This window comes from Protobothrops mucrosquamatus, unplaced genomic scaffold (genome assembly GCF_001527695.2).
Source record: "Protobothrops mucrosquamatus isolate PMUCROS unplaced genomic scaffold, P.Mucros_1.0 scaffold1127, whole genome shotgun sequence".
NCBI classification, from domain to species: domain Eukaryota; kingdom Metazoa; phylum Chordata; class Lepidosauria; order Squamata; family Viperidae; genus Protobothrops; species Protobothrops mucrosquamatus.
Window position 1 is genome coordinate 303,288 of NW_015387345.1, and position 135,825 is coordinate 439,112.

General features: G+C 41.4%; 2 protein-coding genes across 2 annotated transcripts in view; one reads left to right on the top strand and one right to left on the bottom strand.

Annotated features, from left to right (window-relative positions):
* The first annotated feature begins 14,337 nt into the window (after positions 1–14,337).
* SLC15A5 (solute carrier family 15 member 5) lies at positions 14,338–60,744 on the top strand. Its single transcript, XM_029284937.1, has 9 exons — positions 14,338–14,572; positions 16,091–16,313; positions 31,865–32,034; positions 35,715–35,935; positions 36,150–36,336; positions 41,979–42,161; positions 47,714–47,845; positions 59,221–59,329; positions 60,597–60,744. The coding sequence occupies exons 1-9, from the start codon at positions 14,338–14,340 to the stop codon at positions 60,742–60,744; spliced, it is 1,608 nt and encodes a 535-aa protein (XP_029140770.1).
* Positions 60,745–132,436: 71,692 nt separating this feature from the next.
* The window catches only part of DERA (deoxyribose-phosphate aldolase), a 51,370-nt gene continuing 47,981 nt past the window's right edge, over positions 132,437–135,825 (bottom strand). The window contains exons 8-9 of the mRNA XM_015820422.1: positions 134,356–134,505; positions 132,437–132,524 (exon numbers count right to left, since the gene is read on the bottom strand). Of these exons, the coding sequence (XP_015675908.1) occupies positions 132,468–132,524; positions 134,356–134,505 (207 nt within the window). The 3' untranslated portion in view covers positions 132,437–132,467. The remainder of the gene's footprint in view (positions 132,525–134,355; positions 134,506–135,825) is intronic.

Here is a 135,825-nt window from a genome sequence, read left to right on the forward strand (position 1 = left end):
CACCTTTGATAAATAAATAAAATAATGGTGTCTTCAATGATCTGCTACACATTAGAAGGGAGGAGATTATATGAACCTCTGGAAGAAGGGGGTTGGGGGAGTTTCAAAGAAAAGGCATCCCATTTCATCCATGTCCCCCTAACTTAGATGGAGGAAGAAATCTTAATAGATCTTCTTGAGGTGTTCTCACCAGTGCTTTTAAAAAAAAAAAAAAAAAAAGGTGCCGGAACTCACACATGTCATACAACCTGCCTTGACTACCCTACAAGGTTCCATCCCAAAAAGGTGCCGGAACTCCGTTCTGGGCGTTCTATGAGAAAAAAAGCCCTGGTTCTCACCAATACAGTTTAGGGTTACAGTATAGTATATAGCAGTGATGGCAAACCTTTTAGAGACCGAGTGCCCAAACTGCAACCCAAAACCCACTTATGTATTGTCGTGTGCCGGGTGGGCATGGCCAATTGAGTCTGTGTGGCCCATTGGGTGTGTGTGGCCCATTGGGTGGGCGTGGCTGCAGTTGTAACGGCAGACTGGGTGGGACTAAAAAGTTCAATCAATCAATTCCAACTTTGCAAGATCTTTTTTTTGCCCGTGAGTTGAAATTGATTGATTGATTGAACCTTTTTTTTATTTTGCACACGGCGGCGGAGGCCTAAAGTGAAAAGATTTTATAAAACCCAGCTGAAGGCCTAGGACTGGGGCGACGGCACACATGCCCACAGAGAGGGGTCCGCGTGCCACCTGTGGCATGCGTGCCATAGGTTCGCCACCACGGGTATATAGTATATATATACTAATTTACTATGACGAATGCATTTTCATGTTGTTTATCATTATGATTATCAGTATTACTTGTATGTACACTGAGAGCTTGTGCACTGGAGACAAATTCCTTGTGTGTCCAACCACACTTGGCCAATAAAGAATTCTATTCTATTCTATTCTATTCTATTCTATTCAATAGATAATGTACTATATCCAGTATATAGTACAATATCTAGTGTATTAGTACTAAGTATAATATTCCCAAATGTGGCTAAGCAAATTCTTTGAGGGATCTCACAAGCAAACCCTTCACAGGGACACTCTTACTTTGCTGTATTGTTATTTGCTATCTTTTTATCTTTGCAAAGCTATCCTGGGAATCAGTTGGCAGGTGAAATATTCTCAGACAATTACCCAGTGGAGCAGAGCGATAATATTACATATGAACTTTAAAACAATATCTCTTGACCCATAGAATTATCCAGATTATCCCAGAACCTCTCATCACACAGGGAAAATTTAGCATTTGACACTTCCTCCTCCGTGTCATTGACTTCCAGGTCAATGTGGACTTCAGAGAAAGCAGCATGAACGAAGCCAAAGTGGGCCTGTGTCAGCCCTGAAAATGAAGTAGATTTAGTCTTTCCACGGAGATGGGATTTTTTTTTTTTTTTTTTTTGAGAAATGGGAAGGGAACAAAATTGCCATCTCTCTGCCAAGATCCCTTACAGTTCCCTGAAGGAAAAAACAAACAAAAAAGTAGAATTGCCTGAAAAATATAGAGAAAACAAATTGCAAGTCCAAATAGATTGATGAACAGTATGATAGTCTTGTCAGCAAGTTCGCCATTTGCGAAATAAGGTCGTCCTCAACTTATGACCACAATTGAGACAAGAATTTCCGTTGCTAAGTAAGGTGGTGGTGAGTTGCACCCGATTTTTATGACCTTTTTTGCCATGGTCGTTAAGCAAATCGCTATAGTTGTTGAGTGAATCGTGTGGTTGTTAAGCAAATCTGGCTTTCCCCATTGACTTGCCTTGTCAGAAGTTGGCTGAGAACATGGCAGGTGGTGATCACGTGAGGCCTGGATGCTGCAACGATCCTAAATATATGTATATCGGTTGTCAAGCAACCAGATTTTGATCGTGTGACCATGGGAATGCTGCGCAAGTGGTAAGTATGAGGATCAATTACAACAGCACTGAAAAAAGTGTCTTATACCTTCAAAAGATCGATAAATGAATGGTTGTAATTCAGGGACTACCTGTGATACTGTATTCAGCTCTTTCACTCACTCGGTGCATGTATATTTGTCTCATATCTANAGACCCTGTTGCTAGTTAGCCAACCAGCAACGGGCATGAAACTGTATGCAGATGGAGAAGGGCAATCACCCTTAATGGGCGATCAATGGTGAAGGGCAATCACCCTTAATGGGCGATCAATGGTGAAGGGCAATCACCCTTAATGGGCGATCAGGATATGCATAGGGGATTAAGGGGGGGGAATACAAAGAACACAACAGTAACGGCAGACTGGGTGGGACTAAAAAGTTCAATCAATCAATTCCAACTTTGCAAGATCTTTTTTTTGCCCGTGAGTTGAAATTGATTGATTGATTGAACCTTTTTTTTATTTTGCACACGGCGGCGGAGGCCTAAAGTGAAAAGATTTTATAAAACCCAGCTGAAGGCCTAGGACTGGGGCGACGGCACACATGCCCACAGAGAGGGGTCCGCGTGCCACCTGTGGCATGCGTGCCATAGGTTCGCCACCACGGGTATATAGTATATATATACTAATTTACTATGACGAATGCATTTTCATGTTGTTTATAATTATGATTATCAGTATTACTTGTATGTACACTGAGAGCTTGTGCACTGGAGACAAATTCCTTGTGTGTCCAACCACACTTGGCCAATAAAGAATTCTATTCTATTCTATTCTATTCTATTCTATTCTATTCTATTCTATTCTATTCTATTCAATAGATAATGTACTATATCCAGTATATAGTACAATATCTAGTGTATTAGTACTAAGTATAATATTCCCAAATGTGGCTAAGCAAATTCTTTGAGGGATCTCACAAGCAAACCCTTCACAGGGACACTCTTACTTTGCTTTATTGTTATTTGCTATCTTTTTATCTTTGCAAAGCTATCCTGGGAACCAGTTGGCAGGTGAAATATTCTCAGACAATTACCCAGTGGAGCAGAGCGATAATATTACATATGAACTAAAAACAATATCTCTTGACCCATAGAATTATCCAGATTATCCCAGAACCTCTCATCACACAGGGAAAATTTAGCATTTGACACTTCCTCCTCCGTGTCATTGACTTCCAGGTCAATGTGGACTTCAGAGAAAGCAGCATGAACGAAGCCAAAGTGGGCCTGTGTCAGCCCTGAAAATGAAGTAGATTTAGTCCTTCCACGGAGATGGGATATTTTTTATTTTTTTTTTTAGAAATGGGAAGGGAACAAAATTGCCATCTCTCTGCCAAGATCCCTTACAATTCCTTGAAGGAAAAACAAACAAACAAAAAAGTAGAATTGCCTGAACAATATAGAGAAAACAAATTGCAAGGCCAAATAGATTGATGAACAGTATGATAGAGTCTTGTCAGCAAGTTCACCATTTGTGAAATAAGGTCGTCCTCAACTTATGACCACAATTGAGACAAGAATTTCCGTTGCTAAGTAAGGTGGTGGTAAGTGAGTTGCACCCGATTTTATGACCTTTTTTGCCACGGTCGTTAAGCGAATCGCTATAGTTGTTAAGTGAATCGTGTGGTTGTTAAGCAAATCTGGCTTCCCCCATTGACTTGCCTTGTCAGAAGTTGGCTGAGAACATGGCAGATGGTGATCACGTGAGGCCTGGATGCTGCAACGATCCTAAATATATGTATATCGGTTGCCAAGCAACCAGATTTTGATCGTGTGACCATGGGAATGCTGCGCAAGTGGTAAGTATGAGGATCAATTACAACAGCACTGAAAAAAGTGTCTTATACCTTCAAAAGATCGATAAATGAATGGTTGTAATTCAGGGACTACCTGTGATACTGTATTCAGCTCTTTCACTCACTCGGTGCATGTATATTTGTCTCATATCTAGCTATCAACACTCCCTCCCCACCGAACAATTATTTTATTGGAAAATCAAATTTTATTTATTTGCCTGTGCCTCCTTGGAAAGTATTCTGTCCAGAATAGATAATCCAAAAAATCCACTTTAAAAATTGTTTCATTAATTGAAGGCACAAACTTGTCCAAACCCTTCCAGACAGGGAATTCTAATCCTTTCTAGTTTTCTTAAACATGAAGCTGTCCTTGTGAAGCATTTGCAGCAGTTTGAGAAGAAGAGGCATTAAAATGGCTATCACAAAAATGATTATCATCATGATTACTATCATTACATACCACTTCATTGACAGAGCGATGCCTGAAACATTCTCCTTCATTTGTTGTGCTCAGGGCTGACAGAACAGGGCGAGCGTGAAAGGAAGTGACAGGCAGCACAATCTACTTTGTGTGCACTTGAACACGGAACTTACCCAATTGTACATTTGTGAATGAGTACATGACGGGGGATATATTTATTCTCCAAGTTTTGTTGAGCAGTGTAACATTTACAAAGTAGATATATATTTTTTAAAAAAGTAAAGTAAGTAGATTAGACAAATATCAATACAAAATGCCTATATTCACAAAAAAATAATTCATATAATGAAGAATTATGTTATATTACAAAAAATGTTGGAAAAACCAAGTTAGATTGGACAAATTGCAAATTAACGTGTGTGTGTGTGTGTGTGTGTGTGTGTGCGTGTGTGTAAAAATCAAAGGACCTAGGACAGGTGTAGGCAACTTCGGCTCTTTTATGACTCATGGACTTCAACTCCCAGAATTCCTCATGGACTTCAACTCCCAGAATTCCTGAGTCAGCTATGCTATTCTGGGAGTTGAAGTCCATGAGGAATTCTGGAAATTGAAGTCCATGAGTCATAAAAGAGCCGAAATTGCCTACCCCTGACCTAGGAATATTAGTTCAAATTTGTTTAGTAAACTAAGATTTGTGGAATGTGGAGAATTCTCTGTGCTAACACACTCTCATGTTTTCCTTGCATCTTTTGTTGCTTAGAATCATGTTGTGCAATGAAGTCTAATAAAGCATTGTTAAGTAAAGCAATCTTAGGAGGATTGATCTGGATTCATGACTTCTGCACAATCAGCACCTGGAAACTTTGGCCAAGGAGAGTCTTTTCTTAATTTTGGCTCACGCACCACTCCTGTCTTGTGGCAACTAACCCAAAACAGAAAGCTAGGTGAATTTATGCCTGAATGGCTTTACTGCCACGAACTTTCTGAGAATAGTCAGGATTCATGTGAGCAATTAGCTGGAGAACATTTAAGTCTTAGAAAATTCAAAAAGTCCATAACTTGCCTTGTAACTAGAGTGGTAGCCATTTGCTAGCAAGAGAAAAACAGAGCCACAAGATTTATCTGTAAGATCAGCAGAAGTAGCAGAAGAAAATATGAAGCCTAGGTTCCTGCCTGGGTAGGGGGTTGGACTCGATGACCTCCAAGGTCCCTTCCAACTACTACTACTACTACTACTACTACTACTACTACTACTACTTCTTCTTCTTCTTCTTCTTCTTCTTCTTATTATTATTATTATTATTATTATTATTATTATTATTATTATTATTATTATTATTATTATTATTATTATTATTATCTGGATGCAGGACAAGGAACAAGAATGAAAAAAAAATCCAGAATTGTTTTTCAGAGAAATCAAAAACCTTGAAGGTGCTCTTATGTAGCCTCAGGTGCTAGTGTGGTTTGATTAAAGATACGGCTGCCCTCTCTTGTCAAAGAGATATGCTCACTGCCTCGGGTCAAGTTTCATTATTGCATTCTTAGATTACACACCGTGCCAATATCTGGCACCTCGTTATCTTAACTGGGACTCACCCGTTCAGACTCATTATGACCTGAAGCTGCTGCAGATAGCAATAGCACTTAGACTTGTATATTGCTTCATAGTGCTTGACAGCCTTCTCTAAGCGGTTTACAGTCTCAGCATATTGCTCCCAACAATCTGGGTCCTCATTTTACCAACTTCGGAAGGATGGAAAGCTGAGCCAACCTTGAGCCAGTTCAGGATTGAACTCCAGGCCGTGGGCAGAGTTTGCCTGCAATACTGCATTTATCCTTACAATTATGCAAGGATAAGGTAGCTGCCTCTTGAAATGAATGTTCTGTTTTAAGCTGGAGAACTTACCTGCTATCTACATTAACTGGTAAAGTTGGGTCCATATTAAAATGGGTTGCTTCTGTGTGTTCAGAGGTGTCATTAGTAAAACCATCTATATTAGCGGCCTCAGACGGAGCCCAATTATACTGTCAGGTTTCCCCTGAGAAAAACCAGTCAAAGACAATCATCATGTCTCAGAAGTGTTAAACACTGTGCAGAACTGCACATAATCAGCCTGGTCTTCTTAGAGGAAAAAAAAATAGGGGAGAGGAGAAAGTAACCCTCGTAGAGGTACAGTTTCTTCAGCAAAGAGGACACATTGGAGGCTGCTGTATCCCCAAATCCCAAACTACAGGAAGCCTTTTTATTTCTATAACTAGCTGTACCCGGCTACGCGTTGCTGTGGCTCAGTCTGGTAAAAGCGTGTGTTGCTTTTACGTCCAACAGATGGCGCTGTTTTTTTAAAAAAGCATGTTTTTACCTGTCACAGGTGTGACATCTATATAATATAGGTATATAAAAACACGTGCGTATTTGAATGCAACGTTGTGTCAAAATTTCAAAGCAATCGGTGAAGAACTTTCGGAGATTTAAGATTTTGAACAAACGAACATTTACATTTTTATTTATATAATAATATAATAATATAGAGAACAGATAGATGTAGATCCCCTATACACATGCTGCCTGCACATGTTGTTATGCAGCTGGGAGTTAAGGATTGCAAGTCTGCATCTGGAGACAAGCAACTAGCTACACCTACCTTCCAGCTGATATCAGTTCAATTATAGATGCATCACGATCCCCCTATGAAGCATATTTCTTAATAATAAACCATATCAGAGAGCCCGAATGACTTGAAACCAACTCAGTTTCACCCCATTTCTCCTTGGGAAAGATAATGGCTAGATGGAGAACAGTTAATTTCATTTGAGAATGTAGAAGCATACATTACTCTTAAAATTGACTTAAAGTTGAGTCGTAATTTCTATTTAAACTACATCTTTTATAAAATGTGTATCTGAAATCCACTGTGGGGAGAACACAGTTTATAACGTGAAGTAACTTAAAATAGCAGAATTAGAGTCAGGAGAATTCAAGAAGAAACTGTGACTGCTATTTTATTTTTTTTTCAGAAAGAAGTGATAGTATTGCTTTATACTGCACTAGTGAGGCTACACTTGGAGTATTGCGAACAGTTCTGGTCACCACAATACAAAAAAGATGCTGAGATCTTAGAAAGTGTGCAGAGAAGAGTAACAAAGATGATTAAGGGTCTGGAGGTTAAATTATATAATGAACAGTTGAGAGAGCTAGGTATGTCTAGCCCAGGGGTAGGCAATCTTGGCTCTTTTATGACTTGTGCACTTCAACTCCCAGAATTCCTGAGCCAGCTACCTGGTTGCCTACCCCTGGTCTAGCCTATCGAAGAGACGGATTAAAGGGGACATGATAATTATCTTTCAGTACTTGATAGGCTGTTATAGAGAAGAGGGGGTTGATCAAGGCACCCGAGGACAGGACAAGAAGTAATGGGTGGAAGCTTGTTAAAGAGAATTCCAACCTAGAAGTAAGGGGAAATTTTCTGACTGTGAGAACAATTCATCGATGGATTAGTTTGCCTCTGGAAGTTGTGGATGCTCCATTACTGGAAGTTTTCAAAAAACTGGACAACCATTTGACCGGGATAATATAAGGTCTTCTGCCTTGAGTAGGGTTTTGGACTAGAAGACCTCCAAGATCCTTTCCAGCCCTATGATTCTATGTTATAAACACTGGAAATATTCCTAGATTGGCTATTTATCCACCATCTAACTCGTTTCAAGCATTTTAGAAACATTTCTCCCAGACAGAACCTCTTTGTGTTTTGTTCATTCAAACACTTTTCGCACATACTAACAAACATATATCTACATACACACATAAGACGATTGTTAAATAAGTGAGGCTGACACCCATCCACATACCAGTAGCTACTTCTAAAAAGGGACTCAATCCAATAACATTAATTGTAACTGAATTCAGATTAATTTTGAATTTGCAATCCTAGCACACCTCAGTGACAGCTGGAGAACCTCTTCTGAAATCAAGTGTCTTTAAATAGACATATATCACTTTTTACAAAACACCAAAGAACATACACCCAGATGCAATTTGGCATCATTGTACAGAGGTCATTGTTTAATCACCTAGTCAAGATAGTAGAGATAATTCTGCAAACAACTTTTAGCACATAGCCCTTAGCCCAGGAAGAACGGATATTTTTCAGACAAAACTCTAATTAGCATATCTAGGAGGTGAAGTAGGGAGAAACACTGGCGTTATCACAGTTCTGTAGCATACAAACTCTTCAGTCTATCATGTTCTTAACTCTAAGAATATAAAGTGTGCGAGGATATTCAGATGGCCCATGAGAGTTCACTATATTTAATATTCACTAAACTCTACCTTTGCTTTTCTACCAAGATGCTCGCGACTTTCCTGACCTTACGTTAGCTTCACAACCATCCTGTAAAATAAATTAAGTTGAAAGATACTTTAAGTCTGGCTGAAAATCAATCAGTGAGTTCTGCAGATGAATGGGGACTCGAAGCTGGCTCCCTAGATATTCTTTTGCAGAAATTGATGTTCTTTCTACTACATCATAAAGGCCTCTTGCAAGGAGTTGGATTTTTAAAAAAAGGAAACTTGGATAGACAACTACAAAACTGTTTTTAAAATTCTAGCTTGCTTGATTATTTTTTCCTGGAGAGAATCGCATTTGAGAGCTTTCTCTGTGCAGCCAGTTCACACACAGACTGCTTCAACTTCCCCACCCTATCCTCCCAAAAGCATCTGGGTAAAAGTCAATTTTCAGTGGAGAAGAGAGTTCCACTTTTATCAGAAATTAATTGCTTTTCCTGCACTGTGCAATGGTGTTTTGCCTAAGGTGGGACTAGACGTCTTCTGGTTTCTAGCCTGGCGCCTTAAACCTCCACACCAAAGTGGGTCTCAAAGGGGTAATAATTCCTTGGTTCCTACTCAGTGGTACAAGAGCTGTGTTCAGGCATGTAGATTCAAGGAATGGAACAAGATTACAACTCATCCCCATCTCTACCTATGAACTGACTCCATATCAGAAATGTTACATTTATAGAACTGTATTGGATAGTACCTCTATCGAGAAATAGATACCCTAACTCTCATGAGGTTGCTAAGTTATAGCTCTTTGCATCTCTCCCTGACCACACTAAATGAAACTTCAGCAACATGTGGAAGGCTCAGATTCCTCATCCTGATGTTATCTATACAATTGCACTATAGGAGATTATCCATGTAATCAGCTCACTGAGCTAACAATTCCTAGGTGCCACAGGTACTTATTGTGCTTTCATGCTAGAGATTACTAAGGGTGGAACACAGCAATTAAGTTAGTAAATACTTGAAAAACACCTAATTAAAGCTTAGAACTATCTTCATTGTCTGGAAGCATCTCCCAAATTTTTAGATTGTGTCTTTCTCAGCTTCAGCTGACATGCCATGGACCAAATCTGGAACTTTTTAGCAGAGCATATTTACCATGGAAGTATAGTTAAAAGGGATTTTTCCTCCTACCTAATCATGGTTACTGTCCATTACTAGCAATGAATGGCTAGAAACAAATCCAAGTAAATTAATGTTTCAGTTGTAAGGAATTTGTGATTCTCTCTCTCTGTCTGATATGCAATGAGAGAGATACAGAGAGAGAGAAAGAGAGAGAGAGAGAGAGAGAGAGAGAGAGAGAGAGAGAGAGAGAGAACTTTCTTTAGTAGATAAGAGGATGGAGAAGAACCTTGAGTACTTTCTCCCATTTACAATTTGTCATTTGATTTTTTAAAAAGTAATCTTTCCAGATGATAAAGCTGGGTCTAATTTACCCATTAGTGAAAACAATCTTGTAAAGAATATCTGCCGACTGCCCGATATAAAACTTCACCATGCATCATGAAAAATAATCGCAATGCAATTACCTCTGAATTATAAAAACGTCAAATAGGTGCAAGTAAGACAAGAACTTATGAATATATGAAAAACTGCCTGGCACAGATATAATGTGTATGTTTGCTTTGAAGCTAACGAAGAAGGAGATATAGAAGGAGAAAGAAAAGTGGGATAATAAGCATCTATCATCCATTGATGCTAATAGAGACCATATTGGTGCCTTTCATTGAATCCTGCAGGGTAATAAAATCATTGCTGAACATGGCTAAGTGCCAACACATTAGTAGTTTACCATACATGCATGCATATAGTGCACACAGTGCACACAGTGCACACAGCCCATCATGCTTGCCATCTTTTATCCTTTCTATGTTTTGTTGATTTTATTGTAATTTCTTTAATTATTGTGAGCTTTCCAGAGTCATGGAGAACTGTGTGAGACATTTAATATATTACAGGTGGTCATCATTTAATTCAGTGACACCATTCAGAAGTGCAACAGCATTGAAAGAAGAGTTGAGGCCATCGCTGCATTCCTGTGGTCACGTGACCATCATTTGCAACCTTCACTGCCAGCTTCCAACAAGCAAAATCATTGAAGAAGCTGGCAGTAGGCCATAAAATGGTGATCAAGTGGAGCAACCAGGACTGCTGCCACTGCTGTTGTAAGGTATCATGGCCATGTGACATCATGCTTTATGACTGCATCGCCTAATGACCATTGCCAGTCCAAATCACAACCATCAAACAAGAACTATCTGTGTTGGTCACAGAGTCGGCCACATTTTTAGACTGGTTTTGGCATTTTTGTCCACCTATCGAGTTTTTCCCAAGGTCCTCAGATAGGCAGATGGTGTTAAAAGTATTGTCGCAGGATATAAGCTGTTTCAAGTAAAGCTTCATTTTGCAATTGACTGATGGAAATTTTGTAAATGTCGGTGGTGTTCAAATGGTGCTCCAATTGTTTTGGGATTGCACCCAAGGTGCCTTTCACTACTAGTATTATCTTTGCTTTCTTTGGCCATTGTCATTCTATTTCTATTTGCGAGTCTATGTATTTTGTCAGCCAGACGTTTAGGCTGGCTTAGGCATTTTTATCTACCTATCACGTTTTTCCCAAAAACCTGGGATAGGAAGATGTTTTTGTTTGAGGGTGTTAAAGGTATTGTAATTATACGTTATATGGCTGCAGTCATACAATATACTAAGTCATAAGCCAGGCCGTAATGGCTAGACCAGGTGTCTTCAAACTTGGCCCTTTTATGACTTGTGGACTTCAACTCCCAGAATTCCTCAGCCAGGCACGCTGGCTGAGGAATTCTGGAAGTCCACAAGTCCTAAAAGGGCCAAGTTTGAAGATCCTGGGCTAGACTCACAAGACAACAAGACAACCCGAAGCAACCCTATTGTGCCCTCCAGTAATCAGAAAGGAAGTTTATAGTGCGTATGTCTTTATTGCCTTATTTCCACACCTTTTCCCCTTTTAGTTTACACTGATCTTCCAAGAATATTACACAATATCTGAAACTCTTGTTCCTGGAAACACAATAAATCATGCAAATATATCCTGAGTTACAGAGTGGCTTGACCACTATTCCAAATTATTTAAAAGTATACATGCTGTAATACTAAATCTGAAAAGTCCCTCTTTGGTCGAATGGTTTTGCTTTCTAATATTTCAACTCTACCACAATCTCTCACAATACTTTGTAATACTGTAATCTGTAGAACATTTCCTTCTGTTAACCCAAACAGGCTGAATGTGTGAAATGTAAATTCCTGGGGAACTAAGAGACTCTCCATCTTTGATGACTGTGCTCTGACCTTTGCATATTTATCTAGAAGAATGTCCTGTTGTGAACAACGGGATCTACTTGCAAGTAAGTGTGCATAAGATTTCTCCCATGGAGCTAAGTGGTTTCAGGGTTGGGCCTCAGAACATACTACAGAACTGAAGGCTCAGCTACTGGCCAAGGACAAGAGCAGAAGGTAAGTCAACACTAACTGTCCTAAATTGAATTGGATTGTCATTTCTGCCATCCCAGAGTAGATTTGCTGGCTGGCGGTAATGGAAACTATTATCTACCCAATGAAAAGGAGACTAGATTGGAGCAGACTGCTTGCAATATTAAGAGTAGACGTATCCAGGCACATTTGTGTGATTGATAAACTGGGTTATCAATCAAACACAGCAATCAATCAAATTGGTGGTATTCACAGAGTGCTCTAAACAAAAACCAGACAAGCTACCTTATGTTTTAGCCATAATTGGATAAATAAGTGAGCAGGTTGTGTTAATTATTCAAAAAGTGTTAACTTTATGAAAAACGGTCACCAGGAGTTTACAAATATTCATTGATCACATAAAATACAAGAATTTAAATGTCTAGCATTCAGTTTAATGTTACAGTTCAAATTAATTCCAGCTGAAGACACAAATCAAAGATGAAAAATGATGAGATGCATGTTTTTCTCACAGGAAGAAGTCTCATTCATAAGAGGGAATGCAGATTAAGAGGTGAGTTTGCAGATTATTTGATCTATTTTAGCATAAAATAAATTTACCAGGTTTGTGAAAAGAAGTTGAAGAAGAGATGGGCTAAAATATGACACTTTTTTATTTAGAATAACTTGTTTGGTTTAGCCAGCCATTTTGATTTGTAAATCATGGTTTGTCTTTTTACCTGCATGTATATGCTGCTTACGCTTTGCAATACTGGCTGGTTTATGTTTTAGCCTGTTGCACAAACCTCCTGGCCTATGCAGTGGACTAATTTATGGCTTAATATGTTGCATGAACTCAGCCAATTATGGTTTATTTTTTAAAAAAAACATGGGTCCCTAAGCAACAGCTTAAAAATGTGAATCCAGCCAGTGTTTCCAATATGATGGCTATAGTATGAACTGTGAACCTGTTCTCTGATTTCACCTTAACTGAAATTTGCTTGCTTTCTTGTATAAATAGACAAAATAAATGATGTGAAAACAGGAAGGTTACAAACAAGTGATGTCTCTGCAGTTTTTCTTAATCTTGGCTACTTTAAGATGTGTGGACTTCAACTCTCAAAATGCCCTAGCTACCACAATGGCTAAGGAATTCTGGGAGTTGAAGTCCACACATCATAAAGAGACCAAGGCTGAGAGATACTGCTTTAAATATTAATGCATAGGGAAAAAGCCCCCAGCCTTTTGGGTGTCAGGAACAGTTCCATGAAGGCTGGTTTTTCCACAAACTGGGAAGTGGGGTAGGCATAGTTTCATGCATTGTCTGGATCCTGGGCATGTGCAGATGGGGCTTTGCTCGCTTGTGCGGCCTAGTTCCTGATAGGCCACAGATCAGTGCCAGTCCACAGCCCTGTGATAAGGTACAGTCTCTCTGTTTGAACTGCAAACTGACACCATAGATTCCAGCTATAAGAATTTTTCTGGAAACCTTGCAAAGAAGGTTGAGATTAGAACAACGTTGCAAGAAAGAAATATGTAATATATTTTGGTTTGGAGATATCCCAGGTGATTTTCTTCGTGGCTCCCAAACTTTTCATTAGCACTTTGCAATTATTTGGAAGAAGGTTTGTTGATGGAGATCCTACTCACTACACTTAAATCTAGTGGAATATAGTTTTTTTTTTCTAATTAACTTTCTTATCTGAATTTAACTAAGAAAATAGCAAAATGTATTAACGATAAGCTGTTGTTCATCCTGTAATGTGTATCCATCACATCTTTATCTGTTTACTTCCAGTTTCATTCGTGGCTGCTTAATTAAAGCATCGGAATATTAGCCTCAATGTTATTTTCTCAATCCTAATACTTGAATTTTGCCGAGGCATTTTATCTGTAACAGACAGATAAAGTTTGCTGCACATTGTATTGGATTCACATAATTTTAATCGGCAATTGTGGTCTGGAGGTAGGTGTAAAAGAGGGCACAGATCATGTTTGCCACCTAACAAGCTAATTAAACGGAGGTAGTTTTATTTTTTGGTAGGGTGGTGTTTTGGTTTTTTTTGCAAAAGTTGCGCCATCCTATAAAATTGATACCAATGTTTTGAATCTGTTTTTTAAACAGAATGAAAATAGGACTCGCTCTGAAAATTGTGGCCAAGGATGGAATCTAACACAAATCTCTCACTTAGGTGTTAATTATAGAAGAGGGTAAACTGAAGCACATACATACACAAACGTTCCATTGCTCACAGCAGCCTTCAAGCCATGCCTCTCTTAGACTTAAGACTGAGGCAGGAAGAACAGCTTCTGAGTCACATTTCCAAGGTAGAAAGAAGACAAGCCAATCCACTTGGCCTGGCTAGTTCAAAGTTTGAGAAAGAATTCCAGGCGATGGTTTGCTTACTGCTGGTGGAACTGTGTGAAAAATTTACTTTCTACGGCATCGTCTGCAACATGCTTCTTTTCTGCACCATCAAGCTTGGTTATCACAATTACGAAGCCGCCATGCTCAATGTTTGCTTTGCTGGGGCGTGCACGGTGGCCCCAGTGCTGATGGGCTGGCTTGCTGAGCACCCAGTGGGACGGATCAGGCTGGTGTGCCTGTGCGCCTTGCTGCATTTTATCGGTAGGTATCACTTTTTGGGGGGCACCTTATGGTAGCTGGCAATTATTTCCAAATTTTGATGGTGTGCACATGATGGCTTTATAAAACCTGAAATGTTTCTGTACCAAAGTGGACATTTGAGAAATGAATGTGCAGCATATTTTGAAATAGTATATTTGGCCTCTTTTAAAAAATATTTTACATTTTTTGGGAACATGTGTTGCATTTCCTGCCATTCATGCTATGAAAATCATGTAGCCCATAATGGATGAAACTAACTGGCCTTGAGACAACAAGCAGAGTTTTATCAAGTTTGAGGAAATTCAAACTGATATCAAGTTAAGGAAAGAATAAGTGATATTGTCCCTAGTCTTTCTGACTTTACAGTACTTCACGTTTTGTTTTAATTTCAGAATATTAAAGGTGGAGCTTTATTATTTTTGATGAATGGTTAATGAAAAGAAGGACTAGAGGTAACATGATAGCAGTCTTCCAATATCTCAGGGGCTGCCACAAAGAAGAGGGGGGGGGGGTCAACCTATTTTCCAAAGCACCAGAAGGCAGGACAAGAAGCAATGGCTGGAAACTAATCAAGGAGAGAAGCAACCTGACAGTAAGAACAATTAACCAGTGGAACGGTTTGTCTCCAGAAATTGTAGGTGCTCCATCACTGGAGGTTTTTAAGAAGAGATTGGACAGCCATTTGTCTGAAATCGTATACTGTAGGGTCTCTTACTTAAACAGGGGGTTGGACTAGAAGACTTCCCAAGGCCCCTTCCAACTATTATTCTGTTATTTATTTATTATGCCTTTTATTATTAAAAATCAGAACGGCAGACTGCTTCAGGAGTGTGGCTTTGATTGGAGGTGTTGACTTTAAAAAGGACAAAGCTTCAACTGAGATAATCGAGAGGGAGTGACAGGACAGTAAACTGTATCTTCTAACTGGCAAAGTCCACTATGGCAGCCATTTTGTTAGTCCCCAACCTCACATGTAACATAGGTAATCCTCGACTTAACAGCCACAACTGGGACCAGAATTTCCATTGCTAAGCAAGGTGATTGTTAAGTGGGTTGTGCCTGATTTTATGACCCTTCTTGCCATGGTTGTTAAACAAATCATTGCATTTGCTAACTCACACTGTTTGTTAAGCAAAGCTGGCTTCCCCCATTGACTTTCCTTGTCAGAAGTTGACTGGGAAGATTACAAATAACAATCACTTGGCCCTGGGGATGCTGCAACCATTGTAAATGCTGGTTACCAAATGCCCAAGTTTTAATCACATGACTGTGGAGATGGTGTAACAGTCTTAAGTGCAAGGACCAGTTGTAAATAACTTTTTTCAGTGTTGTAACATTTGTTCGCTAAACAAATGGTTGTAAGTCAAGGGCTACCTTTGGCCCTTTTATAAGAGCCACCATGATCTGCTCCCAACTTTTATAACGCACCTACAAATTCAAAAAGTCTTTGTTCCCTCAGAACTTCCCAAAATGACATGTCTATTTTATGCTTTCAGATGTTCCTCTTTCTTTCTGCAGGTACGGCCCTACTACCTGTGGTGGCCTTCCCTTTTGAGGATTTTTTCATAGATAAGCACTACGTCCTTCACACTTTGGCTAAAAAGAAGCAGGAAGCCCTCTTCTACATTGCGTTGTTGGCCACCTGCCTTGGCTCTGGAGGAATAAGAGCCATTGTGTGCCCTTTAAGTGTTTATAACCCCGATGAACATAGACCAAAGGAGCTTCTGTCCTTCTTCAACTGGTCAGTGCCAGGTGCAGGTGATACAAATGGTCAACTGTGGGAGGGTATCATTTTGGAAAACCTAAAAATGGTTTGTTTGTTGCAAGCTATGGAAATTAATGCCAAGGTTTCACTTGTGTAGTTAATTATCAAAGACGGCAAATAGTAAGGTCCAATGGTTGCTGATGAGTCAATTTATCACAGAAGCACCTCAAAAGTCATCTAGTTCAACCTCCTCTTGATCCAGGATCCTTTCAAGCATTTTAGACAGGTCTGTTAGAAAATCTCCAATGAAGCAAGACATATCACTTCATAAGGCAAGCTGTTCCATTGTTGACAGTCTTATTGTCAGAAAATTCCTCCTGATATCTGGAATTTCTCAGGCAAAAGAGATGAAATCCACTCTCCCTCTATTTAATGGCCTTTAGATTTCTGAAAACTCCTATATATTTCCTCTTAATCTTCTCTGCTGCAAGATAAATAGGTCCTCTCTCTCTCATCATTTTCAACATCTAGATGAAACCACGGGGTCAATTGCCAGCTTGGGGTTCAGTATCATGAGTACATTGAGGATACCCAGTGATATCTTTTGACTCAGGTCAATTGAAGCTGTCAAGCTTCAATCCCAGTATCTGATGGCTGTATGGATTTTGGATGGAGAGTAACCTGAATCAAACCTATCAAGACTGAGTGGCTGTGGATGTTTGGGCCACCTGAATCTGGGGATATTCACCTCTGATCTTGGACAGGGTGGCACTTTCCCATTTAAGGATGACGTGCAATGTGGGGGTCTTCCTGGACTTAATCATCCTGCTTGATGAGCAGGTAGCAATCATGGCCTTTGCGTAGCTTCATGGGTGCTCTGCAGAACTTTGTGCCAATTTTAACATTGCTTAGGTTGGGGGTCCCTTCAGATAGTCAGTCACTCCCTGTTCATCACACAGCTTGACTATTGCAATGTGCTCTGCATGGAGCTGCCTTTCTAGACCTCCTGGAAGTTTCAAATGGTCCAGAGGGCACCCATGCAAGCAGTAATGGGCATGCCTCAAACTGCCCGTGTAACAGCCCTGCTTCATGAGCTGCATTGGTTGCCAGTTTGCTTCTGGGTGCCGGGTTGGTCATTACCTATAAAGCTGCTAATGACATAGGGCCTGGTTACTTGAAGACCTGCTAGTCTCCTATAGTCTCTGCCCAGTTGATTGGATCTGTCAGGGTTGGTTGCACTCCAGGTTCCTCGAATTAAACAAAGCCATCTATCAGAATTCCAGAAGCTCAGCTTCTCTGCCCTCTGGAATAAGATTGCCCCCGAGATTTGAACAGTCCCTGCTACTTGTGTTTCGAAGGGACTTGAAGACCTTGTTCTTCTCCCAGGCTTTTGGCAAGGGTGACTGAAGACCCCTTTTGATTGTATGAGTGTTCCGATCTGGCTTGATCTTCCTTGGCATTTTTATTCTTCATTTTGACACATGTTAGTTTTGTGGTTTTTATCCTTTTAAACCATTTGTAAATGACCCATTTGTTGCTGGGAGCTGGCCAACGTGTGAAAGAAATTGATTATTGTTATCAGTTCTTTTCATCAATCCTCACAAGACTTCATTTCCAGTCCCTCACCATTATGCAGGCTTCCTCTGAAGAAACTCATTTCTTGAGCTGGATTTTAGACTGTGATGTCCAGAACTGTACACTGAATTCCATGTGGGGTCTGACTGGAGAAATCCTGCGATCTGGATCCTATGCTCCTCTTAATAGATCCCAAAACAGCATCTGTCTTTTGGCAATTGCATCACCCTCTTGACTCATGTTGAACTTTTGATCTACTAGAACACGCAGATTCTTTTCACAGGTACTACTGCTTGGCTAAGTCTCCCCTCTGATTTTAGCACAATTTTAATTGCAAAATTAAGGCTCAGACACTGTGGATGACTGTTGCCTTCATTTTACACTGAAACAAAAATTTAAAAACCCCACAAGTGCAATAAACAGAAAAGGTGTAGAAAGCACAATGGTTAGCAAAGCTCAGTCATATATTTAATACGGAATGGGTGGTTGGTTGGATATGCTTAGCTGTGATTAAAACTTTAACAGAGCAGTTCAGGTTAATTGAAGGACATTTCATTTTAAAGTTGTAAAATGTCTTACTGCAATTTAAAGCATTTGAAGGAAGTTCATCTGGGGAGTGTTTGTGGTCCTTCTCTGCAGAAAGACTCATGAAAATAGTGTTTGTAGGGGAGAGCTGAGCTATAAAATCGCATCTATGGTTTCCCTAGCAGAGGTGCATATATCTATATTTGGAAATGGAGGAGTGACTGAAAAGAGAATAGGCAAGACCTGTTTGAGAAAGGGTGGGAAAAAGAAAGGTTAAGAATCACCTAAAAGCAGAACTGAGAACAAAATTGTAAGGGAGATGAAAAGAAACTATGGATGCGCACTTCAGTAAAGTTTGCAGTTGTCGAATTCATGAATGTTAATTAACTTCTGGACCAAGGAGAAGAAATAGGAGCTTGTATAACTGTATAGCCATCCTTGTTTTTCTGGCTTGGATATGTTGGAAGCAGCCCAGGTTTTTCTTTAAATAAAAGAAAAAAGAGAGGGAGAGAGAGAGAGAGAGTTGCTCAATTGAGCAGGAAGCCTGAAGATCTTTCCTAACTGGGTAGTACCTTTCTTCTCTTCAAAGGTCTGGAGCTAATGAGGATCTTTATTTATTTTTATCTTCCTTCATTAGGAGTCTTGTTAACAAAGCCAAGTTCTCACTTCGGAATAGCCTCTCAGGATATTGTTGAGGTGTAAATCAAAAACTGCTTTTCTTTTTCTTTCTTGGGCAAGCATAAGGGTGGTGGGTTTTTTGTTTTTGTTTTTTAAGCAAGCAAATCGGATGCAACTTGATAATTTTTTCATCAGTGAGAGATAGCAATTGAGGTAAGCAGATGTGGTGCCAACAGCGGAACTGGAATAGCAACTTCCACGTCAGAAGAAGAAAAAAATGCACATGAAAAGAATAACAGAATAACAGAGTTGGAAGGGATCTTGGAGGTCTTCTAGTCCAACCCCCTGCTCAGGCTGGAAACCCTATACCAGTGATGGTGAACCTTTTAGAGACCAAGTGCCAAAACCGCAACCCAGAACCCACTTATTTATTGCAAAGTGCCAGGATTGCATCAACATTGTGGTGCCCTCAGGGGTGGGTGGGGGGCGTGGCCCACTGGGTGGGCGTGGCTGGGGTGGTCTTAGCCACCTCAGTGTTGCTCGTGGGGGGGATGTCTATGGTGGCCGGGTAGGGTTGGAGGAGATCCAGAGGGTGTCTGGTGGGTGAGGCAATGTGCAGGAGGCTCGTCCTGCGGGGTGAGGGAGAGGGCGGGGAGGGTACCTTTGCCATGGGGCAAGGCGAGGCAGGGGCAGGGGCGACTGCTGCCTGACACCATCGGCCCCCACACACAGAGGCCAGTGAGCGCATGGGGGCCGTCGGTGTCCGTCAGCAGCCACAGCTTGCTGGCCCCTTGACCGGTGCACTCTGGGGCTCCGTAGCCCGCTGCCAATACTGGGCCAGCCCTCCAGCAGCAGGTGGTGTAGGGGGGCACGTGATGTAGACCGCTGGACGCGCTTACCCATCCCATCTGTTTTTGCTTGCGGTTGGAGAGCAGGTTGCTGCTGGTCATCTTGGCCCCCTCGCAGATCTTGCCCTTGGCCCATGCATGGAGCCTGTTCCCCTCGCTCACCCAACCTGTGTGAGCTGCTGGCAGCGGCAGTGCACGTGCCCACAGAGAGGGCTCTGAGTGCCACCTCTGGCATGCGTCCCATAGGTTCGCCACCACTGCCCTATACCATTCTGGACAAATGGTTGTCCAATCTCTTCTTAAAATTTTTCATTGTTGGAGCACCCACAACTTCTGGAGGCAAGTTGTTCCACTGATTGTTTTAACTGTCGGGAAATCCCTCCTTAGTTCTAGGTTGCTTCTCTCCTTGATTAGTTTCCATCCGTTGCTTCTTGTCCTGCCTTCAGGCGCTTTGGAGAATAACTTGACTCCCTCTTCTTTGTGGCAGCCCCTGAGATATTGGAACACTGCTATCATGTCACCCCTGGTCCTTCTTTTCATTAAAATGGACATACCCAATTCCTGCAACCGTAGCACACGGTTGAACTGTGTGGTCCTTGGTACTTCCTGAGCTTTGTTGTTTTCTTGCAGACATTTCATTGCGCAACTAGGTAACATCATGATGATTGATGATGCTACCTAGTTGGTAATGAAACATCTGCAAGAAAACATCCAAGCTCAGAGAGCACCGTGGACCCCACAAAATAGGCATTTTAAAATTGATAGTCTGTTCTTCTTTTTGGATTAAATAGGAAGGTAAAAGTCAGCATTGATATTATTTGGTAGCAATGTCTTAAGCAGCATCTGCAATTCCACCCATGATGCAAACATGAAGGAGAGAAAGTATTCACATAAGACAGTTGAGTAACAGAATAACAGAGTTGGAAGGGACCTTGGAAGTTTTCTAGTCCAACTCCCTGCTCAAGCAGGAAACCCTATATAACCATTTCAGACAAATGGTTGTCCAATCTCTTCTTAAAAACGTCCAGTATTGGAGCACCCACAACTTCTGGAGGCAGGTCGTTCCACTGATTAATTGTTCTAACTGTCAAGAAATTCCTCCTTAGTTCTAGGTTGCTTCTCTCCTTGATTAGTTTCCATCAATTGCTTCTTGTCCTGCCTTCAGGGGCTTTGGAGAATAGGGTGACCCCCCTCTTCTTTCGGGGAGCCTCTTAGATATTGAGCCCACTGTACAGGCTTCTAAAGCAGGGGTGTCAAACTCAATTTCACTGAGGGCCGCATCAGCATTGCGGTTGCCCTTGGGGGGCCGGGTGGGTGTGGCCAGAGTGGGTGCAGCCTACTGGGTGGGCATGGATGGAATGGGCATGGCCAGTTCTACATCATTCGCGTCAAGGGTGCCTGTGGGGGCCTGGGCAGGAGTGGGACAGATCTGAGGGTCTCTGGCAGAAGGAGGTGGGACCGGGGCAAGTGCCAAGGCATGGTCCACTGGGGCAAGTGCCAAGATGGCCACCACAAAATTGTACATTGGCTCCCGGCTGGCCTGGGCCAGGGCCAAGGCAGCGGGGGCGTTCCCTCACTGTTTCCAGGATGGCTTCGCGGGCCACATGAAACCACTTCGCGGGCCGCATCCGGCCCCCGGGCCTTGTGTTTGACATGTCTGTTCTAAAGGCTCATGGCTGACTGTTTTGCTTGAGATGTATGTTTCAGAAATGGAGGGGCATCACAAAGGAAATTTCTCCCCTCAGCTACAGATTATCCTTTAACAAAATTCAGGAGATCATCTCCACAACATGGGGGAAAGCGCCATTCTTCAGTAGTTTCAGATGTGACCCAGTCTCATCGCTGAGCTCTTTACCGTTGTGAACGTGGGAGAGGAGCAGAGAAACTTACAAAATGTGCTTTAATGAAGCTGAAAACATTTTATTATTGAGAATTAAAGCTTCAATGAGAATGTGCTACTTTTTGTTTCCTTGGAGAATGGTTTTGCTCAGTTTAGCTTCTTTATTCTCCTCCACCAGCCCTCCCAATTACTTTGACATCTCTCCTTTTGGAAGAAGTCTGTTCCTAAATATTGCAGCTTTACCGAAGGGAAAAGTGTTGTTTGGTTCTTCCCAGCAAATTCTTTCTCCTTGACCTACGCAAAAGAGAGAATGAAAGAGAAAAGGCTTCCTTTTTAAAAATTCAATTCTGGGTTTTAATCCTTAATTAGCAACATCATTTTGATTAAATAAGACTCCAGAGAATTAAGGCTGAAGATCCATCTAAATGGTTGCTCCGGAGAATTTATGGTACTGCAGTCCTAGTAATTCAGGAGAAGGTGGGTTATTTAATCAAAGTGACATTTCCTAGCGTTGATTACAAAAGAAAAGATTAATTTTTATAAAATAAATCCTTGAGGTAATCTGAGCAGGGTGTTGTAGGAGTTTAGGCTAGTTGAGGAAAGTCAAGTGAGAAAATGAATTTCTAGGATGGATGGGAAGGAAGGAAGGAAGGAAGGAAGGAAAGGAAGGAAGGAAGGAAGGAAGGAAGGAAGGAAGGAAGGAAGGAAGGAAGGAAGGAAGGAAGGAAGGAAGGAAGGAAAATACTGTTGTAATACAGATAGTCCTTGATTTATGACCACAATTGGGACTAGAACCTTTGTTGCTAAATGATGCAATTGTTAAGTGAGTTCTGCTCAATTTTATAGCCTTTTCGCAGTGGTCATTAAACAAATCTCACAAAGAAAAGCCAGTTTCCCCCACTGACTTTGCTTGTTGGAAGCATTTTGGGAAGGTCGCAAATGGCAATCACGCAACCCCAGGATGCTGCAACTGTCATAAATACATGCCAGTTGCCAAGGTCCCAAATTATGATCATAAGTGCAAGGACCAGCACCTTCATAACTTTGAACAGTTGTTTAAACGAATGGTCATAAGTTGAGGACTACCTCTAATTTTTTTTTTCTTTTGGTGCTTTGAGTCAGTGTTGGCTCTGAGTGACTGCTGGGATTTTTCGGAAATGGTTTGCCATTGCTGCTTCTTCCTAGGTTTAAGAGAGAGTAAGTGGCTCAAGGTCACTCAGCTGGTTTTGTGCCTAAACTGGGACCAGAACTCCTGGTCTCTGGGTAGCTAACCTGGTACCTTAATCACTATACCAAACTGTCTCCCTTCATAGTAATAAAACTAGCCCAGGGGTAGGCAACCTTGGCTCTTTTATGACTGGTGGACTTCAACCCCCAGAATTCCTGAGCCAGCATGGCTCAGCTTGGAAACTCTCTCTTTCCCCTCAGCATGGCTGGCTCAGGAATTCTGGGAGTTGAAGTCCACGAGTCATAAAAGAGCCCAGGTTGCCTACCCCTGAACTAGCCAAATACAACTACATTTTTGACCCCCATCCCTGTAAGCTTGCCGTCTGAAGTAATCACTCCCTGACTCCATAGTGGCTGATTTGCATTTCTTAGATTAGGATTCAAAAAGGAAGGTCCCCCAACATCTTCTCTGTGGCTCCTGGAACCTCTCAACTGAGATCTCTTTTGCATTTTGGAAGGTATTGTAGATGCTTCCATGACCTATCTCAGAGTTCCTGAACCACCCTACCCAAGTGGTCCCAACTCCTAAGCCATGGTGCTGCAGTGGTTAGAATACTGTACGGCAGGCTAACTCACTGCTCACTCCAGGAGTTCGATTCTGAACTGGCCCAAGGTTGGGTCAGCCTTCCATCCTTCCGAGGTCTGTAAAATGAGGACCCAGATTGTTGGGGGCAATATGCTGACTCTGTAAACCGCTTAGAGAGGGCTGTAAAGCACCATGAAGCAGTATATAAGTCTAAGGCAGCGGTTCTCAACCTATGGGTCGCGACCTCATTTGAGGTCGATCGACCATTTCACGGGGGTTGCCAAGCAAGGCTGTCCGCCATTTTTTCCCCCTTTTCCGGTGGATGCCTTACCTCCCTTGGGCTGGGCCAGCTGGTGGTCGGCCTGCTCCGTCTCTGCCGCTTGCCAGCTACGCCTCGGCCGGCGCAGGGGGCGGAACCATGCATGCGCGGCGCTCCCGGGCAGGGAAAGTCCTCGACTTACAACCAGTTGGGTAGTCCTTGACTTACGACCGGTTTAGTCCTCGACTTACGACCGGTTTAGTCCTCGACTTACGACCGGTTGGGGGTCGCAGCATTAAAAAGGTTGAGATCCACTGGTTTAAGGGCTATTGCTAAGTGCTATTCTCCTTCCATTATTCCCCTGAAGCTAGTATGTGGGAGGCATATGGCCCCAAACATGGAGACAGCATATGGTCTCCAAAGCTGTTAGCTTCGGATAGACCTACCTTCCATGAAAGTATAAAAAACCCCTTTTAAAGCCATCCCCATTACTTGGCCATAAGTGTGTCTTGGGTAATGAATTCCACAGATTAATTATATGCTGTGTTGAGAAGTATTTCACCTAAATCTATTTCCAGTCAGCTTCATTGGCCATAAATGATGTAGGTTTATTTAGGGAAGACCATCTCTCTGCAAACCATTTACAGAGGTTGGCAATCCTTCCTCGGAGCTGATTAAAGTTGAAAACATATGGCATCCAAGGAAAGGAGAGTGGAAGAAGGGTGAAAAAGCACAAGTTCAGAAATCCTTTCTTTTTTTAAAAAAAGTTTTTTATTTATAAAACAGTTAAAACAAAGATGGACATAATGTAACATTCCAGTGTATATATTCCTAACGATTTGTTCCTCATCATACATATAATTCTTAATCTCTATATATACATATTTTTCCATACAATACAGTCTCTAATTTGTTTCTCTATATACTAACATACAGTTTTATATATCTCTATCTTAACACTAACTTAAAACCCGAACAGTTCTCCTTCATTCACACCAACAATTTCTTAAAGGGCTATTTCTTAGGATGACAAGATGGAAGGCCCCACTCTCTCAAAAGGGGCCAACTTCATACCCCGGTCTATTGAAATCTAGGTTGTTTGTGTCTAACTAGGAAGGTTTTTAAAAACCTGGTACAGGTAGTCCTCACAACCGCAACTGAGTCCAAAATTTCTCTTGACAAGCAAGGCAGGTGTTAAATGAGTTTTGCCGCATTTATGACCATTTTACGGCACATCACATGAAGGCATGCTTTGTTTAAACATGGTTCAGTGAATGAACCCCAATGGGTCAGGTTGGATGATGGACTCCTCAGTGTGTTTGGGACTTCTGAACAGTTGTATCTGGACTTTTAGATGGAATACATTGTTATTTTCAGCGAGCTACCCAGAGCTGTCAGCAATTGGAGGTGACTACGAATGTTGCAAAAAAATAAACTTATAAATGGTAGCACAGTGGCTTACAACACATAAAGTGAATACCAAACTAATTTAATATGCTTGATGTTGTATATGTTTGATGGAAACTAATCAAGGAGAGAAGCAACCTAGAACTAAGGAGGAATTTCTTGACAGTTAGAACAATTAACCAGTGGAACGACTTGCTTCCAGAAGTTGTAGGTGTTCCATCACTGGAGACTTTTAAGAAGAGACTGGACAGCCACTTGTCTGGAATGGCATAGGGCAGTGGTGGCGAACCTATGGCATGCGTGCCAGAGGTGGCACTTGGAGCCCTCTCTGTGGGCACACGCACCATTGCCCCAGCCCCTTCTCCTCCCATGGCCCCCTCCTCACCAGCAGCCCCCCAGAGGAGAGTTGCCCCCGGGCACAGCCCACGCAAAGCAGCGCAGCTAAGAACATAGTAGCCGGGCAGTGGGGACAAGACTCTGCCCTTGCACCCCGTTGCGCGCAGTTGATGCTGCAGGGCACGGGCAGAGGGCGTGGCCGCCATGGCACTGCTGGCCCACTTGGGTGATCTTTGGCGGGCTGTGGAGGTGGTAGGTGGCCCGGTGGGCAGGGCAGAGCAGGGACAGGTGGGGGGGCAGTTTTTGGGCACTCGGTCTCTAAAAAGTTCGCCGTCACTGGCATAGGGTTTCCTGCCTGAGCAGGACTTGAAGACCTCCAAGGTCCCGTTCAACTCTGTTATTCTGTTATATTCTGTTAAAACCCCATCACCCAGGATAGCTTAGTGCAATCTGTGAATCTAATCATTGTGTATTTTTTTTCTCCCCCTCCTTTAATCACTGCCACCTTCGCCCTCTTCTTTTATTTCTTGGAGGGGGGGGGTGTCACTAAATGAGAGGGAGGAGTGAGGAAGATCCAGCCTATGTTTAAAAAATGTATAATTGCTTTGAGTTTGGGGGGCCCTGCACTGCAAGGCACTATTAATCTAACTTCTTGTCTTTTGAGGTCCCTATTCTGGGTATACCTTAATTGCTCACAGCTTCACTTGGAGACATCATTATTTCCTTCTAACCAAGCAACAAGCAGATAATAGCTGGGATATGAATATATATGATATTAATTGGAACAAAAGAAACCCCCTGTTAAGAAACAGGGATGGATCAGATGTTTAGCTAGCGGGAAGTCAACAGTTCTAAAAAAGTTACACTTTGTGTAAGTTGCTTGTTTGCTCCCTCAAGCTGGTATCCAATAGAGATTCCTTATGGACTACCTTAACAAATGGATTTGTGTGTGTGTGTGTGTGTTTAATCATGTAACTATTTAATCATGTAACAACTATTAGATTGCAAATTTTAGCAGATAAACTGAAAATCAGTACAAATCGGCTGCAATTGAATACATAAGTTGAGCACATTCTTGTTAAAAGAAACTAGATAGTTGTTCCATTTGGGTTTTTTTCTGACTATATGTAGTCCTTGACTTACTACCACAATTGAGCCCAATATTTCTGTTGCTAAGCGAGATAGTTTTTAAGTGAGCTTTTCCCCATTTTATGACCTTTCTTGCCACAGTTGTTAAGAGAATCGCTGCAGTTTTTAAGTTAGTACACGGTGGTTAAGTAAATCTGACTTCCCATTGAGTTTGTTTGTCAGAAAGTCTCTAAAGTTGATCACATGACCCTGGGACACAGCGACTGTCATAAATATGAACCAGTTGCCAAGTATCTGAATTCTGAACACATGACTATGGGGGTGCTGCAATGGTCGTAAGTGTGAAAAACGGTCATAAGTCACTTTTTTCAGTGCCCTTGTACCTTTGAACAGTCGCTAAACGAAGTGTTGTAAATCAAGGAGTGCCTTTAATCATTCTGAATTGTCCCCACTTGAGATCTGTTGACTTTATTCTGTTTTGGATTCTAAACTAAAAAAGGGAACTTGGTACTTTTTTAAAAAAAAACAAAACTCTCTGTGAGAATTAAAGTGTAGACCAGGGGTATCAAACTCGCAGCATCACGTGACATATCACGACTTTTTTTTACCATTGCCGGCAATGAGGTAGGTGCGGTTTCGCTATGACGCATCCGGCTCGCGGGCTGGCAGTTTGACACCCCTGGTGTAGACCAGTGTTTCTCAAGCTTGGCCACTTTAAGCCGGCTGGGGAATTCTGGGAGTTGAAGTCTACCCATCTTAAACTGGCCAAGGTTGAAAAACATTGGTATAGACCAGGGGTAGGCAACCTTGGCTCTTTTATGACTCGTGGACTTCAACTCCCAGAATTCCTGAGCCAGCATGGCTCAGCTTAGAAACCTCTCCCTTTCCCCCTCAGCATGGCTGGCTCAGGAATTCTGGGAGTTGAAGTCCACGAGTCATAAAAGAGCCAAGGTTGCCTACCCCTGGTGTAGACTTTCCACTTTTTTTCAGGATATATGACTATAAACTGCTCCGGAACAAAGATTATCCCTTTTGATTCTGACTCACAATATTTTTTGTAGCCCTTTATCTATATTATTTTTCCTTTACCACCTTCCTCTTCCATGTTCAGTGAATTTTAATTTCGGTTCCTCTTAAGGGTGGATATACCAATCAAGATAGTAAATGAAAGAACACTTACCTGTGCTTCTCTGTGTTTAAAATACACGTATAACAATTCTATATTTTAATGCTTATCGGAGCTACTCGTTGCCCATTAATCTGTAAGCAGAAATGTTCAGTGAGTTAACCAATCCCTATCTTTGCGAGATTGAAAGTTTCAGCAAATTAATCCATAATCTGAGAATGAGAAGCTGTGATTCCTCATATAATAGTACGTAAATCTGCCCTATGTGTATCTTACACCTCTGGGAAAATCTGAAGTTGCATTTACAGGTAAACTGAGGAGGCCCCAAAGAGTGATAACTCAAGAGTGGGGCAGAATCTATGCATGCAGATGGACTTAGATTCAATTTATGACTTCTTCAGGTAAAACTGGGAAGTGCCCTTATTTGAAACTTTGTGCCTTTTGCCACTTAATGTGAACAGCACTAAGGTACACAACTGCAATTAGATAAGATAAGATAACCTTTATTGTCATTTTTTTTTCCTGTGGGCACAACGGCACACATCAAAAATGAAATTTAGTTGCCCGCTCTCAAAGTGAAACACATACATGACACACACCTAAACATACTATATACAACATATGTATAGACCCACACCCCTACATATACAGTACATAACAAATACATATTAAATGATGTCCATCTTGAATATATAACGGAAGAAGGAAGCTTGAGAGTTCTTCTTCGTAAAGTAGATTTCCAGTGGCCTAGCCACTCTACAGATTTATATTGCGCCATTATTTCTTCTGTGTGTGCTGCCCCGCTTCCCCACACACACAGAGACACACAGGTAGAGCAAGAGTTCTACAGGTGTTTATTCAAACCCACCAAGCAGGTCCTCAGATGCAACCAGTGGTGGGATTCAGCCAGTTCTCACCACTTTGGCAGAACCAGTAGCTAATTTTGTGTTGCCCAGGCCCAGAATGGACTTCCAGAAGTGGCACCCACACAGAGAACCGGTTGTTCACATATCTGAATCCCACCACTGGATGCAGCCCTTCACCAGAGGCGAGGTTACCTCCTCTCAAGTAGTCTAGCTGTGGCAAGTAGTCTGCCTGTCTCCTCTCCACCCTACATGTCCTTGGATAAGGAGGAGGTATGGACTACGCCTTCCCCTCATTGCTAATGGGTGGCAGCTGGTCCTGGTCCTCTCCTGGAGTATCCTGGCCAACTTGTGGCACCTCTGGTTAGTGTAAGGACCCACTTCAACTAACCACCCAAGAAAGCAGAACTCTTGAAACAGGCGTCCCAAAAGGATATTTTTATTAGGGGTCAGTGACAGTAGGGAAGTCAAGGCGAGATCTGGGGAAAAACCCGTGCAAAGGGTATAGTTAAGCTAGCAAAATTCCTCCTCCCACCAAAGTCATAATGTCCATTTGAAATCCAGCCAATCCACTGGTGGCACGAAGTGTGGCCGGCTGGCACAGTTGGCGCGCATCTCAAGGTCTTCTCCAGCTTTCGTTTCTCTGCACCCGTCTCCCTGAGAAGGGAGACGCATTCCTTTCTCAAGCTGATAGAGGCAGGAGAGGGAAAGTAGAAGTCGAAAGTTATCCCAAGCGAAAGCGTGCTCGCCCTCCCCCCAGCAGAATGGCAGGACCCCAAAGTAGAATAACTATGCAGGGGAAACAATGAGGATTTGGGGGACCTGACAGCTAGCCTGGTTCAGCCACAGCCTGTCACTTATCCGATTGACCCAACTGAGGCTGCTCCTTTGGCTAGCACTCTCTGAGCCCCAACCTGGACCATCGCTTGGCGTTCCTCTGCCAACTCAATCTCATCCTTCTCTTCAGAACCCACATCCAGAGAGGGGTCCAGGGGCAGATCCATGACGTTCACCTATTTGAATCCCACCACTGCCCTGGGAGCTCAATTGGTGGGCATTTTGAAGTGAAGACTGCTCAACTATTTGTCCCAAATGGAATAAGGATTCCTGCCTTGAGCTGGGGGTTGGACTAGAACAGGGGTAGGCAACCTTGGCTCTTTTATGACTCGTGGACTTCAACTCCCAGAATTCCTGAGCCAGCTATGCTGAGGGAAAAGGGAGTGGTTTCCAAGCTGAGCCATGCTGGCTCAGGAATTCTGGGAGTTGAAGTCCACGAGTCATAAAAGAGCCATGGTTGCCTATCCCTGGATTAGAAGAACTCCAAGGTCGCTTCCAGCCCTATGATTTTATTTCTATTTCAAAAAGCATTCCAGTTGGATCTATCATTATTCCATCCTTCAACTGCTGCCTGTATTCTCTTTGGCCCATTAGGCAGTTCTATGACTCTGACTCAGCCACTGCCATTCTGCTCTAACAAGATGAAAGATAGTTTAGTTCAGTGTTAATACCCACTGGGGGATTCCCCCAGTCTCTCGTCTTCCAGCATACAAAGATTCTGTCTTGACCTTTGGAGTCCCTTAAATGCTTTTGATCTAAAATTACTGGGGTTTTAAAAAAAAAAACACTTTTGAATTATGTCTGTCATTGTGAGAAGAAGAAAAAAAATCCAACAGAGGTCCAATGAAGGCCGTCCGGCAAAACTCCTTGGTGAGGAAATTGTCATGTGAAAAGCCTAGTGGGCTTGCTCCCACCAGGACAGACTAGGTAATCCTCGACTTACGACTGCAATTAAGCCCAAGGTTTCTTTTTCTAAGGAAGACAGTTGTTCAGTGAGTTTTGCCCCCATTTTATGATCTTTCTTGCCACAGTTGCTAAGTCAGTCGCTGAAGTTGTTAAGTTAGTAACATGGTGTTTAAGCGAATCTGGTTTCCCCACTGACTATAATAATAATAATAATAATGATGATGATGATGATGATGATGATGATGATGATGATGATGATGATAATAATAATAATAATAATAAGAAGAAGAAGAAGAAGAAGAAGAAGTTGGAAGGGATCTTGGAGGTCATCTAGTCCAACCCCCTGCTCAGGCAGGAAACCCTATACCATTTCAGAGAAATGGCTGTCCAGTCTCTTCTTAAAAACTTCCAGTGTTGGAGCATTCACCGCTTCTGGAGGCAGGTTGCATCACTAATTAATTCAGGAAATTTCTCCTTAGTTCTAGGTTGCTTCTCTCCTTAATTAATTTCCATCCGTTGCTTCTTGTCCAGTAGTAGGCCTTATTCAGGATGACAAGGTGGAAGCTTACCCCAAGGAGGTTGAGGGGTTGGTGAATCGGTGTAAGGAAAACAGCCTAGTTTTAAACACTGGAAAAACCAAAGAGATCATTGTCGATTTCAGAAAAGGCAAGCACAATCACACTTCTCTGCACATTAATGATTCACCTGTGGAGATGGTTACCAGCATCAAATTCCTGGGTGTGCAGCTAATGAATAGGCTGGCTTGGTTGCTCAACAGCGAGAAACTGGTGAAGCGGGCACAGCAGCGCTTGCATTTTCTGGGTCGCATGAGAAAAGCACATCTTCCTTCCCCCGTCCTGACCACTTTCTACAGGGGGACAATCAAGAGCATCCTATCATACAGCATCACAGTCTGGTTTGGAAGCATCACTGCTTCAGACAGGAAGGCGGTGCAGAGAGTGGTGGGAATGGCCGAAAAGATCATTGGCAGTTCCCTCCCTCCCATCCAGGACATGGCACAGAAGTGCTGCTTGAGCAGGGTCCGTAAGATTATCTGGGACACTACACATCCTCTTCACGACCTATTTTCCGTGTTACCTTCTGGGAGGAGGCTTCATGGTATCCGAAGCAGAACATCCAGATTCAGCCATAGTTTCATTCCATACAGCATTAACCTTGTGAACTCTCAAGCTTCCTCCTTCCGTTATATATTCAAGATGGACAATATTTAATATTTATTTGCTATGTATATGTAGGGATGTGGGTCTATACATATGTTGTACATAGTATGTTTAGTTATGTGTCATGTATGCGTTTCACTTTGAGAGTGGGCAACTAAATTTCATTTTTGATGTGTGCCGTTGTGCCCACAGTAAAAAAAAATGACAATAAAGGTTGTCTTATCTCTTATCTTATCTTTGCTTGTGAGAAGGTCACAAAAAGTGATCACATGACCCCAGGATCCTGCCGAGCATTGGCCTGGGTTTATTCCATTCAGGCTGGCACTGTGATTTCCATTGAAAAAGGAACCAGCTTCTTCTCACAAATAAAAGTTCTTTTTCACCTGTCTCTAGAAATAATGATTGTTGCCATTTCCCCTTACAGGTTTTATTGGTTGATCAACCTCAGTTCAGCCGTTGTCTTCATCAGCATCTCATACATCCAGCAGTCGGTGGCCCAAAACCTGGGTTTTCTTATTCCGTTTGTTTCTGTCCTTATGGGACTGATCACGATTCACATGGCACGTAGTGAAATGATTTATCAGCCCCCGAGAGGTAAGCAGTTACATTATATGGTTAATTTAATCAAGTGGGGGGAACATCCTAGGTTTTAAAAACGGCCATTTAAGATTGTCCAGTAAGGATTCTCTTAACACCTAAAGCTTCACATATAGGCCACAGTTACATTGACTTTGACTAGTTCAGGGGTAGGCAACCTTGGCTCTTTTATGACTCGTGGACTTCAACTCCCAGAATTCCTGAGTCAGCTATGCTTGTGCGGTGCTGCCACCGGTTCAGCTCATTCCCCTCCCCTGCTACCACTTTTCTAGGATGGTCGCATACCACCTGCCAGGTGCCAATGTACCACAAGTGGTACCCATACCACTAGTTGAAAAGCCCTGATCTAGATAAGTCCCAGCAGTCTCCTTGGCAAGACTTTTGGAAGTGGTTTGCTCTTGCTTGCTTTTTCCTGAGGTTAAGAAAGAAGGACTGGCCCAAAGTCATCCAGCTGACTTTGTGCCTAAGGCAGGACTAGAACTCAGGGTCTCTGTCTTTTTAATCAGGTGCCTTTTAGCACTACCCAAACCCTAACTCTGAAAGAGAGTGATTGGCACTCCCAGGGGATTCCAGGATTATGAGAGAAGTAGTGTTTTGGCTAAATTATCCCAGATTTTACTCCAAACCAATCTTCTCTGGATTGCATTAATCTTCCCAATAGATTGATATGATTTTTGTTCCTTGGGGATGTTTCTTTTTGTCTCTTTTCACACCCCTTTTGACCAATTGTTCAAGCAGCGCTACTCCTGTTTCCAAATAGCTAAATTTATAACCTTGTTCTAACTTCTTCCAATAAGATGATCTGGCTAGAATTTTCTCTCAAGCCAATAATTCAAGTCCATCAGTGACCTTAAAGAAATTACCGAGTTCTATTTTAAAGAGGTCTTTTCTTTTTCATACGTGGGCCCAGCATATGTCAAGCAAGGATTTCATTTCCATGTCTTCGTTGGGCTATAATTTTGACAATTGGCAGTTGACCAAAGATTGAGGTAGGGATGGGGGGAATCATCTAGAGAGCCATCTAGCCTTTTAAACTACTGTAATTAAGTAGCATAGATTAACTCAAGGTCAGAGGAGAACACAGGAGCCAAGATTTAAAGGAGAAAAGGTACAAAGGTAGGAAAGGAATATAGCTTATAAAACATACTTTAGTCAGTTCCTGTAGTTTTGTTCCAAAATTCCAGGATATATTACGTGCACGTTTGGAGATACATACAATAATGTTTTTATTACAGATAGCCCTTGACTTAACGTCCACTTAGGAGTCTCTCCCCATGCTACCTATGACCAGAATTCAAAGTTTCAATGGCTACCCTCCCTGTGCCCCCCCACTTTATGGCCTGTGATCACATTACTGTGATTCACAATGATTTTTGTCAAAAACTAGCATTTACATTTTTCCAGTAAAAAATGCCCATTGTGAACAATGGATTCACTTAATGATCCACAGTGACTCATTTAAAGATGGGTGCAAAAAAGGCCTAAAATTGGGCATGCTCGCACGATGACCTTCTTAATGACCAGCATGATTGACAACTGAAGTTCCAGGCTCAGTTATGGTTGTAAGTCAAGGACTTCCTGCAAACTCCAGCAAGGACCAAAATATGCATGGAGCACATTAGTGAAAATATGATTGCCCCTTCACTTTACCAGACAGGACCCTACATATTTGCGGTCATTTTTCAGCTGAAATGAGTGCAAAAGTTTTATTAGGTAAAGGCTGACGTGACACCTGAGCATCAAAGAAATTTCTATCAAGGTGAAAAATTTAAGGCTCCATAACTCTATGCATTCTCCAAAATCCTTCAGTAACTATACTGCATTGCGTATTGATCTAATTTTCGCTTCCCAAACAAATGTCCTAAGCCAGCCTGAGGTTTTCCTTCAACATTCCAATTTTGTCAGACTTTGTGGCACAGGTCTCTAAACTAGGACATGCCATTAAAATAGGGATATTTAGGTAAAGTACATAAAATAATGCGTATTTTTGAGAACAGCATGTAAAAGAAGATAGGGAAACAGCATGCAAAAATTGCATTTCTTTGGTCAATTTTCACATATTACAGAAATTTTAAAAATGCACCCGCAAAAGCATGGGGTGAAACAAACTTAAGATGGTCAAAATAAGAATGGAAAAAGAACATTAATTTAACAGATATGTGGATTTTTAGCCACAAAGGTTGTTGGACAGCGTAAGGAACCAGAGGCACCCTGGCCTGGAATTCTTCCAATTTATACTTGGAATCAAGTGACCTAAGAAAATCAATTCCAGGACCCTGTTAGACTATTGCTCATTTAAGCACTTGGTCTGCCACCCTCATTATCTGCAATGTCACTAAGAATCCCTTACATCAATTATCAACTCTTTCCTCTTGCTGTTTGTCTCCTACACTGTTTATTTTATGTACTCTGTTGAGTTCCTCTCTTATCCTCCCAAACTTGTATACTGAGAGCTTACGCACTGGAGACTAAATTCTTGTGTGTCTAATCATATTTGGCAAATAAAGTGTTATTCTATTCTATTCTATTCTATTCTATTCTATTCTATTTTAGATAGGTATTGGTAACCGCTTGCTTTTGAGTAGCGTTTGTTGTGGTGAATAAACCATTATTTAATTTAGGGTTAAGTTTGCACCACTTTGGCAGAACCGGTAGCTAATTTTTTGTTGCCCAGGCCCAGAATGGATTTCTGGAAGCAACATCCACACAGAGAACCGTTTGTTCACATATTTGAATCTCACCACTGGTTAAGCTATTTAAAGCATTGCCTACTGGATTATGTCCATCCCTTTATGTGACGATCAGTGATCGCCATCAGTGGTCTGGAGATCTTGGCTGGATCAAACAATCTTGTACTGGTCTTTAGTGCAGGTATCTTCTTCTTCTTGTGCCATATCCGTTATCGGATGTTGGCGATCCTATTTTTATTAGCAGCCGCACGAAAAAGTGCTGTTGAGTTTTGTCCAAACCAGTCCCTTAGATTTTGAATCCATGATGTTCTTCTTCTGCCTGGACCTCGTTTGCCTTCAATCTTTCCCTGGAGGATTAAATGGAGTATGCAGGTATACATATCCAAAAATGATCTCAGTCATGAAAAGACATCAAATTTTTGGCATTCTCAGCCAAAATCACCCAAGACGTTTGGAGAGGAACACAAAAATTCAACCCTTTTCATTCCTTTTTTTTTTTAAATTAATGTTGGATCCACTTGTGAAGTTGGCTATAGCTACCATAATACCTACAGGTGTTACAGTAGGTAACACTTACTGGCTCTCAGCTTTTAGGGATGATCCAACTGTCAATGGTAAGAAAAAGTTGGGTGTTTTTGCAGATCAGGGATATGGTTATTATCTGCATCTTACTGAATTTTTCTGTGCTGAGGTTCAGTCTACAAACAACTCCTATTGGAACTAAGAATGGCCCCACTCTATAGTTAGTACATTTAGTAAAATACAGATTTTCTGCCCTGTTGCTTTAATCCTTTGAATTGTTAGGTTGGATTTTGTGGTGAAGAGAGATTTCTAAGCAACTATTAGAGCGACAAACCCCTGACCTAATTTCTTCACCAGTTGAAATCTGCCAAAACTTTCAGAAAGGGGTGCCAACTGCTATAGCAGGCAGGTTTGGTCTTATAAAGTCTGTGTTGTAAACTATTTTCTCCTCTGTCTTGTTGTTAGGTAGTTGCCTGTTGACAATCTGTGGCATAGTTGTCAATGCACTGAAGCTGTGTTGCGTACAATGCCGCTATTTCAGTGGGAATGTGGCAAACTGGCTGGACCACGCCAAGGAAAACTATGGAGGCCGCTACACCGAAACACAAGTGGAAAACACAAAATTGCTCATCCGTCTCTTTCCTTTATTTGCCTTCCAAATCCTCTATAGATCATGTCTTATGCAGGTGAGTGAGTTATGCTTTGGTTTTAAATTTGGTTTGGTTTGGTTCAGATGCACACTTTTGTCTCTTTAATTTTAGCATGCGATGAAACGTACCCCTTCAGAAATGGAGGTAAACAACAACAACAACAACAAAATCCCTTTATTTTCTTTCTTTTCCATGAGTGGAAGGAGGTTGGATCATCAACCAGACTAAAGCATTTCTCTTTGCTATTCAGATTCCATCCGGATATTATATACAGACAATGAATTCCAATCTGAATCTGAATGGATTCCTTTTGCCAATCGCTGCCATGAATTTAATAAGCATCTTGCCGTTTTTAATCCTGGCACCCCTCCTGGAGTGCGTCAATGCTTGTTTGTTGAATGCCAAAACAAGCGGATGGTATCCTATGATCTGTATTGGTGAGTACTAAAACAATAGCGCCAATTATTGAAGGTAGTCCTTGACTTAATGACCACAATTGAGCCCGAAATTACTGCTGTTAAGCAAGGTAGTTGTTAAGTGAGCTTTGCTCCATTTTGCAACCTTTCTTGCCACAGTAGTTAAGTGAATCCACTCCAGTTGGTAAGTTAGTAGCATGGTTGTTAAGTGAATCTGGCTTCTCCATTGACTTTGATTGTCAAAGCGGGATCCCATGACCCTGGGACACTGCAATGATCACAAATACAGGCTAAGTGCCCAAATTTTGATCACGTGACCATGGGCGTTATTTAATAATGAAGCTCCCTAACGATGCACAGCTACGAATTCATAAATACTAATATTGTCCGGTAATGTTACTCAAAAGATATTCTCCATCACCTCATTAATTTACAGACGCTATTCGGATGCCAGTATTCTCAAAAGCAATAACTTTTCCTGTGTAAGGATTTTTGCAAGTTTCTTAAAAAAAAAGTATTTATGATATACAGGTAGTCCTTGACTTACAACTACAATGGACCCCCAGATTTCTGTTGCTAAGTGAGGCAGTTCATGTGACCACGGGGGATGCTGCTATGGTTGTAAGTGTGAAAAACAGTCACAAATCACTTTTTTTTCAGTGCCGTTGTCACCTCAAACAGTCACTAAACAAATGGTTGTACGTCAATCGGCAGTGTTATGTTTTTTCCCCTCGTGTATTTTATAATGCTTGGAAAGCTTGTCTTTATTATGATCTATTTCTGTGTTATACATCTGCTTATTTTCCTGATTTTTTTTATACAGGTAGTCCTCGACATACAACAGTTCATTTAATGACCATTCAAAGTTATGACATCACTGAAAATAGTGACTTACAACATATTTTTTTCACACTTACAACCATAGCAGCATCCCCCCGTGGTCACGTGAACTGTTTCACTTAGCAACAGAAGTCTTGGGGTCCATTGTAAGTTGTAAGTCAAGGACTACCTGTATATCATAAATACTTTTTTTTTTAGAAACTTGCAAATAATCCTTACACAGGAAAAGCTACTGCTTTTGAGAATACTGGCATCTGAATAGCGTCTGTAAATTAACGAGGTGATGGAGAAAATCTCTCGAGTAACATTACCGGACAATATTAGTATTTGTGAATTCGTAGCTGTGCGTCATTAGGGAGCTTCATTATTAAATAACGTCTGGTGGTTAAACAGTGTATATTTCACATTAAGGAAATATTATGATTATTTTATTTATTGCGCATGCATTTGGTCAATTTTTAAAAAGAGCTCAGGGCAATTTTTTAAAGCAGCTTAGGCTGTGATGTGCGGAAATATCACTCCCCTTCATACTGTTGTTTGCCAATTCAAAGTAGAATAATCCAAGAAAGAAGGTGCCCTTTTTATGGCCCGAAGCCAACAATAAAACATTCAGAAGTTAATTGTAATGTCATAAATCCAATCAGGGTCTTATGAGAAATCAATTGAGGTATGAGGTCCCAAGCCCAGAGATCTCTTTCCACAAGTGCATAACATTACCATCAAAACTGATAGGAGAAAATTCTTGACTAAGCCGGAATCTCAGCCTGGATAAAGACGGTAACAGGTCAGAAGCCAAATCCATAATGCTCTGGCAAATGCAAAATTAAAACAAGGTACTTCAGCATCTGTCCACGTAGGTGACAAGCACCCTGAAAGCTAAAGGAAATTGACTAAGGAGGATCAGATCTGGCTAATGTTTCAAGAATCAGGAATCAGCTTCTTGGGTGAGAAGCGAAAAGTCTTCAAGGAAAAACGAAGTCCACTTGTCTCTTGAAAAAGCATCTTTGGGATAACCATGAGTTGGGTGACTGAGGATCTCCATGGACAACCATTAGGAAATTGCAGTGCTGTATTCTAGATTGAAAAGTTGAAAAAACATCCCAGAATAAAATGATGGCAAATCACTTCCATATCATAGCCAAGAAAATTGATGTGCCAGTGAATTTATCAGATAGCAATGCCTGGTCAATCTATCCATATATCTGTCCATACTTGGAAGCTAAGCAGGTCAAGCTGACTGGTCTGTAGCTTTCTTTTTCCATTCCCATTCATTGATACTTAATTGATTAGCCTGTAGACCATCTCAGAATACAAAATACAAAACAGAACAGTAATAGGACCCTATGTTAAAAATAGAATAAAAGAAATAAGTAAAAGAAAATGCAAATCATACGATTTGCAATTCAGAAATAAATCTTCTTTTGGTTATCAATGACAGACACTCACAGATACAGAACTTTTATTATACACATTACAAAACTACAACATTACATGACTTTGTGACATAATCGCCATTCAAATCGAGGCACTTGTCATAACGTCTTACAAGGTTTGAAATTCCTTAGTCGCAGTCACTCAGCACCAAATCTGGGTTATATGGGGGGGGGGTGTGATCAAAAACATCCCAACGGAACTGCTTGAAAAGTTCTTGGGTGCGTCTAGCGGTGTGCAGGCGAGCATTATTGTGAATCAACACCACACCGGAAGTGGTGCCATAGAAAACCCCATCAAATGTGAAGATGCCAAAGGAGTACTGCTAGTGAAGTTCATGGAGCGTAGTTCTATCATCAATTCAGAAGTCTACTGTGAAACGTTACGAAAACTCAGGCAAGCCATCCATAACAAGCGTTGGGGCATGCTGACTTCCGGTGAAAAGACAAATGCAAAATAGGCATTAAACTGTTCAGCCTTTTCCTGTTGCTGTCTTCTCCAATCATCAGATCAACCATTCCCCAGACCTGCTTTTGGCATTCATGGGCAGACTCAGTCCTGGAGCCGTGGTGGTGCAGTAGTTAGAATGCAGCATTGTAGGCTGACTCTGCCCAGTGCCAGTAGTTTGATTCTGACCAGCTCAAGGTTGACTCAGCCTTCCGTCCTTCCGAGGTTGATAAAATGAGGACACAGATTGTTGGGGACAATAGGCTGACTCTGTAAACTGCTTAGAGAGGGCTGTAAAGCACTATGAACCAGTATATAAATCAAAGTGCTACTGCTACCGTGTTTACCCTAAAATAAGGCGGGGTCTTATATTAATTTTTGCCCCAAAAGATATATTTGGGCTTATTTTCCAGTTAGGTCTTATTTTCGGGGAAATACGGTACTAAATGCATCCGTCTGGCTGACGCTCTTAACTGGGGCTTATTTTGGGGGTAGAGCTTATATGACAAGCATCCTGAAAAGTCATACTAGGGCTTATTTTCTGGCTAGGTCTTATTTTCAGGGAAATACAGTATTACTAAGTGCTCCTGATCCCCTCTATTCAGATTTGGGCTATTTCCTGAAATCCTGCTTTTGTGATATGCCTCTCGTCCCTCGTTCCTAGCTGTAGTATTGCCTACTTCTAAAGTAGAACATCAGCTCCCAATTCCTGCTTAGAAATCACTTTCCATTTGCATGAACTGGACCTTTGGAGTGTTCACCCAGCTTGAGTTACCTCCCATCCTGCAGTGCATCTTAAAGCATGCACCTAGTTAGAAATCAACATTTCCTGTATCCCTCCATTTAATTTGGCAAGCACGTAGCATGTGGCACAGCTAGTGCCGAAAGACAGGAAATATTAATCTGACTAGAATTAGCCTAATTAAGTTTGTTGTTAAGCTTTGTGCAAAGTAGAAGCACATGAAACAGCAGGTGGCAATTACTCAGGATTTAAAATAAAATAATGTCTCAGCTGAGCTGCAGAAAAGAAGATTTGGATAATGATGCTGACAATTCTTTCAGTTACACGTTGGCCTAGAATCTAATGGGTGCTACAAGCGTTTGAAAGATTTAGTGGTATTTAATATCCAGCTTCTTCTTTCTCCTGGCTTCATTGGTACAATACACGGAGTGATTTATAAACGTGTATGAATGTGATACTGCAGGCCAGTGTTTCTCAAACTAGCAATGCTGGCTGGGGAATTTTTGGAGTTAAGTCCACACATCTTGCCAAAGTTGAGAAACATTGCTAGGCAGATAATCCCCGACTTACAGCCACAACTGAGTCCCGAATTACTGTTGCTAAGCGACACATTGGTTAAGTGAGTTTTGCCCCATTTTACAACTTTTCTTACCACAGTTGTTCAATGAATCACTGCAGTTATTAAGTTAGTCACACGGTTGTTAAGTCAATCTGGCTTCCCCATCAACTTTGCTTGCCAGAAGGTCCCAAAAGTAGATCACATAACCCCGGGACATTGCAACCATCATAAATACGAGTCAGTTGCCAAGCATCTGAATTTTGATCATGTGTCTATGGCAACCTTGGCTCTTTTATGACGCGTGGACTTCAACTCCCAGAATTCCTGAGCCAGCATGGCTCATCTTGGAAACCTCTCCCTTTCCCCTCAGCATGGCTGGCTCAGGAATTCTGGGAGTTGAAGTCCACAAGTCATAAAAAAGCCAAGGTTGCCTACCCTGGTCTGGGGATGCCGCAACAGTTGTGAGTATGAAAAAACGGTCACTTTTGTGAGTGCCATTGTAAGTTCAAATGGTCACTAAATGAACTGTTGTAAGTTGAGGACTGCCTGTACAAAAATGACAGAATGTGCATCCCTTTCTAGAAGGATGAATGGATGGCTAAAACCAGAAATGTTCCTGGCATGGCTGTTGTCTGAATTAAATAGAAAAATCTGTTCAAACTTGTGGACCTTGAAACCCAGGTGTGTGTAGCACTGGTGCAAAACACCTGTTCCTATCAGTTCACCCTGGATGTGTTACTTGGAAAATAATTTCATAGTTCAAATGTTGATTATAGGTGCCTGAAATAAGGCATTGCGCTAGCCTAAGATGCTATTTTAATTAATAACATATTAATTGGAGCTAAAAGTGTTGGTGGGAGAGATTGTGAAGGGATGGGAAGGGCTGGGAAAGGAAGGGACAATCGACATCAGAAATTAAGAGAGAGAAGATGAGTCTGCAGGATCCAATCTGGGTCTTCCAAGCTTGTGATGGAGCCCATCTTCGGAGAACTTCTCTCTCAGCTTCTCGTTTTGATGAAAGAGAAATTCGCAGAGAATGGGCTCCAGCACAAATCTCAGAAGACTAAACTTCTAGTCCTGGTGAGCGAGCCAGATTGGATCCTGTAACATTGTCCTGCGACACGTATATTTGCTTTCATTCGTAAGATGAGTTTCATAATCTCATACATTGACAACTTGGCCCAAGTGGCAAGACACCTTGGGAGAAACATTACAGATCATTTGACCAGACTCCGCCGTAATGAACTTAGCCCTTTGCAATTCCAAAGACTGAATTTACCCGAATAAGCATGGCTGGCTCAGGAATTCTGGGAGTTGAAGTCCACAAGTCATAAAGGGGTCATCGTTCCCTGCCCGTTCTAGAAGAAGAGCTCTAGAAACCTATAGAAGCGATGGTGATAAAAATTTGAGGTCTAGAAAAATACACCATTTCCCCCCACAAAAATTGATACAGATAAAATATAATTTCTTCAACAGAAAATGAAAAATGCCTGGTATAAGTTGGGGATTAAGATAGCAAATGTTTGGAATATTTAAAAAGTCTGTTTTCACTGAGCATGGCACATGCAGTTTTTATTACCGTTTACAATTTATATATTTCTGTACAACATTAATTGTTCTTTTGTGTTTGATACTCAGTTGTAGGTAACACATCTGCAACTCTTTCCATGGTTGTTGCTGGTTTCTTTGAGCTACGTCGGAAGCATTTCCCTCTGGTTGAACAGACACTTTCAGGAAAAACTCTCCTTGTTTCTTCCATGCCGTGTTTCCATCTGGCCCCACAGTATCTCTTGCTTGGCGTAGCAGAAACTCTGGTGACCCCCACCTGTAAGAACCCCTTTTCTGTTCCATTTCCTCATGAATAAATAGAATAGAACAGAACAGAACAGAGCTGGAAGGGATCTTGGAGGTCTTCTAGTCTAGCCACCTGCTCAAACAGGAGAACCTATACCATTTCAGACAAGTGACTGTCTAGTCTCTTCTTTAAAATCTCCAGTGATGGAGCGCCCATGATTTCTGAAGGCAAGTTCTTCCACTGGTATACCATTGTAGACAAATGTTTGTCCAATCTCTTCTTAAAAATCTCCAGTGATGGAGTGCCCACGATTTCTGAAGGCAAGCTGTTCCACTGGTATACCATTGTAGACAAATGGTTGTTCAATCTCTTCTTAAAAACTCCCAGTGTTGGAGCATTCACAACTTCTGGAGGCAAATTGTTCCACTGATTAATTGTTTGAACTGTCAGGAAGTTTCTCCTTAGTTCTAGGTTGCTTCTCTCTTTGGTTAGTTTCCATCCGTTGCTTCTTGTCCTGCCTTCAGGCGCTTTGGGGAATAGCTTGACTCCCTCTTCTTTGTGGCAACCCCTGAGATATTGGAACACTGTTATCACGCCACCCCTTGTCTTTCTCTTCATTAGACTAGACATACTCAATTCCAGCAACTGTTCCTTATATGTTTTAGCCTCCAGGCCCCTATTCATCTTTGTTGCTCTTCTCTGCACTCTTTCTAGTTTCTCAATATCTTTTTTACATTGTGGTGACCAAAACTGGATGCAGTATTCCAAGTTTGGCCTTACCAAGGCATTATAAAATGGTATTAACACTTCATGTGATCGTGATCAACTGTTTTAAACCCAGAATGATGCCTGTTTGACCAGGGATGGTTGAGGGATTCCTTTATTATTCTCGTCACCCTGGTGTTCCTCCACTGCATTTCTGGGCCTCCTTATTGATCATTCCTACAGAAAGAGCTTTTGTTTGTCATCCTTGTGTTGATTGCTTGCTCAAGGATAATGCTCTTTGTGGTTAAGAGAAGTGCCTGATTTACTGCTGGTGGTGGGGACTCTTTCCATTCATTATATGTGATCAAAGGAGCTGAAGAGAAGGTTAACTTCCATCCTTTTAACCTCACCATATTATAAAAAAAAGATGTTGAGATTCTGGAAAGAGTGCAGATAAGAGCAACAAAGATGATTAGGGGCCTGGAGGCTAAAATGTACAAAGAACAGTTGCAGGAATTGGGTATGTCTAGTCTAGTGAAAAGAAGGACTAGGGGTGACATGATAGCAGTGTTCCAATATGTCAGGGGTTGCCACAAAGAAGAGGGGGGGGGGGTCAACAGAAACAATGGATGGAAACTAATCAAAGAGAGAAGCAACCTAGAACTAAGGAGAAATTTCCTAACAGTGAGAACAATGAACCAGTGAATGGTTTGCCTTCAGAAGCTGTGGGTGCTCCATCATTGGAGGCTTTTAAGAAGAGACTGGACAACCAGTGGGACTAGAACAAGGGTCCCCAACCCCCAGTCCATGGACCAGTACTGGGTCACGGCATGCCAGCAACCGGGCCGCACAAACAAGCAAAGCCCCATCTGCTAGATGCAGACAGCACACAAAACCACACACCCTCTCTCCACGGAACCGGTCCCTGGTGCCCAAAAGATTGGGGACCTCTGGACTAGAAGACCTCCAAGGTCTCTCCCAACTCTGTTCTTCTGTTCTTCTTTCTTCAGTATACTGTAAGACCCAGGATGTTACTTTTCAAAATCAACCAAATAGTCATTTCTGTGAGAGTTCAATGGCAATTTTATGGATGGAGGACTTTTCACAGGGCAGATTGCCCATTTCTAATCTGTGCAGAAAGGAAAAAAGCCAGGGAAAGCTGGGTGACCAATGAAGCAAACGTAGCATTCCCTTCATGTATTTCTGCCTTTTTTTCCTCCCTTCAGAATACGGAATTACATTTGCCTTGCAAAGATGACACCACGGCAAATATGGTGCTGCAGCAAAAACCTCCCTGCCTCTTTGTTGTTTTGCTAGTTGCATTGAGTATCCTGTGTTTCTTGCAGGGCTCTGAGGCAACATATTACATAGGACAGTGGTTCTCAACCTGTGGGTCGGGACCCCATCTGGGGTCGATCGACCATTTCATGGGGGTCGCCAAACAAGGCTGTCCGCCATTTTTTTGTCCGCCATTTTTTTTGTCCGCCATTTTTTCCCCTTTTCCGGCGGGTGCCTTACCTCCCTTGGGCTGGGCCAGCTGGTGGTCGGCCTGCTCCGTCTCTGCCGCTTGCCAGCTACGCCTCAGCCGGCAAGGGGTCGGAACCACGCATGCGCAGCACTCCCGGGCAGGGAAAGTCCTCGACTTACGACCGGTTGGGTAGTCCTCGACTTACGACCGGTTTAGTCCTCGACTTACGACCGGTTTAGTCCTCAACTTACGACCAGTTTAGTCCTCGACTTACAACCGGTTGGGGTCACGGCATTAAAAAGGTTGAGAACCACTGACATAGGAGCTCTGTGCAGACTACAACAAAGATTTCAAAGAAGTGCTTCAGCCAAGTTCCATGTCATAATAGGATCACTTGCTGCTACTTGCTAAAACCACTTTCCTTTTTTTTAAAAAAAAAACTCCTGCATAGAATTTGGGAGGAAAATTCTGTGTTCCTTAAAGGTGCAGCATCTTTTTTTTCAGGTTCATGCAGAAGCTTGGAGGAAAAAAAACAGGCCACTTTCATGAATAGCAGAGAAGTGATGGACTGGGACAACTGACTGCAGCCAACTCACCCCGTTTGACTCGCCCCAGTCATCTCCACCCTGGCCAATTGATCCCGGTCAACTTGCCATGGCCAACTCATCACAGGACAACTTACTGCAGGACAATTGAACATGAGATAACTCAAGAGAAGCAGGAAGAATTGCAGCTCACTCCAGCCTCCAGGACTTCTAACTTGAGAAGGTTCAAACCTGAAGCAAGACAAGGTCCGCAGCAATTCATTCCTCCCTCTTTTGAGTTACCTTGCATTAAATTGTCCCACGACAAGTTGTCTCACAACGAGTTGGCCTGCGATGACTCAGTTGGGGCGAGTCGGCCACAGCATGTTGTCCTAGACCAGGGGTAGGCAACCTTGGCTCTTTTATGACTCATGGACTTCAACTCCCAGAATTCCTGAGCCAGCCATGCTGAAGGGAAGGGAGAGGTTGCCAAGCTGAGCCATGCTGGCTCAGGAATTCTGGGAGTTGAAGTCCACGAGTCATAAAAGAGCCAAGGTTGCCCTGTCCTAGACCCAAGACGTGGTTGATGCCTTTGATTTCTTCGAAATCCAAAGCACTTTTTCCAACCATTTTTGAAGCCTACACAAGCCCTAATTCATAGTCTTCTTCTCTCCAAGCTTACTGTCTTATCAATCATGTCCTATATTGGGCTAAAATAGTGTTTTTCAATCTCAGCAACTTTAAAATGTATGGACTTCAACTGCCAGAAATCTCCAGTCAGCATGTTTTCCGCACCCAGATTCTGGGAGTTAAAGTCCACGCATCTGAAAGTTGCTGAGATTGTAAAGACTGGGCTAAGAGATACTGGCCCCCAAAATATTGCTTAAGCTTCCATGGCTGGGGGTGGATTTCAGACTAAATCCTAGGAAAGATCTGGGTTTGAATCCAAGCCAAGTCATCTAAACAATACATAGGCAAGTTGCTTAGAGTAAAGGCAGAGTTTATTTTGATAGCATAATGTGCAGTACAGCAATTGAAGATAGGTATAAATTACGGGTCTCAAGTGTATAGCAAAAGGGGGTGTTTAGTGATTAGGCACCCTGCTGAGCTTATGGCTTTCCCCCCCAATTATTTACCATATCAACTGACTTCCTTCTAAAGACCACAGCTGGAATACTACAGCCAATTTTGGTCACCATATCACAAAAATGTTGAGAGTTTAGAAAAAATTCAGAGAAGAGCAACTAAGATGATCAAAGGCCTGGAGACTAAAACATATGAAGAACGGCTGAGGGACTTGGGTTTGGCTAGTCTAAAGAAAAGAAGAAATAGGGGAGACATGATAGCAGTGTTCCAATATCTGAGGGGCTGCCACAAGGCAGAAGGGGTCAGGTTGTTCACCAGAGCAACAGAGGGAAGGACAAGAAACAAGGGTTGGAAACTGACCAAAGAGAGAAGCAATCTGGACTTAAGGAGAAGCTTCCTGACAGTGAGGACAATCAACCAGTGGAACAGCTTACCCCCAGAAATAGTGGGTGCTCCATCACTGGAAGAGACTAGACAATCACCTGTCTGAGATGGTGTAGGTCAGGGGTAGGCAACCGTGGCTCTTTTATGACTTGTGGACTTCAACTCCCAGAATTCCTGAGCCAGCATGGCTCAGCTTGGAAACCTCTCCCTTTCCCCTCAGCATGGCTGGCTCAGGAATTCTGGGAGTTGAAGTCCACGAGTCATAAAAGAGCCAAGGTTGCCTACCCCTGGTGTAGGTTCTCCTGCTTGAGAAGGGGGCTGGACTAGAAGACCTCCAAGGTCCCTTCCAGCTCTATTCTATTCTTAATTAACTTAATCAACATTTAGAAGTCACACAGAGGAAGGGATCTTTTAATTTATTAATAGATGTGATTTCTGGTATCCTGAAAAGACTGTTTACCTGAATGAGCTTGCAACCATTGGCCAGTCTCAACCTCATTGCATCTGTAAAGGATTTCCATATTCTGAGGGATTTCTTATGGTTTTGATCGATATTTGCCAATTTCCTAGTGGGCGAGAGATGCATTTTGTCAGTTTAGCCCAAGTGTCAGTATAAATAATCCTCGGCTTACAACCACAATCGAGCTCAAAACTTCCATTGTTTTAAGCAAGACAGTTGTTAAGTGTCTGGTTTGCCCTATTTTACGACCTTTCTTGCCACAGTTGTTAAGTGAATCACTGCAGTTCTTAAGTTAATAATACAGTTGTATACTGAATCTGGCTCCCCCATTGACTTTGCTGGTCAGAAGGTCGCAAAAGGTGATCACGTGACCCCGGGACACTATAAATGTCATAAATACATGCCAGTTGCCAAGCGTCCAAATTTTGATCATGTATCTATGAGGAGGCTGCAATGGTTGTAAGTGTGAAAAATGGTCACGAGTCACTTTTTTTTCAGTCCCGTTGTCGCTAAACGAATAGTTGTAAGCTGAGGACTACGTGTACGGGCAGAAAAGTTTAAGTGGTTCTTTATTTTGTGACCTGGGGTTTACTGAGGTCAGGCATGGCCAAGGCTAGTGGGTGATGTGGACATGGAACATGTCAAGGGTGATATGGAAGTCACTTCCTTCCCATATCCCGGGGGGGGGGGGAAACCTTGGCTCTTTTATGACTTGTGGACTTCGACTCCCAGAATTCCTGAGCCAGCCATGCTGAGGAGAAAGGGAGAGGTTTCCATGCTTAGCCATGCTGGCTCAGGAATTCTGGGGGTTGAAGTCCACGAGTCATAAAAGAGCCAAGGTTTCCCCACCTTTGCCATATCCCAATCCACCTCCCTAACCACTGCTCTGGCCTGCCTCTCTCCATCCCCAGGGTAGTTCTCCTTCATAATTATTTTTTTTCCTCTTCCTTTGCAAAGGTGTCTTCATTACATTCAGGTTTCTGCCAGGCCAAATTCGTGGGGTTGCCATGCAAATATTGACTTTCTTCAATGGAGCTGGTTGCATCATGGGCGCCTTCCTTATCCAAATAACTTACATTGGTTCACAAGGTAAAATATCCCGTATATTTAGACAATGTCTGGATCTCACTATTCTTTTCTACTATTCTTTTCTTACATAAGGGGATCGCCATTTAGCGAATGCCAAGTGCTGGTCTATGACTGTAATAAAGATTCGGTTTGATTGATGGCTGAGAGAGACTTGAACCTGGTTCTCCTTAATGCTAGACAAGCACTTTAACCACTACACCACATTGTATTTGTAATCACCCCTTCATTAGCTCTCAATAACCACCGCCATCTGTCAAATCAAAGTGAGGAAATGTTCAAAACCTTGCACATTATTTTTCTGTCCTCTTTCTCATTTTCCATCTCCTATTTCTTTATCTTCTTCCTTTTCTGCCTAGCTGATTATCCCATTATGAAAGGGAGATAAATAATAAGATTGATAATCAAAGGATGACCATCAGATGTGAATGTTCAATAAAATTCCTATAATGATCGGTTGGTAATTCACACATAAAAAAATGTTTTCTGCAGCCAAAATGAAGATAGGTGATTTTTCCTTATTCCTTTTCTAAGTAGCTATTCTTATACTCTTCCTATTGACCATTGACATCCATTAGAAATAGCAAAGTATAAGAACCTGCAGTGAATTGATTTTTTTTCATGATTAAGATGGGTCACTAAGCTACGGCTGTATTCCTCATAATATAATGAATCATTCCGATTATGAAAGGTAGAATAATTAATAGGAGCCGTTACAGAACTCCTTTTTTTTAATTCTCCTCAGAAAATGAATTAAAAGCCATTACATTACACTACCAGAGCATAGGGTGGGCAGAACTTTTTTTAAAAAATGTATTTCAGCTTTTTTTTTTTTTTTTAGAAATGCTCGTGCCGTATTTCAAAATATTTTCTCCAGGATGGCTTGTATTAAGCACATAAGATGATCCGTTGGTTTTTTTCCCCTAATAATATTTTATTAGTTTTCTAATTTTACAATTGAGTATTTAGAAAGCAACGTGGTGGCTGGGTTAATCAATAGTTCAATAACATACGTAAATCTTTAGTACAAATCTCAAGTTACAACATCAAATATAGGGTTTCCTGCCTGAGCAGGGGGTTGGACTAGAACAGGGGTAGGCAACCTCGGCTCTTTTATGACTCATGGACTTCAGCTCCCAGAATTCCTGAGTCAGCTATGCTGACCCAGGAATTCTGGGAGTTGAAGTCCATGAGTCATAAAAGAGCCGAGGTTGCCTACCCCTGGACTAGAAGATCTCCAAGGTCCCTTGCAATGCTGTTATTCTGTTAATAATTTTAAAAGAACAGCATAGAAGGCAGTCAAAGCAAGGAATGCACGATAGCAGTCAGTGAAAATACACTGAAGTTTAAAGAGGTAAAGAATTTGGACAAAAATTAGTAGATGTTTAAAAGTCTTGAGGAATTAAAATGTCTTCATCTAGTACAGAAAGGATAGCACAGGGGTGATAATCTAAACCAGTGGCCCCCAACCTTTTGGGCACTAGGGACCAGTTCCATGGAGAAAGGTGTCTCCGTGGACCAGAGGGGGTGTGGTTTTGTGTTGCTGCTTCTATCCCGCGGATGGAGCTTTGCTTGTTTGCGCAGCCCGGTTGCTGGCATGCCATGGACCAGTGCTGGTCCACAGACCGGGGGTTGAGGACCCCTGATCTAAACTACACTGTATAGGGCAGGCATGTCAAATTGCTGGCCCACAGACCGGATGCGTCACACTGAAACCGCGCCCACTTCATTGCCGGCAATGGGGAAAAAGTCCCAATAGGTTATGCGACGTCACGTGACGTTGCGAGTTTGACATGCCTGGCATAGGGTATTCCACATTGTTAGCGGTAGCTGGAGACAATCTACAAATATAGTTCTTACAATGGAGTCAGGATGTTGGCCCATGAAGAGTGTATATCCTTTTTTTATTAGGTGTATATCCCACCTTTTTTTTAGCTATATAAGCCCACCTTTATTTTGTACAATTCAAGGCAGTTGTGGAAAAGCAAGCACAGCTGGGGGTGGAGTCAAAAGAGGAATCAGCCTGGAATCCTTACATTCTCACAAATGGTCTTCATCCAACCCCTCTTGAATTCTGTTGACTCTTACCTAGAGCCAATTTAGTGCTGACCATTAGTTGACGATATCCTTTTGTATAGGCATGAGCAATAAATCAGCTTAACTGGAACTTAACATGTGGTCTGGATTCTTCATGCCAGACAGCAGCGTACATAATGTGCCTGCACTATTTTCTCCATAACAACAACAACACTTCGAGTGATGGGTCCAAAGTCACCCATTTGGTTTGTGTGCCCGAGAGAAAAATACGACTCCCATCCTCCTAGTCTGCAGTTTGGCACCTTCACCAAAACATAGAACTGAATATTGTATGACTTAAAGCGCCAACCTCAGACAATCCTGCTTGAAGAAAAAGCTTTTTTTGCAACCTGTATAAATCAATTAAGGAGAGGAAATGTCTTTCTTTCCTAAGTATATGCCTGTTTTGCATAACATTCTACTTTTCACATAAATAAGAGACACTACTGTCATATTTTGGAGCTTTGTGTCCACCGAAATTCTTATGTGAAATTCTGGAGATTGTTAACCATAAAGTTGCAATTACAACATAACTTCATCAACAGTTGTAAGAATAAGGAATTTTTCATTTTCTTTTTAAGAAGGAAAAAAAAAATCTAGCTTCTATGCTTGGTTAGGGGATCCTGTGATTTTAAAATAAATAACAGGCACATCACTGAGATCTCATTTTCTGTTTAAAACGTTCTCTGTTTAAATCAGGGGTCTTCAAACTTGGCCCTTTTATGACTTGTGGACTTCAACTCCCAGAGTTCCTCAGCCAGGCACGCGGGTTGAGGAATTCTGGGAGTTGAAGTCCACTAGTCTTGAAAGGGCCAAGTTTGAAGACCCCTGGTTTAAAATGTTTTCAGTCATGAAGCAATGAGAGGTATTTTGATTTCATTCACATAATTTTTTTTCTCGTATATTCATGGTGAGTATTAGTTTCTCTTAAGTACAGGGCGACCTCAACTTATGACCGATCGCTTAGTGACCGTTCAAAATTCCAATGGATTTACCTAAGGGGGGTTACTTATGACCCAGATTTCAAATTCTGATGGTCACCCGCTACACACACACACACACACACATGTGATCTCACTTCAAATCTTCACTGCCTGGACCACATTGATGTCCTTTTTACAGCATTCTGCAGTTACATGACCATGTTTTAGGATGGTTTTGCTGAAAACCAACATTTGCCTCTGGTTTTTGGCCAAGCCGCACCCACAGCAAATCATTGATTTGCTTGACAATCATGGCACTCGCTTAACTGCTGTGGATTCACTTAATGAATCATAAAATGGGTCATCACGTGACTATGCCCCTTTATGACCATCATGAGCTAGGCAGTGGTGGGATTCAAATATGTGAACCACTGGTTCTCTGTGTGGATGCCACTTCTGGAAGTCCATTCTGGGCCTGGGCAACAAAAAATTAGCTACCGGTTCTGCCGAAGTGGTGTGAACTGGCTGAATCCCACCACTGGAGCTAGGACCATGGTGGGTAGGCTCCATTATGGTGAACAAAGCTACAGTTATAAAGAAATGAGAAGTAAAATTGGTGGAAACTTAACCAAAGGTGGCATTTCTACTGTACACTTTTCCCAAAAGCTTTCCACAATTTTGGCCACTACCGTAGTTAGAATTGTCAATGTTTTGGCCTCTTCCTGTTCTGTGTGGCAAACAATTGGCATAGTTATCCCTCCCTTCCAGAAGACAATTTTATCCTCATTTTCACTTTGGATGCAGTGAGCTAGTCACATTTAGGAAATAAAGGTTGCCATGGATTTGATTTATTCATTATTTGGATTTATGGGCTGACAAATCAACAGACCGAAGGTGGTGGACAAAGCTACAGTAAAACAACCTAACTGATATGATATAGACCTTTCCACCTTAGTATAGCAGTGAAAGTTGACCCAGGTTAACAACATTATGAAGCTTCAGTTTTTCCTCTTTTTTTTTTTCCAGTCAATTTTTGGATTTTTCGTGGCAACATGAAAAATCCTACCATCGCCTTAAGAATCACAAGCTCATTCCTTCAAGCTACTATGGAAACCTTATAAAGCAAAAGTGGTTAAAAGCAGTCAATAAATTATCGTAAAACTTGTTCTCTAAGGAGCCCCGGGTGTAATTGAGATTACCAGATTAGTTGCGTTGTTGTCAAAAGAAATTGATTAACCATCCCATGTGGTCACCAGGAGTAGAGTTCAATCGGAGGCAGTATTTTACCTTTGCTTCCAGTTTAGTGACAATGTCTGGGATTATATTTATATTCATAGCTTTTAGGTGAAGCAAGGGTGAAGTCTATCGCCTTGTTTTCATGAATGGGAGAACCTGTTCTTTTAAATTCCATTCTCTGTTACCGTGAATGTGAGTCTTCCATTAAGGGAGGGGTGTGGGGATACCTTGGTATTTCATTCAGCGACCATTTGCAATTATAACAGGGATGTAACGCTAACTTTGTGACCAATCCTTGCATTTAAGACCTTAAGGTGGCTATATAAATTTGCTTAATAAATAAAGCAAAAGCAAGTGACTGCTTCTCTTAACAACCTCAGTGTGGTTTTTAAATGAGAACAATCTGTATTTGATATCTCCTTGCTGACATTTTCCCTTCAGTTTCTCCAGTGCAGATAGTCCTCAATTTACAACCACAATGGATCCCCAAATTTCTGTTGCTAAGCCAGACAGTTGTTAAGTGAGCTTTTCCCCATTTTACGACCTTTCTTGCCACAGCTGTTAAATGAATTAAGGTAATTGTTGACTTAGAAACACAATTGTTAAGTGAAACTGATTTCCCCGTTGACTTTGCTTGTCAGAAGGTCGCAAAAGGGGATCACATGACCCCGGGACACTGCGACCGTCATAAATATGAGTCAGTTGCCCAGCTTCTGAATTTTGATCATGGGGATGCTGCAACGGTCATAAGTATGAAAACGGTCATAAGTCACTTTCTTCAGTCCTGTTGTCACCTCAGTCACTAAACGAATCGCTATAAGTCGAGGACTATCTTTATGTCACACAAATGGCCACTTTTTATCCATGATTGATTAACCTTATCATGTTATATACAGTATTATAGCTGTTATTTGGATACTGTGCTGTTTGGCTCACTATGTTAAATAGCCTGAGCTTTTTTAATTTTTACTTTTATCTGAATGAGAGATTGCATTCTGAGGTCCTAGTCCATAAAAAGTTACTCATGTTTTAGTCCCGGTGAAATTAACAAGAAAATGTAGATGGAACTATTTTGTATAGCATTATATTTCAAATAAATTTGACCATGATTAATTTTGTACTGAGATTTTAGCAAGGAAAAAATATTACCAATGCTATATCGCAGGGCTTTTCAACCAGTGGTACGGGTACCACTTGTGGTACATTGGCACCTGGCAGGTGGTACGCGACCATCCTAGAAAAGTGGTAGCGGGGGAGGGGAATGAGCTGAACCGGTGGCAGCACCGCACAAGCCTGAGCGAGAGATGGCTGGAGCTGCAGGGCTGTCAGGGCTCAGCGGAAACGCCAGGATCAGCGCTTCTTCGGGACTGTCAGGGCTCAGTGGAAGCACCAGGATCAGCACCAGGCTCCAGCTGGAGCTCGGCGCTGATCCTGGCGTTTCCGCCGAGCCCAGAAGAAGCGCCAATAAGCTGGAGTTTTGCAGCATCTCCAGGGTCTTGTGATTTACATTCAGATGCTTGGCAACTGATTCATATTTATGACGGTCACAGTGTCCCAGAGTCATGTGAAGTGACCAAAACCTGCTGCAACCGCCCAGCAGACGGGGGGAATAAAAACCAAACACCCCTCACCCCACCCCCGCTGCCAATCCTCAACAGAAATGCTCACAACAATGAAAACCTCGGACAGGAGGAAGAGCGCCGCCGGGTGGGCAGGCAGGTGTCTTGCTCGGCTGTGCCTTGCGGGGCACTTTTTTCAGTGCCATTATAACTTTGAACAGTCACTAAGCGAACTGTTGTAAGTCGAGGACTACCTATACTTTATCACTTTTTTCCTCTCTTTTTTTGGTCATCAAGTTTTTGACACCTTGCTAGGCGACTGGTGGTACTCGGATGTTGCCATATCCTAAAAGTGGTACAATGGGTGAAAAGGTTGAAAAGCCCTGCTATATCATGCTTTCATGCATATAGAAGAACTTCTTTTCAATCTGATCTCTAAGAAGTGATTTTAATTTATAACAGTCTGTCCCATTTACTAGTCCTGAACTAATTTATAATCCAAATATTCCAGACCCTACATGGGCACAGAAGTTAGAAGTTCCAATGCTTAAACTAGGGTCTCTCAACCTTGGCAATTTAAAGATGTGTGGACTTTAACTCCCAGAATTCCCTAGCTAGCATGGGATTCTGGGAGTTGAAGTTCAGATATCTTCAAGTGGCTAAGATTGAGAAACACTGGCTTAATGACTGTTTGCATCCAATGCATCTCGTTCTTCCAGAGTCGTGTTCTACTAGCAAAGTGGATAAGATATTCACTTAGAGGCTTAAGTGGTGCTCATCACTTTTTTAAAAAAAAATCACATCTCTGAAAGATAGTGTGAATATGATAAAATAAGACTTCTTCAGAAGTTTGATGAGTGCAAACAGATGACAAGTGACAGTGGTATTTTCAGTACACACTGAGGAGGCTGGTTTCTTAAGGCTCTTGTGCATCCCTTGACATTTTAATGAGATGTAGGATAAATCCTATTCCCATCAACCCTCCCCCTTGTTTCACTCACACATAAACACACACACTCTCTCTCTATCACACACACACACACACACACACTCACGCACAGAGAGTTATGGAAGTAACTTTATCCAAAGTTGTGGTATAAACTCAAATACTGTGATTTGAGTTGGTTGCTAAGAGTGAAGGAAATTGGTCTGAACCAATTCATTATTATATACATAATGTGAAATCACAGCTTCTGGTTCCTTAGCTGGTGGTTGGCCTTTATACACATTGACTTCTTCCCAAGAACTTAGATTTTGCAATGGGGTATTATTATTATTATTATTCCATCTAATTCATATGGTAGCGGAATGTTACTAGTTCACCATAAAATCCTGGCCCACAGCTTTTTTCCAGTATATCGTGATAATGGTAATTGTTGAGATGCGGGATGTGTATTCCCAGTCATCCAGGTTGCATTTGTCCCAAAGGTGCTTTTTTAAAAGGCGACCGGGCTTTCTTTGTTTTTTTCCTTGAAGACGTTTCACTTCTCATCCCAGAAGCTTCTTCAGTTTAGTTCATTCTCTGCCTGTTTTGCAAAGCACATATGATAAGTTAGAGTGCTGTTAGAGTACATGAGTTAATATTAAGTTAATATTAAACAATTAACGTTAATATTAAATTTTAATGCCATTAATAATGTTACATTATTAATTTTAATATTAACAAAATAATTAATATTAGCTAATCTTAAATTAACAATGCGAAGACAGATGCTTAGGCATCTTCCAAAAAGGAAGACAAAGTTTAGATGCTTCAGTAAGAAGGATTGCATTGTTGAGGATTTCAGACTTATAGGAAAGAAGTAAGAAAGAAAGATTCTATTCTAGGCAGTCTTCAGCTAAAGGGGAAACTTAAGACTATAAATCTAACAATCTATGGAAAGTAGAGCAGAGGACTAAAAAGAGAGTCACTTGCTCGAGAGCTGTACTTATATAATGCCTCTAGGATTCAGATGGATAAATGGTGACAGGATTGATGCTGCTGGAGCTACATCTGCAACAGAGGTGTGGGCAAGGGACTCAATAGTGCTAGGAATGTACAGGAAGTTCTTGACTTACAACCACTTGTTTAGTGACCATTCAGAGTCACAACACCACTTTACAATCACGTTTCATACTTACAACCATTGCAGTATCCCCGTAGTCACATGATCAAAATTCAGAGGCATGGCAACTGGTTCATCTTGATGACCGTTGCAGTATCCCGGGGTCATGTGATCACCTTTTGCGACCTTCTGATAAATGAAGCCACGGAGGAAGCCATATTGTTACTAGCTTAACAACTGCAGTGATTCACTTAACACAGGGGTCTTCAAACTTGGCCCTTTTATGACTTGTGGACTTCAACTCCCAGAATTCTTCAGCCAGCGTGCCTGGTTGAAGAACTCTGGGAGTTGAAGTCCACAAGTCATAAAAGGGCCAAGTTTGAAGACCCTTGGTTTAAAATGTTTTCAATCATGAAGCAATAAGAGGTATTTTGATTTCATTCACATATTTTTTTTTCTCATATATTCATGGTGAGTATTAATTTCTCTTAAGTATAGGGCGACCTCAGCTTATGACCGATCGTTTAGTGACCGTTCAAAATTCCAATGGATTTATCTAGGGGGGGTTACTTATGACCCAGATTTCAAATTCTGACAGTCACCCACCACACAGACACACACACACATACACATAGAGCATGCCTGGTTGAGGAATTCTGGGAGTTGAAGTCCACAAGTCATAAAAGGGCCAAGTCTGAAGACCCCTGACTTAACAACTGTGGCAAGGAAGGTGGTAAAATGGGACAAAACTATTTCACAACCGTCCCGCTTAACAATAGAAATTTTGGGCTCAATTGTGGTCGTAAGTCAAGGGTTACTTGTATGTGAAACTCCCTCCCCTCCAAAAACATGGTCTCTGATTTCATTTGGCTTTGATTCCATCCATCATCCTCATATATTGGTAGTCCTTGATTTATGATCACAACCAGGCCCAAAATTCCCATTGCTAAACAAGAGAGTTGTTAAGTGAGTTGGGCCCCATTTTACAACCTTTTTTTTTTTTTGGTTGGTCAAGTGAATTTCTGCAGTGGTTAAGTAAATCGTCCCATCTTTAAGCAAATCGGGATTCTCCCATTGACTTTGCTTGTCAGAAGCCGACTGGGATCACATCCCAGGATGCTGCAAACCATCGTAAATACATGCCGGTTGAATTTGGATCCTGTGTCTCTGGGGATGCTGCTGCTACAGTTGTTAATGCGAGGACCAGTCCTAAGTCCCCTTTTCAGTGCTTTTGTAACTTCAAATGGTCACTAAACAAATGGTGGCAAGTTGAGGACTATCTGCAGTGTGGTGTCTGCCATTATGGAGAAAAATCGAGGGGGTAGGAAAATCTGAATTGCACAGTCAACAGTGGAAGAGAGTTGAGGGCCGCATCAGCATTGCGGTTGCCCTCTGGGGCCGGGTGGGTGTGGCCAGGGTGGGTGCGGCCTACTGGGTGGGCATGGCCAGCTCTACATCGTTCGCGTCAAGGGTGCCTGTGGGGGTCTGGGCAGGAGTGGGACAGATCTGAGGGTCTCTGGCAGAAGGGGGTGGGATCGGGGAAAGTGCCAAGGCATGGTGCATTTCTTCATTCCTCACAAAGCGTGACACCTCCCCAGCATGCACCCAGGGGGTGGGGCCGACACGGCAGGGGCTGGTTTCTCGCTGTTTCTAGACGGCCTTGTGGAGCTAAGACCGAATGCGTTTCAGCACAGATGGCCACCACAAAATGGTACATTGGCTCCCGGCCGGCCTGGGCCAGGGCCAAGGCAGCAGTGGCTGTTCTCTCACTGTTTCCAGGATGGCTTTGCGGTCCACATGAAATCACTTCGTGGGCCGCATCCGGGCCCCGGGCCTTGTGTTTGACATGTCTGCAATAGGAGGTGGTGTGTCTTCCTGCAAATGTGTATGGAGAGTCTCGGACCTCCACGTCATGGCTGTCCCAAAGGTGTTTTTTCAAGAGGCAACTGGACTTTTTTGTTTTTCTTGGAAGACGTTTCGCTTCTCATCCAAGAAGCTTCTTCGGCTCTTGAAGAGAGCAAACAAGTCTCTTGATGTAGTGGTCTGTGAGAATAACCTGGAGAGACAGGAGGAAAAGCCGCAGACTAGACAATGTTTGGATAAGAGGAGTCTGAGTCCAAAGCATGAATGGCAGTGAAGGAAACATCTCACAATAAGGGACCTTTCTTTAGTTCTCTGGAACTTAAAGGCAGGAAAGGGAGAAGCGCTTGTGGAAGTTGAGTCTCAGCTGATTATTCTGCAGATCCTCTAACTCAGACATGTCAAACACAAGGCCCGGGGGCCGGATGCGGCCTGCGAAGTGGTTTTATGTGGCCCGCAAAGCCATCCTGGAAACAGTGAGGGAACGGCCCCCGCTGCCTTGGCCCTGGCCCAGGCCGGCCGGGAGCCAATGTACCATTTTGTGGTGGCCATCAATGCTGAAACGCATTCAGTCTTAGCTCCACAAGGCCGTCTAGAAACAGCGAGGAACCAGCCCCTGCCACGTCGGCCCCGCCCTCTGGGTGCATGCTGGGGAGGTGTCACCCTTTGTGAGGAATGAATAAATGGACCATGCCTTGGTGCTTGCCCCGGTCCCACCCTCTTCTGCCAGAAACCCTCAGATCTGTCCCATTCCTGCCCAGGCCCCCACAGGCACCCTTGATGCGAACGATGTAGAGCTGGCCCTGCCCACCCAGTAGGCCACACCCACTCCACACCCACCCAGTAGGCCGCACCCACCCTGGCCACACAGCCCCCCCCCCGAGGGCAACCACAATGCTGAAGTGGCCCTCAATGAAATTGAGTTTGACACCCCTGCTCTAACTAGAACAGGGATGTCAACCTGCCAACCTGCGGGCCGGATGCATCCTGGTGAAACCGTGCCCACCCCATTGCCGGCAATGGAAAAAAAGTCACGATACGTCGTGACACGTCATGTGACAGTTGCGAGTTTGACACCCCTGAACTAGAGGGTTAAGATGCAGTGATTTGTCAAGAAGAATTAAAGTGTTTAAGTGGAGAAAGACAGGTGATAGAAGATAGGAGGGGCAAGGGCTGGACCGATGGTATTGCGAAATGTTTAATCAGATCATTAATGGATATTTTCTAAACTCAAGCTAAGATAGGCAACATGGGATGTCACCAGAGGTGGCAGAACTCAATTCCTTGTTCTTGAATTGTGGCATGATACAGGTACATTAAGATTCCCAGAGGTTTCATAAATCTGTTTTACTGTTTAAGGTTTGTTTGTTTGTTTTAAGGGAGAGGGAGGGAAATGGACCCTTGAAAATTACCATGTTGCTGTTGAATTTGACAATGCTATCCTAAGGAGCTTTAAGAATGTCAAAAATGAATGTGGGGCCTCTATGAAAGCTGCCCACTATATCTTAGAATAAGAAGGTAATCTTACCGAAACTGACCCATAATCCATAGCAGAAAAATAATTCTGCAATTGTGGGACTGGGCCAGAAGAGCCCATTGCAAGCAGAATTTGGTAATAGATTTCTTCTTTTTTGGATTCTGACTCAGCATCTATCTGTATTTTCCCCCCATCCTTCTAGGTGAGTGGTTTCCAAACATTCTAAATGAGGGTAAATTTGAGAGATTTTATTTCTTCTTGGCCTCCTTAATGATTGTGAACACTTTAGGCTTCTGGACCACTTCACACAAGTAAGTCCTGAACTATTCAGCTCTTGGTATATTAATCTTTTGTAAAACAAGTCTGTCAGTAAATTGAAGAAGTATCCTCCTAGGGCTACTTTAAATGGTCCCCAGGCAGATAACAGCTAGTAAATCTGATCTTGAGATTACAGGCAGTCCTCGGCTTATCACCACAATTGACCCTAAACATTTATTTTGGAAAGTGAGACAGTTGTTAAGGGATTTGCCCCATTTCACCACCTCTCCTGCCAAAGTTGTTAAGTAAATCACTGCAGTTGTTAAGTTATAACACCGATTGTTAAATTGAATCTGGCTTCCCCGTGGACTTTGCTTGACAGAAAAGCATGAAAGGGGGTCATATGACCCCAGGATCCTCCAGCTATTATAAATATGTATCAGTTTGCCAGGCATCCAAATTTTGATCATGTGACCATGGGGATGCTGCAATGGTTGTGAGTGTGGAAGTCACTTTTGTGAGTCACTTTTTTCAGCGCTGTTATAATGGTCACTAAATGAATGGTTGGGGATAATGTAAGTTGAGGATTACCTGTACATAATCCATTCTTCTGATAGGATCTTGCACAGGTGAGCAAACACATTAAGAATTTCATACAAAGTGCTCTAAATTTTCTTCAGCAATATACAGACTCATCTCATTCTGGGTGACCAGTCTGTGTCTCTTGTCTGGGAGAGGTTTCTGACTATAAAATGTTCTTCCATGGTTTAGAACCAGGGGTAGTCAACCTTGGCTCTTTTATGACTCGTGGACTTCAACTCCCAGAATTCCTGAGTCAGCCATGCTGAGGGGAAAGGGAGAGGCTTCCAAGCTGAGCCATGCTGGCTCAGGAATTCTGGGAGTTGAAGTCCACGAGTCATAAAAGAGCCAAGGTTGCCTACCCCTGGTTTAGAAACTGCTGAATCTGACGGTGAGGAGCTCGATGCTTAATTTTTCGAAGTGAAACTTTCTCAAACCAGGATAGTTCTATCAGAAATGGCGCTTACACAAAAGAAAATTTGAAGAATTATAAAGTTGTCCAGGCTGGGTTGATGGGTGATTCCACCTCCCACTCTTAAAACTTTCTTTTGATAGACAACTTTATCCTTCCACACGAACAATCTGACCAGATGTTCCTGACAGCCCGGAAGAACCCTTGATTTGATTTAGCAACTCTCCCTTTCTCTCTGATTTTTTCTTATATCAGACTTTGAAGAGGCTAGGCATATCCGTATGTTTTATAGTACTGCAAAAGAGGTTTAATTTATTTTTGCTTTGCAGATATAATAATCTGCGGGAAGACTATGATGAAGGATTCAGAGGGAGCCTTCTCCAAGAGCAGCTTTTACAGCATGAGAAATCACTTAAATTTTATGATAGCATCCTGGTTTGTCCCTCTCCCTTATCCCAGATGGAGACTCTCCTGTGAACTTAACGCTTTGAAAATGACTGGCTGAGAACTTGGTCTACTCTGTCTTCAGACTATTGCCTGTCAGATTTTAATGATGTGTTCCTTTCTTTGTTTATGGATTGACTTAGCAATAGTGGATTGTAGTTTGTCTTTTTCATGTTTGCTTCTCTCTGTGAAAATTAATTCTATAAGTTCAGGGCTTAACACCTGGACGATTCTAAATCCATACATCTCATTCCTTTTCCTATCACTGAGAGCTTCATGGGTGACAAAGCCTTTTAATAAGGCACGTTAACTTTTTTCTAATGTCATGCTCCTGTACGTAGTACGGCTACCAGATTTTGTCTGCAAAAAACCCCTAGATGTTGGCATCACAGAGTAAGAGTTTTCTTGTTTCTCTTTGCTGCCATGTAGTGGTCATCCAGATTTTTGCAGACTATATTTGGTAGTCCTGTATGTAGAGCAGGGGTGGGGAACTATGGCCCTTGTATGACTTGTGGACTTCAGCTCCCAGAATTCCTGAGCCAGCCACAGGAATTCTGGGAGTTGAAGTCCCACAAGTCATAAAGGGGCCATAGTTCCCCATGTCTGATGTAGAGATATACCTATCTCCAAAGGAAAAGTTGTATAGTGGGAGTTATATGAGACTTTATTAGATCCAAAGTCATTTTAGAATGAACTCGTAAAATTTCTTATAACTCTCATTGTACATCTTTCCCTTTGAAAGACTACTTTTTGGGGGATAGATGTAGCACTTAATGAAGGGAGGAGATAAATACTTCTGGATTCCTTGAGCAGAAGCAGAAGACTCTTATTCCCTTAGAGATAGCCCCCTTGTACTGTATATATTCCATCAGATTGAAATATATCAATATCTAAGTCCATCCAAAGGCGAACAAAAAAGATGCACATCCAGCCAATGTTCAAGTGAATAAGTAACTAATACACTAAAATTCTCATGAGTTATTTACAAAAACAAAGTCCAGCTCATGCATAGAATCTTTGAAAGATCTTTTCTAATGATCCACAGAATGGATGCCACTCTGAGCAAATCGTCGGGATCCTGAGGTTTCTAATACAGCTACTACCTACAGCTTTTATGCTTCTGCTGAACTTTGGGGTCTACCCTTATTGTTAATATCTTGCCTAGTTGGGCTGACGTTAAACTCTGCCTGCTACTACGTTCTCTGTTCAAACTCTATGAAATAATCTTATACTGCTGACTGATTCAGCTGCTAGTGATTGAACGCCTGCATATTTTCAATACGGTAGTTCCTAACTCACCTGGCAGCCATCTGCTGGATAAAAACCATGAAAATTGACCATGAACAATGGCTGGCAGCAGCGCGCAGCCACAAGTGTGGAATAATGTATGGATCAATTTAGCTTGAAACTCCAAGTTTAGCACTTAACCATTCTTTGTTTGCCGATGTCAAGTTTAGCAATAATGCAAGGAGAAAGTATTTGTACTAGTAAAGCAGCAGGAAGGAGAAAGGGCTATTAGGCATGGTCTATATACACTCTATATCCCTTGCAATTGTGATGAGGGCATGAATTTTACCACCAACAATATACTTGTCATGTACACTTTATTTGTCTGTATGTTTTTTTTTCCCCCGGGGGTAACTAAAGATCTGATAGCTTTAAACAAAGTTGCTTCTGATGAAATTGAAGGTGTGAGAACTGGATTGCTTACATTTTTCTCTTTCCCTTTCTTACACCTTTTAACTATATACTTTGCAAATGCTCTCTAATAATAATGGGTTTGGTAGTGTTGGCAAGGTGGCAAGAGCAACAGCACTTAGACTTATATACCGCTTCACGGTGCTTTACGGCCCTCTCTAAGCGGTTTCCACAGTCAGCGTATTGTACCCCAACCATCTGGGTCCTCATTTTGCCCACCTCAAAAGGATGGAAGACTGAGTCAACCTTGAGCCGCTCAGAATCTAACTCTTAGAGCAGGGGTCTTTTTTTTTTTTTTTATTCAAAATTTTTTTTTTATTATTTTCAACATAAGAAAAAAAGCAATCACAATTACATCACAATTGAGAAAAAACCCCTCCCCACCCCCCACCCAGACTTCCCAAACCAAATCCCAGGATACTATTCATCTAAAAGTAACCTTATATTAATATCCCTAACTCCACAAAGTATAATTCTACATAAATAGGTGAAATATATATATATATATAGAAAAAAAAAATTTTTTTTTATCTAAAAACCTAACCTATATTCCACCATTCTATGCTTATTTTGAATATAAACAATCCATCTTCTCCATATTAATAAAAATTGTTCATTTGAATGATCCTTCAAATAAGCCGAAATCTTTGCCATTTCAGCAAGATGCGAAACCTTAGAGCAGGGGTCTTCAAACTGGACTCTTTTATGACTTGTGGACTTCAATTCCCAGAGTTCCTCAGCCAGCATGCCTGGCTGAGGAATTCTGGGAGTTGAAGTCCATAAGTCATAAAAGGGCCAAGTTTGAAGACCCCTGTCTTAGAATGAGCAGTGAGTTAGCCTACAGTACTGCATTCTAACCACTGTGCCGCCACGGATCTACCACTACCACTATATTAAAATCTTTAAACAGTTTTAGTTACGGTGAGTCAAAATTAATAGATAAGAATACAGGTAGTCTTTGACAGATGATCACAACTGGGACCAGAATTTCAACCTAGGCAGTGCTGAAGAGCTCAGCCAACCGATATCTGCCTAGCCTTGCAAAATTCCTTTTCTTTAAAAGATACCAGCAGCTCCTGCCTCATTTATGGGAACTCTTCAGTTAGAAACAATTAGCTTTGGGGGTGAAAGCATCCAGATCGGGGGTCTCCAACCTTGTCAACTTTTAAGACTTATGGACTTCAACTCCCAGAGTCCCTCAGCCAGATGGCCGAGGAATTCTGGGAGTTGAAATCCACAAGTCCTAAAGTTGCCACGGTTGGAGACCCCTGATCTACATGAAAGAGGATCTTGGATGGCATGCAAGCAATTTTATTTTGTTTCCCTCTTGGCAGGAGTGAGCGGGAGGAAAGTTTTGTTTAGGATCTGCAGCAGCTCATGAATTTTCGCTTTTTATTCTCAGCGCTGAGAGACGGCAGAAGAGAAGTAAATCAAGGAGCAACTTCAAACTGCTTTGGAAGGATTAGGAGATAGAAATGGTGGCTGTGTGGAAATACAATATACACAGAAAAAGAGATTGGTTTCGTTTGTGGACTTGACAGGAGTCATTCTGGGAACTTTCATGACAATTCTCACAGTTCGTTCAACACAAGACTGCTAGAATGGGCCTCCCTAACAGTTCTTCCCTTCTATTGATTGGGTTAGATAAGATCAGACCTGGGCATTTTACGGCCCAGAGACCATATCTGGCCCTTTGACACTCCCTATTTAGCCCGTGACAGTGTAGGTTGTGGGACAGGACATCAGTGGGGGTGGGTGTCAGTGGTGTCAGCGAGGCTTTGGCAGGGAGCGGAGTGTAAGTGGGGGTGGGGCATCAATAGGGGAGGGAGTGTCCGCAGCCCTCCATGACAGTCCCAGTTTCTCATGTGGCCCCTTTGGAAAATTAATTGCCCACCTGTGAGAAGTCAGCCCCCCCCCAGAGAAGGAAATATTAAAAGGGCAGAAAAATATATTTCATCAAAAGGATTTTAAAAGCAGAAACCAACCCTGCCCCCAAGTCTCTCTGTCCCAAGCAGAAGCCAGCTCTGTACAAATGCAGATGTAAACCATCAGAAAGGCCCCAGCTAGGAGATCAAGAAGACAAAAAACTTAAAATCTGCATACCTCACCTGAGACAGGACATGGTAGGATTAACTCACAAAGGCCAAAGGGCACACCCAGACTCAGGTCAGAATACGTGACACAGGAAATACAAAGCCTAAAACTATTCCAAACAAAAGGCTTCAGAGGGCATAAAAACCTACTACCCACATGTGCTCAGCCCTTCTTTTCTCTCCTCTTTCCTGCCAGAACCATCTTTTGGTCTGGCTCTTCAATAAACTGCAACCTTCTTTCTAAAGCAGTCGCCATGTTGTTTATTTATCCCCGGCTTGGATGAACCAGGATGAAGACTTTTCTTTCAACACACCCCCTGGATAAGATTGATTGAACCAGGGGTGTCCAACCTTGGCAACTTAAAAAACCTGTTGACTTCAACTCCCAAAATTCCCTAATCAGGTATGCTGGCTGGTGAAGTCCACAAGTCTTAAAAGTTGCCAAAGTTGGACACTCCTGGATTAGACCATTTTTAGATTAGAGTTGATTGCTTAGCTCCTCTCTCTGGTCTAGAGCAGCAAAGTCAACATTCTTTTACAACATAACACAACACTCTCGATCAAGCAGGTTCTGAATGAGTTAAACATACCCCAAGGTAGATGTAAGCCAGGTGACTTCATTTTAGGGTTTTTCAAACGTGAATAATTTCAGGGCTACAAGGCAAGACAAAACACGTGGGACATTGTTTCAGGTAGACAAGGGAAGAAGGGGGAAGGAAGGGGGAGATGGAGTTCAGTACAGGGATTAAGCTATCCATCTGTTCAGTTTTGTGCTGGTGATGAAGCACATGCTCTCCATTGCAATGAGATGTGTTAAAAGAGCATTTTTCATTCCCAGTGCCTAGCAACAAAGTCATTCAGCACCTGCAATAGTTTAAACATTAAGCATAATTGGCTTTGCTTGACATAAATCTGTAGTTTTGTAAATAAGAACAGGATAGTCCTATCGTCATACCAATTAGCTAAAAGGAATGCTTGCTTTACAGATGCCTGCTGCTTTTGGAGAAGAGAGATGGCGCTTTCCTCTCTCCCTCTCTCTAATTCCATGCTGTTCCATCACAAAAGGCAATCATAAATTGATTTATATCTAAAATTACAGAAACAGCACAATACTATAATAAAATTTGACAGAGGCATAGCACTTAAGCAACCTACTAACCAAATAGCAATCAGCCAATCTAAAATAAGTTCAGGTGATGTGTGGGTATGTTTGTGTCTATGTGTATCTATCTATCTATCTATCTATCTATCTATCTATCTATCTATCTATCTATCTACTATCTATCTATCTATCTAATCTATCTGGGGCGCATGATGGCCTAGCAGTTAAGGCATTGGGCTTGTCAACAGGAAAGTTGGCAATTCAGACAAGAAAGATCTCAGACCGTGTAACTGCTGGAATAGAATAATAATTTTATTGTCACTTTGAATATACACTAATCGGCATACATTAAAATGAAATTTCATTGCATACAGCTCTCAAAGGGTCACCGCCTTTGATATACCCTACATAAATATGACAAAAATAAATAAATACAGAATTATGCATATACCCACCCACATATATGACATAGAGAAACAACACAGTCTAGTTGTTGTTCAGAAGAATACAATCTGTTGAAAACCAGCTGTTCCATCATCCTCTTTCTGTTTTTTATTATTTGGGTTGCCAGTTTCAGTTGTAAATTGAGGACTTGCAACTGCAAGTCCTCTTGATATAATCCTGATCGAGGGAGTGTGCATTTTTGAATAAGGATATGCATTTTACATAGGCTGGGGCAAAGCTTTTCAGGGGAACTTCGCTTCCACAAAAAGTTTCTGCAAAGCAGCACGTCAAAGCTATTTTGTGAAGTAACACTTTCCCCATCTGCTTTAAAGGTGAAAGGAAGCAGCTGTGAATCTTTGCTTAGAGATTATGTCTGGTGTTTCCAGCAGAAACGGAGTTTCTGTGCAGGCATATGGAAGCCTCTTCAGAATCTTCTAGTTGGCGGGAATTCTTTGGATTTTATAACTTTCCATGGGATGAACATCTTAATACATCTGCCAAATCTGAAGAAGGGAGAAACCTCTTCCAATTTAAAGTGCATGAATTAGCAGTCTCACTCCTCACCCAGATTTTGAGCCATCAATCTCTTGTTCAATTGCTAATGCTCGCAATGACTATGACCTTCAAAATAGGTGAGCCTGATGGCATATTAAGGTTGTCCCGTGATTGCCATATTTACTCTGCAGTCTCAAAGAGGTCTCACCATAGCAAACATGGTCTGAATGCAAAAGTCCACACAAACTAGTACTATAGTTATCCTATTTGTCCTTCGGTGACTACATTTGTCAGATGAGGCAGGAAAAATTATAATCAGCAAACTGGTTGATATACCACCAGAATCTTGGCACTGTCATTTTGAATCAACCCATACATTCACCTCTAAAAACATATTGCATGCCAAAACAATGCAAAACAATGCAATATTGCATGCCAAAAGAACTAGACATAAAGACAATTTTTCCCTCATGCCATCTCTCTACTGAACACTGAATTTCCACAGTTCTGTCTGATGTCTAAATATATTTACCCATGTAGTATGGCTGTATTACTTTTATCCTTCTCATCTTTTCCACTACCTTCTCTTTGCATGTACACTGAGAGCTTGTGCACTGAAGATAAATTCCTTGTGTGTCCAATAAAGCATTCCTATTCTATTCTATTCTATTCTATTCTATTCTATTCTATTCTATTCTATTCTATTCTATTCTATTCTATTCTATTCTTTCTGTTTTTATTTTTCTTGTATTTGTTTCCATATGCTGGAGATCTAATGATCATATCTCCTACAGTCAATGGGATTCAGCCGGTTTGCACCACTTCAGCAGAACCGGTAGCTAATTTTTTGTTGCCCAAGCCCAGAATGGACTTCCGGAAGCGGCATCCACACAGAGAACGACTTGTTCCCGTATTTGAATCCCAGCACTGCCTACAGTCCTTGAATAATGTGATTTTCTGACCAAAGTAAGCCTGCCAATTCATGAAGATTGCTTTGAGATAACACTGAAATAGGACTAGGTAATTTATGTAATGGGCTGGTCTAGTGTATGAATTTGGACAGATTAATTCAATAAATCTAGATTCAGGTTTAGGCTGGGATTTCATGTCTAAGTGAGCTGAGTAAGATGAAGTTTGATGTTCTCATGTTTCTTGGCATGAGCGTGAACCCAACTATCAAACATATTTATCCATAGCATGACTGTTTTGGACATGTTCTGCATGTTACCTAAATATAGAAATAGTATGGTCATATATTTCCTGGGAAATCTGACCAATGTAAAATATTTAGGTTATTCCATATCTGACCTTTAGAAGGCTAAGCATCTATTCATGTGAATCAGATTTCTTGATGTTTGATTTGTCTTCTATCTTGGTGAACATTCGCTATAACTATGCATAATTTCAACCAGGAAGAAAGTCACCATAATGTCTGTCTGCTTTGGCTTGTATTGCTTCAGTACTCTCAAATATTTTGCTAGAATAAGGAACTAGAGCTGAATCCGATCATTCAAAAATCCTTTTTTTATATTATTGTAGAACCAAAAGGATCTCACATAGAAAGAGATCTGAAAAATGGGGAGAGAGGATTCATCCAGCTTTTTTGAGGAAGGAATTACCGCTTAACTGTTGCCTGAGTTCATATAGCATACTAAATCAGGGGTAGTCAACCTTGGCTCTTTTATGACTCGTGGACTTCAACTCCCAGAATTCCTGAGCCAGCCATGCTGAGGGGAAAGGGAGAGGTTTCCATGGTTAGCCATGCTGGCTCAAGAATTCTGGGAGTTGAAGTCCACGAGTCATAAAAGAGCCAAGGTTGATTACCCCTGTACTAAATCCTAAACTCTTTTTCTGTGGCAGGGCTCATCTGGATAAACATTTACTTTTTTAAAAAAAGTATTAATCAGGCTTTTTCTATATTAGGTAGGACATAACCTATTTTTGATAAGCCAGTCTTTCTTTTGAAATCACAGCCATTCTGATGCAATATTTTTGTACAGGATAAATTGCTTAAACTACAATAAAAGTTGCCATAAATGCTGGACAAATTTTAATGACCCGTAAGTTCTTTTCCTCACATTGTTGTTACGATTCTGTCACAAAGAATCTTTTCTCCAGGTAGTGTGGACAAAAATGATGCAATTCAGTAGTTCTCACTTAATGGCCACCCTTGGGACCTGAACTTCTGCTACTAAGCAAGGCAGTACAGGTATAGTATAGGTGGTACCTTGCTCAATACTAGTAACTGTGAGAGAGATCTCAGAGTCCTAGTGGACAATCACTTAAATATGAACCAGCAGTGTGCTGCAGCTGCCAAAAAAGCCAACACAGTTATAGGCTGCCTTAACAGAGGGATATAATCAAGATTACATGAAGTATTAATACCCCTTTGTAATGCCTTGGTGAGGCCATACTTGGAACACTGCATTCAGCTTTGGTCACCACAATGTAAAAAAAGATGCGGAGACTCTACAAAGAGTGCAGAGAAGAGCAACAAAGATGATCAGGGGAGTGGAGGCTAAAACATACGAAGAACGGTTGCTGGAATTGGATATGTNCTTTTTTTCTAAAAAAAAAAAAAACGGTGCCGGAACTCACACACATCATACAACCCGCCTTACCTACCCTACAAGGTTCCATCCAAAAAAGGTGCCGGAACTCCGTTCTGAGCGTTCTATGAGAAAAATAGCCCTGTATCTATCTATCTATCTATCTATCTATCTATCTATCTATCTATCTATCTATCTATCTATCTATCTATCTATCTATCTATCTATCTAATCTATCTGGGGCGCATGATGGCCTAGCAGTTAAGGCATTGGGCTTGTCAACTGGAAGGTTAGCAATTCAGACCAAGAAAGATCTCAGACCGTGTAACTGCTGGAATAGAATAATAATTTTATTGTCACTTTGAATGTACACTAATCGGCATACATTAAAATGAAATTTCATTGCATACAGCTCTCAAAGGGTCACCACCTTTGATATACCCTACATAAATATGACAAAAATAAATAAATACAGAATTATGCATACACCCACCCACATATATGACATAGAGAAACAACACAGTCTAGTTGTTGTTCAGAAGAATACAATCTGTTGAAAACCAGCTGTTCCATCATCCTATTTCTGTTTTTTATTATTTGGGTTGTCAATTTCAGTTGTTAATTGAGGACTTGCAACTGCAAGTCCTTTTGATATAATCCTGATCGAGGGAATGTGCATTTTTGAATAAGAATATGCATTTTACATAGGCTGGGGCAAAGCTTTTCAGGGGAACTTCGCTTCCACAAAAAGTTTCTGCAAAGCAGCACGTCAAAGCTATTTTGTGAAGTAACACTTTCCCCATCTGCTTTAAAGGTGAAAGGAAGCAGCTGTGAATCTTTGCTTAGAGATTATGTCTGGTGTTTCCAGCAGAAACAGAGTTTCTGTGCAGGCATATGGAAGGATCTTCAGAATCTTCTAGTTGGCGGGAATTCTTTGGATTTTATAACTTTCCATGGGATGAACATCTTAATACATCTGCCAAATCTGAAGAAGGGAGAAACCTCTTCCAATTTAAAGTGCATGAAGTAGCAGTCTCACTCCTCACCCAGATTTTGAGCCATCGATCTCTTATTCAATTGCTAATGCTCGCAATGACTATGACCTTCAAAATAGGTGAGCCTGATGGCATATTAAGGTTTTCCCGTGATTGCCATATTTACTCTGCAGTCTCAAAGAGGTCTCACCATAGCAAACATGGTATGAATGCAAAAGTCCACACAAACTAGTACTATAGTTATCCTATTTGTCCTTCGGTGACTACATTAGTCAGATGAGGCAGGAGAAATTATAATCAGCAAACTGGTTGATATACCACCAGAATCTTGGCACTGTCATTTTGAATCAACCCATACATTCACCTCTAAAAACATATTGCATGCCAAAACAATGCAAAACAATGCAATATTGCATGCCAAAACAACTAGACATAAAGACAATTTTTCCCTCATGCCATCACTCTACTGAACACTGAATTTCCACAGTTCTGTCTGATGTCTAAATATATTTACCCATGTAGTATGGCTGTATTACTTTTATCCTTCTCATCTTTTCCACTACCTTCTCTTTGCATGTACACTGAGAGCTTGTGCACTGAAGATAAATTCCTTGTGTGTCCAATAAAGCATTCCTATTCTATTCTATTCTATTCTATTCTTTCTGTTTTTATTTTTCTTGTATTTGTTTCCATATGCTGGAGATCTAATGATCATATCTCCTACAGTCAGTGGTGGGATTCAGCTGGTTTGCACCACTTCAGCAGAACCGGTAGCTAATTTTTTGTTGCCCAGGCCCAGAATGGACTTCCAGAAGCAGCATCCACACAGAGAACGACTTGTTCCCGTATTTGAATCCCAGCACTGCCTACAGTCCTTGAATAATGTGATTTTCTGGCCAAAGTAAGCCTGCCAATTCATGAAGATTGCTTTGAGATAACACTGAAATAGGACTAGGTAATTTATGTAATGGGCTGGTCTAGTGTATGAATTTGGACAGATTAATTCAATAAATCTAGATTCAGGTTTAGGCTGGGATTTCATGTCTAAGTGAGCTGAGTAAGATGAAGTTTGATGTTCTCATGTTTCTTGGCATGAGCGTGAACCCAACTATCAAACATATTTATCCATAGCATGACTGTTTTGAACATGTTCTGCATGTTACCTAAATATAGAAATAGTAGGGTTATATATTTCCTGGGAAATCTGACCAATGTAAAATATTTAGGTTATTCCATACCTGACCTTTATAAAGCTAAACATCTATTCATGTGAATAAGATCTCTTGATGTTTGATTTGTCTTCTATCTTGGTGAACATTCGCTATAACTAATGCATAATTTCAACCAGGAAGAAAGTCACCATAACGTCTGTCTGCTTTGGCTTGTATTGCTTCAGTACTCTCAAACATTTTGCTAGAATAAGGAACTAGGGCTGAATCCGATCATTCAAAAATTCTGTTTTTATATTATTGTAGAGCCAAAAGGATCTCACATAGAAAGAGATCTGAAAAATGGGGAGAGAGGATTCATCCAGCTTTTTTGAGGAAGGAATTATCACTTAACTGTTGCCTGAGTTCATATAGCATACTAAATCAGGGGTAGTCAACCTTGGCTCTTTTATGACTCGTGCACTTCAACTCCCAGAATTCCTGAGCCAGCTAAGCTGGCTCAGGAATTCTGGGAATTGAAGTCCACGAGTCATAAAAGAGCCAAGGTTGACTACCCCTGTAGTAAATCCTAAACTCTTTTTCTGTGGCAGGGCTCATCTGGATAAACATTTACTTTTTTAAAAAAGTATTAATCAGGCTTTTTCTATATTAGGTAGGACATACCCTATTTTTGATAAGCCAGTCTTTCTTTTGAAATCACAGCCATTCTGATGCAATATTTTTGTACAGGATAAATTGCCTAAACTACAATAAAAGTTGCCATAAATGCTGGACAAATTTTAATGACCCGTAAGTTCTTTTCCTCACATTGTTGTTACGATTCTGTCACAAAGAATCTTTTCTCCAGGTAGTGTGGACAAAAATGATGCAATTCAGTAGTTCTCACTTAATGGCCACCCTTAGGACCTGAACTTCTGCTACTAAGCAAGGCAGTACAGGTATAGTATAGGTGGTACCTTGCTCAATACTAGTAACTGTGAGAGAGATCTCAGAGTCCTAGTGGACAATCACTTAAATATGAACCAGCAGTGTGCTGCAGCTGCCAAAAAAGCCAACACAGTTATAGGCTGCCTTAACAGAGGGATACAATCAAGATTACATGAAGTATTAATACCCCTTTGTAATGCCTTGGTGAGGCCATACTTGGAACACTGCATTCAGCTTTGGTCACCACAATGTAAAAAAAGATGCGGAGACTCTACAAAGAGTGCAGAGAAGAGCAACAAAGATGATCAGGGGAGTGGAGGCTAAAACATACGAAGAACGGTTGCTGGAATTGGATATGTCTAGTTTAATGAAGAGAAGGACAAGGGGGGGACATGATAGCAGTGTTCCAATATCTCAGGGGCTGCCACAAAGAAGAGGGAGTCAAGCTATTCTCCAAAGCACCTGAAGGCAGGACAAGAAGCAACAGATGGAAACTAATCAAGGAGAGAAGCAACCTAGAATTAAGGAGAAACTTCCTGACAGTTAGAACAATTAACCAATGGAACAACCTGCCTCCAGAAGTGGTGAATGCTCCAACACTGGAAGTTTTTAAGAAGAGACTGGACAGCCATTTGTCTGAAATGGTATAGGGTTTTCTGCCTGAGCAGGGGATTGGACTAGATGACCTCCAAGGTCCCTTCTAACTTTATTATTATTATTATTATTATTATTATTATTATTATTATTATTATTATTATTATTATTATTATTATTATTATTATTATTATTATTATTATAGTTGTTAGGAAAGTTGTGCCTGATTTTTTTATGAGCTTTTTTGCTATAGTTGTCAAGCAAATCACTGCAGTTGTTAAGTGAATTATGCAATCGTTAACTAAATCCAGCTTCCCTCATTGACTTTGTGTGTCAGAAGTTGCCTGGAAAAGTCGCAAACGGGGATCGCGTGAGGCCGGGATCATGCAACCATTGTACACACGTGCCACTCTCCAAGTGCTCAACTTTTGATCCCGTGTCCGTGAAGATGCTATGACAGTAACTTTGAATGATTGCTAGATGAATGGTTGTAAACTGAGAACTAACTGTAGCACGGGTCGCAAAAAAGAAATTACTCTCAAGAAGTAGACAGAGAAATAGATATAAACCTGTATATTTAAATAAAGAACGAGTATAGCTTCTAGCTACAACCACCTTCCCTTGATCATTAGAACGTAGTCTTCCACACTTTTAACAGGCAGAGCTGGAGTGTTTTCAAAGCATCAAAAATGTGCAGGACTCCCTCATCCTTAAGCAGGTAAACCTTCCAGTTTCATGCTTAACATCTTCTTCATTCGTACGTTAACTCAACGTACATGAAGGTGAGTTGCTACAAAAGAATCATCGTTCTCCTTTCTTATTTTGTTGAGTGAGAAATGAAGAGAGAATGACAGCTGCGTACCTAGGTTTGATTTAAACAAATAATTGCAAAGGAAAAGGTAGATTCTAACAAATGAATCGGACACATGGGAATATATTTAAAAAAAAAATCATTAAAAAAAAGAAGAAACAGTTCCACAGCAAGTCCCAATTTAAATTCCACATCAAACTCAAAGACACAGATTGGGAGTTAAATCTCAAAGCTTCTGGTGTGGGTCTCTGGCAGGTCACCCAAATCCAGTCACTCAAACATTTTGTTAGTGCTTCTCCTGCACTTACGTAAGTGATGCTGTTTGACACCTCAGAGACAATTTCTCATGTTAGATGGGTTGTAAACGAGCACATGGTCCAGAATAATTAACAGTAGCACTTCAGTCCTTTTCTGACAGAGTTGTGTTTCTTGTGTATTTTGTGCTGGTCTGTCTACTTAACTGTAGCCAACCATGCCTGAAAGACAAGAAAGAAGAAGATGGACAAGTGTGTCATTGATCAAACCTCTTTTGCTGTAATTAGAAATGTACAGGGAATAAATTATTCTCACACTCAAGCTGTCCAGCCCTGCACAAATAATAACACAACTCAAGCAGCAATCTGTTCCTAGGGAGGGTGGACAGAATTTGCAACAAAATGTTTATCTGCTGCCTGGCTAGCTTTCCTGGAGCTTATTAGATAAAAATTGCTCTGTCAATATAGTCCAGAATAATAGAATTGTTCCCATTTAAAAAAAAACACTCATAGAAAGTAGACAATTTCATCAATAAATGATCGCAGATCACTAACATTTCATTTGATCTCTCATAAAATTTGTGGATTTGAGAGCACTCAAAGGAGTTGAACTAAATGAATAGCAAAATAACTCAGTGACAATGGGAATGATTGTGGTTTTCAAATATTATATCAATATCTTGATTTTACCTGGGTACAAACTTTGCATTATCTGGGGAATTGCTTTCATAAGTTTATTTGGAAAAAGAGCTAAACTAACGTTTGTTGTTCGTCCTTCCACCTCTCTGAACTCATTTGAGAAATGTGTTATTTTTTTATGCCATAGAAAATTCAAGAGTCCCTAAAAATTCATGGCTCATTTTTTATTTTATTTTATTTTTGCTCTTGAAATGTTTTAACTAGAACTCTGTCTTTTAAATGTAACTCTTCAGGTTGCATTCAAATGCAACACATTTGTCTGAGCAGGCAAAGAAAATAACAAGGATTCTGCAGGACTGATTTAAACGGGGTGGATTTCAGAAGGCAACAAATAAAATGATTCAAAAGATGAGCTTTTTTTGGAACTTGAACGTTGCCTTGACACATTTATTAAACTTCTAGACATACGTTCATGACATCTCTCTTCCCTCTCCATTCCCCTGCCTTTTTAACTTTGTATTTCTAACACCAGGTTGCAATTGTACAGGAAAATATAACATAGCAAGAAAGCAGATTAAAACATTGTTTAACTTGGACTTTTGAAGGTTTTTCCTGCACCTGTTTTGGATTTTATTTTCTAATCTTGACTCTCAAAAGAGTTGTTTAGGAAACAGTTGAATATGAATAATGTTCAATGAAAAATAACACAATACTTGGCATGTACTGGTGCTACCTATATGTATTTAATATATGAAATATCTCCAGATACAAAACATTTATTGATATATATTATTTATATAGGTAATCCGCGACTTACAACACAGTTGTGCCCAAAATTTCTATTGCTAAGCAAGACAGTTGTTAAATGAATTTTGCCTCATTTTACGACCTTTCCCATCACAATGGTTAAGTGAATCACTGCAATTCTTAGTAATACAGTTGTTAAGTCTTCCCCATTGACTTTGTTTGTGAGAAGTTTGCAAAAGGGGATCACATGACCCAGGGACATTGCAACTGTCATAAATACATGCCAGTTGACAAGTGTCCAAATTTTGATCATGTGACCATGGGTGTTATGTCCTGGACCTGCAGGAAGCTGCAGAGAGGCCCGGGCAGACCACATGGATGGCCGGGACCAGACAGGCTGTCTCCAGCCTATTGCGCATGTGCAAGGCAGGAGAATCCGTTGCATTGATTGGTTGACACTGTCCCTGCAAAGGGGTATAAAAGGAATCCGCGCCATTTTGTGTTATGTTCTGTTGGAGAGTAAATAAAGAGAAGACTGTTGTTACTCCTGCCTCGTCTCAATGCCTTTACATCGAAAACAGAACAATGGGGGTGCTGCAACGGTTGTAACTATGAAAAACAGTCATAAGGCACTTTTTCAGTGCCATTGTAACTTCTGTCATTAAACAAATGGTTTTGTGGGAAGTCAGAGCCCCAGAGAAGGAAATTAAATTAAAAGGGCAGAAAAATATATTTCCTCAAAAGTATTTTAAAAAGCAGAAACCAACTTTGGCTCCAAATCTATCTCTCTGCCCCAAGCAAGACCTAGCCCCAAACAAATGCAGATGTAAAACCATCAGAAAGTTGAAGCCAGAGCAATCAAGAAGACAAAGAGAAAATCTGCATGCCCCACCCAAACTCTAGGAGTCATTAGCCCCATCACCTGGGAAGCAGGATTTGATAATAGGATTAAACCACAGATATCAAGGCCTAGAAAAACACTCAAGGTTCATGCCACAGGAACAGGAAACAGGAACAGGAAACTATTCCAAACAGGGCTAGAAAGGGTATAAAAACCTACTACCCATGTGCTCACTCTCTCTTTCTTCTCCTCTGCTCCTTCTTGCAAGGACCATCTTTCTGCTTCTTCAATAAACTGTAACCTTCTTCCCAAAGCAGTTGCCATGTTGCTTATTTATCCCCGGCTTGGATGAACCAGGATGAAGACTTTACTTCTATCAGTTTGTTGAAGGAAAAATCTTCACGGGGGTCCAGTCCAAGCCGGGAATAATCAAAATGGAGACTGCTTTAGAAAGAAGGTTATAGTTTATTGAAGAGGAGAGCCAGCTAGAAAGATGGCTCTGGGGAAAAACTGACCACATATAGCAGGGAATGCTGGGCTTTTATACCTTCTTGAGCTTTTGCCTGGAGTTGTTCCTGTGGCATGAACTTTGACCTGAGTCTGAGTGTGCCTTTCTGGTATTCTGATGGTGGTGGGTTAATCCTATTATGTCCCAAAGGTCAATCCTGCTTCGCTGTGGCTGATGACTGTTGGATTTTTTGGTGTGAGGGATTGTTGATTCTAGGGATCTTTCTTTCTAATCCCAGCTTTCTGGCTCCAATCTTTCTGGCAAGATTATCACATCTGCATTTCTGCAGACCTGGCTTCTGTTTGGGGCAGAGAGACTTGGGGGGGGTGTTGGTTTCTGCCTTTAAATTTCTATATTGGGGAAATATACATATAAAAATATATATATATTTTTAATATTTCCCAAAATATTTCTTTCTCTGGATTCTCCCCACAGGTTGTAAGTCAAGGACTACCTGTATAGTTTGTATATATACTATCTGCATATATTTCCAATTTCTTATAAAAACTGGGTCTCAAAAGTGCCACGTGGTTAATAATCCCTTATCCTGATTCAAGACAAAATGGGAAAGGCAGAGAAAAAGAATGAAAGAGAAAGAAAATTCAGGGAGAGTAAATCACATCCAGTGAAAGAAAGTCACAGAGTAACTACATAATGTTTAAAGAACATCTCAAACTGTACATCTTGTGCCTTGTTTGAAAAGTGCTTTTTCCAAAACCTTCAAAATGTTTTCAAGGAAATAAGAAACCAAGCCAGCACTGAAGTTCACTTATTGGGTGACAAGTGAAATGTTTTGAAAGAAAAAAAACCCCAAGAAACCCTTTTGAAAAAAGCACCTTTGGGACAACCGTGATCTGGATGATTGAGAATTTTCAGTGACCTCCTGTCCCTTGGTATTGTTTATCACTGTCATTCGAGTTCTAAATGCCTACAAAGTACAAGTAGTCCTTGACTTACAACTGTTCATTTAGCGACCATTTTAAGTTACAATGACATTGAAAAAAGTGACTTATGACCAATGTTCACACTTACAACTGTTATAGCATCGTCATAGACAATGGTCAAAATTCAGGTGTTTGGTAACTGACACGTATTTACAATGATTGCAGTATCCCAGGATTGTGTGATCCTTAGTAGTTCCTTGATTAGGGTATTGTTTTCTGCTTGATTTTTGTGTGGTGTTAATCCCTGCTTATCTAGGTATAGATTAGATTGGATTGGAGAAGATGTAAAAACTGTGAAAACAGGATGCTGGATTAGACAGCCACCTCGTCTGATCCAATTTAGCATTTCTCCCATTGTGTTTTTTTTTCTCCTCAAATAATTCAGCACAATTGTGAGCATCCTATGTCCTTCCTATGCTTTGCTTCTTGCCAGCAACAGACAACAATCCTTAGCAGCAAATGTTCTCTTGTATTATCATTCCCTCATTGTCCAATTTTTCTTTTATTTCTTTTATTTTTTCCTCCCTTGAAGTATAATTTGATTGTGCATTCATTATAAAGATGAGGAAAAGCAATGATTAAACAAAAACATCTTTGGAATGCAGAGTTCATTTCAACCCATTTGGTTTTGTTGCACACAAATTAGATTTGCATTGCAACCTGCACAGCAGGAATTCCACTTGAAATCAAAGACAGATACTTTTATGGGATTAGAAAGAAATATCTTCTGGAATGGAGAGCACCTTATTTCAGTGTGTAATGATAGCGCCCAAATGAATAATGATCATTTTTGTTATTCTATCCAGCTGTCGTAATTCCAACCCCCCCCCCCATCACCACCGCCACTTCTGCAATTAAAAGAATTGAGGATCCTTTTCGTTACTTGGCTTGTTGACAAAACAAAACAAAAATTAAGATTCTTTCTTTTTCATAAATAGCTGATGATACCTGACCTTATTTGAATTTTAATTGTAAATAGCTTGGGGCAAAACCACGCATGGTGAAATCATTTCAAGTGGCAATGTTAAATCACTTGTTTGAAAACAGCCACTAGTTCAAACAATTCCTGAAAAAGGCTACCCTATTTTTATAATTCAGATATAGCTTTGAAGCCATCCCTTCCTTTTACAACTGAGGACTTTGCATATTTCTTCCTGTCTAAATTTCAGCAGAGCATACATAGTTTCGTACAACCAGTTGTTTAGTGGCCATTTGAAGCTATTACAGCACTGAAAAAATGACTTATGACCGTTTTTCACACTTATGACCATTGCAGCATCCCCGTGGTCACGTGATCAAAACTGGACGCTTGGCAACTAGCACATATTTATCACAGTTACGCTGTCCTAGGATCATGTGATCATCTTTTGTAACCACAAGCTTGGGGGAACCTTGTGGCTTCCCACAATCAAAGTCAACAGGACTCCCTTAACGACTATATGATTCACTTAACAACTATGGCAAAAAAGTTATAAAATGAGGCTAAACTCATTTAACAACTGCCTTGCTTAGCAATAGAAATTTTGGTGATCAATTGTAGTCATAAGTTAGGGACTACCTGTATATACACCACAGTGGGATTCTAGTTAATGTGTTGGACTACAAGAGAGATCTAAATTCATTTCCAGAAGACACAAAAACTCAATTGACTGCTTTGGGCCAAGCATTATCCCTTGCTCTTTCTCATGAGGTTGCAGTTGTGGGGAAGAAAATATCAAGGGAGAACTCTGTGGAAGTCACCATGAGCTCTTGAACGGAAAGGTGAAATGCAGAGCCACCAAACATAGATAGATGGTGCCAATTGAAGAACCAGTAGCTCGGTTCATCTCCTGTAAATACCCTCCACTGAATTTGAGGAGGACCATGAAGGACCATGAAAGGCTACTTGCTGGATCTATTGCATGTCTCTATCCCCATCACACCACATATTAAGCTTGTGGGTCTGAAGTAGGGAATTGTATAAGCAGAGGCATAGAATCAAGATCACACGAAGTATTAGGTACCACTTTATAAAACCCTAGTAAGACCACACCTGGAATACTGCAACCAATTTTTGTCACCATACTACAAAAAAGTATGACTTTGGAAAAAGTTCAGAGAAGAGCAACTAAGATGATCCAAGGCCTGAAGGCAAAAACATATGAAGAACGGCTGCGGGACATGGGTTTGGCTAGACTAAAGAAAAGAAGAAACAGGGGTGACATGATAGCAGTGTTCCAATATCGCAGGGGCTGCTACAAAGAAGAGGGCATCAGACTATTCTCCAAAGCACCAGAGGGCAGGACAAGAAACAATGGGTGGAAACTAATCAAGGAGAGAAGCAACCTGGAATTAAGGAGAAACTTCCTAACAGTGAGGACAATTAACCAGTGGAACAACATACCTCCAGAAATTGTGGGTGTTTTTAAGAAGAGACTAGACCAGGGGTAGGCAACCTTGGCTGTTTTATGACTCGTGGACTTCAACTCCCAGAATTCTATGCTGGCTCAGGAATTCTGGGAGTTGAAGTCCACGAGTCATAAAAGAGCCAAGGTTGCCTACCCCTGAACTAGACAGTCACTTATCTGAAATGGTATAGGTTCTCCTGCTTGAGTTGGGGGCTGGACTAGAAGACTTCCAAGGTTCCTTCAACTCTATTCTATTCTAGATGCTTATAAAAGTAGACTTGTACATGTTCTAGAAAGCCTCTCTAAATGGACATACAGAATGCAGGAAAAGAATAGCAGTCTCTTCCTGCTTCTCCAACCTCCTTAAGTCATGAACAAACATCACAATCAGCTAAGGCTATCGGTATCTGGCATGGTACCAGAACTAGTGGTTAAGGCACCAGGCTAGAAACCAAGAGACTGGGACTTCTAGTCCCATCTTACACATGAAAGCAACTGGATGATTTGGTGGCAATCACCAGGAGAGTATGAGATTTAGTCCCATTTTAGGCATGACAACTGGCCGGGTGACATTGGCCCAGTCAGTTTCTCAGCCCAACTTACCTCACAGGGTTGTTATTATGGGGGAAATAGGAGGAAATGTTAGGTATGCTCACTGCCTTGAGTTACTTATAAAAAATAATAAAGGCAGGATTTAAAAAACAAACAAAACTAAACTAAAACAGAAAAACAGAGATAGTAATGCTCTGTTTGGAGCACTGATTGGACATGATCAGTTATGAAAACATTGGCCATTCTCTCTTGCTCTGCCATCTTCACACTTGTGCTCCAAATGCCACACTTTAGAACACATCTGCACTATAACTCCAGAGTGCCTGAAATAGCTTTTGCTTTGCATTCAACAGCAGAAGAAAATAGAAACCTGCTTTCAGAGTTTATTTTTAAGTCACTTCATATGTAAAGCACCACCTATAGCTGTCTTCATACAACCCATGGGAATTACAAACCTGTAATTGTAATTTACTTACATGTACATAAGATACCAGGCTTGTCAGTGCTATTCTACATGAATTTTGGGGGTAAACAAATCCATCAATTCAGTTATTTGGCGAAAAGCGTTGCGTGAACATTTTCAATCTCTAATGCAAACATACCTGGGCATGAATAACTTCTAAGTAATTTCAGCAGCATTGTTGCAATTGTTCAGAATATATCAGAGTTTTAGGAGCAACTCAGAATAGAAAAAAGACTTGCTCATCAAGGTGCTTCTTTCCCAACCTAGAGCCTTTTTTCCCCTTGTTTCAGATTCATTTTTCTTCCTCTTTAAAAGAAAAAAGAAAAAGAAATCTCCCAGTTTCTTCAGGATCCATAACACAGTCATTCAGCATAATATGCATTTAGCTTTGGCTACAGTGCTGCATATAACGAAGAGAAGGACGAGGGGGGACATGATAGCAGTGTTCCAATATCTCAGGGGCTGCCACAAAGAAGAGGGAGTCAAGCTATTTTCCAAAGCGCCTGAAGGCAGGACGAGAAGCAACAGATGGAAACTAAGCAAGGAGAGAAGCAACCTAGAACCAAGGAGAAACTTCCTGACAGTTAGAACAATTAACCAGTGGAGCAACCTGCCTCCAGAAGCGGTGAACGTGCCAACACTGGAAGTTTTTAAGAAGAAACTGGACAGCCATTTGTCCGAAATGGTATCGGGTTTCCTGCCTGAGCAGGGGGTTGGACTAGATGAACTCCAAGGTCCCTTCCAACTTTATCATCATCATCATCATCATCATCATCATCATCATCATCATCATCATCATCATCATCATCATCATTATTATTATTATTATTATTATTATTATTATTATTATTATTATTATTATTATTATTATTATTATTATTATATGTCTTAAATCATAAACTCCCATTGCATGGACAACAATCAGAGCCAGTGAAAAATAAGTGATGTTGTCTATTTTTTTTCATTACGGCATTGCATCTCTCATGTTGCAAAAAAAAAGGAAATAAATAGTAGAAAAAGGAGAAACCACTCATAAACATTTTACACATCCTGCTAATTTTTTTTAAGTAGTTTGCGCTTTCTCCATGTTTCCACCCACAGATGGCTTAGAAGGATGAGATATAATTAACGAATGTTGAAATGCAAAGAAGAAAACACAAGGAATGATCCACTTAAAAGAACTAAAGAGGCCAGATTCAGTTATATCCCATTTGAGCGAGGAGAGAAAACTCTCTTTCTCAAACCAGGGCAAAACAACCCCAGCATCATCCTGTTCATCTTATTGATTAAAAAAAGAAAAGAAAAAAAGGATTTTCTCCAGTAACCTCTTATAGCCTCTTTTATGCCTCTTACGTATACTCTTTATCACTGTTATTGTAGATAAGCAAAAGAAAGACATTTGTAAGGCCCATAACAAGTTGATCAATATTGATACTCACATTAGAAAGCCAGAGATAAAAGCTGCCTACCCTAGACCAGATGATGGTTATACATTATCATCTTATGTACTTGTCCTGCCTAAGAGGTGAACCGGGTAAGTTATAAGAGAAGTTCATTTGTTTGTTTTTCTGCCACTTATCTTATCTTTACAGGTAGTTCTCGAGTTACGACCACAATGGAGCCCAAAATTTGTGTTGCTAAGTGAGACATTTGTTAAGTGAATTTGGCCCCACTTTAAGACCTTTCTTTCCACTGTTATTAAGTGAATCACTTGCCGTTCTTAAATTAATAACACTGCCTAGCTGCCTCACCTACATAAGATTTTTTTTTAATGGATTTCTTTTTCTGGATCCAGCCCATTTTAAAATTCTGCCTTTAGTTTCCCACCTCAGATTTAGTTTTAGTCTAACAGAATAACAGAGTTGGAAGGGAACTTGGAGGTCTTCTAGTCCGACCCCCTGCTCAAACAGGAGATCCTATACTATTTCAGACAAATGGTTGTCCAACTTTTTGGAGAATTAGTGTATGGGTAGATCTTTGCATAGATTTCTGCCTGCCAACCCTACTCCCCAACATTTCCACTGAGTTAGAAACAATAAACAATGATCAACTGAGGAAGGATTGGATTATTTTATTCCTTTGGCTACTCAGCTGTTTTGCCCGGTTTGGTGAAAAGCAAAAGCACATTGCTGTCATACAGTGAGACACATACATCGGTCTACTCCAGTGTTTTCAAACTTACCAGCTTTACAATGTGTGTCCCAAGGGTGCTTTTACATGAGGCAACTGGACTTTTTTGTTTTTCTTTGAAGACATTTCCCTTATCATTCAAGAAGCTTCTTCAGTTGTGACTGGATGGTGGGGAATGTAAGGATTTATATTCCTTGCAGACAGAATATAAATCCTTCCATTCCTCACCATCCAGTCAGAGCTAAAGAAGCTTCTTGGATGAGAAGCGAAACGTCTTCAAAGAAAAACAAGAAAGTCCAGTTGCTTTGTGAAAAGGCACCTTTGGGATAACTATGTTGTGATTCCTCGCCAGCCAGTGGATCTGGCAGCTGAGTCTGAGGAATCAGATGAGGAGGAGGGGCCTGGAGTGACATTAGAGTCAGAGGAAGGCTCTCAGGAGCTCCAAGACGTATAGTCGGACAAGGAGCCTGCTCCTCTATTCGTGCTCAGGCTGAGACACAGCTGTGCTGGGAGCCTGAGTTGGACAGTGATGAAGAACAGTTGGGACAAATCCTGGATGCACGAAAGCGCAGGCAAGAGAAGCGAGTAGGATAGAGGAATGCAATGGGGCAGCTCCAAAGGCAAAGGAGAAGGCATTAGGAAGCCACGCCTTGGCTGAATTATAAAAGGGAAGGTGTGGGAGGTGCTGGTTGCCGAAGGCAACTGTTCGTGGACTGTGTTTGTTTGCCTTGGACATTGACTCAGGTCTGTGAGAATAAAAGGGGTTGGTTTTTTCTTGTGGTTCCTGCCTGTTTCTTGGAAGAGGGGTTTCTCCTTGTGAGCATAACAAGGACTCACATAGGCTGGGACAGAACAAACTATGACCTGGATAACTAAGAATCTCCATAGACATTTACAATGTGTGGACTTCAAATTCCACACTTCTGGTGGGGGAATTCTGGGAGTTGTAGTCTGTACACCTGAAAGTTGAAGTTTGAAAAACACGGTTCTATAGGTACTCCTCCTCAACTTAAACCGTTCATCTAGTGATTGTCTGAAGTTACAATGGCAATGAAGAAAAGTGACCTATAGCTGCTCACGGCATCTGTGTGGTCATGTGATCAAAATTCAGGCACTTGGCAACTGGCATATATTTATGACAGTTGCAGTATCCTGGGCTCCTGTGATCATCATTTGTAACCTTCCCAGCTGGCTTCCAACAAGCAAAGTCAATGGAGGAAGTCAGATTCGCTTAATAACGGTGTGCTTTGTTCAAACAACTGTATGGTTGACTTAACAACTGGGGCGATTCACTTAAAAACCATGGGGAAAAAAAGTTGTAAAATTGGCCACGTCTTATTTACCAACTGTTTCATTTAGCAACAGAGGTTCCTGTCCCAATTGCAGTTGTAAGTCAAGAAGTACATACTCCAACATCATGAAGTATTATACTCCTTCTCCCATCAGCCCCAGCCCTCGGGTTCTTTAGTGCTGTGAAACAGTACAAGTGATGGTTTGCTGGAATGGGGAATCATTGCTTGAATTCTATGAGAGAATATGTTTATGTGACAGGAAACAGATTTCTGCAAGTAAATTGTTCTCAGTGCTTTGCCTGCTTTCGATGGGTGCTCGCTCAGTAAGGAAAATAAATCCTGTTTTTGTAGAACCTTTTCACATTCTGATCCACTGTTCATTTGATCACCCTCCCCTCCCTTTGCTTCTCACTCTCAATGTAATTTTTTCCTCCGCTGGTTTTTCTTCATTGCAGTCAATGGCCCAGTAAATACAACAGTGTGTGGAAAACCCAAAAGGTGATATGCCCAAGCATTAAGTCATGGTTTTACTGCTGGAATGTATAGATCTATTCTATCAGATTCTTTTTTCAAACACTGAATCATAATTTGCATCCTGCTATGGGTAAGGTCTGGGATTATTATCTATTTTATAAAAAGCACCTAGGAAGGCAGAGGGATTACCACCACCTTCAATCATATGTTTGTTTGTTTGTTTGTTTGTTTGTTTGTTTGTTTGTTTGTTTGTTTGTTTGTTTGTTTATTAAAGAAATGTATTATTTTTCTTCTTGTGCCAAATCCGTTATCGGACGTTGGTGATCATGTTGGCGATCCTGTTTTTATCAGCAGCCGCTGATAAAAAAGTGCTGCTGAGTTTTGTCTAAACCAATCCCTTAGGCAACCTTGACTCTTTTATGACTCGTGGACTTCAACTCCCAGAATTCCTGAGCCAGCCATGCTGAGGGGAAAGGGAGAGGTTTCCATGCTTAGCCATGCTGGCTCAGGAATTCTGGGAGTTGAAGTCCACGAGTCATAAAAGAGCCAAGGTTGCCTACCCCTGACCTACACCCTAACATATAAGTAACATATAAATATTAATCACTTTACCTCTTGAATACATAACGGAAGGAGGAAGCTTTAGAGTTTAGTATTAATTTCCTTGGTCTGTGTTTTAGAAATGGCCTTCTAATCTGGGGCCAGATTCCGTTTGTGCTTTTCTCTCTGTGTGCGCCCCATGCACACATCCATCCCCATAAATAAATTCATCCAAGGGATGAAATTTCCCCTGTACTATTTCGCAGTGGCATTGCCTGGTGAGTTGAAGCCATTTTCCATCTGGAAAGGAAGAAAGGGAGAGCCGGCAGTGTCAACATAAATCATGTTAAGACCCAGTTTCACACTGAGATCAAAACTCCTAAAAGTAAATCCGTTGGGAGGTTGTGTTTTTTTTTAAATTGCATTAAATTTAATAACAATAACAACAGTAATAATAATAATAATAATAATAATAATTATTATTATTATTATTATTATTATTATTATTATTATTATTATTATTATTATTATTAATAATAATAATAATAATAATAATAATAATAATAAAAAGTTGGAAGGGACCTTGGAGGTCAACTAGTCCAACCCCCTGCTCAGGCAAGAAACCCTACACCATTTCAGACAAATGGCTGTCCAGTCTCTTCTTAAAAATTTCCAGTGTTGGAGCACTTCTGCACATGGGGACTTGGGGAAGCAAGTAGGAAAAGAGTCTTACTGAACAAGAGTTTATCAATTCTGCGATATCGCTTTGATTAACAGATTTTGAGCACCTATCATATTTTATTTAATTTTACTGCTGACCTTTATAAGGCTTATTGGAGGGGTGGTGGTGGTGGAGAGACCCTCTTTTCCCCCCTGTACATAAAGCCATAACCTTCCCTAAAGTTTTATGATGCCTCTGAGCTCAGAGGAAAATTCTTCAGCTATTTTTTTTTGTTCTTAGGTACACTTTGCCCTTTTCAATTGGTAATATCAGTGAATTTGCAAGGGGGAAGAAGAATCGGCTCCTTTTCCTGATCGGTGTACATTTCTTAGAACAGCTGAATCAATGTTACACTTCCAGTGTGAACATACCACATTCTGATCATACAGGATAGGAAAGTCTCCCTTTTAAAATGTCCCATGCTTTCCTTGCACAAAACCGGCCTATGCGTTACAGGTAGGTCCTCAATTAATGACCACAATTGAGCCCCAAATTTCTGTTGCTAAGCAAGACAGTTGTTAAGTGAATTTTGCCCCACTTTATGACTTTTCTTGCCACAGTTGTTAAGTGAATCACCTTGGTTGTTAAATTAGTAACAAGGCTGTCAGCAACAGCAATAACACTTAGACTTTTATACCACTTTATAGTGCTTTTTACAGCCCTCTCTAAGCAGTTTACAGTCAGCATATTGCTCCCCACCCCAACAATCTGGGTCCTCATGGAAGGCTGAATCCACCTTGAGCCGGTCAGGATCGAACTACTGGCAGTGGGCAAAGTCAGCCTGCAATACTGCATTCTAACCACCACAGTCCTGTTAAGTGAATGTGGCTTCCCCACTGACTTTGCTTGTCAGAAGGTCGCAAAAGGTGATCACATGACTCCGGGACACTGCAACCATCATAAATAGGAGCCAGTCGCCAAGCATGTGAATTTTGATCTTGTGGCCCTGGGGATGCTGCAACGATCTTAAGTGTGAAAAACACTCATAAGTCACTTTTCTCAGTGCCATTGTAACTTTGAATGGTCACTAAATGAATGGTTGTAAATCAAGGACTACCTGTAATCCAATATGACGACCATTCCTGTATCATAGATTGCTAACTGCATTTTTGTCATGCACAATTCAGGAGGCAACCTGGTTTACAGTATATTTCTGCTATTCGGAAATAAATCCTCCTGAATTCAATGAGACTTATTCCCAAAATCCAGATGAAGTTAAGATGATAGTAAAAAAAAACACCTGTATGATCAATCCTGAGTTCCTTGGAGGAAGTTTATAGGAGAAATGTAATCAATTATATTAGAACCACTTTGAAGTTCCCAGGAGGACAAGTTATAATTCAATGTGATGCAATGCAGCGCATCCGTTCAACAATTTATTTCAAGTCTCCCAAGGGCACGGAACAAAATCAAAATGAAAACCAAGGATCAGATTATTTCTCCATTCTTCTTATGTAGACCACATGATGTCACAGAGGTGGGAGCCAAAACTTAAATCTCACTCCCAGTTTGTGACATCCGGTTTCAAGTGTTCCAGGGGGTGGTATGCACAAACCATAGCTTTCTAATCTCAGCTACATCAATTTTTCACCCTGTAGGAATGGTATGGTCAACTGAGACTTAGGCTAATTGAACCATCTGCAAGTATGGCTCTATCCAGTTAAGCCTGTTCTGGATCTTCACTACTTGGAGAAGGCATACTGCAATCAAGAAAAAGCTGTTTGCAGACTCTCCAGTGTAGTGATGGCAATGATGTTATCCATTCAATCATGTCTAACTTTTGGTGATTCTAAGGACCAGGTTTCTCTACATCTTCCAATCTTGCACTACTTCTTTGAGTTGTTCTATGCTGGTGTCAGCCTTGATGGTGTCCAGCCACTGTGTTCTTTAACAGCCTGGTTTCCTTTTACTTCTAACTCTACCAAACATAACTGTATTTTGTAGTGGAGTGGAGTACAACAAGAACATTGAAGAAGCAATTGAAAAGCCATTAAATAAATAACAGCACAGCTCAGAAAGAGAACAGCAGGTGAGAAAGAAACTCAGTATTGGCCCACCTTGATTCTCTTTAGTATTAGGGAAGGAAGAAAAAAAACTATGACAGGCTTTCAAGATTGTATAGTGTTGAGATCCAGTAGTCCTTATGGAATGTATGTCTTGACCTAGCCTACTTTGAAGGACCGACAGGTGCCTGCAAACCCAGCACTAAAGATCTGAGCTTTCACAGGTCTTCCCCCTTTGGCAAAAGTAAGTATCTAAAATGAAAAGGCACTTAATTAACGTTGGCTGCCAAATTCTGAGATTGAAAGTCTTCATTTCTTAAAGTTGCTGCAGTTGTGGAACACTGGTCTAGAACACCCCTGACAAGAAATGCTCATATTTTTTTTAAAAAAAGTGAAATTAGCATTTATAATAATAAAGTTGGAAGGGACCTTGGAGGTCCTATAGCCCAATCTCCTATTCAAGCAGGGAATCCATGACTTACAACCACAACCGATCCCAAAACCTCTGTTGCAAAGTGAGACAGTTCTTAAGTGAATTTTACCCCATTTTACACAGATGTTTAGTAAATCACCACAGTTCTTAAGTTAGTAACACGGTTGTTAAGTGAATCCGGCTTCCCCATTGACTTTGCTTGTCAGAAGGTCACAAAAGGGGATCACGTGATCCCGGGTCACTGCAACTGTCACAAATATGAACCAGTTCCCAAGCATCTGAATTTTGATCAGGTGACCGTGGGGACGCTGCAACAGTCTGAAGTGTGAAGAAACGGTCAAAAGTCAGTTTCTTCGGTGCTGTTTTAACTTTGAACAGTCACTGAACAAACTGTTGTAAGTTGAGGACCACCTTTTCCATTTGAGACAAAGGGTTGTCCAATTGTCCATTTCAGGGAATGGGTTATCACCCAGTCGTCTCCCTGGCGTGAAGCTTTGAAAGTTTCCCCCTCTCTCGGCTCAAAGTGATGCATCTCTCGTTGCATTCCACCAAATTTAAAAACCTGGAAGACACCTTCTGACATCTCTATGGGTCTGTCCAGAATCTACCTAACAAACTGCCAGTGCAAATAAGTGGGAGGTAAGGGATCTCGTCTCCTATTACCAAAGTTCATTGTCAAGCACCTTTTTCCCCCCCAAACCTGGAATCTGCCTGTGTCAAGGGAGGAGAATGATTATGTGCTTTGATCAAGGCAAGTGCTAAATAAAGTGGAGAGGCAGAGAAGGGGGTTATAAATAACAGCAACATATGCATCAAGAGCCCCCCTCCAAAAGACATGTGGGGGGGGCAGAATTATCACAGACACCACCTGTGCTGTGTGTTAATGTGACTTTTCTTTATTCCAGGGAGCATCTGTTTTTAAAAAACAGCTGTGGGTTTAGCACCACATAGGAAGTTTAATAGTGTACCTGTAGTTAGTGACATTGTTATTACCTCCCTTCTTCCTTACTTTTAGAATATTAGCAAATATATTTTTGGAACGGAGCTAAAATACAGAGCACCCAGAAACTAAACTCGTTGAAAAAATCCCACTCCAAATTTTTTTTTAAAAAAATGCATGATTTATAGTATAGGTTAATACTGGATGCAAAAGACAAAACAACTCAGATATGTACTGTTCAAACGTGTCCATCATCAACTAGAGGAGGGATTTATTTATAATATAAAAATTGTAGAAGTTGCATATGTTTTGGAGGAAGAATTGTAAAGAGAATATGATAACCACAGAATGAATTCTAGAGAAGGTAACTTAGAATCTTGCTCCACCACACCATTTACAGGTTATTTCCAATGTATATTTTCTTTTCTTTTTTTTAAAAAAATGTGATTTTTCTACAGGTAGTCGTTGACTTAGAACCACAACTGAACCCAACGTTTCTGTTACTAAACGAGACATGTGTTGGGTGTGTTTTGCCCCATTTTACGACCGTTCTTGTCATGATTGTTAAGCAAATCACTGCAGTTGTTAAGTGAGTAACATGGCTGTTAGGTGAATCTGGCTTCCCCATTGACTTTGCTCGTCAGAAGTTTGCAAAAGGTGATCACATGACCCCGTCACATGCCTGCAACCGTCACAAATATGAACCAGTTGCCAAGCATCCAAATTTTGATCACATGACAGGGGGGGGGATGCTGCAATGGTCATAAGTATGAAAAATGGTCATAAGTCACTTTTTTCAGCGCTGCTGTAATTTCAGTCACCAAATGAATGTTTGTAAATCAAAGGCTACCTGTACTTGGTCCTCATTTTCTACAGAGTAAAAATACTTTTAGATCTGAGTGCACAGGCAGAGCTTTCAACCAGCGAAGGGTCCAGTACAGCTGGCCAGGAGCTGACCAATTAGGCAAAAAACCCCTTTACTTTCCTCTCTTCAAAGTTGCCAGTTGCAGAGTGTACTACCCACAAAACTCCTAATCGCCTCAAAGGTGCTTTTTTCAAAAGGCGACTGGACTTTTGTTTTGTTTTTCCTTCAGGAAGAAGAACAAAACGTTTTGTCTCTCATCCCAGAAGCTTCGTCAGCTGTGATGGCGGGAGGGGATGGAAGGTTAGATTCAACTGTCCATACCTGTCATCTCAAGCTTCTTAGATGAGAAACGAAACATTTTGTTCTTCTTCCTCAAGGAAAAAAAAACAAAAGTCCAGTCGCCTTTTGAAAAAAACCACCTTTGAGACAAACCATGACCTGGATGAGTGAGAATCTCCACAGACAGAGCTTCTAATGTTCTCCACAGGTCCTTCCTTCTTGTCACAAAAAGAGGAGCAACACGTTTTTTAAATTCTACACACTGCCCATAAATTTGATGACAGGCATCAGTATGCATATGACTATGGGTTTATAAGGGTGATAGATTGCTCATGAGGTGGTGGAGAAGGAGAAAAGATGATCGAAAGTATTAGCAAACCTATGAGAAGCCTAAAATGGCTGCCGTGGCCCATGCCATCATATCAGCCTGGCAGGTGAAATGTACTTTCCAGTGGATCTGAAGTGTTCCTTTTCCTTGTAACCTGGATTGGATGAAATGTGAGCTGGGAGGCATGGCAACAACCCTGGATGAATCTGTTACGTGGGGTATTAACTTTTTTTCCTGTCTCTGAGGGCTATTGGGGTATGTGGAGTCATGCAAGGACATCTGCCATATATGTTATATCACGCTTACCTGAGCCTTAACACGTTTTTGTTTGTTATTTCTTCAGGGGGGAAAACCCGGAACGTTATGCCCTCCAAGTTTGAAGCCTTGCTGCTGGATTTTTGATAACAAAATCATGGGGTGTTTTGAAGGGACTAGAAATTTTATGTAAGCTCTGGGTTATGGATTGTATACTGCTTGGCAACCTGTTATTTTTAATCATGGTTTATTGAATACAGTCATAAATCACACCAAACTGTGAAGGATGGTTTACAAATCACAGCAGTTTGGCTTGTGGGTTTAAAACGACGAGTGTGAGTTTGGTGTGTGGTGTAAGTTCAGCTAAGTGTAGCTTCTTCAGAAAAATATGATTTGAAAATCAGTGAAGAGTACCTGTTCTATTTTTTTTATTTTATTTTATTTTATTTTTTTGCTATCTTGGACCAAACCAACCAACACTGGCATTCTTATGAGGATCTGTCAGCCCTTCAACAGGACCTTTCAAAGATACATTTCTGCTTCATATTTTCAAAATAAATTATTCTTATTCTTATTCTTACTATTATTATTATTATTATTATTATTATTATTATTATTATTATTATTATTATTATTATTATTATTATTATTATTATTATTATTATGTTGGACGAGACCTTGGATGTCATCTAGTCCAACCCCCTGCTCAGGCAGGAAACCCTATACCATTTCAGACAAATGGCTGTCCAGTCTCTTCTTAAAAACTTCCAGTGTTGGAGCATTTACCACTTCTGGAGGCAGGTTGTTCCACTGGTTAATTGTTCTAACTGTCAGGAAGTTTCTCCTTAGTTCTAGATTGCTTCTCTCCTTGATTAGCTTCCATCCATTGCTTCTTGTCCTGCCTTCAGGCACTTTGGAGAATAGCTTGACTCCCTCTTCTTTGTGGCAGCCCCTGAGATATTGGAACACTGCTATCATGTCCCCCCTCGTCCTTCTCTTCGTTAAACTAGACATACCCAATTCCAGCAACCGTTCCTTGTATGTTTTAGACTCCAGTCCCCTGATCATCTTTGTTGCTCTTCTCTGTACTCTTTCTAGAGTCTCAACATCCTTTTTATATCATGGTGACCAAAACTGGATGCAGTATTCCAAGTGTGGCCTTACCAGGGCATTTTACAGTGGTATTAACACTTTACGTGATCTTGAGATGGCAAAGCGTGGTTTTGGCCTGAAAACTTTATTAAACGTTCACCTGAAAAGCCAACCGTGACCCTCTCTGTTCTGTAATTAGTGTACCATTAGAGACAGGCTGAGCGTGATGGTGGTGGGGTGGTGACCGGGGGAAGAGAAGGGGACAAAACAGTTGGGGCGTAAAGCATAGATTTGATGAAAAAGAAAAAAAAACAACCCGCTTTTCTCTCTTAATTGGCTTCTTAAGTGTTCTTTCTTCCCTTCAGACACTCCAGATTGACTCACACCTATGGGAGTATAAGGGGAGGGAGTTGCAAGGAGCAAACACACACCCATTTAGAGCTCTGTCAGACCTCTTAGCAGGCTGTCAGAGTCTGGAGCGTTTCACAACAGTGTTAACCTTTGGAATACAAACTGTCTTTAATGCAGTTACAAGGGAGAGAACGAAGGAGATCCTAGTAGTGCCTCTGGAACGCTGGTGGATGTGACTCCCCAGAGATTAGATAATCAGAGCTGAGGCTCTTGCATTTGCAGAGGAAAACCAGTGTGTGTGTGTGCGCGCTTGTCCACGTGTGCATGCACGGATATTGGGGAGGGGATATAATTCGAGAAAGCTGTACAGGTAGTCCTCGACTTATCACCATAACTGAGCCAAACGTTTCTATTGCTAAGCAGGACAGTGAATTCTGCCTCGTTTCTTGCCACGGTTAATAAGAGAATCATTGCAATTGTTAAATTAGTAACACAGGTTGTTAAGTGAATCAGGCTTCCCCATTGACTTGGCTTGTCAGAAGGTTGCAAAAGGTGATCACGTGACCCCGGGACACTGCAACCGTCATGAATGCATGTCAGTTGCCAAGCGTCTGAATTTTGATCACGTGACCGAGGGGGTGCTGCAACGGTTGTGTCAAAAATGGTCATTTTTTTTTCAGTGCTGGTGTAACTTCGAATGGTCACTAAATGAACTGTTGTAAGTCGAGGACTACCCATACTCGGGATCCCCGTGTGAAATGTTCACTTCCAACAATCCAGTCTTCCATTTTTAAATCCAGCTTGAGATTCAGCTGGGACATTTCTGAATTTGCAAACGATGCATGTGATTTTTTTTTTCTTGGCTACCAAATAACAGTGGTTTGCGTTGGATTTTTAAGCTTTTCCAGTCAAGCTTACCACCCGTGGAGTGAATTTCATCATCCTTTGAGCCATTCACCCTGCTCATTTAGCCATTTTCCGTACTTTCCGACAGGAAAACAGGCTATCCATGCTTTTAAAAGAATAAACTCTTCAGGATCATCACACAGCTGTTCTGATGACTCCGACTGCTTGTGGCTGTTCCAGTAAATTATTTTGATTTCCAGCCAATTGCTGATTCTATACAGTAGGACCTGTTAGCTGGCAAAATGGGCTAATCTTTTGGGTTTGTGTCCTAGGAATTGTCAGGGCACATCCCTTTGGAAATGGACCTTCCTGAATTGTGAATACCATTTCTAACAACGTCTATTTCCTGCGGTTCTTTTTTTAGGTTCTTTGCCACTGTACTTTATCTCTCTTTTCCAATATCTGTCTCTGTTTCTCAGCAATGGGATGTAATGATGGGAAATGTCTGGCTAAGGAAGCAGATGTCTTCATAAATAGTTCTTGATGATCTCTACTTTGGACAAGAGTCCTAAAATCTAAAACCATCTATTAATTTGAGCTCAACAGCACATGATTATAAAATAACTTTCTCTCTGGCTCTTTCTTTTCTCCCCTCTCTCTTCCCAGCTCGATTATTTACTTGCCTGGCAAACACTGTTGCAGCACCACCTAGTGTCCAATGTTGTATTTTACCCATTAATATGAAGCTACTGAAATACCGGGAGTCCTTGACTTATAACCATTGGCTGGTTCGAAGTTACAACTGCACTGAAAAAAGTGATTCATGACCGTTTTTCACACTTGCAACTGCTGCAGCATCCCCATTGGTCAGGTGATTAAAATTCAAGGCACTAGGAAACTGGCATTAACTGCTTAATAACAAAAAATTTGGACTCAATTGTGGCCATAAGTTAAGGACTACCTGTACACTTAAGGTAAATATTAAAGAGCCACAATAAGCTGTCTTATGTGAAATTAGACAATCATCCAACTATCTAGATACTGTCTCTCTATGGCAGTTCTGTAGAGTTACAGAGAAGTCTTTCCTAGAACTCACTGGATAGAATGGACAATGAACAGGGCATCGTCTGCATGCAAAATACAGGTAGTTCTTTTTTAAAAAAAAGTTTTTTTATTTATAATACAGTTAAAAACAAAAATGGACATAACGTGACATTCCAAAATAAATATTCCTAACAATTTGTCCCTCTTGATACATATAATTAATACATATAGTTCTTGATCTCTATATAAACATATTCTTCTATACAATACAGTTATATATAATTCTATCTTAATGCTAATTTAAAACCCGAGCAGTTCTCCTTGATTCACACCAATGATAAAATTTGTCCCAGATCTCGAAATAGTCTGATTCTGTCTTATTCTTCATTTCCATTGTGAGCCTATCCATTTCAGCACACGATAAAATTTTATATATAATCTCTTCTTCTGTTGGAATTCCTTTATTCCTCCAGTTTTGAGCATACACCAGTCTAGCAGCCGTGAGAATGTGTGACAACAAATAAAACACTCCTTTGCTGTATTTCTGCATGGTTATGCCTAGTAAAAAGAGTTCTGGTTTTAACTCTACCACTAACTTTAATATTTCTTCCAGCCATTTTTTAATCTTATTCCAAAAGTCACGGGCTCGTGGGCACTCCCACCACATATGATAGTATGTCCCTTTTGCCAATTTACATTTCCAACATTTGGAGGAAACATTTGGACCCATTTTGGCTAATCTTATGGGTGGGAGATGCCACCAAACTACAGGTAGTTCTTGATGTAAAAGAGTGACTGTTTAAAGTTGCAATCTTCTTGAAGCAGGGGAATTAGGACCTGGATCCAAAGTCCCACCCATCCCCTGGTGATGTGACTCACTTCAGGCTCTTGGCAACACAGCTGCAAGAAGAGTTTAAACAAACAATTTGTCTGAAATGGTATAGGGCAGGGGTCTTCAAACTTAGCCCTTTTATGACTTGTGGACTTCAACCCGCTAGCTGAGGAATGCTGGGAGTTGAAGCCCACAAGTCATAAAAGGGCCAAGTTTGAAGACCCTTGCTCTAGGCGGCCTCAACGATTCTCTGAAAGAATGCAAATGACCAGCTGTCTGCAAGGAGTATAAATCCTTCCATTCCCCACCATTCAGTCAGAGCTGGAAAAACTTCTTGAATGTGAAGCGAAACATCTGCAAAGAAAAACAAGTAAGTCCAGTTGCCTCGTGAATAAGCATCTTTGGGATACTTACAGTTCAATATTCCCTGAAATATTGGAGAACACTAGCTGAGGGATATCTGGATTACGGTTCTTCATGCTCAGCTATTGATTTGAAAGAATCATGGCTGTTTGGCTTCAATGGACAACTTTGAGCCTGGGAATGGGGGATGAATATTTGCAAAATATTGCAAAATTACATCAGATGTAAATTCCTTTCTTCCTATCAGACAAATGAGTAGCAGCACCTCTGCTATATCAAGGGGCAATTGGGAAGAAGATCAAAGGCACCCAAGAGGTCTTTAACATTCTCAATAATAAATAAGGGTTAAAGTACATATATCGAGTTCTAAGTATTCTAACCTAAACCCTTTTCTCTTGCAATAAATCTGACTAATAAGATGCAGTGCAAATTTATTGATTGTAGGCAGTCATTGGGCACTTGTCAGTTCTCCATGAGCTCTAATCTTGACTGAATCAGAAGAGCTGGGCTTTGAATTGACTGCTCATCCAGAAATGCCAGGATTCACTCATGGAGCAGAGTCCTCAAGATATAACTGCAATGGAGCCTGCTCATTATGGCTGTAAGTCGTAAAATGGGTTAGTCATGTGACCGACTTGGTTTTATGACATTATGACCAATCTTTGCAGTAGTTGTAAAATGAACTCTGTGGTTTTTGAGTGAGTGCCGCGGTCGTTAAGCAAATGCTGTGGTCCTTAAGCAAACCAGTGGTTTGTTATGGACATGGTTTTGCTGAAGTAAGTGCTGGTTTTCAACACAATTGTCATCAGACACAGCCACAAGATACTGCAAACAACAGGAACAGAATAACAGAGTTGGAAGGGTACTTGAAGGTCTTCTAGTCCAACCCCCTGCTCAGGCGAAGCCCTATATCAAGGGTCTTCAAACTTGGCCCTTTTATGACTTGTGGACTTCAACTCCCAGAATTCCTCAGCCAGCTTGCCTGGGAGTTGAAGTCCACAAGTCATAAAAGGGCCAAGTTTGAAGACCCCTGACCTAGAGGTTTATCTGTGTCGTCAGGGTCTCCTGAGTAGTGCAAATGGGTGTGGAGCTTTCTTGGAACTGCTGAAAGGACTCTGTTGAAGACCGAAAATAGATGAATATCGTATCCCTCTCCCTGTTGAGAGAGGGCTGTTCAATTTTGACGTAGGGCTTCTTTGATCCCTCTTTCAAACCAGCAGCCCTCTCTGTCCAAAATGTGGACTTTGCTATCTTCAAAAGAGTGGCCTTTGTCTTTTAAATGCAGATGGACTGCTGAATCTTGTCCTGATGGGTTTGTTGAAAAAGCACCTTTGGGATAACCATAACCTGGATGACTGAGACTCTCCACAGACATTGAAATGTAAGCAAAGAGCCACAGAGCTAGATGGAAGTTTAGCATTAGTCATCTAATTCAGTCTGTAGTGCAGTATGGAATCCACTTGATTCTCAACCTTGGCGATTTTTATGATCTGTAGACTTCAACTGTGTAGTAAAAATTGTAGTTTCAACCAGTTTGCAGTTGATTTCAAACGTGTAGACTTCAACTGGGAGTTGAAGTCCACACATCATAAAGTGGCCAACCTTGAGAACACTGCAGCAGAGTGACTAATGAACATCTACCTCTGTTTGATGACTTCTAGTACAAAAAGTCCTCCTGTTGTACTTTTTTCCTTCTAGGTGTAACACATGGTTGTGGCTCTGTCTTCTAGGCAACAGAAGAATAAGTCCAGTCCCTTTTATGTGTGACAGCCCTTCACATATTTGAAGATTACCATCTTATAAGAGTTCCAGAACACCCATCCTGATCCTTACAGAGATATAGACTCTTGTCTAAAAGAGCCCATGGTATCATTAATGTACACTGTATTGCATATTAAGTCATAAGCCAAAGAAAAGCATCAGGAATTGAGAGTGAGGAAGGGGGAGGGGGGAAGGAAGTCCCAAAGGAAGATAGAAATTGAACTTGAAATTACAATCACTTTTCCTACCTCCACTGATCATCTCTAGTTGACCCGCTTAACTGTATTAGCAAGGAAGTTTTCAAAATTTCCAGAACCTCCAATTAAGACACAAAGCATGGTGGCAGAACATGGAGATCCCTTTTTTTCTCCCCCCAAAGGCTTAGAACATTTTTTATGGATGCTGTTGGCTGAGTTTAGGTGAACTTGGGAGAAGCGAGTTGAGTCTCTCACAAACCCCCAGTGACAGTTTGAAAAAAAAAAAACTGCTGTAGAAATATTGAGAATTGCAAATTCTGGAACGTATATTGATTGAGATATTCTGGGGGTTATGACCCCAATGCATCTAGGGAAAAATTAACACAAAGACAAATGGCTGAAATGGTATAGAGTTTCCTGCTTGAGCAGGAAATTGAACTAGAAGACCTCCAAGGTTCCTTCCAACTCTGTTGTTCTGTCCACTTTACAATGCCTTGGTAAGGCCACCCTTGGAATATTGCATCCAGTTTTGGTCACCACGGTGTAAAAAAGATGTTGAGACTCTAGAAAGAGTACAGAGAAGAGCAACAAAGATGATTAGGGGACTGGAGGCTAAAACATATAAGGAACAGCTGCTGGAATTGGGTATGTCAAGTTTAATGAAGAGAAGGACGAGGGGGGACATGATAGCAGTGTACCAATATCTCAGGGGCTGCCACAAAGAAGAGGGAGTCAAGCTATTCTCCAAAGCCCCTGAAGGCAAGAAGCAACAGATGGAAACTAACCAAAGAGAGAAGCAACCTAGAACTAAGGAGAAACTTCCTGACAGTGAGAACAATTAACCAGTGGAACAACCTGCCTCCAGAAGTTGTGAATGCTCCAACACTTGAAGTTTTTAAGAAGAAACTGGACAGCCATTTGTCCGAAATGATATAGGGTTACAATGCCTAAGCAGGGGGTTGGACTTGATGACTTCCAAGGTCCCTTCCAACTTTATTATTATTATTATTATTATTATTATTATTATTATTATTATTATTATTATTATTATTATTATTATTATTATTATTATTATTATTATTATTATTATTATTATTATTATTATTATTATTATTATTATTATCATTTCCATAGCTAAACATGGCAAAGGTATAGAAAAATATGTATCCTTCCATTTAGTAAGTGCTTTCCAATCCTGAAGACCGTTTTCTTAGCAGGAACAATTCTCTGCTTTTTGTCTAATTGTGCCCAGGACCTAAATGGTATCTTGTTTGATAAATATGGCAGCCCACCAGTGATCTTGTATGCCACTCATGGACACACGATGCTTTGTACCAGCCGCAGCTTCCATATCACCTCCTGTGGCCAATTAGGGCCTGACACCGATCCCATCATGCCTTGTTCTTCTCCAAACCCATCCCTGCATTTCCACTCCAAAGGTCTGTCCGAAAGGCAGAGCTATCCGGCAGGGGTCTCGATTCCCTCATTTCCCGCTGTGCTTTTTTTTTTTGCAGGACTTCTTGTGATAAGAACAGCATGGGTAGTTCTTGAAAGAGAATAAGGCATGATGAAAAAGTTCTCCGGCTTCAGTCACCAAAAGTGTCTGTGGCATCTTGTGCCCTTCCTGATGGATTAAATGAGAAAGCAGAAAGAAGAAGCCTCCTCTGTACTGTGTGGGACCTGACTGTGTGATATTGTTAGTCCGTGGTGGCAGCTGTTGAGTGGCGAAGTCCTCTGTGACGAGTCGTATGCACGAAGGAGGGGGGGGTGCAGGTATACATCACATACATAGATCATCCTGTTTGAAGTTTGTCACTTCACATGTGTGGCTTTAAAGCTTTCTGTCAGAGATCTGTCTTTGCAGATGTTCCCTTCTTCCCCTTCATTTGCCATTTGTTTTAATTATTCCTGCTGGGGGTTTTTTGGTTGTTTTTTTTTTTGCCGATCGCACGGAACGCCGCAAGCACCTTCAAGAGTGGAAATAGATAATGCAATTGTCATAACAACAAAGCTTTTCATTACCAGAAGAACTTTTTGACAGCTTTACTATAATACACATGCACCCCAATTATTTTTTACCAGTCTGATTCATGTTCTTTGTAAACAGATTACAGCCTGCTAGAGAAGGTATAAAATGGTAAAGAAGAGCGCGTCACTGCATATTTATGGTAACACACACGTCTGGAAAAACAGTCACCAACACCAACACCGCCACACACACACAAAAAGAATCTAACGATTTATTTTTTGCAGGACATTTTTAACCTTTTTAAAAAATAAACTATTGTTGCTTGTGATGTTTTTAGAAGAAAATTCTCTGCCAGAGATCTGGAACATATTCATGCTCATAGATTGGGCTCAAAAGAACCCCCTTGCGCTCGAAGAATTTCAGTCTTGTAAGTGATCTTTGAAAAGGTAAAACTTTCTCCAACCTCATTCTTACATTTTGGTTATTTGAAAGAATATCTTCTCCCATAGGAACTTATTGCAATAATAACCAAAGAGACAATTTTGTCTAGTACAGGGATAGGCAACCTTGGCTCTTTTATGACGCATGGACTTCAACTCCCAGAATTCCTGAGCCAGCATAGCTAACCATGGAAACTTCTCCCTTTCTCCTCAGCATGGCTGCCTCAGGAATTCTGGGAGTTGAAGTCTACGAGTCATAAAAGAGCCAAGGTTGCCTACTCCTGGTCTAGTAGTTAAGACACCAGGCTAGAAACCAGGAGACTGTGAGTTCTAGTCCTGCCTTAGGCTTGAAAGCTGGCTGGGTGACTTTGGGCCTGTCATTCTCTCTCAGCCCAACTCACCTCACAGGGTTGTTGTGGAGAAAATAGAAGGAGAAAGGAGTATTGTGTGTACAGGGAGTCCTCGACTTATAACCACATTTGAGCCCCAAAGTTCTGTTGCTAAGCAAGACAGTTGTTAAGTGAACTTTGTCCCATTTTACAACCTTCCTTGCCACAGTTCTTAAATGAAATCACTGAAGTTCGTTAAGTCAGTAACACAGTTAAGTGAATCTGGCTTCCCCACTGAGTTGGCTTGTCAGAAAGTCTCAAAAACTGATCACCTGACTCCCGGGATGCTGCAATCATCATAAATATGAATCAATTGCCAAGTGTCTGAATTCTGATCACATATTCATGAGGATGCTGCAATAGTCATAAGTATGAAAAACAGCCGTAAGTCACTTTTTTCAGTGCTGCTGTAAATTCGGTCGCTAAATGAACTGCTGTAAATTGAGGACTACCTTGACTTGTTGACAAAAATAATAAAGGCAGGATATAAAATCAATAAATAAATAATCTACAGAATCCTTCCCAGCATCCTCTGTAGCATCCCTTGTTAAAGCTGCTTTAGGGGCAACATCGCCACGCTTTAAAGCCACACACGTGAAGTGACAAACTTCAAACAGGATGATGTATGTATGTGAGGTATACCTGCACACACACACACACACACCACGTGCATACAACTTGTCACAGAGAACTGCGCCACTCACCAGCTGCCACCATGGACTAGCATTATCACACAGTCAGGTGCCCAGAACAGAGAAGGCTTCCTCTTTTAACTTTCTCATTCAACTCATCAGGAAGAGCAAAAGATGCCACAGACACTCTCGGTGACTGAAGTCGCGAAGTTTTTCCATCATGCCTTATTCTCTTTCAAGAACTTGGAGAGGACCCTAAACTGGATTCCACACATTTCTTTACAAATGTAAAACCAGCCCCAAGTCTCTGTCTATTGCAATCCTCACACCTGGAATACTGCAGCCAATTTTGGTCACCATATCACAAAAAAGATGTTGAGAGTTTGGAAAAAAAATTCAGAGAAGAGCAACTAAGACAGTGGTTCTCAACCTTTTTAATGCCGCGACCCCAACCGGTCGTAAGTCGAGGTCTAAACCAGTCGTAAGTTGAGGACTAAACCGGTTGTAAGTTGAGGACTAAACCGGTCGTAAGTCAAGGACTACTCAACCGGTCGTAAGTCGAGGACTTTCCCTGCCCGGGAGTGCCGCACATGCGTGGTTCCGCCCCCTGCGCCGGCTGAGGCGTAGCTGGCAAGCGGCAGAGACGGAGCAGGCCGACCACCAGCTGGCCCAGCCCAAGGGAGGTAAGGCACCCGCCGGAAAAGGGGAAAAAATGGCGGACAAAAAAAATGGCGGACAAAAAAAATGGCAGACAGCCTTGCTTGGCGACCCCCGTGAAATGGTCAATCGACCCCAAATGGGGTCCCGACCCACAGGTTGATAACTACTGAACTAAGATGATCAAAGGCCTGGAGGCTAAAACATACGAAGAACGGCTGCGGGACTTGGGTTTGGCTAGTCTAAAGAAAAGAAGAAATAGGGGAGACATGATAGCAGTGTTCCAGGATCTGAGGGGCTGCCACAAGGCAGAGGGGGCCAGGTTGTTCACCAAAGCACCATTTAATGTTGGGTTAAATCAGGGCCTTCTTGTAACTTCTGTCTCTGCTTCAAGATGGCCATCTAAGCTGTAATTACTCAAAATGCCCTAACCTTATTTTAGATTTCCTGAAAGAAGAAAACGTACCTTTATTTTTGCCAGCGCTGGAAAAACAGAGCTGAAGGCAGAGTGTATTCTCACTCCCTTGTTCAAACCGAATGTGAACAACTTAAAAGGACTCAAAGGAAAGATGACCAAAAAAACCCCAACCCTCTAGATTATAAGGAATATCAGGAAAGAAAGTTTAATATATGTCAGAACAGGTTCAGTTTAAATAAGAGCTAATCTTGTTCCAGCTTGTATCCTATTGTTTGGTAATTGCCTAATGGGGTGAGAGACAATGTTCAAGTGATAAACGACCCGTGATAGCAGTTATACATCCTCAAGTTATTGAGTAATAGCTGCAATTACCACGTGGGAAACAGTCTAAATTAGGGAAGGAGGGGGGAGATATTTCACAGCCCTGCTGAGTTTAAGGTTTAAGCCAAACCAGCCACATAGATGCTTAATAAATACATATATGTCCGCTGATTTGTAAATCTGAAATTGGGTTCATTTTAGAGATCTGGAGGTCAAAAGTGAAAGCCATCCTTTCTTTATCTTATTTTCTCAAATTGTCCTTTCTAGATTATGTGCTTCCCCATTTCCCTCCCCCCCAAAAAAGAGTTTGATAAAAGTTACTTTAAAGTAAGGTAAACTAGGATGGAGAAAGAGGATTTCACTTCTTACACCCACCCAAATTATTTAGATTCTTTTCTGAATCCAAAATTCCACTGAAGGTGACTAATTGTCTCTCAGGGGAAAAAAAAAAAAGCCCAAATATTTTAATTTGAGAATCAAAGCTAATCTCCTCTGATTGGAGTGTGACTGCTTCCTGTCACCAAACAATTCTTTATTCAGGGTATAACGAAATATAAGGTGATGCTCTCTCCACATGGATTCCTCTGTACAAAATCTATATTGTGCTTCAACTTTGGGAAACGATTGTATCCCAAAACTTGAACATAAGGCTATTCTTCTGGTCTGGACCCCAAGAAGCAGTGAATTACACCAGGTTTTCTTTTACGATATCCATCTATTTAAAATGTTTTCATATTGCTTAAGATTTTTTTAATGGGAAGGAGGGGAGAGATGGAGGAAAACCTTGATTGTAAACTAAGCTTTTTAGCGGATTGATATACTGTACGATATTCAGATTTACTAGGTCACTGCTTTCTTGATTCCATGGCATATTTTATGATGCTAAACATCAAGTGATTGGATTTTAAGATTTACAACCAGTGTTATGCAAAGTCTTGCTGTCACAAAGTTGTGCTCTCCCAACCACTTTGGGCAAAGAGAAGAGACTGCAGGAATTACACTGGGAAACATGCAGTGGATTATGAGGTTGCTACTCTTGACCTATAAATTGGTCAACCAACCTTTCTTTGGGCTCAGGATTTGGTATTTGTGGCTACGTATTAAGGCCAGATAAAAAAAATTCTTATGTATTTTTTTTTTTAGAAGTTCTCATCTGATTTGATGAAGAATAATTTGTACTGGTAAATTATTTATGGGGAAATCCTCATGAGTAGAATATGGTGTTCCTTGAACTTGCTAGATGGCAGCTAGTCCTCAATTGCAACTACGGTACAACTGAGCCCAGAATTTCTGTGGCTCAATGACACCGTAATTTTTGCCCCATTTCACGACCTTTCTTGCCACAGTTGTTAAGTGAATCACTGCAGTTGTTAAGTTAATAACACGGCTGTTAAGTGAATCTGGCCTCCCCATTGACTTTGCTTGCCAGAAGGTTCGCAAAAGGTCATGACGTGACTCCAGGACACTTACAACCGTCATAAATATGAGTCAGTTGACAAGCGTTTGTATTTTGATCGCATGACCATGGGGATGCTGCAACAGTTGTATGTGTGAAAAACGGTCATAAGTCATTTTTTTCAGTACCATTTTGTTCTGTCCCAGCCTACGTGAGTCCTTGTTAAGCTCACAAGGAGAAACCCCTGTTCCAACAAGCAGGCTGAAACCGCAGGAAAAAAACAATCCCCTTTTATTATTCACAGACCTGAGTCAATGTCCAAGGCAAACAAAACACAATTCACGGAAACTCGATCCTCAACATGAATGGTTGCCTTTGGCAACCAGCACCTCCCACACCTTCCCTTTTATTATGCTGCCAAGGCGTGGCTTCCTAATGCCTTCTCCTTTGCCTTTGCAGCAGCCCCATTGCATTCCTCTGTCCTACTCTCTTTTCTTGCCAGTGTTTTCATGCATCCTGGATATCTCCCAGCTGTGATTCAGCACTGTCCAACTCAGACTCCCAGCACAGCTGTGTCTCAGCCTGAGCACGAGTAGAGGGGCCAGGCTCCTCATCAGACTGTAAGTCTTGGAGCATCTCAGAGATGTCACTCCAGGCCCCTCCTCCTCCCCCTCTGATTCCTCTGACTCAGCTGCCGGGTCCACTGGCTGGCGAGGAATCACAACACATTTTTAGTTCGAATGGTCACTAAACAAACTGTTGTAAGTCAAGGATTATCTGTAAAAGGAGGTTAAGGGGTATGAGTATCTTGCCTTTCATTATACTCTCACCTCTCCAGTTTGTAGCTTCCATGGTTTCCCAAATCCTAAAGGGAACACATCAAGAGGATTCACCCAGGAACTTTTTTCACATAGGGATCTATCATCAGCACTAGAAGGAACCCTGCCCTTGAAAAAGTATTAAAGAATTCCATTTTCCCTTGAGAAACCAAGTGCCTAATTCCTTTTCTTTCCACAGAAGTAGCCAACATACCACCTGTATCCAGTTCTTCCATCTTTAAAATGCTTGCTGGATGTTGTAGATTGCATGCATTTGTTCCATTTAACCTAGGATGCAAAGAGTTGAGAAAGAGATGAGATTCTGTTCATTTATATGGGATACTTCTTCAGTGTGTTAGGTTTCTAGGACAAGCACAAGAAATATTCATTTTCACTTTCTTCAGAATTACATCTCTGGACTGTTGTTCCATGAGTGGGTGGAGGGAGCCATTATTTAATTATGACAACTGCACAGATACAAGTCATTGCATTAGGAAACACATAAGCACCATCTGCTAGGTTCCATGATTAGCTATGGGCATACAAGAGTGGAAACTTACAAACATTAACTCTATTCTGGGAAGCTATTAATGCAACTCACACCCACTGAGCATCAGCGAAGAAGGCATTTGGAGGAAGAACCAACTTTGACAGCACAGACATTAAGGTTTTAGAAAGATGGTAACTCTAACAATAAATAAGCATCCTCCACTTTATGCAGGATGCTTTCAAAAATATGCAGGTCCTTTTTCTGAGCTAGTGAAAATTGGACCTATAGATGCAATTCCAAAAGAGATTCTAGCTAGTGATATAAATACATAGACTTTTAGTAGGTTAATCTAAAGGTGTAAAGTGTAGTTCAGATGACTTTAATAGCAGAACCATCCTGAACTGGAGGGGTTTCAGGGGAAGTGGGGCTCAAACCAGAATTTTTAACACACACACACACACAAAAATAACTTCCCTTCTTGCAGCTTAGAGTTCAAATAATAATTTATTAATAGCACCACTAGTAAATGTATACTGTAGCAGGATACAATGCCACAAGAGCAACTGAAATTGCAGAACACAATGAGGATACAACTGTAAATTAAACTTACATAGTCTCTTCCTAAAACATCCTTTTGATTTGATCTTCGCTCACTTTTAACATATAATTAACGAAGAAAATAGATATCTTTTTTAAAAATGAGCCCAGACAAATCCTAGCCTGAAGGTAGGGAATATATGGGTTCTCCAATTGTTACTGAATTGTAAGTCCCTATATCCCCAACCATAGGCAAACCTACCAAGAACATCTCAATGTTGTAGTTCATTAACATCTGGAAACACATGTTCCCTGCCTCCAATTCTGAATCCCATTGAAATAGTCTTTTCTATAATCCCAGCTAGATGTATCTCACTGGTTTGGAGACATATAAAAGTGCCTCCAGAGATTACCACAATTGGCAGACAGTTCATGTGGGAAGAAGGCAGCCTAAACTAATTACAGTTTACAATTATGTTGAGGATAACCTTTAAAAGGTCACCTTTAAGTCAAACACAAGTCCTGAGGAATACATGGGCACATCTGTGCGGTTCTCTTGGCAACAACATGGAAGTAGTTTGCACCGTCTTTCAGTCTTCAGACTTTTTTGACTACCCAATTTCACCAATGACCTTGGAATTTTGAAGTGGAATCCCATCCAAACACCAGTCGAGCTCTGCTTAACTTTTTAAAGCCAAAAAGATTGGCTAGGGTGCTGTAACCAATTGAGGCAGCTTATTTATCCTTGGAAACAAAAGGAGAGTCAGCAGAGTTATTTCCTGAAAGCAATTCTTCTTAACAGTTAGCTTTCTTTCATCCAGTGAAGTGAGCATAAATAAAATCTCTGAGATTGTGTCAGGAAATGAAAGAGAAGACAAAGTCCAGGATGCTCTGAAGAAACAGAAGGGATCTTCAAGAAAAGAAGCAAAGCAGTTCCGTGACCGGAACATCACACAGGAAAGATTATTTGCTTGATTTTATAAAGATTCATAAATAAATATTTAAGACAATACTTGGAATACTGTGTCCAGTTATTATATATATATGTATATATAATACTGTATATATACACATACATACATACACACACACACACACATACATACATATATGTATATGTGTTTTTCAAAATTTGGATTGCTAACAAAGAATTAAGGGAGAACTGGAATAGCTATTTCGAACTTTTTAGTTCTTTTCAACCAGACATACCCTTCTGAGATTTGAACCTGGGCTGTCTGCATGTTAGGCAGAGCTTTAGCATTGTAACCCCCTGAGTTCTGTGATGTGGTGTCCAGAGCAGAAGGCTGTGATGTAGCATTCCAGGCTTTGGTTTGCTACATCACATCACAATGCTAAAGCTCAGGATGTTACAACACAGCCAACCACCCAGGATGTTGCAACACAAAACTCAGGATATCACTACACTAGATCTCAGGATATAATCACACAACCCATTACCCAGGTCGTTATAACACAAAAGACTAATGGGCACACAGCCAGCACCTCAACTACTCAGGATGTTATGAAACAGCTGAACAATCCACAAACAATAGCTCCCACACAGCCAACCAATCCACCTACAGCAACTAAGCCAGCACTCCACACACACACACACCAATATTGATAGAGAGACAGCAGCTCTCTATCAAGATTGGATAGCCATTTGTTTGAAATGGTATAAGATTTCCTGCTTGAGCAGGGAGTTGGACTAGAAGTCCTCCAAGGTCCCTTCCATCTCTGTTATTCTGTTATTCTGATTCATCCATATTTCTTCTAGCTCCTTCAGCAGGATTCCACAACTGTATACTATTCTGGAGAAGATGGAATGGCTTGGAGCAGGAAAATGGCACTCACCAACACAGCTGCATTTGCTTATATGGATCCCGCTGTCTCTTTTTGTCCCTTTTGGAATAATACAATACTAATCTGATCTGATCTACATCTATAAAACAATTTGTTACAATGAATTATGATAATCTCAGTACTTAAGAAGGAAAGCAAATATTAGATTTGTTCAGCTTTGGATGAAGTAATTCCATTCACAGAAGTATTCTAGGCACCATGCCTCAGTGGATTCTTATTAAAAGATGCAGTAAAAGGATGCTTCTCAAACTCAGCAAATTTAAGATATGTAGACTTCCAAAATTCTCCAGCCCACCATTAAAGGAGTCCACACATCTTAAAGTTGGCACGGTTTGAGATTATAAGGAAGCTGTAAGGCAGGGGTCCTCAAGCGGTGGGCCGTGAGGGGTTTGCAACTGGGCTGTGGAAACGGCCCGCTCACACGCATGCACCTCCTCAATTGTGTGAGCAGCAGGCAAACGCACTCCATTTGTATGAGCAGCAGGCGTGCATGCACACCACTCACATAAATGGAGCTGCACAGCCTTGCACATGCTTGCCGGCCACTTGCAAGAACCATCACCTCCCCCCACCCCCACCAATCCGCAAAGCTGGAAACCTTGGGAAACTCTGTTCTAAAGGAAACATCTCACTACCAATTTGCTTGAACCATTAGTAGTTCAGATTCTTGTAGAGCAGGAGTCCCCAACCCCCGGTCCATGGACCGGTACCGGGCCACGGCATGCCAGCAACCGGTCTGCACAAACAAGCAAAGCCCCATCCGTGAGATGCAGGCAGCACACAAAAACACGCCCCCTCCGTGGAAAAATCTCTCTCCACATAACGGATCCCTGGTGCCCAAAAGGTTGGGGACCTCTTTTGTAGAGAGCTTAAGCTTGCAATAAATCCTTATACCCATTCGAACTGCCTGGATCACCAGATTTCCCTTGTGCTTGACAGTAATGCTGATTTTTTTTTAATACTTTCATTATTATATATTGCGCTTCTAAGGTATGTAAGCTGTCCAGAGTTACTGGACAGGAAGATGGGTGATATATAAATTTATTAAATAAGATAAATAGGAAAAAAAATAGAAAAGGACCCTTTGGCCCCAGCTTCAGCAAGCTAGTAGAGCTTGGCATGGCATATTTGCTCTTCCAGGCAACTCTTCCATTTTCTCTACTGCTTTGCTCTGCCCTAGATTTATCCTAGGCATGTTTCTTCGGAGTCAAACTGTATTTAGCTGAAATTTGACTCATTGGAAGTCGACACTAAAACCATGGCATCTGTTTTCCTTTCTCTCTTCCCCCCCCCAAAAAAATACCTAGTTCATTTTTTAGAAGCAGACCACTCAATTCCCTCTCCTCCCCCCACCCCATTTATTTAAATCTGTTCTTTTCTTTCAAGTGCTAATTGCTTTTCATAACAAGCAACCTCTTCATCTACAATTACTGGCATAGCAATAGACAGGAATCCAAAATGTGGCTTGAGGCAACCCCCACCCCAAAAAAGGTTGCCTTGGTTACCAAGACCCCAATGCTTTTGTTAAAAAAAACATACATCTCAACCCATTTCTTGATATATGGAATAGAAAAGTGTAAGAAAGTACATTTTTAGCTCTCCTGTGTCCACTCTTCTCTTCACTTAAGGGAGGTATGCTAGTCCCAGGAAATAAGAAACACAATTATCAGGGAATATGCTAAATTCTAAAAAGGTTAGAGGTTGTGCCTATTTATCTGGATCTTGGTCTGTTGAGTAAGCCACATTTGACTATGTTCACATCATGCACAAAGACACAAGCCAAGACCTAAAACAATAATGGTGAATTTAGGCTACGTGCTAAGTCACAGTCACACAAACCACAATGCTGCAATGCTCTGTAGGAAGACATGGCTCCAAAAGTTACTTTTGAGAAATTCAGGATAATGCAAAGATCATTAAGAAGTCTCAGAAAGGAGGCAAGTGACTTTATTTTTGAACTCTGAAGAAACAGAAAAGAACATTGACACGTTTGAGGTACTGACATTTGGGGGGTGCGTTGGAAAAGTCTCCTGAGAATACCATGAATAACTAAGAAAACAATGTACAACTACTCAGTCTCAAATTAGCATACAGTAGTCCTCAACTTACAACAGTTCCTTTACTGACCGTTCAAAATTACAACAGCACTGAAAAAAAGTGACTTATGACCGTATTTCATACTTAACCACCACTGCATCTCCATGGTTATGTGATCAAAATTTGGATGCTTGGAAACTGATTCATATTTATGATGGTTACAGTGTCCGGGATCCTGTGATCTGAGGCCTTCTGACAAGCAATGTCAATGGGGAAGCCACTTAACAATTCCAGTGGTTCACTTAACATCTGTGGCAAGAAAGATCATAAAATGGGGCAAAACTCAATAACCGTCTCGCTTAGAAATTTTGGGCTCAGTTGTGGTTGTAAATTGAGGACTATCTTTGGTGTATTTTGGATGTGTTATGCCAAAATCTATAATATCTCTCTTGAAAAATCTATAATATCAGGAAAGATGGAAGAATCACTCTGAACAGCAAGATGAGCAGCATCAAGAAAAGAGAAAAAGAGAATTACTACTGGCAAGGCCGCAGGGGTAGGAAACCTTGGCTCTTTTATGACTTGTGGACTTCAACTCCCAGAATTCCTGAGCCAGCCATGCTGAGGGGAAAGGGAGAGTTTCCAAGCTGAGCCATGCTGGCTCAGGAATTCTGGGAGTTGAAGTCCACGAGTCATAAAAGAGCCAAGGTTGCCTACCCGGCCCTCAAGGGGAAAGGCAACAGCCGGGGTGCTCTGCATGAAACAGCCGGAGGTGCTCTGCATGAAAGTCCAAGCTGGAGATGGATCATCACTAAGAAGGTCTATTTATGTGGTCAGTGAAAGCCAACAATGACTTGATAGCACGTAATCAGTTTGGCTTTCCTACGATTTCCTGCATTTTTTTTTCATTGAGTTGGATCGAGCTTTATGTTATACAATAACGTGGTTTGATTTCTCTTTAGCATAATATGTACACTCAGCTATTGTAGTTTGTAAACTTTGGTTGACACTTGATGTTATGTGTTAATTATGGGGTTTTTTTAGAAGCCCCAACTAAGTTCACACAGTTCTTTAACTATAAACCAGGGTTTGGAAGGCTCCACTGTAGTTAATATGACGTGTGAACCCAACCTTGGTAAGACCACACTTGGAATACTGCAGCCAGTTCTGGTCACCACAATGTAAAAAAAGGTGTTGAGATTTTGGAAAGAGTGCAGAGAAGAGCAACAAAGATGATTAGGGGGCTGGAGGCTAAAACATACGAAGAACAGTTGTAGAAATTGGGTGTGTCTAGTCCAGGGGTAGGCAACCTTGTCTCTTTTATGACTTGTGGACTTCAATTCCTGAACCAGCCATGCTGGCTCAGGAATTCTGGGAGTTGAAGTTCACGAGTCATAAAAGAGACAAGGTTGCCTACCCCTGGTCTAGTCAAATGAAAAGAAGGATGAGGGGTGACATGATAGCACTGTTTCAATACTTGAGGGTTTCCTACAAAGATGAGGGGTCAGTCTATTTTCCAAAGCGCCTGAAGGCAAGACAAGAAACAATGGATGGAAACTAATCAAGGAGGGAAGCAGCCTAAAACTAAGGAGAAATTTCCTAATGGTGAGAGCAATCAACCAATGGAATAGCATGCCTTCAGAAGTTGTGGGTGCTCCATCACTCAGGCTTTCAAAAAGAGACTGGACAACCATTTCTCTGAAATGGTATAGTGTCTCCTGCTCAAACAGGGGGTTGGACTAGAAGACCTCTGAGGTCCCTTCCAATTCTTATTATTCTATATTCTAACAACAGCTAAACTGAATAGTATGAGAGAAAACTGACATTCCATTCCATAATGAATTTTAAAAAATCAAGGACTACAAATTACATATGGGAATAGACAAGCTTACCTTTAATAAAAACTGAAGAAATAAATCTGAACAATCATCAGATTTTGCAAAAATGGGGGAGGGAGGAGGACCTGTGCTTCTGAAATAGCAATTCCTTTGTAGATACAGCTGGCCTATGTGAAAATTTAACTATTGCTGAATATTCCATTTCTTAATTACAGCAGAGATAAAACTTTAAAATGGCACAGCTGCCATCAAAGCTCCACGTCTGGAATGAAGGCACAAAGGAGGCGAGATGGATGCACAAGAAGTTTTATATGGAAAGCAAACCAGAGAGGGGGTTATATCAGGGGTCTTCAAACTTGGCAACTGTAAGACTTGTGGACTTCAACTCCCAGAATTCCTCAGCCAGCCCTGGCTGTCTGAGGAATTCTGGGAGTTGAAGTCCACAAGTCTTAAAGTTGCCAGGTTTGAAGACCCCTGGGTTATATGGTTATTCCAAAGTCTCACCTGAAGTCCTGATCTGTTAAGGCGTTTCTAAAGATCCACTCCAGGTCTGATTTAGTTCTGTGCTCTACTTGTAATCACCACCACTCCAAACCCCCAAAAAGCGTAAGAAAAGCAGATTTGTACAAAGTGATGCAAAATTGAGAGGCAGTGGTTAAGGAGTGAGTTCAAAGCCATCTTCAGCAGGGACGATTTAATGGCTGATTTTAACAGAATAACAGAGTTGGAAGGGACCTTAGAGGTTTTCTAGTCCAACCCCCTGCTGAAGCAGGAAATCCTATACCAGGCGTCCCCAACCTGTGGGCCACGGTCTACTATCAGGCTGTGGCCTATTCACAACTAGGCTGCATAAGCAGCAGACTGGCGTGGGCAGGCTCGCAGCCACACAAATGAAGCCGTGCGCGTGCTCCTGCCCATCACACAAAACCATCCCCTCTTCCTCCTTCCCTCCCCCCCCCCACACACACCGGGCCAACAACCCAAAAAGGTTGGGGAACACTGCCCTATACCATTTCAGACAAATGGTTGTTTAATCTCTTCTTAAAAACTTCCAGTGTTGGAGCACCATTTTAAACCAGGCATCTCTCAGACTAGGCCACCTCACAGGTGCCAGGAAAATGGACTTGGAGGACAGAGTGCTAGATATCATTACAGTGGGTTAGAAATTAGTTAGTTTAGTGAACATTAAAATAAATAAGGGTCTAATTCTGTATTTTTGAACCAATACAGGTAGTCATTGACTTATGACCGTTTGTTTAACAATAGTTCAAAGTTTTATGATGGCCTCGGAAAAAGGGAGTTATGATTTTTACTCACACTTATGACTGTCATATCACCCTCACAGCCAAATGGTCATAATTTGGGTGTTTGGCAACTGACTCGCATTTACAACCAGTTGCAGTATCCTGCAATCACGTGATCATGATTCCTAACCCTTTTTTGGGCCAATTTATGGCACAAACCAGCAAAAAGCACCCATTGGGGAAGCTGGATTTGCTTAACGCCTGGCGTAAAAATTGTTGTAAAATTGAGTTTGACTCAATTTATGACTGCACATGAAATGAAACTTTGTGGAAATTAAAATAAGGACTCCAGGGGCAATGCAGATTGTCAATCATTAAAAAGGATTTGGGAACATTACCCCCAAAATTGTACATAGGTAAAACTGTAAGCAAAAAGGCATTCATCAGAGAAATTTACATCAAAATAAATTCTCTATTTTGTGTTACTTTACAAAATATTCTTCTCCAACGAACTATACCTAGCATATTTTTAGATCTAAGGAATTTGAGGGGGGGAGAATCATAAACTGAAAAAAAGGAGAAATTGGGGGAAATATAAATGTAAAGATTCACTTCTTCTGCTTAAACTCCTGGAGGAAAAACAGGATGAAAATTTAACAAATAGTAGAAATAATTACAACAGTTTAAGTAAGAATGCAGCTGAGTTCATACATTGTACAAAGTCCTAATGTGATTTGTTTTGGTTTCAGCTAGGGTTAGGAGCTGTATGAATGCAATCTTTATGCTACTGTTTTTCCAACTGCAGTGCAGTTATAAGCTTCAGTTAATCAAGAATAATTGAGGGGTCCTTGGTGGTCTTTGAGCTTGTTGTTTTCTTGCAGACATTTCATTACCACACTAGGTAGCAACCTCAGTGTTAACATGTCCTAGTTCAGGGGTAGGCAACCTCGGCTCTTTTATGACTCATGGACTTCAACTCCCAGAATTCCTGAGTCAGCTGACTCAGGAATTCTGGGAGTTGAAGTCCATGAGTCATAAAAGAGCCGAGGTTGCCTACCCCTGTATTTAATAAGGACGTGTTTTCAAGAAAACCACCAAGCTCAATGACCCCACAATTCAACCCTGAGGTAGAAATAGTCTTATAATAATAATAATAATAATAATAACAACAACAACAACAACAACAACAACAATAATAATAATAATAATAATAATAATAATAATAATAATAATAATAATAAAGTTGGAAGGGACCTTGGAGGTCATCTAGTCCAACCCCCTGCTCAGGCAGGAAACCCTATACCATTTCAGACAAATGGCTGTCCAGTCTCTTCTTAAAAACTTCCAGTGTTGGAGCNGGTTGTTCCACTGGTTAATTGTTCTGTCAGGAAGTTTCTCCTTAGTTCTAGGTTGCTTCTCTCCTTGATTAGTTTCCACCCGTTGCTTCTTGTCCTGCCTTCAGGCGCTTTGGAGAATAGCTTGACTCCCTCTTCTTTGTGGCAGCCCCTGAGATATTGGAACACTGCTATCATGTCCCCCCTCGTCCTTCTCTTTGTTAAACTAGACATACCCAATTCCAGCAATCGTTCCTTATATGCTTTAGCCTCCAGTCCCCTAATCATCTTTGTTGCTCTTCTCTGTACTCTTTCTAAAGTTTTTATTAATTTTTTTCATACAATTCAGTAGTATTTATTCAATAAACGTGTTGTCTGAGTTTGTCATTCACTAATACAAATTTAATTCCTAATCCTTTATTCTTTTCTCCAGCCATGGATAAAATAAGTCCCAAGTTTGAAAGTATTCTGTTTCTTCTTTTTCTTTCAACCTCATAGTAAGGCTGTCCATTTCCGCACATTCTAGTATTTTTTTTTTAATTATTTCTTCCTCGGAGGGTATTTCTTCATTTTTCCAATATTGTGCAAATATGATTCTTGCCGCTATTATCACATGTAACGTCAAGTATATACTTTGTTTATCGATCTTTTCTGGCATTATATCTAGTAAAAAAAAGTTCAGGTTTAAAATCTACATGCTTTCCCAACATCTTTTCTAGCCAAATAGTCTTTTCTATTGGAATCCAGAATAACTCACACTTTCACGTTCTTAAAAGAGCCCATGGGAACACCAATCTGGAATCCTAACCATTATGATTCCCATTTGTAACCTGCCTAACTGGCTTCCGACAAACAAAGTCAATTGGGGGGGGCAGATTCTCTTAAGAACCACATGAATTGACTTAACAACTGCAGTGGTTTGCTTATAACTATGGCAGAAAAGGCCATAAAATGGGGCAAACTTCACTAACAACTGCTTTGCTTAGCAACACAAACGTTGGGCTCAGGTGTGGTCATAAGTGGAGGAGTACCTGTATTGGTGACCAGCTATCGTGGTAGACATGACTGTCAAAAATAGGAATAGCTACAATATGCTGATTATATTGAGAAACCAGACTCATATTGGTTATAGCTCCAAAGCTCTTCTCCAGGTAAGACTAGATTAGATGCCTAGTTTCTAGAATTAGCTGTTGATGTATTTTGCCAAACCTACACGCTGAATGACTTTTTAAAAATTCTATCTGAGTGCTCTTATTGCAATCAAGTTATTTTGTTTTGTTTTGTACTTTCAGTTCCATTTTAACTTGAAAATTTAATTATTGCATGAGGATTGGTTCCAAATTAGTTTTATAAAAAGAAAAGTGTAGCAAGTTAATTCAGATTGGTGTTTTTTTTTCTTAAAAGCTTACAGTGTGCGGTGCTAATGGAGATTAAATGGAGGTGTATGTGTGCAAAATGGTAATTTGCCTTCCAGGCCCAAAGCCTTCTGCCCATGTATGGGTATCCCTATGTGTGTTGAGATCAATCAAACTTTTCTTTTGCTACTGCATAGTAATATTTTCCCTTTCCCTTCTATTCATTTCAGTGGGTGAGGGGAGAGGGAACTAGTTATGTTGACTCTAGACTGGCAAAAGAGAATTGATTATTCACTTTTACCCCAGTGAAAACCTTTTTTTGAAGTCTAGAATAGAATAGAGCTGGAAGGGACCATGGAGGTCTTCTAGTCCAGCCCCCGCTCAAGCAGGAGAACCTATATCAGTGATGGCGAACCTTTTAGAGACTGAGTGACCAAACTGCAACCCAAATCCCACATGTATCGTCGGGTGCTGGGTGGACGTGGTCAATTGGGTGGGCGTGGCCAATTGGGTGGGCGTGGCTGCATCCTATGACACTATAATCTCTTTTATCCTCTGCAATCAATGACCCCAGAAAGTGGGACTAAGTAGAAAAGCCCAACATATTGAAATAACAAGGATATATCAACTACTTTTAGCATTTGAATGAAAGCAATAGGTCCATCCAATTCAAAGAATGAATTGTGCTCTCGATAGGAAATCAGAATCAGAATAGAGTTGAAAGGGGTCTTAGAGGTCCTCTAGTTCAACCCCTGCTCAAGCAGGATACCCTATAGCAGTGGTGGCGAACCTATGGCACGGATGCCAGAGGCGGCACTCAGAGCCCTCTCTGTGGGCACACGCGTCGTCGCCCGAATCCTTCAGCTGGGTTTTATAAAACCTTTTCGCTTTAGGCCTCCGCTCCCGTGTGCAAAAAAAAAAAAAAAGGTTCAATCAATCAGTCAATTTCAACTTCTCGCGGGGAAAAAAAAGATCTTGCAAAGTTGGAATTGATTGATTGAACTTTTTAGTCCCACCCAGTCTGCCGTTACCACCACAGCCACGCCCACCCAATGGGCCACACCCACCCAATGGGCCACACCCACACGGCACCCGACGATGCATAAGTGGGTTTTGGGTTGCAGTTTGGGCACTCGGTCTCTAAAAGGTTCGCCATCACTGCCCTATAGCAGAGGTCCCCAACCTTTTTGGCACCAGGGACTGGTTCCGTGGAGAAAGGTTTTTCCGCGGACCAGAGAGTGCATGGTTTTGTGTGCTGCCTGCATCCCACGGATGGGGCTTTGCTTGTTTGTGTGGACTGGTTGCTGGCATGCTACGGCCCGGTACTGGTCCATGGACTGGGGGTTGGGGACCCCTGCCCTATAGTGGTTGTCCAGTCTCTTAAAAGCCTCCAGTGATGGAAGGCAAGCTGTTCCACTGGTTAATTGTTCTCATCATTCAGAAATTTCTCCTTAGTTCTAGGTTGCTTCTCTCCTTGATTAGTTTCCATCCATTGTTTCTTGTCCGGCCTTCTGATGCTTTGGAGAATATCTTGACTCTCTCTTCTTTGTGGCAGCCCCTCAAACACTGGAATACCGCTAGTCCTTCTTTTCTCTAGACTGGCCATACTCAATTAAATTCAAATGGTGGAGTCCTGCCTCCCCCCCCCCCAAAGATACTGGACGGGGCCAAATGGTAAAGTGAAAGGCCCCTTTGTGGCACACAATGAAGGGAGCTGTAGCCCCCGTAAGCTTATGCCTTTGAATAGGAATTGTCAGTTTGAAAAGGTGCCCCCAGACTCCTTCTGATTTTTGAACATGAGAAAATTATTTGAGCAAAGATTTTTCTGCCCAATCGAACTGAACGGAAATACAAGTTTTTTTTCCTCATTCCACAAAGCCACTTGGCCCTTGAGAGCTATCTTAAGCGCCTCCATATTTCATCTGCCAGTTGCTTGAATGTACATGTGACTGCACCATGTCAGCATGAGAAAGTGACCATATTTTGATTTTAACCTTTAGATGACTTTTGCAGGGAGGGGAGTAGGGGATAAAACAATCTTATTTTTCCTTCCCCCCCCCAAATTGGAACACTGGCCTCTTTTTTCCCCTTGTAAAGCTGCCTCAATTTATAGATTCGTTTTGTACTCTTTTCTTGGAAACAGAACATATCGTTGGCTTGATTTTTTTTTTTTAGTCCCTCTTTCTCTATTCTGTCACTTCCAATTCACAGTTGCTAAGCATTCCAATAGCTCACCAGAGGGACTCTCTCATAGTGTGATTTGAAAACTTTGAAATAACACCTACCAGCAGAAGCACCATATGCTCTGAAGTTTCACAATGAACCAAGAAAGAGTGTTCCAGACAACATTAGAAATTCCCAAAGATTTCAGCCTTTGCTGCTAGCAGTTACTTTACTGTTACATCCATACCAGTTAATTATTCCATAGATTTCTTTTCCAACCTCGTCTGGCCTACACAATACCACGGGGGTGCCATTAAGTAAGGGGACAAAGATTTTAAGGGGGGGCAAGATTTAGCAAGATCCAACGGCCTGCTGTTGAATATATTCAAGGTTAAATTGCAGGGTTTTTAAAAAAATAATAATAAAAAAGTATTTCAGAGCATTAGCTGTGAATATTTAAAAAGTGCAGAATCCGACATAATTTGTAGCAATGTTATCAAATAACACTTCTTTTTTAAAACGGGGGGAGGATGGAATTATGTCTTTGGCAAGCTTACCTAATGCATAGCCTTGTTTGGATACTTGGGATAATAATTATTATTAAATTGATGAATACACTAAAGATACAAATCTTTCTACTGTACATGGACCAGTGTTCCTATTGCTATAAATCCTGTCATTTGCTTGGTTTGCTATAATGCATTTTTTTCCATCTCAGGTATTGCGGTGCTCGACTTACGAGCACAATGGAGCCCAGAGTTTCTGTTGCTAAGCAAGAAAGTGGTTAAGTGAGTTTTGCCCCATTTTTACGATCTTCCTTACCACTATTGTTAAGTGAATCACTAAGTTAGTAATACAGTTGTTAAATGACTCCGGCTTGCCCATTGTCAGAAGGTCAGAAAAGCTGATCACATGATCCTGCAACCTTCCTAGGTACATGCCAGTTGCCAAGCATCTGAATTTTGATCACGTGACCATGGGGATGCCGCAATGGTCGTAAGTGTGAAAAACAGCCATCAATAGTTTTTTCAGTGCCATTGTAACTTCGGTCACTAAACGAATGGTTGTAAGTAGAGAATTACCTGTACAGCTATCCCAATGACAGAACCTATTATAGTAGCTATTGTTTTAATGTCTCCACCAGCCAATTGACAGCATGACTGTCTGTCACAGTGGAAAAGACAAGGGCAATTATGACTGGCCTGTGTGACTGGCCAATGCTAGCTGGTCCCAAGATGACAGTCTAGTATCAACGGTCTCCATCTCCCATCCACCCCAAGGTCTTTCATTTCACTGCAAATGAAAGTCATAACTTCTTTCCCCAAATCCATTGGTTAGCGCCGTTTCAATGCCTATAGCAGGGGTAGGCAACCTTGGCTCTTTTATGACTGGTGGACTTCAACTCCCAGAATTCCTGAGCCAGCATGGCTCAGCTTGGAAACCACTCCATTTTCCCTCAGCATGGCTGGCTCAGGAATTCTGGGAGTTGAAGTCCACCAGTCATAAAAGATCCAAGGTTGCCTACCCCTGGCCTATGGCAACAGCTATATTAAATTCCACTTCTCCTACCCCTAGAAAGAGTAACCAGCTAGTAAGACCGGTTGGTGAATTTTCTAGCTTCTGACCTCATCAAGTTAGCCTAATTGTGTGGTAGGGCACCGATGCTCATTGCTCTCTCTAACATTAATAACTCGGTGTCCCCTTTCTGATCATGAAGAGATATTAACAAATATCTTTTGGAATCAAAGGCAAACTTCACATAAAACACAAGCTGTTCCCTTTGTGGTTAATTTTCATCCAGCTGCACTTAACTACTCGTGGAGCCAGCAGAGAAAAACTACTTGGCAACATTTCCTAATTAGAGGACGTTAATTACTGCTAAATACTATACTATTTCAATGTTATAAGAGTTCGTCTCCATCAACGTTATTACAGTACTAAAGGAATTAATAATGATTTCAGGCTTGGAAGCTGTTGCCAAAGTACCCATTAGTTCAGAGTTTAAAAATGGCACGGTAAAGCACTCTCACTCTGTATATTGCCCAAATGGACGGAAGCCAGCTTCATTTTGTGGTTCTGTTGTACAGCAGGATGACTTGATTATTATTGCACATCAGCACGTGGATGGCAGCCTCCCTTCCCTTTGTACATTTCTGTTCTGTGCCCATTTCCCTCCTTTATCCAGTCAAACCCTTAAGATCTTTCCCACTTTCTTTCATTCCCCTTTGACTCAACTTAGCCAAGGTTTTCCAAGTGCCACCATTTGCCAAGGTCCCTCAATTTACTTTTATAATAATAATAATAATAATAATAATAATAATAATAATAATAATAATAATAATAATAATAATAATAATAAAAAAGTTGGAAGGGACCTTGGAGGCCATCTAGTCCAACCCCCTGCTCAGGCAGGAAACTCTATACCATTTCGGACAAATGGCTGTCCAGTCTCTTCTTAAAAACTTCCAGTGTTGGAGCATTCACCGCTTCTGGAGGCAGGTTGTTCCACTGGTTAATCGTTCTAACTGTCAGGAAGTTTCTCCTTAGTTCCAGGTTGCTTCTCTCCTTGATTAGTTTCCACCCGTTGCTTCTCGTCCTGCCTTCAGGCGCTTTGGAGAATAGCCTGACTCCCTCTTCTTTGTGGCAACCCCTGAGATATTGGAACACTGCTATCATGTCCCCCCTCGTCCTTCTCTTCGTTAAACTAGACATACCCAATTCCAGCAACTGTTCCTTATATGTTTTAGCCTCCAGTCCCCTGATCATCTTTGTTGCTCTTCTCTGTACTCTTTCTAGAGTCTCAACATCTTTTTTACATCGTGGTGACCAAAACTGGATGCAGTATTCCAAGGGTGGCCTTAACAAGGCATTGTAAAGTGGTATTAACACTTCACGTGATCTTGATTCTATCCCTCTGTTAATGCAGCCTAGCACTGTGTTGGCCTTTTTGGCAGCTGCAGCACACTGCTGGCTCATATTTAGGTGATTGTCCACTAGGACTCCGAGGTCCCTCTCACAGTTACTGCTATTGAGCAAGGTACCCCTTATACTATACCTGTGCATTTGGTTTTTCTTGCCTAGATGTAGAACCTTACTTTTTTCACCACTGAATTTCATTTTGTTAGATAGCGCCCAGTGTTCAAGCCTGTCCAGATCCTCCTGTATCCTAAGCCTGTCTTCTGGAGTGTTGGCTATTCCTGCCAGCTTGGTGTCTGCTTTTGAATCTGCTTGCTATCTTGTTCTATCGACTCATGCGTTTTTATCTGCTTACATGGAGGAGGATGCAGAGGTCAAGACCATGCCTTGGTCACTTCCCATTTAGATTACTACAATTCGCTGTACATGGGGCTGTCCTTGAAGATCACGCAGAAGCTACAACTGATCCAGAATGTGGCGGCACGTGCAGTGATGGGTTCCCCCCAGGTTTACCCACGTAACACCTCTGTTGTGTGAGCTGCACTGACTCCTCGTTTCCTTCTGGGTGCCATTCAAGGTACTGATTATCGCCTATAAATTCCTGTATGGCACAGGGCCAGGTTGTCTTCAGGACCATCTTCCATCTACCCATCCTACCAGGTTAGGCATACTCCTAGTTCCTTCCCCTAAATACAAAAATACAAAAGCAAATAATAGGAAAAATAGGGGAGGGAAAAAGGAAGAGAAAAATGTAAAAAAAGAAGCGAAAAAGAAAGAAAAGGCATTGACTTCCAGCTCCCTTTGGTGCAGTAGAATAAGATAGTAACATCAAACCTCAACTTTTTACTTTTACATGATAGTATAAACTAGCCATTTCTGTAACAACAGATCTATCCAATCAGTAAAACCCAAAATCAAAGTTTCATTTTTTTTCCACCTCAAGCACAAACTCCAGAAATGGTTTCCGAGTAGAAACAAAAGTAATTGTGTTTTTTTTTCTTTTATCAAAGCAGTCAATTTAGCCATCTCTGCTAACTCCATCAACTTTTGCATCCTTCCATTTTTGTGCATAAAGTAATCTTGCTGCCATCAACATATATAACATCAAAGTTCCAAAAAAAATTTCCTGTCTTTTTCCATTAGGACAGTGGTTCTCAACCTTTTTAATGCCGTGACCCCAACCGGTCGTAAATCGAGGACTAAACCGGTCGTAAGTCGAGGACTACCCAACCGGTCGTAAGTCGAGGACTTTCTCTGCCCGGGAGCACCGCGCATGCGTGGTTCCGCCCCCTGCGCCGGCCGAGGCGTAGCTGGCAAGCGGCAGAGACGGAGCAGGCCGACCACCAGCTGGCCCAGCCCAAGGGAGGTAAGGCACCTGCCGGAAAAGGGGGAAAAAATGGCGGACAAAAAAATGGCGGACAGCCTTGCTTGGCGACCCCCATGAAATGGTCGATCGACCCCAAATGGGGTCCCGACCCACAGGTTGAGAACCACTGCATTAGGAGGTGGAAGCATTTTTTTTTCCCAAAAAAAAGAAGAAAGAAACTTTGAATGGTGTGATTAAGAAACAGTTTAAAAACAAAATTCTAGAATAAGTTTTGAATTATAATATAGAACAGCGGGGGCGAACCTATGGCACGCGTGCCAGAGGCGGCACTCAGAGCCCTCTCTGTGGGCACGCGCACCATGCCCCGGAGATGGCAACCGGCCCTCTTCAACCAGCCGCCCGCTAACTTGCCGAGGTCCACGTGGCTGGATGCATCCCAGTACCCATGCTCTCGCTGGCCTCTGCGGGCAGGGGCCGATGGTGTCAGACAGCAGCCGCCCCGGCCCCTGCCTTGCCTTGCCCTGCGACAGTGGCTCCCCTACCCTGCCTCGCCTTGCCTCACCCCGCAGGACGAGCCTCCTGCCCACTGCCCCACCTGCCAGAGACCCCCTGGATTTCCCCCAACCCTGCCCAGCTTCCACAGGTGTCCCTCCCCACAAGCAACATTGAGATGATCACGCCCACCTTGGCCACACCCACCCAGTCTGCCATGAGCACTACAGCCACACCCACCCAGTGGGCCACGCCCACCTGGCGCCCGGCGATAAATAAGTGGGTTTTGGGTTGCAGTTTGGGCACTCGGCCTCTAAAAGGTTCGCCATCACTGATATAGAAGATGGATTCAGAGGACAAAGGTTATTTTATTAGTAAGTGACGATATTAGAATGAGAAGTAGAATATGACTGTGAAATAAACTAAGAATTTATTTGAATAAACAATAAGTGTATTTTAGATATGATAACTATTTTGTAATGAACTAAGGGAACCGTGGGCTATCCAAAACCTAATGCTATGGACATTAAGCTAACTGGAATACTGTAATTGAAATCAGATAAAAATCAAAAACAGGATCTGGAGATATATAAGTCAAAAGTGATGGATAAATGTTTTAAATGATTGAGTTATAACTAGCAATGTATTAATTTGAATGTGGTATAATAACTAAGGAAAACAGAGAGGAAATTTTTGATGACGTAAATTGACATATGTATGGAAAAACTTGTCATTGGACTATGAATTACCCAATCACCATGTTGCTTCCTTAATACCCGAAGCTGTGTAAAAATGGAAAATTAATAAAACTTGTTTTTAAAAACAAAATTCAGCACTATGAATTTTGTTTTTAAACTATTTCTTAATCACACCATCCAAAGTTTCTTTTTTCTTTTTTTGGAAAAAAAATGCTTCCACCTCCTAAACCGAAATCTATACTAATAATTCATGTAGTGTGCATGAGCAGAATACGTGTCGATAGACAGACAGACTGCCCTGTGAATTTAGAATAGCCAGGATGTTAGTTCCAATGGCCGTTAGGCATTTAAAGCAGTCTGCTTGGCGAGTTAATATACCTTGGTTGCTGCCTGCCCTATTAAAACAACTGACCAGATGGAGATATTTCCAATACTCTCATCCCCCTCCTTAATCTTGTCTTCCTGCACAGGTTGCATTTAATTAAAAATTATTCTCCCTTTTAATCCTACCCATGACATTTTATCTCTTATCCAGATGTTAGCTCTGATCTTCACAAGATCAGCAGGATAAAACTTAAGTCTATTCTTCTTAGGAAACAAGGAGCCAAAGTTACAAATGAACAAATTAAGATACGGAAAGCTTGCCAAGGGCGAGTGGGGTTCCCGTCCATCATGAGCAGTTTCTGAGTCCTGGACTTTTATCAGTCATCTCTTCCAACATGTTGATTTGACAAGTGTTGGGGGAGGATCAATACTTAGGAAGCTTTATGTTGGGGAGAGGAAAATTATTGCTCAGAACAAAGATTTGGACAGGAAGAACAGCCAACAGGCAAAATTAAGCCCCATCTGCTAAGCTAATTCCCTTACCAGCCCCACTAAAACTGTTCTCAGGCTCCTAGGATTAGAAGCTATCTAGATGTGATGCATGAGGAGATGCAGATAGGAACTTGAATTGATCTGGACTGATGTCTAGATAACTATTATTTTTTTACACCTTCAGGTCAACCTTTGCAAAATAATATGAATTATGACTACAATTCAGCCCAAAATTTCTGTTGCTGAGACAGTTGTTAAGTGAGTTTTGCTCCATTTTACGACCTTTCTGATCACAGTTGTTAAGTAAATCCCTGCAGTTGTTAAGTTAGTCACACGGTTGTTAAGTGAATCTGGCTTCCCCCTTGACTTTGCTTGTCAGAAGGTCGCAGAAGGTGATCACATGACCCCAGGACACTGCAACCGTCATGAATATGAGTCAGTTGGCAAGCGATTGAATTTTGATCATGTGACCATGGAGATGATGCAACGGTCGTAAGTGTGAAAAATGGTCATAAGTCAATTTTTTTCAGTGCTGTTGTAACTTCAAACAGTCACTAAACAAACGGTTGTAAGTCGAGGACTATGTGTAATAATCACCCGCACAATATCCCTGGGTGTGTGAATGTAGTTAATTCTGCACAGCTTTGCTTCTGCGGAGAGCCTTTATCCATAATTGGTGGGGTTAAATCTGATTCTGGGCAGGGCCAGTTTTAAAAGCCATATCCAAGGCTTTGAGTTCTGCACACATCATATATGCGACATATTTTGCACGGATAGACTTCCTTTTTAATTTTATTGGCCACCTCCATGGACCCCCTGTCCTGGATGTTTCAGTTGACCATCCCTGCTCTAACGTTTTGTGTTGAAGGACCATTCCTCTCCAGCCCTCAGAAATTAAAGTTTACAATTCCAAACACTGATTTAACTTTGCATCAAAGGTGGAAACAATTTTGGCTCCCAAAATTTGTGGGTAATTTCCTTTTTAAGCCTGAGTTTAAATGTTCAGTGCAAGGAATGGGAAGACAGTTGGTTGGATAGAATTAGATAATCATTGATGGAAGCCCATTTTATTGTTTGAGTGTATTTTGCAAGGAATTGCCACAAGGACCAACTCAATGCAGGTAATCCTTGTCTTTGTTGTTGTTGTTAGTTGTGAAGTCGTGTCTGACCCATCGCGACCCCATGGACAATGTTCCTCCAGGCCTTCCTGTCCATTAAAGCTCACACCTACTGCTTCAGTGACCCCATCCAGCCACCTCATTCTCTGTCATCCCCTTCTTCTATTGCCCTCAATCTTTCCCAGCATTAGGCCCTTCTCCATTGAGTCCTTCCTTCTCATTAGGTGGCCAAAGTATTTGATCCTTCTCTTACAACCAGTCATTTAGTGGCAGTATTTCCATGGTCACGTGATCAAAATTCAGATGCTTGGCAACTGGCTCATATTTATGACGGTTGCAGTGTCCCGGCGTCACGTGATCCCCTTTTGCAATGTTCTGACAAGCTGAGTCAATGAGGAAGCCAGATTCACTTAACAACTGTGTTACTAACTGAACAACTGCAGTGATTCACTTAACGACTGTGGCAAGAAAAGCCGTAAAAGGAGGCGAAACTCACTTAACAACGGTCTTGCTTAGCAATGGAAATTTTGGGCTCAATTGTGGTCGTACGTCAAGGACTACCTATGCCAAATGAATTCAAATTCAGCCATTGCTTTGAAAATCATCTGGGTTTCTCCAGTTAAGCCCTATTTGTAACATTTAAGAATAGCGTAGGCAGGGTGTGCAAAATTATGGATAGTCTGAAAATGAGCTGCTTTGGACATTAGGCCAGCATGACCCCTTTCTAGTACTCATTAACGTAGCCTAAAATTTTTCTCCACACCACATGAGCCTCAAGAAAAGCTTCTTTTTTTAATAAACATTTTATTAGATTTTATACGGGTAGGGAAAGGTTAGGGTAAGTACGGGTATGGGAAGGGGTATGAATAAGGAATTGAGGGTAGGGTAGGGGAAGGTACAATAATGGGGTAACCCCCAACAATAATCTCATGCTTTAACAAGCAAACTACCGTCTGGATATACATATTGAGTAAACATAGTTTATATAATACTAAACAATTATAATGAGTAGAGTTGGCTATAATCATATAATTAGAAATTAATAAGTAAATACAATTCCTCTAAGTAGATAACCTTAATTAATAAAATATCAACTGATTTTAACTGTTGCCACCAGAAAAGCTCTTGATGCTTTCCACCCCCCATGCCAAAGTGTGAAACAAGCTAAGCGATTTTAATAAATAGCTCTTATACAAGATCAAAAACACTTCTGAATCCTTTCCAAAACCCATAAAGTTCTAACAATGATTTCATCTAATAAGAAGCGAATCTCATCCATGTTATATTAAGCTTCCCGGAAAAACAAATCTATCTATGTGCTCACTAAAAGTCAACACGACGATGGCTCACAATTAATATTAAGGATGGCTTTGGCAGGAAGAAGCAGCTCACCAATCTTGTCTGAACTCAAAAAAGCTAAGTGAGGTCGGATTTCATTAGTATTGGGATGAGATTCTACCCAGAATTATCGGGGCTGTTAGACTGGGAAACCAGAAAAAAATGTTCTGGAAGAAAGCAATACAAATCCATCTATAAAAATTGCCAAGAAAAACCACTTGTTCTTGACATCACCAAGAATCCAGTTGAACTATACTAAGCAAGGTAGTCTATCTTGGGGGTCTTCAATGGTTCAAGATTCCTTCCAAAGTTCAGATCTGGAATCTAAATTGGATAAAAGCCCTACCAAAATTCTGTGACAGTCCATTTCAGCAAGTACAGTATTTGTCTATGGAGATTCTCAGTCATCCAGGTCATGGTTGTCCCAAAGGTGCTTTTTCAAAGGCAACCGGACAGATCAGAGCTGAAGAAGCCTCTTGGATGAGAAGCAAAACATCTTCAAGGAAAAACAAAGACAGTCCAGTTGCCTTTTGAAAAAGTAGCTTTGGGACAATCGGGACTTTGTGAATTCAGCAAGTAGTTAGGAACTGACCAGGAATATAATTCAAATGTGACAATATGATAAAATTACAAATTATGATGGGAGAGTGGTAAATAAACTGACACATATTGGTGGCCATCTCCTTTGGGTTAAAAGAAATAAAGAGGAAAACTAACTTTTTACACCAAATCCTCTTGTTTATTGCCATATTTCCTAAGGCATATAGACGGATGTAATATAATCCTTTTACTCAATTACTTTTTGTTAACTGCTAGCATTTCTTATTGCAAAACACAAGAAACACCCTCCCCCCCACACACACACCAAAATTATCTTTCAAGCCATTTGTGATATTCAAAATTACAGGGAATTGCTCTGGCTTAAAATAATGATAGGAAAAGACTTTGAGAAATCCTACAAAGAAGGATAAATTTACTGGTCTCTTAATTATATTAACAATGTTTTTTTTACTAGATTACCTTCATCTGCATAAAATTCATTTTGGGCAGAAATGTTGAATAGGAATGCCTAAAATGCTTATATTTTTCCTTATGATCACATACATATACATATATTATACATGTAAATGCCCTTTTTATCTATTTGCTTGTAAAAGAAACAGGTGCTTTTTCAGGAGGCAACTGGAATTTCTTCTTTTTCTTTGAAGACGTTTCACCCTAAGAAGCTTCTTCAGTTCTGACTGAATGGTGGGGGAAATGGAAGGATTTATACTCCTTGCAGACAGCTGGTCATTTGGCTTCTTTCAGAAAGTTCTTGAGGCCATCTGGAGGTTTATCTGTGTCCTCAAGGTCACCTGAGTGGTGCAAATGGGTGTGGAGCCTTCTTGGAACTGCTGAAAGGACTGTGTTGTAGACTGGAGAGAGATGATGTCATATCTGTCCCCTTCTGTTAAGAGAGGACTGTTCAGTTTTGACATAGATGGCCTCTTTGACCCCTCTTTCAAACCAGCGGTCCTCTCTGTCCAAAATGTGGACTTTGCTGTCTTTGAAAGAACGGCCTTTTGAGGGTCATCATAAAATAGATGTCAACAAAGCTTGTCCTTCCTTGCCTTTAGTTGCCAACCTGATGTAGGAAAAGGGCCGTAAATGGAAAAATTCTGACCATAGTTCTCAAAGATCTCCTTCCCATCTTTTCATGGTCAAATATTTGGGAATTAGCTGATCAGGAAATGGAGGGGATTCTTCAGTAGCCACTAGCAGGAGATCGGGGGAAATGGAGGCATCCAGTCATACAATTTTTTCTTCTGGGACAATGTGGGGCCTCCTGTCTTTCAGTCAATCATAATTGTTGAAAGGACTGTGTTGTAGACTGGAGATAGATGATGTCATATCTGTCCCCTTCTGTCGAGAGAGGACTGTTCAATTTTGACATAGATGGCCTCTTTGACCCCTCTTTCAAACCAGCAGCCCTGTCCAAAAAGTGGACTTTGCTGTCTTCAAAAGAGTGGCCTAAAGCAGTCCTTTATTTTTAATTCTACGGGTAGTCCTCGACTTACGACCACAACCGAGTCCAAAATTTCTGTTGCTGTGAAACATTTTAAAGTGAGTTTTGCCCCATTTTACGGCCTTTCTTACCACATTTGTTAAGTTTGTTAGTAACACGGTTGTTAAGTGAATCTGGCTTTCCCATTGAATCTTTGCTTGTCAGAAGATGGGAAAAGGGGATCACGTGACCCCGGGACACTGCAACCGTCGTAAATGTGAGTCAGCTGCCAAGCATCTGAAGTTTGATCGCATGACCATGGGGATGCTGTGTGAAAAATGGTCATAAGTCATTTTTTTTCCAGTGGTGTTGTAACTTTGAACGGTCACTAAAAAACATTATAAATCAAGGACTACCTGTATTTTTTGTGGGTTTTTTTGTTTGTTTAGTTAAAAAAAATCTTTACAAATCAGCCTCAAACTTATTTCCAGTAACAAGCCACATCCAGAGCGCACAGCGAGTCACTTTGAAAGCATCCAGTGCTTTTCCATTAGGCCTGAGTAATTTCTGCCCAACGCCATACATCTAACATTAGGGGATAGCCCTGACAACGTGCATCGTTCTTTTCTAAAACAGAATCACACAAATATTTTATGTTATGAATGTAAGAAGAAATGCTCCTTTGTTTTCCTTTGAATTACTTGTTTTTATAGGATGGTGGCCTTCTTTAAACAAAAAACAAAAAACACATTTCCTTAACAGACAGCCTGACAAAATAAGGCGTGGAATTCCTGTAGCCTGATCTTTAGAAAGGTAATGATTCAAATATTATTTTTAGTTGTGTCGCATGCAGGCAGTAATTAATCTCAAGTGAAATGGGAGAACAACCCTTGCACAGATTATTCTTTCATTTAAACATATGTTCTTAAAATGTCAAGCAATTTATTTTACAACGTCAGGGCTGTAACCAAAATTCACAAAGGAGCCCTTTTCTGTTTTCAGCAAGAGATAAAGAGGCTCAGATCCAAGCTGTCTGCTTGTAGTTCTACTCGGGGTTGGTTTGTTTTTTTTTCTTTCCTTAGTCCACCAAGATGTAAAAAAATTTGAAAAGTCAGGATCTATAAAATAGTCGCAACTCAATCATGTGTAATTCAAAACATCCCAATTGGAAGTGTGAAAGGGCCCGTTTTTCAATGTACAACAGCTGCTCCAAAAGCAAAACAAGCTGTTTTCAGCATTTTTTTCACACTCAAAAACAGCTGTTTTGCACGTGAAATAGGGCAGTTCAACTTGAAATGGGAGGGGGGGAGCGTTTCAATTTCAAAACTCCTCTTCATCATTGACAACAAATCTATTAACCAAGTCTCTGGACTATATAATGTATGTGTCTGGCCCAAACAGTCATGTTTCCTATTCATTGTGTTGTGCAAAATTATTGTTTTGCTTAAATTTCAGAACTCTTTACAATTCTGTTACGTATCGAAGTCTGAGAAGCTCTCGTCTTATAATATAGGGAGCATCCTTCAAAAAGTAAAAGAACAGAAAAGCTATTTCGTGAAGTTTCCTGTAGGCAGATTCCTTTATATCTGACTGTAGAATGTGAAGTAGCTACTTATGGATAGCTGGGAATCTAATACAATTTCAACTGCTCACAACTTCAAAACCTACCTGTGAAAACTGTGCCTCTTCCATTTGGCTTGAAAAACTGAAAAGTTGGAAGCATGAGGGCTGACACCCCTCCCCAAAAGCCTGGCTACAGCAGCTAGACCAGTGATGGCGAACCTTTTAGAGACCGAGTGCCCAAACTGCAACCCAAAACCCACTTATTTATTGCCGGGTGCCAGGTGGGCGTGGCCCACTGGGTGGGCATGGCTGTGGTGGTCATGGCAGACTGGATGGGTGTGGCCAAGATGGGCATGGTGGGGATCGGGCAGGGTTGGGGGAGATCCCTGTCTGGCAGGTGGGGCGGTGGGCAGGAGGCTCGTCCTGCAGGGCGGGGCGAGGCGAGGCAGGGCGGGGGTGCCATTGTCGCAAGGCAAGGCAGGGGCCACCATCAGCCCCCGCACACAGAGGCCAGCGAGCGCAAGGGGGCCGACAGTGTCTGTCAGCAGCCACAGCCTGCCAGCCCCTCGACCGGCGCACTCTGGGGCTCCGCAGCCTACCGCCAGCAGTTCAGAGAAGCCGCCTCTGAGCTCGACGGACGGCCGACAGCTGAGGAGGCGATGCAGTGGGTCGTACCCAGGAAAAGGAGAGCATGTGAGGCCAGGAGGGATGGGATGGGGGGGAGGGAAACCAGCCGTGCTGGGATGCATCCGGCCATGTGGGACCTCGGCGATTTAGCAGGCAGGTGGTTAAAGAGGGACGGTTGCCATCTCGGGCATGGCACGTGTGCCCACAGAGAGGGTTCTGAGTGCCGCCTCTGGCACACGTGCCATAGGTTCGCCACCACTGAGCTAGACTATAGCCCCCATTATTATATAGTATGGGTGGCCATGTTGGCTGGCCCACGCTAAAGCTTGTAGCCCAAGCATGAGAGTTTATTTATTTAAGAAAACTTAAATGGCAGTCCAATTCACTCTTAATATAAAAATAATAAAAAGGCAATAAACCCTCCCCACTCCACCTCCCTGACGACAACAATCAGATGTGCCATTTGATAGGTTCCATCCTGTTCTGAAGTCCCTAGGCCCGTTGGCAAAACCAGGTCTTCAGTGTCAAAGTGGAAGCCAATCTTATCTCTGTGGGGATGATGTTCCACACTGAGAGAGCCACTATGGAGAAGGCCCTTCTTCTTGGTCCTGCTTGATGGACCATCTTGGAAGAGGCGACCTGTAGCATTCCCTGTTTCTCTGCTCTGGTGGGTTGGGTAGATGTGACCAGGAAAAGACAATCCTTCAAATAGTTTGACTTGGTTATATTCAAATGCACGATATTGATGGGAATTTTTAATCCAAAAAGTTAAAACTGGAAGAGGCCATAAACTATCAACCTTTCAAGAGCTGTTCCCTACAGCCTCCAATCTAGCCAGTTATCTGAGATTCTGGTAGCCTGTTGTCTGAATTCTCTCATACATACAACAAGCAGGACGTGACGGTACTGAAAAAAGGTCAGATATTTTCTGGGCCAAATTAGCACAGACATCATCACCCTATCAGCAATTGTAAGAATTACTACTTTAATAGCAAGGGACTAAATTTGGATCTTTATAGGAACTATAAGGCTTTGTGGTGATGACTCATTCTGTGGAGGGGAGAAGAAAGAAGAGATTTTAAACAATTTATTTAGATAATCGTTATTTGTTATTTCTTAACGTGAAGAAGGCTTGATTGGTTGACCACACTCCTAGTCAGGACTGCAAGATTGGTGTGCAGTTACATCCTTCCCTCATAACACACACCAGTTTGGATCCATATACTTTTTAAAAGCCTAAATAGCATCCTTTTAAAACTCTGCACCACTGAGGTGCTTTTATCAAGGTCCATTCCAATACTGCTGACCATCATGTTTTGGAATACTTTATTTATATATCAAATGCTTAATTTCAAGTACAAAATTCACACCAAAATAATCATTTCCCGGTTGTTTTCTGAAATCAAGACTGAAGTCAACGTATGCCCTTACAGCAGTGGTTCTCAACCTATGGGTCGCGACCCCATTTGGGGTCGATCAACCATTTCACGGGGGTCGCCAAGCAAGGCTGTCCGCCATTTTTTTCCCCCTTTTCCAGTGGGTGCCTTACCTCCCTTGAGCTGGGCCAGCTGGTGGTCGGCCTGCTCCGTCTCTGCCGCTTGCCAGCTATGCCTCGGCCGGCGCAGGGGGCGGAACCACGCATGCACAGCGCTCCCGGGCAGGGAAAGTCCTCGACTTACGATCGGTTGGGTAGTCCTCGACTTACAACCGGTTTAGTCCTTGACTTACGACCGGTTTAGTCCTCGACTTACGACCGGTTGGGGGTCGCGGCATTAAAAAGGTTGAGAACCACTGCCTTACAGCAAAATTAGCAGTAGAAATTTTCAACATTCAAAGCTTCCTGCATTTATTCACCTGGGCCTTGGGACATTCTAAGAACACTGAAACTGTAAAATGGCGGCACCACAGTTTTAATCCGTTTTGTAAGCACTTAGTAAGAACGAGGTATCATGAAAAAAATTCCAGGACATTGTTTGTTTCATTCTTTCTCTCTTTCACAGCACGAATCAGTCACTGGTCTAAGCCATGGGCAGGTCATAGGAAGCAGGATGTCTGCCAGTCACATGATAATAAATCTGTGCAATGGAAACAAAGAAAGCAGAAATTAAACCACTATAATAAAACTGGCAAATTATGGGTAGGTTAATGCAAAGATGGACCCAGCGGATAGACACTTAATTATTCACACTGATTAAGAACATGCCTTATCTAAAGCCGTTCTCTTTAAAAAGGAAATATGAGCTGATACTCTTTGTTTCACCTGGTATGCTTCATCTTAGATTTATTTGGCAATTTTCTGTCTCTCTCCATGGAAAATGGGATATATAGGACTCACTCTAATTCACAACAATCATGTACAGTTAGGTTAAAGATAAAGGTTTCCCCTGCCCAGTTGTTTCTGACTCTAGGGCAGAGATCCCAAACCTTTTGGGCACCAGGGACCGGTTACGTGGCGAGAGGTTTTTCCACAGATCGGAGGAGGCGTGGGTTTGTGTGCTGCCTTTGTGCGGCCCAGTTGCTGGCATGCCGCGGCCCGGTACAGGTCCACAGACCGGGGGTTGGGGACCCCTGCTCTAGGGGGCAGTGTTCATTTCTATGTCTTAGCCAAGGGAGCATTGTCCAAAGACAATGATGCCAGACTAGCGACTTAATGTCTATGCTAATCTAGCTGGGAGAAAAGCAAAGCTTGTCACTTGATTTTGAGCCCTATCTAAATGGAGTGTCTTGCACTGACAGCCAGCCAAGTTCAGCTTTTTCTTCCATTTTCAGCAGAACCTCCAAGATTTCTGCTTTGACTAAACCAGGGGTAGGCAACCTTGGCTCTTTTATGACTCGTGGACTTCAACTCCCAGAATTCCTGAGCCAGCATGGCTCAGCTTGGAAACTCCCTTTCCCCTCAGCATGGCTGGCTCAGGAATTCTGGGAGTTGAAGTCCACGAGTCATAAAAGAGCCAAGGTTGCCTATCCCTGGACTAAACTAATGTTTGTCAACCTTGGTAACTTGAAGATGTGGGGACTTCAGATGCCAGAATTTCCCAGTCGGATGAAGATCACACCTCGTAAAATTGTCACGGTTGAAAAACACTGGGTTAAAGCGTTCGTTTATTTTATTTGTCTGCCATTCGTATCAAGATCTAATAGGCAAAGGAAAACTAACTCTAAAATCCCAAAACATCTAACCAAAGCATATAACAATGACATTCCCTGCCAAATCTCTCAGTTGTCCCCTTCTCATTGTTTTGAGAACCTTCTGCTATCTTCTTCACAGCAGTTAGAATGTCCTTGAAAAGTTTCCATAAATCTTTGTCCCGATAAACATCTGCAGAACTGGAGAGGTTTCGTTTCTCTAACTAACCCATTTGAAGCCTCATCTCTCTCTCCCCCCCCCCCCCAACCTTACTCTAATGACAAGATGAAAACAATAAGGCATGTAGCTGTCAGGTTTTCGCTCTTGACAGAATAGAAGAAGAATAGAATAGAATAGAGTAGAATAGAATAGAATAGAATAGAGCTGGAAGGGGCCTTGGAGGTCTTCTAGTCCAGCCCCCTGCTCAAGCAGGACAACCTATACCATCTCAGACAGGTGAATGTCTAGTCTCTTCTTGAAAATCTCCAGTGATGGAGCGCCCACGATTTCTGGGGGTAAGTTGTTCCACTGGTTGATTGTCCTCACTGTCAGGAAGTTTCTCCTTAAGTCCAGGTTGCTTCTCTCTTTGATCAATTTCCAACCCTTGTTTCTTGTCCTGCCCTTTGGTGCTTTGGTGAACAACCTGGCCCCCTCTGCCTTGTGGCAGCCCTTCATACCTTCTATTAAGCCAACAATTGTGCTATGTTAGCCCAGGTTAAGAGTTAAACGTGTTGAGTAAGCTGAACCTTCCTGCTGAAAGGCAGCGCTTCGAATCTCACCTCTCCTTCAATGTCTCCCAGCAAAGTACTGGCACCCAAACGAAAGAGTTCTGGTTTCAGCCATTCCTCTCCCAATTCCTCCTTCATCAGTGAAAACCAGATCAAGGCCTCTTTGGCTTTGCGAATGCCTCCTGCAGGTTTAAATCCAACCTGAGGAAAGATTTTTTTTTTAAAAAAAAGAAATAACTATTATGTTAGACTCCAAAGAAGTCGTTGCAGGTGTACAGCAAATAGGAATTTGCATATAAATGCATGCATCTATCTAAACACACACACACACTCTCTCTCTCTCCCTCTCCCTCTCTCTCTCTGTGTCTAATTTACAGAAGGATTTCTTTCCTGCCTTCCCTCTCCAAAATGCAGGTGCACAAAGTGGCTTATAGGGTAATAAAATGTAACGACAAGAAGAAACACACAACTAAATAAAAGAAAATCACTAAAAATATAAATGGAAGCATAGAGTAGAACTTGATAACCATGGAGCTCCAGACATCTGGGGAGAGATACAGCATGTATTATATGAGCACTAAAAGCCTCAAAGCCAATTTGGGGGGGAACCAGAGAGTTTACTTTTAAAGAAGAAATATCTTTCTAATATTGAAAATCTTGAAAAATGGCACAGCAAGTTAGCTGGGAAGAAGTATTTAAATGCAACAAATAAAACTGCAGTAAATTTAAAAGATTTGGAATGAACTATATATTAAAAAGTGAGGGGAACGAGAGAGCGAATAAAACTCACACGTGGCATTCACACTTAGAGAAGAGGTGAATGTTCACAGTAGACATCTAAGGCAGGGGTCCCCAACCCCTGGGCCCCGGCCCACTACTGGGCCTTGATTCTTTTGGAACTGGCGAGCAAGCATGAATGTGCACGCATCCCCACTCGTGTGAGCAGGCAGTCATGTGCACACACTTGCCCACCACATGCGCGGGACTATCCCCTCTCTCCCGCCCCCGTCAGTCCGCAAAGTTGAAAAGGTTGGGGAACTCTGATCTAAGGCACTTAATAGTAATAACCTCCTGAATATTATAATAATAATAATAATAATAATAATAATAATAATAATAATAATAATAATAATAATAATAATAATAATAACAACAACAACAACAACAACAATAAAGTTGGAAAGGACCTTGGAGATCATCTAGTCCAACCCCCTGCTCAGACAGGAAACCCTATACCATTTCAGACAGATGGCTGTCCAGTCTCTTCTAAAAAACTTCCAGTGTTGGAGCATTCACCGCTTCTGGAGGCAGGTTGTTCCACTGGTTAATTGTCCTAACTGTCAGGAAGTTTCTCCTTAGTTCTAGGTTGCTTCTCTCCTTGATCAGTTTCCATCCGTTGCTTCTTGTCCTGCCTTCAGGTGCTTTGGAGAATAGCTTGACTCCCTCTTCTTTGTGGCAGCCCCTGAGATATTGGAACACTGCTATCATGTCCCCCCTCGTCCTTCTCTTCATTAAACTAGA

Coding starts and splice junctions, on each gene's coding strand:
- SLC15A5 (XM_029284937.1), top strand. CDS start 14,338: ATGGTTTGCTTACTGCTGGTGGAACTGTGTGAAAAATTTACTTTCTAC. Junction 32,035..35,714: donor GATTTATCAGCCCCCGAGAG/GTAAGCAGTTAC, acceptor TCTTGTTGTTAG/GTAGTTGCCTGTTGACAATC. Junction 47,846..59,220: donor AACTTACATTGGTTCACAAG/GTAAAATATCCC, acceptor CCATCCTTCTAG/GTGAGTGGTTTCCAAACATT.